The sequence below is a fragment of the Oncorhynchus mykiss genome, chromosome 25, assembly GCF_057628025.1.
Source record: "Oncorhynchus mykiss isolate SJ-2025 chromosome 25, ASM5762802v1, whole genome shotgun sequence".
Classification (NCBI taxonomy): Eukaryota; Metazoa; Chordata; class Actinopteri; order Salmoniformes; family Salmonidae; genus Oncorhynchus; species Oncorhynchus mykiss.
This window is the reverse complement of record NC_143046.1, coordinates 32,816,061-32,945,000: the sequence shown is the minus strand read 5'-3', so window position 1 is coordinate 32,945,000 and position 128,940 is coordinate 32,816,061. Positions and strand designations below refer to the sequence as shown.

General features: G+C 43.6%; 3 protein-coding genes and 1 non-coding gene across 4 annotated transcripts in view; all 4 read left to right on the top strand.

Annotated features, from left to right (window-relative positions):
- Positions 1-4,493, top strand: part of chrnb3a (cholinergic receptor nicotinic beta 3 subunit a) — a 12,055-nt gene extending 7,562 nt beyond the window's left edge. The window contains exons 3-6 of the mRNA XM_021583955.3: positions 1,443-1,487; positions 1,607-1,716; positions 2,153-3,071; positions 3,197-4,493. Of these exons, the coding sequence (XP_021439630.1) occupies positions 1,443-1,487; positions 1,607-1,716; positions 2,153-3,071; positions 3,197-3,355 (1,233 nt within the window). The 3' untranslated portion in view covers positions 3,356-4,493. The remainder of the gene's footprint in view (positions 1-1,442; positions 1,488-1,606; positions 1,717-2,152; positions 3,072-3,196) is intronic.
- A 3,445-nt stretch (positions 4,494-7,938) lies between these two features.
- LOC110505019 (neuronal acetylcholine receptor subunit alpha-7-like) lies at positions 7,939-83,930 on the top strand. The gene is made up of 10 exons (XM_036969606.2): positions 7,939-8,842; positions 9,041-9,193; positions 36,408-36,547; positions 55,383-55,427; positions 56,275-56,384; positions 74,549-74,796; positions 75,269-75,463; positions 79,870-79,956; positions 82,868-82,977; positions 83,087-83,930. The coding sequence occupies exons 2-10, from the start codon at positions 9,124-9,126 to the stop codon at positions 83,702-83,704; spliced, it is 1,623 nt and encodes a 540-aa protein (XP_036825501.1). The 5' UTR covers positions 7,939-8,842; positions 9,041-9,123; the 3' UTR covers positions 83,705-83,930.
- Positions 83,931-110,778: 26,848 nt separating this feature from the next.
- On the top strand, positions 110,779-113,007 carry LOC110505017 (small integral membrane protein 19). The gene is made up of 3 exons (XM_021583954.3): positions 110,779-111,045; positions 111,231-111,355; positions 112,216-113,007. The coding sequence occupies exons 1-3, from the start codon at positions 110,915-110,917 to the stop codon at positions 112,278-112,280; spliced, it is 321 nt and encodes a 106-aa protein (XP_021439629.1). The 5' UTR covers positions 110,779-110,914; the 3' UTR covers positions 112,281-113,007.
- Positions 113,008-123,972: 10,965 nt separating this feature from the next.
- On the top strand, positions 123,973-124,027 carry LOC149971793 (U7 small nuclear RNA). The gene has a single exon (XR_016492124.1). It is a non-coding gene; the product is annotated as a U7 small nuclear RNA (small nuclear RNA).
- The last annotated feature ends 4,913 nt before the right edge of the window (positions 124,028-128,940 follow it).

The window sequence follows — 128,940 nt, the reverse complement described above, 5'->3', positions numbered from 1 at the left end:
TTTTTTTACAGTTTTTTTTAACAAACTGATATGTGACGTGTTAATGCCAAAATAACAGGCAACGACAAAAACATTTGCAAAAAATGTGGGGCTCAAAACAGGTGGGGCTCTGCCTCTCCTGCCCTGAACAACAGGTCGCAACTGCCCGTAAGCTGCGCAACAACTTTTAAAAATAAAATTGTGTGAAGTGGGGGATTCGTTATTGGCCAATAGTTTTTTTATTTTTATATTTTCCGGTCGAGATTTGTATTTTTCAAGAGAAGCTTTAATACTGCCACTTTTTTAGTGAGTTTGGTACACATCCGGAGGATAGGGAGCCATTTATGTTCAACATAGGAGGGCCAAGCACAGGAAGTAGCTCTTTCAGTAGTTTAGTTGGATTAGGGTCCAGTATGTAGCTGACTATTTTTGTGACTGTATCAAGAGATATAGGATTAAAAAACTTGAGTGTTTCCATTGATTCTAGGCCCTGGCAGGTCTGTGCAGCTTCAGGACAACTGAGTTTTGGAGAAATTCTCAGATTCAAAGAGGAGTCTGTAATTTTGCTTTCTAATGATCATAATCTTTTCATCTAAGAATTTCATGAATTCATCACTGCTGAAGTAAAAGCCATCCTCTCTTGGAATGCTGCTTTTTAGTTAGCTTTGGGACAGTATCAAAAATATGTCGGCTTCTTATTCTCATTAGGTTGGAAAAATAGGCTGATCGAGCAGCTGTGAGGGCTCTTCAATATTGCACGGTACTGTCTTTCCAAGCTAGTCAGAAGAATTCCAGTTTGGTGGAGAGGTTATGGATATACAGTCAGTGTCTAGATTTCAGTTCCAATTTAGCCCATCTGAACAGTAGGCTACAGTTCCCTTGACGTGCCATAGGCCTACAGTATGTGAAGTCCCCGTCTTGAGACTGGAATTTTGTGTAGCGCCTCACAATCGTCACATAACAGGCACTGCTATCCTCCCTCTTTTACCACGTCACCAGATCTTTCTAAAACATTACTTTTCACACCCTTTATTTTCAACTCTCCATCACGCAGATTTTTCTCTTAATGATTTCAACTCTGACTTTTGTCCTTTTTGTATCCGTGGATTGATGTTAACGTTTTATGCCCATTCCCAAAAGCATTTGGCGATTGGCGTGTTGGCTATTTGACGACCGTACGGTTTGGCCCTAAAAGCTTAGGCTTATGCTCTAATACCAGACTAAAATAATAAAGGCAGAACCTTCATGTAGCCTATCAATATAAATTGCACAAGAGTGATACATTTTAGAAATTGTTTAAGGTGTAATCATGACATAGTGTAAAAAGGAAATGGAACACACAGCAAAATTTGATTCCATTTTAAATGACATCCGATACACATTTCTAACCTGGATGTCTCCTCTCCTCTGCTCCACTCTACATGACCTCTCTTTCTCTCTCGCTCTCTCACATACACACACAGGATGAGAAGAATCAGCTGATGACCACTAATGTGTGGCTGTGGCAGGTGAGGAGAAGGGGGGGGGGGGGTGTGTGTGTTACTGTGGCTTGTAAGAGGCATAGAAACTGTTGTCCACAGAAGAGAATAGATGGATAACAATCTGTTTTTTTTCTTCCCCTCAACAGGAGTGGATAGATTATAAACTGCGATGGAACCCTGAGGACTATGGTGGGATCACATCGATCAGAGTTCCATCTGAGACTATCTGGTTGCCCGACATTGTGCTCTATGAGAAGTAAGCTCAATGATGATGTCATATGTTATGAAGGGTTCATTTAGCATAAAGTCTTCAGACAAGACAGTGTAACCTTCACCTATTTTCACACTAATAGCCCACATTGATACTCTATATCCTTTTTTGTTTGTTTGATGTATTCCTAAGAAATATATGTTTTTTTACACACCCTAGAGAGCCAGTATGGAGGTTAGCTCTCAGGCTACAATGAAAGGTGGCCAGTGTGTAGGGGGAAAAAATATCAGAGTTCAAAAAGTACTTGACGAATAATCCAAGGAGGCCGAGATGCAAAAATCACATAATTATATTAATCCATGCTCAAAAGAATACAAAAAGTGGAAGTGCAAGGTGCTAGTAAAATAAGTTTCGGACTTATACACACCCTAACCATAATATTAACCCTAATCTTACCCCCTGCCCCTCTCTCCTCTCCCAGTGCTGACGGGCGGTTCGAGGGCTCCCTGATGACCAAAGCCATCGTTAAGTCCAACGGTAGAATCACGTGGACCCCTCCGGCCAGCTACAAGTCGGCCTGCACTATGGACGTCACCTTCTTCCCCTTCGACAGACAGAACTGCTCCATGAAGTTTGGCTCCTGGACCTACGATGGTAACATGGTGGACATGATCCTGTTAGACGACTATGTCGACAGGAAGGACTTCTTCGACAACGGCGAGTGGGAGATCCTGAACGCCACGGGGGCCAGAGGAAACCGGCGAGACGGGCTGTACGCCTTCCCCTTTATAACATACTCGTTCATTCTGAAACGTCTCCCGCTGTTCTATACACTGTTTCTAATTATTCCGTGCCTCGGTCTGTCGTTCCTGACCGTGCTGGTGTTCTATCTGCCGTCAGATGAAGGGGAGAAGCTCTCTCTCTCCACCTCCGTCCTTGTGTCTCTCACTGTGTTCCTCCTGGTCATAGAAGAGATCATCCCGTCTTCCTCCAAGGTCATCCCTCTCATCGGGGAGTACCTCCTCTTCATCATGATCTTCGTCACCCTCTCCATCATCGTCACGGTGTTTGTCATCAACGTGCACCACCGGTCCTCAGCCACCTACCACCCCATGTCCCCCTGGGTTCGCTCCCTCTTCCTTCAGAGGCTACCTCGGATGCTGTGCATGCGGGGCCACACTGACCGGTACCACTACCCCGAGCTGGCGCCGGAGAGTCCTGAGCTGAATCCCCGGTCTGGGGGCCGGAGAGGGGGTCAGAGGAGCAGCGGGGCCCATGGACAGAGTCCTCTGGAGGGGAAGGAAGATGAGAGTCAAGCCTGGGTCACCATGCTGGAGAGAGCTACGTACTCCGTGCGTTACATCAGCTGCCATATACGTAAGGAACACTTTATCAGAGAGGTGGGTCACCATGCTATATGTTTTAATCAACATGATATGTAGTGTCATGCCATTTATATAATGTAATACTAAGATACTGAATTTGTTCCTGTTTCCCTGATTTTTCCTGTTCTTCCTGTTTTCAGGTGGTCCAGGACTGGAAGTTTGTGGCTCAGGTTCTGGACAGGATCTTCCTGTGGGCCTTCCTCACTGTGTCGGTCCTAGGGACCATCCTGATCTTCACCCCTGCCCTGCAGATATTCCTTAGTACCCCTCCCCAGTCAGGACCCAGCAACCCCCATTAACTCATCACCCCCTCCCCAGTCCAGACCTAGCATCCCCCTCCAACTCGGCACCCAGTCCAGGCCCAGTCCAGGCCCTCTACCCCTCCTGAATTCCCCAAACTGAGGCCTGGACACCCGACCAACAACTCAACCCTGATCCCCAGTCTTGATCTATAGCCCCCTCTACCTCCAGTTTCTCCTGAGCTTTTCAGCCAACTGGCCATAGCAGCACAGCCAACCCCCTATGGTGGAGCTATGCCCTGACCTCCCGTGCCACACCTTGAGTCAGAATTAGCACATCACCATGCTAGAGCAGTTCTGCTATAGATCCTTTATCCGTGTTTACATATTACATGGTCTTTATGACAGAGTTCACTCAATGTACAGAAGATGAATAACAAAGCTAATTAGAAAGGTGTTCAAAATTTGTATCAAAGCCACGATAGTATGTACAGTAATGTAGCATTCTGAAGCACAAACATTGACTGAAATATTTTTAATTAGTGTAAAATGTGCAATATATTCTCTGTGGTTACTGTAGATACCAACAGCATACTTAGTTCTTCTCATTATACTCCTCAAAACCGTTATCGTCAGCCCCAAATATTGTGATCTTAGTTAGTGTAAGTTTGTCTGTGAGTGGAATGGTAGCGGCATCCAGGCCGCTCTGATTGGACGATCAGTGTTCTATTTGTGGTGATTCGGGGCGGCAGGTAGACGAGTGGTTAGAGTGAATCCCCGAGTTGACAAGGTAAAAATCGGTCGTTCTGCCCCTGAACAAGGCAGTTGACCCACTGTTCCTAGGCCATCATTGAAATAGGAATTTGTTCATAACTGACTTGCCTAATTAAATAAAAATAAATTGTGGAGGGTCCTCATTCGCTAGGAATTGTTTGAGTTCTGTTTTTTTGTTCTGGCTGTTGTGACCTTTGACTTTTATTTCACACTTGTTTGGGCACTCCATCAACTAGTTAATTTAAATGAATTATTATTCAGGTACAATGACTATAGTCCCCCCAAAAATTCCTCTGTCGATGTCCAGCCACTTTTGTGATTACTGTTAAGGAGTATGATGGGTAACACAGTGAAGCAGACTCTACAAACCATCGTTCTGATGTCCTGATGTACATCAAATCATAATAAAGAGATTTTGAATACGGCAAGTTTGTATTTTGGTCATGTAGTTTTGAATATCCCTTCATTTGAATTCGCTTGGAACTCTGTTTGGAACGCGGATTGATGCTGCTGTTACATAGTCAAATTGCGCAAGATAGTTGTGCGTGTAGTATTTAATTCCACTAGGTGGCAACCTTGGTAAGACGATTGTCAGCGGTCTCTCTCCTACACGTCAACAGTCTGTAGGCCTATTGGAGGTGATTATTTATAACAATCCTTTGGTCCTGATTCTTCACTATATGTAGATTTACATGTTATCTCTCACACACTGACACACACTCTTGCATGTGTTCTCATGCACACAAACACACGTCGCCACACATGCAGACACGCACATGCACAGCCACCATATCGAAAAGTAGACACCTTGCCAGAGTGCATGCAAGACAAACACAATGACATAAAGGGGGAAAAAATGAATTCTGTAGGATGCTTCTTTTTAGGGACTGTATATGTGTCTTTGAGAAGCTGTACTATACTCCCTTCAATTCAGCTAGTAAAGTGTGTGGAACCGTTTCCTCCCAGGTCTAATACTATACTGACATTGTATACAATATCACATTGAGCTCTTTGTTCTTCCCCTCCTTTCTTCCTCTCCTCCCTGTGTATCTCTTGACCTTTTTCACTCTGACTCCTAATTGTTTGCGAGAGGTCCAACCTTTCCCAGACACCTCATAACTCTGTTACCAATATGAAGATCTATGGTCTTCTTGGCCTGTTTATATCAGGGCAGTCATTGTGGCTCAACAGGGGCTTGTTTCAGAACGACTTGTGGGTGTATTTCATCAGTGTCTTCACTGGGGTAGCTCAAGCGTCTCAGTGTGAATGCTGATTTTTGGATCAGTTTAGCCTTTTAGATCACAAAGAATAAGACTACAGTACATGGACATGGGGGACTTGACCCTAGATCAGCACTCCTACTGTGAGATGCATGTTGCATACATGTGCTCTATCTATCTGGGAACTCTCCCTGTGGAACCCGTAGTCCCAAACATCAAAGTCACAGAGCCTCAGACACAAACACCAAAACTCACCTGACCCCATTCCATCACATCCTTAGGTTATGAGTGATGTGTCCAGGCCCTGCTAAAGTCAGGGAAGTCTTAACATGTGATGTGTCCAGGCCCTGCTAAGCCAGGGCAGTCTTAATGTGTGATGTGTCCAGAACCTGCTAAAGTCAGGGCAGTCTTAACGTGTGATGTGTCCAGGCCCTGCTAAAGTCAGGGCAGTCTTAACGTGTGATGTGCCCAGGCCCTGCTAAAGTCAGTGCAGTCTTAACGTGTGATGTGTCCAGGCCCTGCTAAAGTCAGGGCAGTCTTAACATGTGATGTGTCCAGGCCCTGCTAAAGCCAGGGCAGTCTTAACGTGTGATGTGCCCAGACCCTGCTAAAGTCAGGGCAGTCTTAACGTGTGATGTGTCCAGGCCCTGCTAAAGTCAGGGCAGTCTTAACATGTGATGTGTCCAGGCCCTGCTAAAGCCAGGGCAGTCTTAACGTGTGATGTGCCCAGGCCCTGCTAAAGTCAGGGCAGTCTTAACGTGTGATGTGCACAGGCCCTGCTAAAGCCAGGGCAGTCTTAATGTGTTATGAATGATGTGCCCAGGGCAGTCTTAACGTGTTATGAGTGATGTGACCAGGGCAGTCTTAACGTGTTATGAGTGATGTGACCAGGGCAGTCTTAACGTGTTATGAGTGATGTGCCCAGGGCAGTCTTAACGTGTTATGAGTGATCTGCCAGGCCCTGCTAAGGCCAGGGCAGTCTTAACGTGTTATGAGTGATATGCCCAGGGCAGTCTTAACGTGTTATGAGTGATGTGCCAGGCCCTGCTAAATCCAGGGCAGTCTTAACGTGTTATGAGTGATGTGCCCAGGGCAGTCTTAACGTGTTTTGAGTGATGTGCCAGGCCCTGCTAAAGCCAGGGCAGTCTTAACGTGTTATGAGTGATGTGCCAGGCCCTGCTAAAGCCAGGGCAGTCTTAACGTGTTATGAGTGATGTGCCAGGCCCTGCTAAAGCCAGGGCAGTCTTAACGTGTTTCTGTGTGGACATAGATTGGGTGCATCTTAGTTTGCGTGTGTGTGTGTGTGTACATATTGGTACACGTGTGTGTGTGTGTGTGTGTGTGTGTGTGTGTGTGTGTGTGTGTGTGTGAACATTATCTGTGCAGATGTCCTGGGCAGTCTGTTAAATTTAAGTAACCACTCATGCAGGCAGGGGAGAGTGGACTACACACTAGTCTACTGGAGAGTGGACTACACACTAGTCTACTGGAGAGTGGACTACACACTAGTCTACTGGAGAGTGGACTACACACTAGTCTACTGCATTAAATCCCATTAGTACAGCACATCTCACGTATAAAATGTTTTAAAAATTAACATGAGCCAAGCAGCTTTGTCCTCTTTATCTAACTCCATCTCTCAAGCATCCCTCCCTCCCTCCCTCCCTCCCTCCCTCCCTCCCTCCCTCCCTCCCTCCCTCCCTCCCTCCCTCCCTCATCATTCACTCCCAACCTCCCCTTTGTTTCCACCTCTGTAAAACACCATATCTCTCATTCTCTGTCTCTCTCTCTCTCTCTCTCTCACACACACACACACACACACACACACACACACACACACACACACACACACACACACACACACACGGTGCTTGCTGACTCCTGTGGTCTGTCCTGCTGCCATATCGGATCTCAAGCTCACAGTAGTGCTCCTGCTGGTAAAGACCTGGCCACTGAGTCTCTGTCACTCTGGATATCACCTCCAACAGTGTGAGAGAGCAGAGAGGAGGGGGGCGGGTAGAGAGAGAGAGAGAGGGGGGGGGGGGGGTAGAGCGTGACAGAAGAGAGAGAGAGAGGGGGTAGAGAGAGAAATAGGGAAAAGATTGAAAAGAGAGGGAGGACAGGCTAGGGCGTTTCAGTCAGACAGTCAAAGTCTATGTTCTGGAAGCTTGGCACTCAAAATCTCTCTCACCCTAGCAGCTCAGAGTTCAGAAAATTTCCCCTGTGACAGATCTGTCTACTCTGAGCAGAGTGTGTGTATTATTGCTTACCTCAAAGTGTGTGTTTGTGTGCATTATGTGTTTACTGCTCTCAGTGAAAGGAAAGTCCCCCAGGAGTATGGAAGGGATAAGGCGTGGGAGGCAGTAGCACATTGGGAACAAATTCTCCTGGTGTCTGGTGTGTTAGTGACGCTGAATGAGGAAACACACACACAAACTCGTACACTCAGACACTCTTTGCCTCATCCCAAGCGGTGAAATGACAGAGCAAATTTAGACCTGCAAAAGAGTTCTAGATTCAGAGGGTGACATGGACACCTCGGCTGTCCCAGACAGGACAGACACGGCGCAGACAGAGACAGCACCACCAAGCACTGGACAGTTCCTGTCTGGTTCTCCCTCTCCCAACCGCTAGCCTATTGTGTGCAACGCGCATGTCAGTGTGCACAAATCAAACCGTCCTGCTGGGATCAATACAACCGAACGGTAAAATAGCAAGAACAAACATGTCAATGTTGCTTTTCTTTAGATCGCTTTTTAAAGTAGTCTACACATTGAAATTCCAGTTTGAGAGAGAGAGAGAGAGAGAGAAGGCATGCTTTATTGCGTAGTGTTTCCCCCTCAACGTTTATCGGATTATATTCTCGTTTAAATTATTTATGGAAGGGAATAAATAGATCAATTGATTACTGTACAAGCCCGGCCAGAGGAAAAAAATAGGATAAACAGACCTAAATGAAGTTAATTAATACTAGAATGGCAAAAATGCCTTTTGACGGTTAGCACTAAACAATACTAACGTAGAGGAGTTCCACCTTTTAGCCCATTCATCTATTATACTTTACTGTCTATGACCTATTCACTCCCTTCCTCTGTTTTTGCTAGCCTATAGGTTACAACTCTCTCACAAGAACATTGATGGTCATATTTACTGTAAAACTATAAAACCAGACTCTGACCTCAACACTAAGCCCCTTCTGAATCTATTAACTCTTAGCGGGTCTTCACTAGTTGCCACAGCCACAAAGTATATTTATTCAATTTCTCTGCTTAAAATGTTATTTTTTTATAACCTAATCCTAACCTTAGCCCTAACCTTAACTACACTGTTAACCGTATGCCTAACCTTAAATGTTGACCAAAAAGCGAATGTTCGTTTTCATGAATTTTGACGAGCCAATGTGGAGTTTGTGGCTGTGGTAAATAGTGGAAAGCCCTCTTAGCGGAGACGACGCGAACCCTGTCGCGCGCGTCGAACAGACCAGAGGAGCAAAGAGTCACGGAAAAGGGAAGCGAGCGAAGAGAGACATCCTAACGTCAGCCACAAGTTTGATGTAAGATTCACATGGTCATCATATCATGTTAACCGACAATTCCGACACCGGGTAGTTGGATTTTTGTTATGCACTAAAGTTATTTCATTACAGCAGACTATGATTTGACAATGTATGAGAATGTGTTTTAAGCAGCGTGCACACGCAAATGTTGTTAACTATATCTACCGCACTCACTCTCACCCTTTCCCAACCAAGTGCTCATATCCGAGCTGAGCGAGCAATTTCAATCTAGCCGCCAGTGAAGACTCGCGGGACGCCGGATTCCTGTGAACACAAGGATGCGGTGCCGCACGTTTTTTGGACCGTGTTCGATTGGGATCTATCTATGGATGGCGGTCCTTTTCAAAGGTATGGCGGGATCCAGGTCCACTTCTCTCTGTTGAACGATGTTGCATGTCTGTTTGGAGTATGTGGCGTCAATGTATGCTATGACCATGGTAGGCTAGTTAGTCTGGTTTGAGTTTTGGGTGGGACACTAGCTAATTAAACTCCACTCGAAGTTCATCCGAAACCTCCTTCACGGTGGAGTGGAGTTTAGTCAGCCACGCGGGACACCAAAGCAGGCTAGGTCTAGTTTTTGGTTTTCCAGGTAGTTCTGGGCACAATTTTTTTTTACAATTTGAAAGGAAGGAACACAGAAGCTTCTTCTTCAATGAAACCTGTTAGCTTTGATTAAAGCATAAATACAGTTGTGATGCGGTTTGCTTTGGGAAGAGGCTACAGTGTTGTTGCGTTATTATACTTCATAGTGTCTTTTCCTTACTTGTCACAGTGCAGTCTGTTGTTAGGTACAGCAAGATTATGTCATCCATTCTAGATAGTAGGAGTTCTGTACGATATAATATCATGCATGTGCAGTCCATCATTTTGGAGTTCATGTAAAATAGTTAAATGTGTGTGCGCACGTTGTGCTTATTCATAGGGATAATGTAATTCGTTATTTTTCACTGCCCCGTTCTCCCTCCCCTCCCCAGTGGTGGATTTACCATTAGGCAGAAGAGGAAATTGCCTCAGGCCTCACATCATCAATGGGCCTCATGAGCTGGGGATAATTCATACAAATAACACTAGTAATATATATTTTTTTATAATCATTTCTCTGTTTGAGTCACTCCATGCTCTGCTCGAGTCCCCTCCCCATCAGCAGGTTGGTTCAGCAGCAGCAAAATCAGCAGGAAGCTTAAAAGTTGCAAAGGAAACGCGGAGAGAGTTTTTTTTTTTTTTTTTGCCTGGCCACTGTTTCTAGGTTAATTAAGACACATTGCCGACAAAAAAAGGGTCCCCCAAAAAGTAAATTAATCAAAACAGCTGAATAATAATTCATAATAGATCAATTGTTTCTTTCCATACATATATGTAGCCGGTGTGAAATGGCTAGCGAGTTAGCAGTGCACGCTAATAACTGTTCAGTCGGCGACGTCACTCGCTCTGAGACCTTGAAGTGGTTGTTTACCTTGCTCTGCAAGGGCCGAGGCTGTTGTGGAGCGATGGGTAACGATGTTTCGTGGGAGGCAGTTACAGATGTGTTCAGGGGTCCCTGGTTTGAGCCCAGGTTGGGGCGAGGAGAGGGATGGAATTATTAACACTGTTACATATATTTCATATCAATATTAATCCAAGTTTTTCTCATAATAGTAGAAACAAGTGTCATTAATCATCCACATAATGGTTCATAATAAAGGACAATTCCACACTAAAGAGTTCACCTGCATTGTTTCACGCGATGTGATTGCAAACGTGACTTTCATTGACATTAAGCTGCAGCAACGAGGTGCTTTCAGGGCGGGCAGAGAACAAGAAAGAAATACAATTTTTTTACATACAAATTATGTCAATTAAAGCATTTCTTTAGTAAAAAAGACAGGTGCTGCTGATAATACTGCCATGGTCATCGAGGCAGAGGACATGTACTGTATGTGTGGCCCATGGCATGTCATACTATTTTTGGCCAGACAGCATCAGATACATGGGCTACATATAGTAATACAGAGGGGCGCTGTTTTTCTCACTCGGATGCTTTCTCCGGTAAGACAGTTTCAGCCACTTGCGAATTGTAGGAACATTGACTGGTGCACAGTGCACTGTTCGGATGCTGGAATTATTTTGGATGAATGTGCCAAGTTAACCTACATTTTGAAGTGATTTGTTTGACAATCATATGAACACATCATGCATGACTGGTTGTGTTCATGACATATTTAAAGATTATAGATTTTTACAGTTAAATTACAAGTGTTTACTATAAATCCATGAAAAAAAGGTTTTGTTGGGGGGGGCTCTGCATGGGGCCTCCAAAACACAAAAGCTCAGACACACCATTAGGGTTGCTGTTCACGTAGCAAAAACTGAAGCCGTCAGCAGCTCAGCCTTGTTAAAATACTGCAAACCAGAGGGTGGCAGTAGCGTTGTTTGGCAATGCGCGTCCGTGTGTGTTGCTTATGGTCTAGATTCCAACGTTAGCTAGCTAGCTGCGCTAATGTTGCTATTTTGTAGAAAGCCAGATGGCCACAGCCAGATAACTACCTAGCAAGATGATGAAGAAACAATTGAATTCACTCTCCATAATCCCATACTGTCAGTGCCAGCCCATAGCCAAATGTTTGGCTATGGGCTGGCATAGCTAGCTAGTTAATGACACTGCACTAATTTGGCAGCTAACACAGGCAGCTGTTTCATGGAAACTAGCTCATATTTAATTATAATGTCAATACTAGCTACAGTGGTTAGCTAGCTTGGAGGAAGTATTTAGTGTTGTGTGCATTGCGTCTGTGCACTGAGCTAGCTACTATCTCATAGCCTACATTGTATATAAAGTGTGACTGGCTTATCCGTGGATGTACTGAGCAAATGTTCCTGTTTGTTGTCACTCCTGTTGGCTCCCCCTGTGGAGGTTTGGGCTCTCTGATTGGCTCAAAGTCATATGGTTGGCAACTGACGAGCATTGCGATTCTACAAGTAGAAAACGGTAGGTTCGTCGCTACCAGGTCAGCACGCAGCAAGTACCGCTTTTGTTTTAGCGAGACAAGGAACGGCCTCCGACTGGGATAAGTACCTATTAGCAGTCTATCGGCAGTGAGATTCTCTGTGTGTTTCATGCATAGGCCTTAGTCCTCCCCTGCCCTTCGTTCCCCCTTAACATCCCTGACATCTGAGTCCACCTTGTGCACTGTGACGCAGCACTTCACAGGGTTTACAGAGGTTTTTGGCACAGGGGCATCTCTCCAGTGTGTTGCGTGTTACCGTCTCCACACATTGTTTCACCGTCTCTTTGTGTGTATCAGAACACGGACACTCCCTGTCCTCACCTGTCCACTCCACTCACATCACTGGCCAGGGGACCGAGGGAGGGACCGAGGGAGGGAGAGAGAAAGTGACATTTTGAGTGTGTTTAGACAATGCTTTGGTCTCAAGCAGACTTGTCCTACCATTGCCATTGTCTGATAGACAGACTGGTCTTTTTAACGGTTTGATTTATAATTGACGCAGACTAGCGTTTTCTAGACTTTACACTCCTTACTCCCACTCGGATCGGGCACTCTTGTGCATGAGGCCATGCGATGCATACAGGCAAGTGTTAGTGATCAAATCATTTACACATTAACTTTCAGTAATGGCTGATCTATGTTAATTTACAATACTTTTTAAAAGTATTCCATGAGATGCATCTGAAGAGTAAGATGAACTGTGGAGCAATGAAGAGATATTACTTTTACCAATGAAATTCTGTTTTTATTGTTTCTCTCTAAACCTCCCTCTAACCTCACTGGATCGATACAATATGTAGAGTTGCATGGCATCTGTCAATAAATGAATCTGTCTCTGATTCCTATGCAACACCTCACTCTTTCCCCTCTTCTCCCTCTCTTTCCCTCTCTTTCCCTTTCCCTCTCTTTCCCTCACCAGTAACTCCTGAGAGACTGTCTAGCCTCTCACTTTTTTTAATCTCTAGTTTATGTCAATTAAACCACTCCTGCCTCATCCTGTGTATTATTGATTGGGTGTTTTCATGGCTTTAATGAAGTGTTTCTTATGAGCGTAATGATGTGATCTATGTGACTTTAAAGAGGTCCAGCCAGCCTTTTGGTAAGGAATGCAGTGATGATAGACTCGCGCCCTGTCCAGGGGATGTACTTGTACCTCAAGCTGCCCCGCGCTACATAAACAGGCGCTTGTGCAAGGCTACTTACGCTGTTATTTTTTTTTTATCTGTGTAAGAGGTCAATGTTAATGTATATGAATGCATATACATGTGTAGCAGCTGTGATGGGTCTGTTCCACTGTGGCGTGACATTGGATTAGATTAGGATTAAAGACTAGGGACCTGAGATGGAGGCTGGGTGGGTGGGTCTGACCACAGCAGTATAGATTGTCAACCACTCACGTCATCTCAGCCCAGCCCCTATACCGTCATTACCATGCTAGTTTACCCTAGCCATACCACATACCCCTAGTTTACTCCCACCATACCCCACCCACACTCTGAGCCCAGTGATGCAGGGTGGGAGAAGGGGTTTCAACAGTAGCAACATTCACACACATTAATTAAGATGAAGAGTCAGCCTTAGAAAGCCACTGATGCTTTTCAACTCCCTCGTGTGAAAATTTGTCATTTCTTGTGGCATTGTTTTTATGCCTGAACTCTCTCTACTGTCCCTCTCCACTCACCCCCACCCCCCTCTACCACTCACTTCTCTCTGCCCTCCATCCCTCTGTTTACCCCCCTCTCCCACTCACTTCTCTCTGCCCTCCATCCCTCTGTTTCCCCCCCCCCCTCTCTGTCGGTGGGTTTGGGTGGAAATAGGTCAGGGAATATGCACAACTATACTTTGATGTAAGAGTGAAGACAGAACATCTGTACTAGTTGTATTCCATCTGGAGCCTCCACTACCCAACAGGATACTGACTGGAAAGTAAAACACTGATTGTTTCAATAACACTGAACACAATATTGAAAAATGTGCTTGAAATATCGGAACACTCTTCCTGTGGTCAAGTCAATTCTATCTGTGTCACAAATGCCACCCTATTGCCTTTACAAGGCCCATAGGGCTCCGGACAGAAGTAGTGCACTATATAGGGAATAGTCGGAAACATGGCTCACTCGAGAGACGCTAACAGAGTCGGTGCAGCCAGCTGGTTTCTTCACGCATCGCGCAGACAGAAACAAGCATCTTTCTGGTAAGAAGAGGGGCGGGGGGGTATGCCTTATGATTAACGAGACGTGGTGTGATCATAACAACATACAGGAACTCAAGTCCTTCTGTTCACCTGACTTAGAATTCCTCACAATCAAATGTCGACCGCATTATCTACCAAGGGAATTCTCTTCTAGTATAATCACAGCCGTATATATTCCCCCCCAAGCAGACACATCGATGGCCCTGAACGAACTTTATTTGACTCTATGTACAATGGAAACCACATATCCTGAGGCTGCATTCATTGTAGCTGGGGATTTTAACGAGGCAAATCTGAAAACAAGACTCCCTAAATTCTATCAGCATATCGATTGTGCTACCAGGGCTGGTAAAACCCTGGATTATTGTTATTCTAACTTCAGCGACACATATAAGGCCCTCCCCCGCCCTCCTTTTGGAAAAGCTGACCACGACTCCATTTTGTTGCTTCCAGCCTACAGACGGAGACTAAAACAGGAAGCTCCCGCGCCCAGGTCTGTTCAAAGCTGGTCCGACCAATCTGATTCCACACTTCAAGACTGCTTCGATCACGTGGATTGGGATATGTTCCGCATTGCCTCCAACAATAACATTGACGAATATGCTGATTCGGTGAGTGAGTTCATTAGAAAGTGCATTGGAGATGTTATACCCACAGCAACGATTTAAACATTCCCAAACCAGAAATCGTGGATTGATGGCAGCATTCGTGCAAAACTGAAAGCGCGAACCACTGCTTTTAACCAGGGCAAGGTGACCGGAAACATGACCGAATACAAACAGTGTAGCTATTCCCTCCGCAAGGCAATCAAACAAGCTAAGTGTCAGTATAGAGACAAAGTAGAGTCGCAATTCAACGGCTCAGACACAAGAGGTATGTGGCAGGGTCTACAGTCAATCACAGATTACAAAAAGAAAACCAGCCCCGTCGTGGACCAGGATGTCTTGCTCCCAGACAGACTAAATAACTTTTTTGCTCGCTTTGAGAACAATACAGTGCCACTGACACGGCCCGCTACCAAAACCTGCGGGCTCTCCTTCACTGCAGCCGACGTGAGTAAACGTGTTAACCCTTGCAAGGCTGCAGGCCCAGACGACATCCCCAGTCACGTCCTCAGAGCATGCGCAGACCAGCTGGCTGGTGTGTTTACGGACATATTCAATCAATCCTTATCCCAGTCTGCTGTTCCAACATGCTTCAAGAGGGCCACCATTGTTCCTGTTCCCAAGAAAGCTAAGGTAACTGAGCTAAATGACTACCGCCCCGTAGCACTCACTTCCGTCATCATGAAGTGCTTTGAGAGACTAGTCAAGGACCATATCACCTCCCCCCTACCTGACACCCTAGACCCACTCCAATTTGCTTACCGCCCCAATAGGTCCACAGACTAGACACTGCACACTGCCCTAACCCATCTGGACAAGAGGAATACCTATGTGAGAATGCTGTTCATCAACTACAGCTCGGCATTTAACACCATAGTACCCTCCAAACTCGTCATCAAGCTCGAGACCCTGGGTCTTGACACCGCCCTGTGCAACTGGGTACTGGACTTCCTGACGGGCCCCCCCTGTTGGTGAGGGTAGGTAACAACATCTCCACCCCGCTGATCCGCAACACTGGGGCCCCACAAGGGTGCGTTCTGAGCCCTCTCCTGTACTCCCTGTTCACCCACGACCTCGTGGCCATGCACGCCTCCAATTCAATCATCAAGTTTGCGGACGACACTACAGTGGTAGACTTGATTATCAACAACAACGAGACGGCCTACAGGGGGTGAGGGCCCTCGGAGTGTGGTGTCAGGAAAATAACCTCACGCTCAACGTCAACAAAACAAAGGAGATGATTGTGGACTTCAGGAAACAGCAGAGGGAGCACCCCCCTATCCACATCGACGGGACAGTAGTGGAGAGGGTAGTAAGTTTCAAGTTCCTCGGCGTACACATCACGGACAAACTGAATTGGTCCACCCACACAGACAGCGTTGTGAAGAAGGCGCAGCAGCGCCTCTTCAACCTCAGGAGGCTGAAGAAATTTGGCTTGTCACCAAAAGCACTCACAAACTTCTACAGATGCACTATCGAGAGCATCCTGTCGGGCTGTATCACCGTCTGGTACGGCAACTGCTCCGCCCACAACCGTAAGGCTCTCCAGAGGGTAGTGAGTTCTGCACAACGCATCACCGGGGGCAAACTACCTGCCCTCCAGGACACCTACACCACCCGATGTCACAGGAAGGCCAAAAAGATCATCAAGGACAACAACCACCCGAGCCACTGCCTGTTCACCCCGCTATCATCCAGAAGGCGAGGTCAGTACAGGTGCATCAAAGCAGGGACCGAGAGACTTTAAAACAGCTTCTATCTCAAGGCCATCAGACTGTTAAACAGCCACCACTAACATTGAGTGGCTGCTGCCAACACACTCAACTCCAGCCACTTTAATCATGGAAATTGATGTAAAAAATGTATCACTAGCCACTTTAAACAATGCCACTTAATATAATGGTTACATACCCTACATTACTCATCTCATATGTATATGTATATACTGTACTCTATATAATCTACTGCATCTTGCCATCTTTATGTAATACATGTATCACTTGCCACTTTAAACTATGCCACTTATGTTTATATACCTTACATTACTCATCTCATATGTATATACTGTACTCTATACCATCTACTGCATATTGCCTATGCCGTTCTGTACCATCACTCATTCATATATCTGTATGTACATATTCTTTATCCCTTTACACTTGTGTGTATAAGGTAGTAGTTGTGGAATTGTTAGGTTAGATTACTCGTTGGTTATTACTGCATTGTCGGAACTAGAAGCACAAGCATTTCGCCACACTCGCACTAACATCTGCTAACCATGTGCATGTGACAAATACATTTGATTTGAATAGGGTGCCACTTTAGACGCATTCTGTCTTAACAATGGGTTTTGGGGGTATTTTAAAACACTTGTTTAGAGTTGTAGAACAGCGCACATGTATTACTCCTTGCCGTTTAAAAACCTCATCTATCACTGTGACATTATTGCGATATGGGTCCTTTGTTTCTTCACCTTGGGATGGCTTTCTGACAGGCAGTTAAAAGGACACCCGTGAAGGTCTGGGTCGCCATTAGTTACATCCTTTTGTCTGGGTTCTTGTGTGTGTGTGAGAGAGAAGTCCTTGTGATTTGCATACCTTACATAGCTGTGACTGTCTTCCCATCACTCTGCATTAATATTGCATGGTGTGTTTCGAGAGACAGAGCAGAGATTCTGGGGAGTGGTCGCGAAACACACTCTGTTCTGTCCCTTCCAGGGTCTAAACTCTGGCCCAATGTCCCTTACTGTTCTATTTTCTGTTGTTCTTTTTGAGATTTTGGGTGTTTCTCAATATGCGTACGACCGTGCTCCGAGCACGCAAATTAGAGTACGGCAGGGCCAGAGCATAAGTCCAAATCAAAGTATGCGAAACGGGGCACGGATGCGTACTCTGCTTGTACACATTTCGAAAAGCATGCATCGATTCAAGCCTCAACGAAAAGTATAGACAGAAATATGACGCAAACTCGTCAAAAACGACGCAAAATGTATTGAAATCAATGACGGCTAGGTCTAGTCTCAGGGAGTCTTGGTGCAGAAGGAGGAACTCTCATTCTAGGCTCCAGCCTGTGCCTTGTGTCTGGAGCTGAATGTGGGGTGCACATCTGAGCGTACCGACTCAGTAAAGAGTCTCAGATGGCATGATCATTGAGGAGGGAGGGATAGAGGGAGGCTGCCAATCTTATCAGAGAGAGAGAGAGAGTGTGTGTGTGTGTGTGTGTCAATCTTGCAACCGAAAGGTTGCAAGATCGAATCCCCGAGCTGACAAGGTATAAACCTGTCGTTCAAATCTGTCGTTCTGCCCCTGAACAAGGCAGTTAACCCACTAGGCCGTCATTGAAAATAAGAATTTGTTCTTAACCTGTTAGAGCTCTAGGGGCGCTATTTCATTTTTGGATAAAAAACGTTCCCGTTTTAAGCGCGATATTTTGTCACGAAAAGATGCTCGACTATGCATATTCTTGACAAAGAAAGAAAACACTCTGAAGTTTCAGAATCTGCAAAGATTTTGTCTGTAAGTGCCCCAGAACTCATTCTACAGGCGAAACCAAGATGATGCATCACCCAGGAATTAGCAGAATTTCTGAAGCTCTGTTTTCCATTCTCTCCTTATATGGCTGTGATTGCGCAACGAATGAGCCTACACTTTCTGTCGTTCGCCCAAGGTATTAGCAGCATTGTGACGTATTTGTAGGCATATCATTGGAAGATTGACCATAAGAGACTACATTTTCCAAGTGTCCGCCTGGTGTCCTGCGTCGAATTCGGTGCGCAATTGCCAGCTGCTTCTACTTTACCATTTGATTCAGGGGAGAAAGCATGTGTCCAAGAACGATGTATCAATGAAGAGATATGTGAAAAACACCTTGATGATTGATTCTAAACAACGTTTGCCATGTTTTCAGTCGATATTATGGAGTTAATTTGGAAAAAAGTTCGCGTTTTGAGGACTGAATTTTCGGATTTTTTTTGGTAGCCAAATGTGATGTATAAAACGGAGCTATTTCTAATACACAAGGAATCTTTTTGGAAAAACTGAGCATCTGCTATCTAACTGAGAGTATCCTCATTGAAAACATCAGAAGTTCTTCAAAGGTAAATGATTTTATTTGAAGGCTTTTATGTTTTTGTTAATGTTGCGTGCTGGATGCTAACGCTAATGCTAACGCTAAATGCTAACGCGAAATGCTAACGCTAGCTAGCTACTTTTACACAAATGATTGTTTTCCTATGGTTGAGAAGCATATTTTGAAAATCTGAGATGACAGTGTTGTTTACAAAAGGCTAAGCTTGAGAGATGGCATATTTATTTCATTTCATTTGCGATTTTCATAAATAGTTAACGTTGTGTTATGCTAATGAGCTTGCTGATAGATTTACACAATCCTGGATACAGGGGTTTTTTCATAGCTAAACGTGACGCAGAAAACGGAGCGATTTGTCCTAAACAAATAATCTTTCAGGAAAAACTGAACATTTGCTATCTGAGAGTCTCCTCATTGAAAACATCTGAAGTTCTTCAAAGGTAAATGATTTTATTTGAATGCTTTTCTGTTTTTTTGTGTAAATGTTGCCAGCTGAATGCTAATGCTAAATGCTACGTTAGCCATCAATACTGTTACACAAATGCTTGTTTTGCAATGGTTGAGAAGCATATTTTGAAAATCTGAGATGACAGTGTTGTTAACAAAAGGCTAAGCTTGAGAGCTAGCATATTTATTTCATTTCATTTGTGATTTTCATGAATAGTTAACGTTGCGTTATGGTAATGTGCTTGAGTCTGTATTCACGATCCCGGATCCGGGATGGGGAGATCAGAAAGGTTAAAATCTCTCTACGGTATGTTGGACGCTAGCGTCCCATCTGGCCAACATCCAGTGAGATTGCAGAGCGCCAAATTCAAATACAGAAATGCTCATTATAAAAATTCAGAAAACAAAACGTATTTTACATAGGTTTAAAGATTAACTTGTGTCAGATTTATATAATGCTTTTTGGCAAAAGCATACCTAGCCCAGAACATACCTAGCCCAGAACATTGCCCAGTTGACAAATTATTACAAACAGTAACCAGCCAAGCAGAAGCGTTACAAAACTCAGAAATAGAGAGAAAATGAATCCCTTACCTTTGATGATCTTCATATGGTGGCACTCAGAAGACATTAATTTACTCAATAAATGTTCCTTTTGTTCGATAAAGTAGCTTTATATCCAAAAAACGTTTTGTTTGTGTGTTTTCTTCAGTAATCCACAGGCTCAAACGCAGTCAAAACAGGCAGACAAAAAAAAAAAATCCAAATTGTATCCGTAAAGTTCATAGAAACATGTCAAATGATGTTTATATTCAATCCTCAGGTTGTTTTTAGCCTAAATGATCTATAATATTTCAACCGGACAATAACGTCGTCCAAAAAAAAAAGGTAAACAAGAAATGCACTCTCTCGGGATTGCACATGAAAAAGCTCTGTGACGCGTAAGGGTCCACTCATTCAGACTGGTCTTACTCCCTCATTTATAAGAATACAAGCCTGAAACAATTTCTAAAGACTGTTGACATCTATTGGAAGGTATAGGAACTGCAAATTGAGTCCTAAGTCAATGGATACTGTAATGGCATTGAATAGAAATCTACAAAACCCAACAAAAAAACATTCCTGAATGGATTTGTCTCAGGTTTTCGCCTGCCAAATCAGTTGTGTTATACTCACAGACACTATTTTAACAGTTCTGGAAAGTTTAGAGTGTTTTCTATCCAAATCTACCAGCAGTTATATGCATATCATATCTTCTGGGCCCGAGTAGCAGGCGGTTTAATTTGGGCATGCTTTTCATCCAAAATTCCGAATGCTGCCCCCTACCCTAGAGAGGTAAACTGACTTGCCTAGTTAAATAAAGGTAAAATAAATAAAAATAAACAAAGACTCAGAGAATCAGTCAGGTGTCAGGACAGCAGAAACAAAAAAAGCTCATATTAATGGGGAATGAAAGATGGAGAGAGGAGCGAAAGAGAATGGCAGACAGAGAGAGATGGCTATCAATGTATGTCATTCTGTCAGAGTGTGCTGGGCTGGGCTGTGAAGCTACCAATCCCTCCCCCCCAGTGATGAATCACACTTCACCATCTGGCAGTCCGACAGACAAATCTGGGTTTGGCGGATGCAAGGAGAACACTACCTGCCCCAATGTATATTATCAACTGTAAAGTTTGGTGGAGGAGGAATAATGGTCTGGGCTGTTTTTCATGGTTCGGGCTAGGTCCCTTAGTTCCAGTGAAGGGAAATATTAACACTACAGCGTAAAATTACATTCTAGATGATTTTGTGCTTCCAACTTTGTGGCAACAGTTTGGGGAAGGCTTTTTCCTGTTTCAGCACGACAATGCCCCCATGCACAAAGCGAGGTCCATACAGAAATGGTTTGTTGAAATCGGTGTGGAAGAAATTGACTGGCCTGCACAGAGCCCTGACCTCAACCCCATCAAACACCTTTGGGATGAAATGGAAAGCTGACTGCGAGCCAGGCCTTATCACCCAAATTCAATATCCGACTTCACTAATGCTCTTGTGGCTGAATGGAAGCAAGTCCCCGCAGCAATGTTCCAACATCTAGTGGAAAGCTTTCCCAGAAGAGTGGAGGCTGTTATAGCAGCAAAGGGGGGGACCAACTCCATGTTAATGGCCAGGATTTTGGAATGAGATGTTCGACGAGCAGGTCGACAGGTCGTCCACATACACTGCATGACCAAAAGTAACAAAAAAAATCTGGCATTCATTTAGACGTTTTTGCAGAAGAGCTCTTACTCGCACAATTTAACATCTAAGATGTTTGGTGCAGTATTTTAATTATTATTTTTTGCATTAAAACGAGTCATCTATCGTTGATTGACAACAAACACTTAATTGAAGATTCCACTGAGGTATAATAAGAATCCCTACTGTTGACCAATGAGCGACAACGGGACGTAAACTTCAGCTACCAAAATTCGTCTTTCCTCTAGATAAATTGTCGTGTGCACAAACAACCGGAAAAAAACCATGCCGAAGACCAAAGCAAACATAAACGTCACAAAATGTCACCGTTGTCTATGTACAAACTGTTCTGAACTGTTTCGGGGTGAGAAGCAAGCGGACGCCTTAAAAGAGAGCGAGAGAGACATAGCTTTACCGGTGTAAATCACAAAAAAGGGTCAGGGTGATTTAGAGAGAGATTAGGACAGTGCGTTACTGGCCACTCACTTAATCTCCGTATATCTTCTTCTCTCACTTTCTCTGCCTCTGTTTTCATCCCCTTGAGAGGCACACATGTAAATATTGAGTTTCACCACTTTGAGGTATTTCTCTTTCTTTCACACTCACCTACAGTATCGCTAATGAATCTCTCCTCTTCCATCTTTCTCACACTGTCTGTATGGAACCACTCATTTCCCCTGCCTTTTTTTCTAACCAATCAGGGCCAAGGATGGAGAAAAAAAAAGTAATTTCTTTACTCAATATCCATCTATTTACAATATCCACCTGTCAGTCGACTTTCAATCAATTGATAAGTGTTTGTATAACACATTTCCAATAGTATTTGATATTATCTATTTGTAATATTTTGACTCTCGCTATATTTTATATTTTATTATTGACATTTCTAAAGTGTTGTTGGGATATTAGCTCTAGGATAATGTCATTCAATGGGCTATTGTCATCATCACCCTGGGAAATCTGGGTTTGTTTTCATTTGTAGAGAAGAGGATTCAAAACAAAGAGTTGGATTTAGCTAACGGTAGAAGCTCAGCTACAGCCGATGCCAGCACCAAGAGGGCAGATTGCTAAATTGTAATTACTTCGCCACTATGGCCTATTTATTGCCTTACCTCCCTACTTTTACCTCGTTTGCACACACTGTATATAGATTTTTATATTGTGTTATTGACTGTATGTTTGTTTATTACACGTGTGACTCTGTCGTTGTTTGTATCGCACTGCTTTGCTTTATCTTGGCCAGGTCGCAGTTGTAAATTAGAACTTCTTCTCAACTGGCCTACCTGGTTAAATATCGGTGAAATAATTTTATAAAATACAAAAATAAAAAGATGACAAATACAGTGGCTAGCTAGCTGAGGAAGTTATTTACTCTCATTGATTGAGACAGGTGTCTGTCATCATGCCCAGTGCATAATTTGTAAATCGGGAGATCCTGGAACACCATAGTGAGCGCTAGAGGGGTTATCCGGGGGGAGCTCTGAGGTACCGGAACACATTGAGAAAAAAAGTGTCAAACACAACGTAGCAGCCAAGTTGCCTGATATTTATGGTGGTGAAACGGACAGCACTCTCCAAGGTGCTAATTAATTCAAATAATTTTAGACATCACTGCAGTATGCCCACAAACTTGAGAATAGCTGCAGGGCTTTACACAAGTCTGAATTTCTTATAGCCTCATTTTCTAGACATCAACGTACAGCAACATTTTTAGACGACACTGCAGAACACCCTCCATATGCACACATACTCAGCTGTGGGGCTCACCAGACCCGGATTTCATATCATTTTCAAGACATCAATGTAGCAGTAGAACAATATCTGAATAGAACTTCAAATAATATGCATCAAATGTAGGCTACGGCAGAACACACATATGAGAATATATAGGCCTCCTGCCTATGTGATAATGTGAAGCATATATTCAGATTACAAACTTGTTCTGTGCTGTGAAGGTAAAGTAACAGAAAATGTCCTACCGTAGTTTTCAAAACCTCCCACAATGACTCTCCCCATGGCAAGTCCGTTTAACTCCTGAGAGTCAACTTCCAATTAAAATCACGTTTTATTTCTCACATACACATGGTTAGCAGATGTTAATGTTAGTGTAGTGAAATGCTTGTGCTTCTAGTTCTGACAGTGCAGTAATATCTAACAATAATATCTAACAATAATATCTAACAGTAATATCTAACAAGTAATCTAACAACTACAGTTGAAGTCGGAAGTTTACATACACTTAGGTTGGAGTCATTAAAACTCATTTTTCAACCACTCCACACATTTCTTGTTAACAAACTATAGTTTTGGCAAGTCGGTTAGGACATATTCTGTGTGCATGACACAAGTAATTTTTCCAACAATTGTTTACAAACATTATTTCACTTATAATTCACTGTATCACAATTCCAGTGGGTCAGAAGTTTACATACACTAAGTTGACAGTGCCTTTAACCTTTTTGGGATAGGGGGCAGCATTTTCACTTTTGGATGAATAGCGTGCCCAGAATGAACTGCCTCCTACTCTGTCCCAGATGCTAATATATGCATACTATTAGTAGTATTGGATAGAAAACACTCAGCAGTTTCTAAAACTGTTTGAATGACGTCTGTGTGTATAACAGAACTCATATGGCAGGCGAAAACCTGAGAAAAATCCAACCAGGATGTGGGACATCTGAGGTTTGTAGTTTTTCAAAGCTTGGCCTACCGAATACACATTGAGATATGGATAAAGTTGCACTTCCTACGGCTTCCTACGGTCAACCGCATTTAGAAACTTGAATGAGGATTCTACTATAAAGGAGGGGCTCATGAGACCTCTTTGAGTCAGTGGTCTGGCAGAGTGCCTTGGTCTCATGACGCGCGCTCCCGACAGAGTTACCTCTCGTTCCAGTGCTTTTCTGAAGACAAAGGAATTCTCCAGTTGGAACATTATTGATGTTTTATGTTAAACACATCCTAAAGATTGATTCCATACATCATTTGACTTGTTTTTAAAGCACCCTAATGGAACTTTTTGAGTTTTTGTCTGGATGAAGTGCCTGCGCCTCATGAAGATGGATTACTGGGCTGAACAAGCTAACAACAAGTGGCTATTTGGACATAAATGATTGGAACTTCATCGAACAAATCAGTCATTTATTGTCAAACTGGGATTCCTGGGTGTGCCTTCTGATAAAGATCATCAAAGGTAAGTGAATATTTATGGTGTTGTTTCTAACTTTGTTGATTCCAAAATGGCGGATATTCCTCTGGCTGTTTTGAGTTCAGAGCGTCGTTCTCAGATTATGTTTTTTCCGTAAAGTTCTTTTGAAATCTGACACAGCGGTTGCATTAAGAAGAAGTCTATCTTTAATTCTGTGAATAACACATGTATCTGTTGTCAATGTTTATTATGAGTATTATCGAACAAAACATACATGTATTGTGTAACATGATGTCCAATAAGTGTCATCTGATGAAGATCATCAAAGGTTAGTGATTAATTTGATCTATATTTCTGCTTTTTGTGACTCCTATCTTTGGCTGGAAACATGGCTGTGTGTTTTTTTGACTTGGCTATGACCTAACATAATCATATGTTGTGCTTTAGCTGTAAAGCATTTTTGAAATCGGATACAATGGGTAGATTAACAAGATGTTTTGGACTTGCTGTATTGGTCTTATTAATGTGTGAAAGTTACATATTTCAAAAAAATATTTTTGAATTTCGCTCGCTGCCTTTTCAGCGGAATGTTGTCGAGGGGTTCTGCTGCGCTAGAAAGGTTAAACAGCTTGTAAAATTCCAGAAAATGATGTCATGGCTTTAGAAGCTTCTGAGTCAATTGGAGGTGTACCTGTGGATGTATTTCAAGGCCTATCTTCAAACTCAGTGCCTCTTTGCTTGACATCATGGGAAAATCAAAAGAAATCAGCGAAGACCTCAGAAAAAAATTGTAGACTTCCACAAGTCTGGTTCATCCTTGGGAGCAATTTCCAAACGCCTGAAGGTATCACGTTCATCTGTACAAACAATAGTACGCAAGTATAAACACCATGTGACCACGCAGCCATCAAACTGCTCAGGAAGGAGATGCGTTCTGTCTCCTAGAGATGAACGTACTTTGGTGCGAAAAGTGCAAATCAATCAAATGTATTTAAAGCCCTTCTTACATCAGCTGATGTCACAAAGTTGATGTCACAAAGTGCCAACCCCAAACAGTAAGCAATGCAGGTGTAGAAGCAAATCAATCCCAGAACAACAGCAAAGGACCTTGTGAAGATGCTGTAGGAAACCGGTACAAAAGTATCTATATCCACAGTAAAACGAGAGTACAGGAGGGGGCTGAGCACGCACCCTTTTGGCCCTAGTGTTGAGGGTCAGCGAAGTGGAGATGTTGTTTCCTACCTTCACCACCTGGGGGCGGCCCATCAGAACGTCTAGGACCCAATTGCACAGGGCGGGGTTGAGACCCATGGCCTCCCGCTTGCTGATGAGTTTGGAGGGTACTATGGTGTTGAATGGTGAGCTGTAGTCAACGAACAGCATTCTTACATAGATATTAATTTTGTCCAGATGGGATAGGGCAGTGTGCAGTGTGATGGCGATTGCTTGTGGCTGTGATGCTTAGCCACCTTGTTTTTGTTTTTACATCTGATGCATAGGATGTTAATTTACTGTACATTCCATCCACTCTTTTGCTCGTTTATTCCCTAATTTCTAGACCCAAGCTCCCTACCTTTTTGCATTTTGTACAGCCCAACTTTGAATTATGCATGACCAGCCAGGGGTTATACGTTTGCTTGTTCTTGAACTGCAAATTGCACCTGCTCCAAACACTTCGTCGGTGGATGCACTGCCCCCCTCCCCCAGGTCCCCGTTTCCCTCTCCCACTGAGTCTGACTCACTAGGAGGCCTGCTAGCTAGTGGAGCTGCCGGTGGTGATGCTGAACTGGTGGGATTAGTATTGCCATCAGGAACAGTTTGCCGCTCACCCCTCTCCTCCAGCACTGACATTTCCTTGGCTCGTTCTGGGTTCGATTCACCATCTTTCTCTAGATTTTTGAACTTGAAAAATGTCAAACTTGATTGCCTTTTCTTATCCATTTTTTATTTGGCTTTCCCATGATTCAAATTCAGTAGGGAGACGACTCTATGTGACGTGATTATGTAGGGACCTCTTCACTAGCTGACCACCACTACCAAGATCTGTGTCAGGATCAGGTACTTACCCCACTGGCCCTCTATGTACAAATAAAAGAGCAGGTCTGGAATCAGTGTGGCAGGATAGGATTATTACATAGAAAGATCACCACGTTTTTACATGATGGTCTTTCTGGGGGGCGGGAAAAATAACGAGGGGGCAACTTGATTTAATACTGATCGCTATGATTAGAATGTCTACAGTGCAAACAGTTAAATAATTAATAACTCATGCCTCGAGAGGTACCAGATGCCGGAACAAACAAAGTCAAATCTGAGAGGTGCCGGATCCTGTTCCGGCAGGATCTGGCTGAAATTAAGCACTGGTCATGCCATGCGGCACTTTGGGGTGGACACTCACCTGTCTCGATCAATGACAGAAGACTTGAAATAGAAAAGATGGCGGCGCACACTGTTGAATTACTTCATAGAGCAGAATTTTTTATTTTTTTTTATAACGGAGCATTTTCTCAATTCAAACGGACACGGCAACTGGACACGGACATTTTGAGACTCCTGTTTCCGCGAGTCAAGGATGAAGACCCCATCACCAAGCTAAGGTCGGCTGAAAATTCTCTGTGCTACTCCAAACAGTGCCTATTGTCATGACTGTCCTGATCAGGTCAGGTAACAGGAGACCACAATCCTACAGATTATCTCTCAACCCCAATAGAGGAGGAGAGATCTAGGGGTCTGAAGATGTGGGTTTTTTATGACCCCTCACACCCCTGGTAAATCTCAGGCCACAGACAAATTCCTTTGTTCTGTCACTATGGCGAACCAGCCTCAGAACATTAAACATGAAATAAAGGGACTTTGGAACAATGGTTTCTGTCAGCCACAATGGTGGTCATGACGATAGATGGAATATGAAAATGTATGTCATTTTTGTTTTGTTATTAAAGGTTAATAGATTACATTATTACGAAAACATTGTAACATTAAGAGTTTTCCCAGTATATGTTTGATGTTTATACATTGTACGCTGTATGGAAAATGTCCAAATCAAAGAGAATGTTATGGTAAAGATGAAATGTGAAGTTAGTTGTTTAAAATTGGATTTGAGTAAAATCTAGACCTTGCCTCTTAACTTGGTACGCCCAGAGAATTGCCCTAAAGGCGGTTACGCCCACTTCTGACCCGAGGGTATAAAACCTGTGAGTGAAGAATTAACATGTCAGACTAAGTTACCCAAGCCGCAGCCAAGGTCTAGAAAAGTCAACGAACCCAAAACGCAGCACAAGTTTGAAGACAAAGAAATCTTTTTCTACCCATGCTACTGATGAGTAGCTGTGTCTAAGCGGGTGAAATCAAGCCGGACCACCTAGCCTCCACTCCCATCGAATGGAGGCTGTCCTCAGAAGACCCCTTCCAGAGCAAGGGCGAGGGAACAGACCCCTAAGCCAAAAGGACACTGACATTGTGAGGACAACCAGAGTTGCGCCGGAGAAGTGCGTCATTGAGCAGCCTGAACGGTTCATGCGGGGATTCCACGGAGACCTTCCACACGTAATTACATCATTATATTCTGACCCATGAGAGTGGCAGTTTGGGGCAAGGCTAGGGTTAGAATAAGCAAAGCTGGCAAATTCACCCAAATGTATATTTCTCTCGTGTACTTTCTCTTTTTCGCTCTCTTTTAAATCTCCATTTTGGGTAACACGCGCCATAGTGCGTTGGCCTGTTATACTAAGTTCTAATCAATAGCCTAGAATGTGTTTTTGTGTATGTGTATCTTTTATCATTTTAGCTTTCTAGTAAATATATACTCAACTAAGATTGGTGTGGTACGAACTCATTGGTGAGACCCGGGTCCGTGCAGATACCCGGATTATGCGACGTTCTGTAGAGGTAACTGATTAATTAGCGGCTGTTGTTAAATCGATATTCTGATATTCTTTGAGTTAATTTGGGAAATAGAAACTCAAAACTAATTTTCCCATGGTGCCCCAGGTTAAGGAGTTAATAATTGCTTGATTCAGTTAATCATGCAATTAGAAACCTTTAATCATTCGATAAGCAACAGTCGTCACATTAACTAATACAACGTCACGACACTATCCTATAACTCCCAGTAATAGATAACAACAATCTTTGGTTAAATCACATTATCTTTTGTAATAATCTGTACTTACAGTTTTCTGCACTTGACTACACTTCCGACATAACTGAACTGCACTACACTGTTCATACACTGTATATTTTTACTTTTTCCCATAACATTCTTGTTGAATACTCAGTTCTCTTTTTGTTTGCATTAAATCTGGTCAATTCTTTGGCTATTGTCTGAACATATAAAACAATAGAAATCTTCTGTGAATCCATGAAGGCAGGAACATTTTGAGGATTGATCTGAAAATGTCCATATTTATTTTATGGTCCTTTGTCTGGCTCCGGGACACTGGCAGTAGTGTTTGGCATGATGGGCTGCAGAAGCAGAGTGCTTGTGGCGAATGGCCTCGCGTCTGCGGTGTGTGGCCAGCTGGATAAGACTTCCAGAAGTGGTGTTGGGCTCGTAGACCAACCACCAACTGTTTGGACCTCTTGCCGAAGATTTGCTGGCACTGTACGTCTCCTGGAAAGACATGTTTGTGTTGGGACCTACGTGTTTAGAGACAGACTTTTGTATAGTTTAGGGACATTGGGAGCTGCTTTTGACAGGAAAAATGAGTCAACAAAGTGAAGGGCTGGGGGGCTACAGACGGTGTGAAAATTCTTAAGGTGGCAGTTCTTACACAGTATGTGTTGTGTATGGGAGATTGAGTAGAAATGGCACCTTTCAATCGTTCCCTTACAAAACAATACATTTACTGTCTCTAAGCACAACCAAAACCCCCTTCCGCATCTCAAAGACCTGCCCGTAAACCTCCCTCAGCCCTTTGACTTTGACAGATCATTCTTGTCAATAGTAGCGGGGGGTTTTTGTAGACGTGTCTTTGTATTATGTTTTGAGAATCTGCAGAGAAAAATAACGAGGTGGTTGTCGTCTTGATTTTATACATTTCAGTGTCCCTTGCTGGTTTTTGTCCCACAATCTTGTTGTGCTCCATAAATCACAAGGTTTGTCCCCTTCCTCATGCTCGTGTACCCAAAAATGCCGCCGCTTTGGGGTATTTTTCAGCAGTGACTGTGGAAGCACTCCAGATAACCTGAGATTTACAAAGAGAAAGGGTCAAAAGATAAAAGGGGTAGACTAAATCGATTTCATGTTCTGGAAGGTTCTCTGTGGTCCTCAGGCTACATCTAACCACCTGTAACCCGATGACACAAACCCATACAAACAGTACCCAATTCACGTTTTATGCCATGCTTACTGTAAATTGAGCTATCTTAGCCGTCAGCTTGTAAATATTTTTCCCAATTTACCTTGGGGTTGGAAACACATGCTGGTGGAATCAGATTATGTACCACCTACAACAAAACACTCAACAATACACAATTTAACCACCCCACTAATTGTATTGATCTCTATTAGACTGGCTAGTTTAGCACACCTTACATAGACATTTTAATATTGTTAGCTTGCTGTTGGCCAGTTAGCGTCACTAAATTGGCAGCAAGATTGCTAGCCAGCTTAGAACCTACTAATCAACCTTATACAATTTATTATACACATTCATAATTACTACCAACACACAGTGTCACGGTATTCGTCATTTGAAGAAGAGGAATCATCGGACCAAAGCGCAGCGTCGTAAGTGTTCATGCTTGTTTTATTAAAACCGAACCCTATAACAAAAATAAACAAGAGAATAACCCAAACAGTCCTGTAAGGTGCAAAATACTAAACAGAAATTAACTACCCACAAAAACCATGTGGGGAAAAAGCTACCTAAGTATGGTTCCCAATCGGAGACAACGATAGACAGCTGTCCCTGATTGAGAACCACACCCGGCCAAACCAAAGAAATACAAAAACATAGAAAAGAGAACATAGAATGCCCACCAAAGTCACACCCTGACCAAACCAAAATGGAGACATAAAAAGCTCTAAGGTCAGGGCGGGACACACAGAGAGTGAGTTAATTATATTGACAATTCTGTTTTTTTCCCAGACAAGGGTGGAGTAGATGTTTTGTTTTGAAGGGAGAAAACGATAGTATCGCATCACTTCTCAGCTGTCGTCATCTAAATGGATTCCCCATCCGTTCAGCCTGAAAATCCCTCTGCTAATCGTTGGTCACCGTAAGCATCATTCTTGATAGCCGCAAACCACTGGCAGCACCTGGGTAAATTTCTGGTGGGTAGAACGGTGACAGATTGACTCATTTACGCTCTTGTTTGTAATTAGCACAGCCAGACAGAACACCGTATGGGCATAATGACAAACTTTAGTGAAAAACAAATGTAAAAAAAAATGCTTAGAGAAGTTCTGAGATTAGTGTGTTGGTCGTTTGAAGTAAACCGCCATGAACCAAGTTTCTGGGCACTCCCACGTGGTTTATGAACTGGTACAAAAAACGACACTTGATTCAAAGAGTTTTTCAATTTAAATTATTATATGAACTTCTTGCACCCAACAGAATGCTATATATATGGGGCATGCAACAATCTCAGCTCTGTAGATTTTGCTGTGAAGAGACAGAATCATTAGATGATTTATTCTGGTATTGCCACTATGTAGCTTGTTTCTGGTCACAGGTTCAGCAATGGTTAAAAAATCACAACATTCACATGAATCTCTTTAGAGATACTGGTTCCCATTTGGGAATCTACCCTCCCACGTTCAGCTGGAACGGTGGCGCATGGAACGCAAAAATATTCTTAGAAATATTTAACCTCCACACATTAACAAGTCCAATAGCTCAAATGAAAGATAAACACCTTGTTCATCTAGCCAGCAAGTCAGATTTCTAAAATGTTTTACGGCGAAAACATAGCACATATATATGTCAAACCACCACCAGACACAGCTCATTTGAATAGCCAAAACATGCAATCAACAAACGCAGGATTAAAAAATAAATCATTCACTAACCTTTTGAAAATCTTCATCAGATGACAGTAATAGGACATGTTACACAGTACTTTTTTTTTTTTTCAATAATATGCCATTTATATCCATAAATGTCCATTTACATTGAGTTCATGTTCAGAAATTACTCAAAAATGTCCGCAGGAAATCTAGGTAGCGCGGCAAGATAACGTAAATAGACATCATAAACTTTGACTAAATATACATGTTCTACATATAGTTAGAAAGATACACTGCTTCTTTATGCAATCGCTTTGTTACATTTATTTTTAACGTTACAGAAATCGCACACTATTCAATATTCTGAGACGGCGCTCAGATACAAGCTACATTTCTCCGTAATGTTGGAGTCAACAGAAACACAGATTTCAGCATAAATATTCCCTTACCTTCGATGGTCTTCGTTCAGAATGTTCTGGAAGGCTTCATACTTACCCAATACATCGTTTGGTTTCAAGTCTTGCGTCTTTGTATTAGCTACTGCTAATAACATCAGCTGAAATGCACCCAAAATGTCCTCTGGTCCGGAAAAGTTGCGCATCAAAACTTTAAAATGACATATTATATGTCGACTAAACAGGTCAAACTAAGTGCAGAAGCAAGCTTTATGATGTTTTAAACACACAAAACAAATTTCAATTCAACCGGTCATCGTCTGTCCTTCTTTTGAGTGCTGGAACAAAGGAATGGCTGGGACCAATTCGCGCCACAACGCACAACATATTTTCTCATGGCACACACTAATTTCACTCCCATAGGGCCAATTTTTTTAACGATTAAAAGCTCTACTGAATGAGGACATCTAGTGGAAGACATAGAAAGAATCCCCAGAATCATAACTGGTTGGGAAGGGTGGGGGCGATGACGTCAAAGTTGCTCCAACTTTCATGACCACAAAAACTAGTTTGGAAGAATGCCTGCCCTGTGAGTTCTGCTATACTTACAGACATAATTCCAACGGTTTTAGAAGCTTTAGAGTGTTTTCTATCCAATAATAATTATTATATGCATATATTGCAATTTTTGACAGATTTTTTTTCCAGTTTACTAGGGGTACCCAATTCCTCCAAAGGGGGCATAAGTCTGCCATATCCTTAACAGGTTTGAACCTTACAAATAGCACTGTTGGGCAATTTGGAAAGCCATAGTCAGTCAATAAATTATATAATAATACTCATAGGGAAGGTTTTCACCTTTAGTTCACAATCTGTGGATACGATTAGAAAGATAAAATAATTATGTAAAACATCACAGCACAATTGAAAAATATTTGACACATGGAAACCAAACGAGGGAGGTCTATGGTGATAGGTGGGAGGGGCTGAGAGTGGCAGAGGGGTGGGATTAAAGAGCTGAGGTCTATGGTGATAGGTGGGATGGGCTGAGAGTGGCTGAGGGGTGGTATTAAAGAGTTTATGTTTGGTAATATATTATTGTTATGTGACTGCTTTAAATAAAAGTACCATGTATGCAAAATGTATATGTAAAATGTGTAGCAGAAAAGCTGTACAAAAACAAAAAGATATTTGTCCTCCGAAGAGGGGGGGGTCGTGGAGGGGTTTAAAAAATAAAATAAATAATAATATATAAATAACAACAACAAAAAATTATAAATAAATACAAATATTAAAAATAAAAATGTTTGTGGGCACACCCAATCTACCTAGCAGGGTGGTATCAGGATTTGCTATGAATGCCAGACTTAGTGGTTCACTATGAGCAGACGAATACACAGGGACACTGCCTGATTCTACCAGGGAAATGAAAATGTGCTAGTTGTAGCTTGTGGTTTGGATAATGTTGATGTTTATGATTAAACATAATGTTAATATAGTAATGACCATATGCCGTGGCAGAGCCAGGGTGAAACTCCCCTTTAACTTAAGCATTTTAATTCTTAAACATGGTCCCTTTTATAGTGATTTATAGTCACTTTTAATCGACAAATGCTTGAATGGAAGAATAATCTAGTGGAGACGTAAACAGAAGTTTGGCACCAAAACCAGATGAATGGTCGTTTGACCACAAACGGATACAATTAGTATATTTTCATGATCAACGCTAAAATTACTGGCTAACATTGCTTCAATTACAAAATGTATTTTCAATAAACAGTTTTACTCAATCATTTTATTTGTTGTTGCTAGAATTATTAGGGCATTAAGAATAGATTCGTGACACCCTCAGTCGAATGTAGCACACAGCTGTAGGCAGGACAGATGTAGCCTAACAATGAAAAGAAAAAAGAAAGAAAATAATAACCAATCACTGTTAGACGCTGGTCCTCACAAAGAGATAGAAACAGAGAAATATAACGAGAGACCGAGACACTATCTCTTAGCACACTCCTCCCCACCACACCTTCCGGAGGCGGAAGAGAGGAGTTAGCGGAGGCCTATCGACTCCTTGGTTAGTAAGAGGAAAAAAGGATGTGGCATTTGACTCTCCTCTTGTGTGTGAGTGTATGAGTGTGTGTGACAGACACTGAGACCAAAGAGATCATTTCTTCATTAGAGAAGCTATGAATATCATGAGATTGGGGACATGGAGGAATATGAGTGTGTGTGTGTTCTGTGAATCTGTGTTTGTGACTGCGACCTGAACCAAGCAGACGTGGATTTCTCTTTGTCTGCCAAGGAACCTGCTGCAATCCTCCCTGCAGCTGTGTAACAAAATCATTTTAAAAGTAAATGGAATTTCTAGAATACACTTAAGTATCAAAAGTAGAAGTACAAATCATTTCAAATTCCTTATGAATTTGACAATGTTTCTGTCAAAATGTAACGAGCACTTTTGGGTGTCAGGGAAAATGTATGGAGTAAAAAGTACATTATTTTCTTTAGGAATGTAGTGAAGTAAAAGTTGGCAAAAATATAAATAGTAAAGTACAGATACAAAAAAAACTACTTAAGTAGCACCACTAGTTAGACCTGCCTGGAGTTACCTCCCACTGGCATTAAGGTACAAAAGCCCCCTCACCATGACAAGGTGACTGTCCCAGAGGAATGTCATCTTGATATATCAGAGAGGAATAAAACATTAGAGAGGGTGAGAGGAAGGGGGGGGGGGGGTTCTACCCAGCTGCGTATTATGCAGGAGATCTACAGATGCGATGATGTGCATTATGTGGATTGCATAATCTCAACACCTTTTCAGAACCCACAGGGCTGTGCCTTATACAGCAGGTGCTGAATTGCTAATAGTTATGTCAATGCACAAGTTATATGTATTGACGTGTACTATGGATAGCTCTTTAAAACCACTGTTATCAAAGGCTGTGTGCAACATGGGTGTTGTACAGAAGGTGTGCCTATACAGGTGTATAGATATGAAGTATGAGTGTATGGATATAGTATATAGATGTTTAAGTACGCGGCTGTATGAAGAAGTGGGTAAGTGTCAGTGTGCTGCGGTGCTCAGGTTTCTCTCCCCCTCTCTGGCCGTGTCTAGACCTGACAGGTTCATGTAGCTTTATTGTTCTGATCATGGAGTTCTGATCTCGTCATGCATCGACACCTACATTTAAATGTGTCCACAGTGTGTCCGGATTCCCTTTTCCCACGCTATATTCAAATGCCGGTATCCATTCTACAAACGGTGGAATAGGCTAAATATGATACCGCAACAGCAACCGATGGCAGTAGCTAACTACTGTAGCTAACTACTGTAGCTAACTAGCCGGCTAACCTCTGTTAGCTAGCAAGCAACGCTAAAGGAATTGAAAATGGGTTAGCATATTAGCTAGCTGGTTAGCATTTAGGAGTCCGGCAAACACGTTCCTCACACGCTAGGAACGTATTTACTTGTTATAATGAAAAGGTGCCTCTCGGTCCCAAAACACAATTTTTGTGGAGACTTGTGGGAGGAGCGCTGATGACGTCGCCCACTCTATATGCTTTTGGTAGCTTGATTGTGTCCAGACTGAGGAGAAATCTACACACAATGCATCTCTGACCAGCTCCTGAAGTGGTCAGACAGATCCGATCACAATCAGACCACAAAGCCACTTTTGTGCGTCTAAACCCGTCTTTTCAATGCGATCTTCCTATTCTGATAGCAGAAGTCACATGTAAGTATCAAGTGTAGACACGACCTCTCTCTCTCGCTCTGAACTCCCAGTAGAGTCCTGTCCTGCTGTAACCTCACTATGGCCCTAATGGACCTCATCAGCAACACGCTGGGACAGAGACACTCTCCCTACATTTCTCTCACTGTCTCTCTCTCCTTTCGCTCCATGATTTCTCTCTCTTTTATGCATATGTGACTGTCTGTGTGTGTCTTCCACAGTCTGCCCTTCCTGGTGTTGGCTGTGCAATGGGGCGAGAGGTGTGAACCCAAAGCCAACGTGTACTGTAGACTACAACTGCTTGCCTCTTATCTATACAGTTGTCTATGAACCAACCCAGAACAGTGTGTCTAGGACTGGAGTGTTCGCTTGTGAACTCTGTCTGCACATTTCGGTTATGTATTCATTTCTCTCTCATGTATGAGGAGAACACATTTAGGCCATGCATCTGTTTAGCCATCGTTCTGAACAAACTCCCTTTTAGGATCAGTTAATGAACAGCCTGTGTGTTTTAATGACCATTGTCCATAACTGACTAGTGCTGCAGGTAGTTTAGCCCTCTCTCCTCTCCTCTCCTCTCCTCTCCTCTCCTCTCCTCTCCTCTCCTCTCCAGAGATGGCTCTTAATGGGATCAGTGGGACAGAGGGAAGAGAGAGGAGAAGAGTCAAGGGGATGAAAGCTGGTCCAGCAAACACATCATCCTAATCGCCACTGACCCCTCCCACCCAGCCAACTGAGAAACTGTAGAATATACATTTTATTAACTAACATGAACTCTCACTGGTTCCCTTGTTGTTCCCCAGGGTCCCTACAGGGGGAGCACCAGCGCAGACTGTACAAGGAGCTGATGGCCAACTACAACCGCCTGGAGAGACCAGTGATCAACGACTCCTCTCCTCTTCTGGTGGAGCTGGGAATGACTCTGCTGCAGATCATAGACGTGGTGAGGGAGGGACTGTGTATTTGTGTGTGTCGGGGTGTGGGTGCGTGTGAGAGGTGTATGTTGATTTAACAAGGACTGACACGGACTGACACTACTGGTGTATAAGACAGATGTTTTAACTTCAAACATTCTGTTGAGAGTGTGTGTGTGTGTGTGTGTGTGTGTAGAGGTGACGTACAGTGGCAGGTATGTACTTCTGAGATTAGGTCCCGTATCTGCAGACATGTAGAGATAATGCACTTCTGCTGTTTGCCTCCTGTTATATAAGATCTCCCAGACAGACTCTCTGTCATTGCTCATCCATATATTTATATGTACATGTATATATCCTTATTCCATTCCTTTACTTAGATTTGTGTTTACTAGGTAGTTGTTGTGGAATTGTTAGATTACATGTTAGATATTGCTGCACTGTCGGAACTAGAAGCACAAGCATTTCAATACACTTGCAATAACATCTGCTAACCATGTGTACGTGACCAATAACATTTTACTTGATTTGATTTAGAATCCATACCACGACGAATTGAGGCTCTTCTGAGGGCCAAAGGGGGTGCAACTCAATATTAGGAAGGTGTTCCTAATGTTTTGTTTACTCAATGTAAATCGCCAAATGAAGAAAAATGTGCCTACTTGAATGTCAGTTCCTCAGAAATGTAGACTGATGTGTGTGTGTGTGTGTGTGTGTGTGTATGTGTGTATGTGTGCGAGAGAGAGTCTCACCAGAGGGATGCTAATGCAGCGCATTTCATGCTTTAGCAAAGATCTAGAAACTCCGTCACACTTCCCCACATGCTGTGTGTGTGTGTGCACTGTGTGTGTCCACTGATAGAGTTCTGCACCACCATTCCAACGCCTCACAGTCAGAACAGACCCATGTTGAGACTTTGACACATGGGACACATCACCACCCCATAGTAGGCTGTCTAATCCCTATGTTCTAGTCATTAGATCCTCAATAGCTCTATCATTCATTCATACACACACACACACACACACACACACACACACACACACACACACACACACACACACACACACACACACACACTTCAGTGACCTGTGAAGGGTATGATCATACTTTTATAATTACCATCTAATCACCAGAGATATGTCTACAGTACCTCAGTAGCCTTAACATCTGGGCTGCTATGCTGCTTAATGATGCAGAGAGGGTTTGAAAGGCTGGCCATGGCTCACATCAACACCATCATCCCAGACATGCATGTAGGTCAACAGAGTGGAGCTTGTATGAACCTTTAGGGGTGTGTAGGGTGTTTTAGCAATGTTAGGAGTGTGTGTCCTCTCCTCCAGATTCTCTTCTCTGTCAAGGGCCCATGGGGCAGTTGTGTTTCCCCCCTGGATGTCAGTCAGTCATTCAGAGCTGCAGAAAACAACACAAGTGTGTCTGTTAAACTCTCAGAGCGAACCAAACTGTTTCTGTGTTAAATATGGCTTTTACAATTCCCATTCGTCAGCCAGACTCTGAGGAATGAGGAAACGGAAAGGAAATATAGCCGGACAGAATATGCAGAGTTCCCCTCAGGACTTTATAGTGTCTCTGAAATGGGTTTTGGCTTTGGCTCGCTCAACTTTCTCTCTATTCAGAGTTGAGTGAGTGAGAGAGAAGTGTATGTGTTTTACTGAAGTCTTGAGCTCCTACAGACGGTAGGCAATTAAGGTCACAGTTATGAAAACTTAGGACACTAAAGAGGCCTTTCTACTAACTTGAAAAACACCAAAAGAAAGATGCCCAGAGTCCCTGCTCATCTGCAAGGAGGCATGAGGACTGCAGATGTGGCTATAAATTGCAATGTCCGTACTGTGAGACGCCTAAGAAAGCCCTTCTGGGAAATTGGACGGACAGCTGATCGTCCTCGCAGTGACAGACCACGTGTAACAACACCTTCACAGGATCAGCTGAGGGACAGGTACAGGATGGCAACAACAACTGCCCGAGTTACACCAGGAACAGGCACAATCCCTCCTTCTGTGCTCAGACTGTCCGCAATAGGCTGAGAGAGGCTGGACTGAGGGCTTGTAGGCCTGTTGTAAGGCAGGTCCTCACCGGACATCACTGGCAACATCGTCGCCTATGGGTACAAACCCACCGTCGCTGAAGCAGACAGGACTGGCAAAAGTGCTCTTCTCTGACGAGTCGCGGTTTTGCCTCACCATGGCTGATGGTCGGATTCGCATTTATCGTTGAAGGAATGAGCGTTACACCGAGGCCTGTACTCTGGAGCGGGATCGATTTGGAGGTGGTCAGGGGCGGTGTGTCACAGCATCATCGGACTGAGCTTGTTGTCATTGCAGCAATCTCAACGCTGTGCGTTCCAGGGAAGACATCCTCCTCCCTCATGTGGTACCCTTCCTGCAGGCTCATCCTGACATGACCCTCCAGCATGACAATGCCACCAGACATACTGCTCGTTCTGTGCGTGATTTCCTGCACGACCGGAATGTCAGTATTCTGCCATGGCCAGCGAAGAGCCCGGATCTTGCCCCGAACTGGGTCAGAATATAATGATGTAATTACTTGTCGAAGGTGTCCGATGGGGTATCTCCTCGTGGACCGAGTTCCTCCTCCTCCTCTGATGGCGACACCTCTGTTGTTACCGGGTGTAAGTCTATGATTGTCCACTCTATGTCAGTGTCCTTTCTCGTAGTGCTCTGTTTCCTCGCCCTCGTTCTGTGAGAGGGGTCTTCTAGGGACGGCTAATCATCAGTGGGAAAGGTTCCAGCGTGGAATGAAAGCAATGTATACCCATGATTCCTTGGATAACCTGGTGGTCCTGCTTGAATTCCTTCTTAGATACAGCTACTCAACCATAGCATCAACCATAGCATTGATTGTTAAGAGTTTATTTTGTCTTCTTCAACCTCGTGTTGGATTTTGGGGATGCGACTAATCCTCGACCTTGGCTGCAGCGCACAGCCATCTAGTCTGATATGTAAATTCTTAACTCACATGTTTTAAACCCTCAGGCCTGTCTTTATGGCAAGTTCTCTGGGCATAACTAGTTACGAGGCAAGGTCTGGATTTTACTCAGATCCAATTTAGACAACTAACTTCGCATTTCATCTTTACAAAAACATTCTCTTTGATCTGGACATTTTCCACACAACGTACAGTATGCAAACATGAGGTACATATCATGCAAACTCTTCAAGTTACAATGTCTTCAATATAACGTCGTCATTGAACATTTAATAACATTTAAAAAAGCATTCATTTTCATATTCCATCTATCGTCATTACCACCATTTTGATTTACGAAATATATTGTCCCAAAGTCCATTTATTGCATGTTACTGTTCTGAGGTTGATGCCCCATAGGGCCATCATACATTCCATTCTTCTACACTGAGGGGACAAAGGATTTTGTCTGCTGCCTTAAGATTTACAATGGGAGTGAGGTGTCATAATATCCCCTACCTCTCTACTCCCCCCTTTGGTGGGGTGTGAGAGATATCTATGCAGAATTGTGGTCAACGTTAACCTGACCCGAACAGGCCAGTCATGACACCACCATAGTCCCTGTGCCCAAGAACGCCAAGGTAACCTGTCTAAATGACTATCGCCCCGTAGCACTCACATCTGTAGCCATGAAATGCTTTGAAAGGCTGGTCATGGCTCATCATCATCCCAGACACTCTGGACCCGGTCCATTTCGCTTACTGACCCAACAGAGCCACAGATACCGACATCTCTATTGTACTCCACACTGCCCTTTCCCACCTGGACACGAGGAACATCTACAGAGGCTTCGGAAAATATTCGGACCCCTTGACTTTTTCCACATTTTGTTACGTTACAGCCTTATTCTAAAATGGACTACATAAAAAAAATCTGAAGCAATCTATACACTATACCCCATAATGACAAAGCAAAAATAGGTTTTTAGACATTTTTGCAAATGTATTAAAAAATTAAAAACAGATACCTTATTTACATAAGTATTCAGACCCTTTGCCATGACACTTGAAACTGAGTTCAGATGCATCCTGTTTCCATTGATCATCCTTGAGATGTTTCTACAATTTGATTGGAGTCCACCTGGGGTAAATTAAATTGATTGGACATAATTTGGAAAGGTCCACAGTTGACAGTGCATGTCAGAGAAAAAAACCAAGCAATAAGGTTAAAGGAATTGTCCGTAGAGCTCCGGGACAGGATTGTGCCGGGGCACAATCCGAGGTACCAAAAAATGTCTGCAGCATTGGAGGTCCCCAAGAACACAGTGTCCTCCATCTTTCTGAAATAGAGATGGCCGCCCGACCAAACTGAGCAATCGGGGGAGAAGGGCCTTGGTCAGGGAGGTGACCAAGAACCCGATGGTCACTCTGACAAAGCTCTAGAGTTCCTCTGTGGAGATGGGAGAAGCTTCCAGAAGGACAACCATCTCTGCAGCACTCCACCAACGAGGCCTTTATGGTAGAGTCGCCAGACGGAAGCCATTCCTCAGTAAAAGGCACATGACAAACTGCTTGGAGTTTGCCAAAAGTCACCTAAAGACTCTCAGACCATGAGAAACAAGATTCTCTGGTCTGATGAAACCAAGATTGAACTCTTTGGCCTGAATGCCAAGCGTCACGTCTGGAGGAAACCTGGCACCATCCTACGGTGAAGCATGGTGGTGGCAGCATCATGCTGTGGGGATGTTTTTTAGCGACAGGGACTGGGAGACTAGTCAGGATTGAGTAAAAGATGAATGGAGCAAAGTACAGAGAGATACTTGATGAAAACCTGCTCCAGAACATTTAGGACCTCAGACTGGGGCGAAGGTTCACCTTCCAACAGGACAGCGACCCTAAGAACACATCCAAGACAATGCAGGAGTGGCTTCGGGACATGTCTCTGAATGTCCTTGAGTGGCCCAGCCAGAGCCCAGACTTAAATCCGATCCAAAATCTCTGGAGAGACCTGAAAATAGCTGTGCAATGACGCTCCCCATCCAACCTGACAGAGTTTGAGAGGACCTGCAGAGAAGAATGGGAGAAACTCCCTAAATACAGGGGTGCCAAGCTTGTAGTGTCATACCCAAGAAGACTCAAGGCTGTAATCACTGCCAAAGGTGCTTCAACAAAGTACTAAATAAAGGGTCTGAATACTTTTGTAAATGTGATATTTCAGTTTTTTTTGTGAATTAGCAAAAATGTCTATAAACCAGTTTTTGCTTTGTCATTATGGGTTATTGTGTGTAGATTGATGAGGGCTTAAAACAATTCAATCAATTTTAGAATAAGGCTGTAACATAACGAAATGGGAAAAAGTCAAGGGGTCTGAATACTTCCCGAATGCACTGTATGTGAGAATGCTGTTCATTGACTACATCTCAGCATTCAAAGTCATAGTGCCCTCCAAGCTCGTCACTTAGTTAAGGACCCTGGGACTGAACATTTCCCTCTGCAACTGGATCCTGGACTTCCTGACGGGCCGCTTCCAGGTGGTGACGGTAGGCAACAACACATCCAACACGCTGACCCTCAACACGGTGGCTTCTCAGGGGTGCGTGTGTAGCGTGGTTCATTCTGCGTTGTGTACTTTTAATTAGGACGCTGCAACAACTGGAGGTCTGCTAGTTGAATTCTTTTTATAGGCCCTGCACACGAAGAGACAACACACAATATGTTAGCCCTTGGCGCAGTCATAGCTCTCAGGCACCTGCGCAAGCACATGGACACTCACTCAAACACTGTCCCAAGTACTCACAAGTTATTTCAATAGATACTCTAGTTAGCGAGCTTGGTGAAACGTGTTAACATAAATCTTTATCTTGTCCACATTGTAACAAACTTATGGTTGAATAACAGCACATTGTGTGACATTTTGACAGTTTTATATTGAACAATTTCGGAGCCAAGGACAACATACCTTGCTATGCCGAAGGTCAGGCAAAAGAGAACAATAAGGGGGTATGGAAATACAGATAACCCGCGATGGGCCAAACCAAAATATACAAAACTTTTACAATCACATGTATGTACAATATTGATATGAAAAAGTGTTTGTACACCAAAGAATAACATTAGCTATGCAGCTGTAATTAAATAAACACACTGAATTATTATTATTAATATTATTATCAAATTATTAACATTCCCCTCTTGACCTGGCCTATTTGAATTGGTCCTTGTGTGCAACTTGGTGCATAATCTAGGGGAACAACATCACACTGCTACATTCACCCCCACTGTTTTACACTAGATTATAGGCACAAAACAAAACACATTACCTCAAAGGTAACAAAGCAAGGAAAGAAAAAAAACATTTCACACACGCAGGGCGACAGAGTAACCCAGCGTAGTCCCTTAATTCTAGACCCACAAATGGTCGATCAGCTGAAAAGCTATACCGCGAAGGATTACGAAAAATAAGGGGTAGCTAATCCATTATTCAACCGTATACGAAAAATGCCATAAATTATTTACGCCGATGGACTACACACAAAGTTACATGAATTGCCAAATATATTAGACAAACCCACAAATCATTCTAAGACACGCTTAGATTACTACATATACATGTATATAAAAAAGAAAAGGTAGGCAATATCCTGCCATCACTGAGAAACCAGGAACTGTTTCATTTCCTGTGTAGACATAGTTTGTATTAGCCTATTCACTTGCTTAATACGTCTGTCTAGTCCGAACACCCTCACTCAAAAACCTAGCAGGAATGTCACAGACAGCACTAACCCTGCTCAGAGGTCTGACCTCAGGATGGGGAGTATTACAGATTGGCATATTCGGAGCTAGCACACTTTCAGTTACAGACTCAACGCTAGTACTGTCAGACGACTGATCAGAATCCTGGTAGATTGACACAGACCACACTGACGAAGCATCTTCAACCAAGGTATCTGTCACAGCATCATCCACACGGAATGGAGTTTCGCAATCAGAACTCTTGTAGGCTTCGTGGATATCTCTCTGGTCCACTTCCGCTGAGCACACATCATTTAAGGGGGCCTTCATACGGTTGTTCCACCTCACTTCCATCAGCTGGGACTTCACCATCCTCTTGGAGTAACCTCCCAGAAGACTCAGGAAGGCCTGCTACCCAGTGGACAGTCTGCTACCCAGTGGACAGGCCTGCTACCCAGTGGACAGGCCTGCTACCCAGTGGACAGGCCTGCTACCCAGTGGACAGTCTTCTACCCAGTGGACAGGCCTGCTACCCAGTGGACAGGCCTGCTACCCAGTGGACAGTCTTCTACCCAGTGGACAGGCCTGCTACCCAGTGGACAGTCTGATACCCAGTGGACAATCTGCTACCCAGTGGACAGGCCTGCTACCCAGTGGACAATCTGATACCCAGTGGACAGTCTGCTACCCAGTGGACAATCTGATACCCAGTGGACAGTCTGCTACCCAGTGGACAGGCCTGCTACCCAGTGGACAATCTGATACCCAGTGGACAGTCTGCTACCCAGTGGACAGGCCTGCTACCCAGTGGACAATCTGATACCCAGTGGACAGTCTGCTACCCAGTGGACAGTCTGCTACCCAGTGGACAGTCTGCTACCCAGTGGACAATCTGATACCCAGTGGACAGTCTGCTACCCAGTGGACAGTCTGCTACCCAATGGACAGGCCTGCTACCCAGTGGACAGGCCTGCTACCCAGTGGACAGTCTGCTACCCAGTGGACAGTCTGCTACCCAGTGGACAGTCTGCTACCCAATGGACAGGCCTGCTACCCAGTGGACAGGCCTGCTACCCAGTGGACAGGCCTGCTACCCAGTGGACAGGCCTGCTACCCAGTGGACAGTCTGCTACCCAGTGGACAGTCTGCTACCCAGGGGACAGTCCTGGTGTCACTCCCATCCATTTGGCTGGACTCTGCAGACATCTCAGAGATCACGTCACCACTGGATAGAGATCCATGTAGTAAGGTGTTGGATACGATATGTGTTCAGTGAGCTGTTCTTCGCAACCACTATGTACACCACACTCTCCCAGCGATCAGCCAGTTTCTTCTTGCCCCTGTTCCTCTTGTTAGCAAGTAGAACTCTGTCTCTCTTCTGCACCGAGTGACCCTTAGACCGTCTGTTGTAGACCTCGGCTTGTCTCTTTTGTTGCTTACTGGCATGGTGCTGGGCCAATGTCATGGCCTCTCTCAGATCCTCACCCAGAGACTGGACATACTTATCCACATCTACTGTGTCCCCATCCAACAGCACACTTTCAAACATAGCATCTACCGGCAACCTAGGGGTGCGTCCAAACATCAGGAAGAAGGGTGGAAACCCAGTAGTCTCATGAACAGTGCAGTTATAAAAAGTTATATTTTGGTTTCATCTGACCATATGACATTATCCCAATCTTCTTCTGGATCATCCAAATGCTCTTTAGCAAACTTCAGACGGGCCTGGACATGTACTGGCTTAAGCAGGGGGACACGTCTGGCACTGCAGGATTTGAGTCCCTGGCGGCGTAGTGTGTTACTGATGGTAGGCTTTGTTACTTTGGTCCCAGCTCTCTGCAGGTCATTCACTAGGTCCCCCCATGTGGTTCTGGGATTTTTGCTCACCGTTCTTGTGATCATTTTGTCCCCACGGGGGGAGATCTTGCGTGGAGCCCCAGATCGAGGGAGATTATCAGTGGTCTTGTATGTCTTCCATTTCCTAATAATTGCTCCCACAGTTGATTTCTTCAAACCAAGCTGCTTACCTATTGCAGATTCAGTCTTCCCAGCCTGGTGCAGGTCTACAATTTTGTTTCTGGTGTCCTTTGACAGCTCTTTGGTCTTGGCCATAGTGGAGTTTGGAGTGTGACTGTTTGAGGTTGTGGACAGGTGTCTTTTATACTGATAACAAGTTCAAACAGGTGCCATTAATATATGTAACAAGTGGAGGACAGAGGAGCCTCTTAAAGAAGAAGTTACAGGTCTGTGAGAGCCAGAAATCTTGCTTGTTTGTTATTGACCAAATACTTATTTTCCACCATAATTTACAAATAAATTCATAAAAAATCCTACAATGTGATTTTCTGGATTTATTTCCCTTATTTTGTCTGTCATAGTTGAAGTGTACCTTTGATGAAAATTACAGGCCTCTCTCATCTTTTTAAGTGGGAGAACTTGCACAATTGGTGGCTGACTAAATACTTTTTTGCCCCACTGTATGTACCTCTGCACATCGACTCGGTACGGGTACCCTGTGTATATAGCCAAGTTATTGTTACTCATTGTGTGTTTATTATTACTTTTATTATTACGTGTTTAACTTTTCTATTATTTCTCTATTTTCTGTCTCTGCCTTGTTGGGAAGGGCCCGTAAGTAAGCATTTCACTGTTAGTCTACACCTGTTGTTTACGAAGCATGTGACAAATGACATTTGATTTGATTCACACACAGTCTTTTTCAGCCTTGTCTTAAAACTACTACGTTGTGATCTAGGTCAGGCTAGTTCTGCTAGACACAGATGGAGAGGAACCCATTGTTTAGTGGTTTATAGTGGTCCAGATGTTTTGGTTATTGTCGGTGAACGGTCTGGTTTAGTCCCCTGGTGTGTTTTTTTGTTGGTGTGGTCCAGTCCTGTGGTCAGGTCTAATCTAGGTCTGGTCCAGTCTGTTGGTCTAGTCTAGATGAGGTCAAGTCTAGTGGTCCTGACTCAGGGCAGGGCAGTGGGACTCAGGTGGTGAGGGGGGCCCTTGGGTCCTGTCTGTGAAACGCTCAATGCATGATTTAACCCTGATTGGCTAACGGTACGAGCACAGCTGCCACTGCTCCACTGGGCGTGTGTGTGTGTGTGTGTGTGTGTGTGTGTGTGTGTGTGTGTGTGTGTGTGTGTGTGTGTGTGTGTGTGTGTGTGTGTGTGTGTGAGAGTTAATTTATTCTTGCTCACAGTTAAAACTGAAGAAATGCAGAATTTACATTACTAATAACTGCAAAACACTTATTATAAAATACATACATAATACGTGAAAAAAAGAACACAGAACACTTGAAACATTATAATTTTCATGATGGAAATTGAAATATTAAATTGTGACTGTTAAAAATATAATATTTGGGGGAACCATTTAAGTTATTAGACAGTCTGATAGCGGTGGGTAGAGTGGAGTTTCACAGGCGGTTCGTACAGGCAGTTATACAGGACAGTTTGTGGCTGTTTCTCAGGAGCCTGGTGGTGCAGTTACCTCTTTTTGTAGGGAGCAGGTCATTCAGTGTTCAAGAGTGTGCATGTCCTTCACCAGGTGCACTGCAGCCTGCTCTCGCCTGCTCTGCAGTGACGGAAGCTCCACCTCAAGGCCCTCAACCATATTCCAGACAGGGCCTGACCAGTGTAGTGTATACTTTGACCAGATCATCAGTGGGTAGGCCATTTCTGGCAAGAACAGTCAAAGTGCAGGTGTTTTGAGGCCTTCCTCACTGACTGCTCCACACGTGTCACCACTGTGGTTTGAGTCTAGATGATACTTAGTTGTTGTTACCACTGGTACTTCCTGTCCTCCTAGGATTAGTGGTGCAGGTTGTGGATGGTCTCTAGAAAAATATATGTTGTTGGATGTGGCCCACTCTTCCAGCTGTTTTGCCTCCAAGCCCATGGAAGTGTCCTCTTGTGGCACTAGAGGTGACCTCTGACCAAGGGCTAAATGTGCCATTTGCCATCACCCTCTTCCTTCTTCCGGTGGGCTATCTGTGGAGCCAGGCTAGTAATTTGGACACAGTTCAATGTCAGACAGACATTGCAGGAGCTTTGCGTGATCTTTGGACATGCAGTTGAAGTCGGAAGTTTACATACACTTAGGTTGGAGTCATTAAAACTTGTTTTTCAACCACTCCGCAAATTTCTTGTTAACAAACTATAGTTTTGGCAAGTCGGTTAGGACATTTACTTTGTGCATGACACAAGTCATTTAAAAAAAAATAATTTCACAGATTATTTCACTTATAATTCGATGTATCACAATTCCAATGGGTCAGAAGTTTACATACACTAAGTTGACTGTGCCTTTAAACAGCTTGGAAAATTCCAGAAAATGATGTCATGGCTTTAGAATTTCAGTTTTGTGGTAGTTTGTCTTTGCTTCCTTGATAAGCATTTGCGCTTTGTTTCTGTATTTTCTCCATTTCATTGTTTTTCACCATTTCCCATCTGTTGAAAATCTTCTGTCTTTTCCTGATGGCAGCCTTTATTTGGTCAGTCATCTAGGACTTGTCCAGTGTTGTTGTTGTTGGCATGCATACATCAAGTGCAGTTTGAATGCAGAAGTTGAATGTCTCCACTAGAGGTTGACCGATTCTGATTTTTCTACTCCAATACCGATACCGCCCGATTTATTTTAACGTAATATAATACATAAATAAAAATCTATTTGGTCTCAAATAAATAATGAAACATGCTCCATTTGGTTTAAATAATGCAAAAACAGTGTTGGAGAAGAAAGTAAAAGTGCAGTATGTGTCATGTAAAAAAGCTAACGTTGAAGTTCCTTGCTCAGAACATATGAAAGCTGGTGGTTCAATATTCCCACTTCTTCAATATTCCCAGTTAAGAAGTTTTAGGTTGTAGTTAGTTATTATAGGAATTATGACGCGTTGACTTTTTCTCTCTATACCATTTGTATTTCATATACCTTTGACTATTGGATGTTCTAATAGGCACTTTGGTATTGCCAGCCTAATCTCAGGAGTTGATAGGCTTGAAGTCATAAATAGCGCTGTGAAGCAAGCATTGCTTAGAGCTGCTGGCAAACGCAGTAAAGTTTGACTGAGTGCTTACGAGCTTACGAGCCTGCTGCCCCTACCACCGCTCAGTCAGACTGCTCTATCAAATCATAAACACAGAAATACGAGCCATTGGTCATTAATATGGTAAAATCCGGAAACTATCATTTCGAAAACAAAACGTTTATTATTTTTGTGAAATACGGAACCGTTCTGTATTTTATCGAACGGGTGGCAACCCTAAGTCTAAATATTGCTGTTTACATTGCACAACCTTCAATGTTATGTCATAATGATGTCAAATTCTGGCAAATTAGTTCGCAACGAGCCAGGTTTAAAAATATATACTTCTATGTATTGATTTTAAGAAAGGCATTGATGTTTATGGTTAGGTACATTACTGCAGCGATTGTGCTTTTTTTTGCGAATGAGCTTTTGTTAAATCATCACCCGTTTGGCAAAGTAGGCTGTGATTCGATGATAAATTAACAGGCACCGCATTGACTATATGCAACGCAGGACAAGCTAGTTAACCTAGTAATATCATCAACCATGTGTAGTTAACTAGTGATTATGTGAAGATTGACTCTTTTTTTATAAGATACTTTTAATGCTAGCTAGCAACTTACCTTGGCTCCTTGCTACACTCGCGTAACAGGTGGTCAGCCTGCCACCCAGTTTCCTCGTGGCTTCCTCATGTAATCGTCCATAATCGGCATCCAAAAATGCAGATTACTGATTGTTATGAAAACTAGAAATCGGCCCTCTATTCTCCACCTTTGCATCGATGTTCTCCACCTCATATATGGCAGACCAATCAGTGCTTGCCATACATCGTGCCAAGGCCTCCTTTCTGTTCTGGGTTACCAGACGTCCTTTTTCCCCACTGCACCTCACATCTCCCTCCCGATGTTGTGTTTGGGGAGAACAGCAGACATTTGTGATCACTGGATCCGAGAGATGAGCAAGTACAGTGGGGGTGTTGTAGTGATTCTTCAGATTTATAATGATCCAATCTAAGATGGAGTCCCTTCTGATCATGTCCACTTGTTTCATGTCTGGATGGGAGTTTGTCAGCATCTTGATGGGCAGGTGATTAAAGTCTACACAGCATGGACATCCTGAGGACATGGATAGTATTTATGAGATAATCCACAGTGTTCTTCTGAAGTGTTTTCTCATTTGCCCATAGTGGATGGTAGAGTACTCCCACTACCAGAGTTGAAACTGAGCTGCCGAGTGGTTTAGGACAAAGCTGAAGCCACATATACGGCAGGGGCGCCAGGTAGCCTAGTGGTTAGAGGGTTGGCCAGCAACCGAAAGTTTGCTGGATCGAATCCCCGAGCTGACAAGGTAAAAAATCTGTTGTTCTGCCCCTGAGCAAGGCAGTCAGCCCACTGCTCCCCGGTAGGCCATCATTGTAAATAAGAATTTGTTCTTAACTGACTTGCCTGGTTAAATTGAAAATAAACTCCTCTTTCTCTAGGTCAGTTCTTCTCTTTTCCTGAATACTGTGATTTACGTCCATAGCTCCTCTCATCCCCTCTCTGGACCAGTCGTTTCTGAACAGCTGATAGTCTCGTACGAAAAGAGATTCATCTGGGATATTTTCACGGGCCCAAGTTTCAGTGACCCATCCAGTAACTGCATTTACTGATTGAAGGAGCAGTTTAAATTCATCCACTTTGTTTACCAATGACATTGAATTACAAACTAGCACATTCGGAGTCTCTGGAGCATGCTGGGACGTATTTTGCGACATCCCATAATTCAGTTAGAGCTCTGCATTGACGTGAGAGATTGTGTTTTCCATGTATATTAGGTCTGTTAGTAACTTCTATTGTTAGTATTTTCCTCCTTCTGCCCTTACCAGCTGTTCCCGAAGCACTGAAGTTTGTCTCGGATATGCAGTGCCAGAGGAGGTGCATGTCTTTTGTAAATCCGTAGAAAATGTGATGAGTTTTCCAGAACGTTTGTACAATCGATCGCTATCAAAGCCACTCTTAATCCGCTAAAAGAGCAGGATAAGTATGCAGTGCCATTTTTTTAAACATTTGAAACAAACATTTGAAACATTGTAACAGGTGTTACTGTTGACCGGCTGCCAGGAAGCTTCACCATACACTGTAATAATGTGTGTGGGTGTGTGGTTTATCCCAGCTCTCACAGTCTCAAGTCAGAATTAGACGTTTATCAATGTTTCTCAAACGTAACATTTTGAAGTGTTTAAGGTTAACCTTTTGGCATTAACTCCACATTTTTAAGGTTAGGCATGAACTCACAATGGTTAAGGTAAATGTTAAGGTTTGGGATAGGCTTAAAACAAAAAGATCAAAAACAATCTTCTATCGCTGGATTCAAACAGGCAACATTTGGCCCATTGGAATCAGAGGCAGATGCTTACAACCATCCACCATCATCGTCCACAACGCCCGGCAAAACCCAAACCTACTTGAAGGTACCCGTGCTCACTGCTGCCCCTAGTGGCTGGTTTCCACGTCATCTCCCGACGTCCTCAGACATGGATGGACGTCAAATACTGACTTGTATCACAGGTGACCTGGCTGGGTTTATCATGCAGAGCCGTCTTTTAGTTTATTTTCCAGTTACATTAAACACTTAATGTGGCCCAATGTTGACCTGAGTTATGCATAAAAAAACAACCTACCTTTGTCTCTCCTCAGATTTCTAAATTGAGTAGGTGAGAATGTGACACTTGATTATTTCTGAGGAAGAGCTGCTTTAAGCATGAAATCTCTCCCTGTGTTCCATATGTCATATGTAACCTTTCAAAGTAGCCTTCCTGTCGCCATAGCTACAGCACAGCTCTACACATGGTTCAATGCATCACAGTTACAGGCAATAACATTACTGCTTGATTACGTGTGGTAATGGTAATCACTGGCAGTAATGTCTCTAGATCAACAGTAATAAACTCATTTGGTATTCCAGTAGCTGATTAGCATAGTCAATTTAGCCTTTCTGACACACTGGTCATTGGTCAGGCCATCCGAATGCAAACACGCCAGGCTTCAGTAGCTATTGTAAGCCAGCACAGCTCGTATTAACATAGCAGATTCATTATTAGCCTAGCATAGTCCAAATGGTCTCAGAGCCTGTTTGCTGTTAGCATAGCACGGTGGATATTAGCCAGGATACTGTATGTTAGTGTTTCCTAACACATTGATCCTCAGGGAAGCACTGACAGCTTTAGAGTTGTTAATGTATTTATCACCTTTATGTAAACAACATTGACTGACTGGCGCTCCACACACACACACACTGAAGGAAGCGCACATACAGGTAACAGCCAAAATAAAGGAAACACCAACATTACATGTCTCATTAGGGTGCTGGGCCACCATGACCCGCCAGAACAGCTTCAATGCGCATAGATTCTGTAAGTGCCTGGAACTACAGTGCTTTCAACGTTCCTAACCCTTGACTTATTTCACATTTTGTTGTGTTACAGCCTAAATTGAAAATTGATTAAATCAATGTTTATTTCTCAACCATCTACACACAATACCCCATAATGACAAAGTGAAAAACATGTTTTTAGAAATTTTTGCTAATTAATTGAAAATGAAATACAGAAATATCTAATTTACATACAGTACCAGTCAAAAGTTTGGACACACCTACTCATTCCAGGGTTTTTCTTTATTTGTACTTTTTTCTACATTATAGAATAATAGTGAAGACCACAAAACTATGAAATAACACATATGGAATCATGTAGTAACCAAAAAAGTGTTCTTCAAAGTAGCCAACCTTTCCCTTGATGACAGCTCTGGACACTCTTGGCATTCTCTCAACCAGCTTCATGAGGTAGTCACCTGGAAGGCATTTCAATTAACAGGTGTGCCATGTTTAAAGTTAATTTGTGGAATTTATTTCCTTCTTAATGTGTTTGAGCCAATCAGTTGTGTTGTGACAAGTTAGGTTTGGTATGCACACGATTTGGTAAAAGATAAAGCCCATATTACGACAAGAACAGTTCAAATAAGCAAATAGAAATGACAGCCAAATTGTTACTTTAAGACATGAAGGTCAGTCAATATGGAACATGTCAAGAACTTTGAAAGTTTCTTCAAGTGCAGTTGCAAAAATCATCAAGCGCTATGATGAAACTGGCCTTTGGTCTGATGAGTCCAAATTTGAGATTTTTGGTTCCAACCGCCGTGTTTTTGTGAGACGCAGAGTAGGTGAACGGATGATCTACACGTGTGGTTGCCACTGTGAATCATGGAGGAGGAGGTGTGAGGGTGCTTTGCTGGTTACACTGTCTGTGATTTATTTAGAATTCAAGGCACACTTAACCAGCATGGCTATAACAGCATCCTGCAGCGATACGCCATCCCATCTAGTTTGCGCTTAGTGGGACTATCATTTGTTTTTCAACAGGACAATGACCCCAAACACACCTCCAGGCTGTGTAAGGGCTATTTGACCAAGGAGAGTGATGGAGTGCTGCATCAGATGATCTGACCTCCACAATCACCAGACCTCAATCTAATTGAAATGGTTTGGGATGATTTGGACTGCGGAGTGAAGGAAAAACAGCCAAGAAGTGCTCAGCATATGTGGGAACTCCTTCAAGACTGTTGGAAAAGCATTCTTCATGAAGCTGGTTGAGAGAATGCCAAGAATGTGCAAAGCTGTCATCAAGGCAAAGGATGGCTACTTTGAAGAATTTAAAATATAAAATATATTTAGATTTGTTTAACACTTTTTGGGTTACTACATGATTCCATATGTGTTATTTCACAGTTTTGATGGCTACACTATTACTCTACAAGGTAGAAAATTGTAAAAGTAAATAAAAATCCTTGAATGAGTAGGTGTGTCCAATTATAGATGGATTTATTGATTGATACTGTAATTATTCACACCCCTGAGTCAAATCTTCGTAGAAGCACCTTTGGCAGCAATTACAGCTTTGAGTCTTTCTGGGTAAGTCTCTAAGAGCTTTCCATGCCTGGATTGTGTAACGTTTGCCCATTATTATTTTCAAAATTCTTCAAGCTCTGTCACATTTGTTGTTGATCATCGCTTGACAACGTGTTCTCTGGAGTGATGAATCACACTTCACCATCTGGCTGTCCGAATCTGGGTTTGGCGGATGCCTCCTACCTGAATGCATAGTGGCAACTGTACATTTTGGTGGAGGAGGAATAATGGTCTGGTGCTGTTTTTCATGGTTCTGGCCCCTGAGTTCTAGTGTAGGGAATTCTTAACACTACAGCATACAATGACATTCTAGATGATTCTGTGCTTCCAACTTTTTGGCAACAGTTTGAGGAAGGCCCTTTTCTGGTTCAGCATGACAATGCTCCCGTGCACAAAGTGAGGTCCATACAGAAATGGTTTGTTGAGATGGTTGTGAAAGAACTTGACTGGCCTACACAGAGCCCTGATGTCAACACCATCGAACACCTTTGGGATGAATTGAAATGCCGAATGCGGGCCTAATTGCCCAACATCAGTGCCCGACCTCACTAATGCAATTAAAATGTTAGCTAATGATCTTCAGCCCCTCATCATTTGAGTGACAGCTAGCAAGATGCACATTGACGGTTTCACAGTGAAAGAAGGCTGGCCCAGGCCTGCCCAGCATTATCCATTGAGGTTTCAGGGTGTACCTAATGGCTAGGTGACACAGCAGGGAGAGAGAGAGAGCAATGACATACTGCAGATATCTGCCCATATATGATGTAGTACACAATTTTCGGGGGACCCGTTTTGGCTCTTGAGCACTACTTTCAAAACGACTGGCTATAAAGTATGCAAATCTTCCTGGAAAGTCTCTTTAAGATAATGCTGGATTTGATGGCATGGGGTGTTTGTGTTTGTTTGTGTGAGAGAGAGAGAATTCCTTTTTTTCACATCCCACCACATCCTGTAAATTGTTTTCTTCATCATGCTAGCTAATTACTTTCCAATCTGTTGATGTCTCTCTGCTGCTCGTGTAGGGGAGCCAGTTAGTTTTGATTGGCTCCTGGCTCCTCATGGACAGCAATTAGACAGGTATCAGACACCAGCTGAGACACATTGTTAGGCAACGGATGGGAATGATAACAATCTTAAAAAATTAAGATAGGAAATATTGTTTTAAATGCCAAGGTCTTTTGACATTTTGAAGACAGTACATTTTTTTTGTAACTTTCTATGGGAGAGACACACTCTGTGTGTGTATCTCTCTGTGTGTGTGTGTGTGTGTGTGTGTGGTGTGTGTATTGAGCAAGGTACTTAACCCTAATTGCTTCTGTAAATTGCTCTAGATAAGAGTGTCTGCTAAATTACTAAAGTGTGTGTGTGTGTGTGTGTGTGCTGCTGTGATCACCCTTGAGTTGGATGGTTAATGTTTTCCCTTCATAGATTTGACCCTAACATCCCCCAACTCCCATCTCCCCCTTACTGCGGGATCAGAACACGCACATTGAGAGGGCGATCTGCAAACCGTCTCCGTCTTCATCATCTGGGTCATTTGATGGAATCCTGGATATGTAGAAATATTTGGCACATAACTCAGCCCTAATTGATGGAAGTGGGTGTTAATGACTGATAGAGTTGAAGAGAGGCAGAAACAGACCAAAAACAGATCTGCAAAGAGAGAGAGATAATGTAGAGAGAGCAGAGAACAAGACAAAAGGACACCTTACATCTTGCTAAGTGCCCTATTTACTCAGATCATGAAATGTGAGTTCTCTCTCTCTCTCTCTCTCTCTCTCTCTCTCTCTCTCTCTCTCTCTCTCTCTCTCTCTCTCTCTCTCTCTCTCTCTCTCTCTCTCTCTCTCTCTCTCTCTCTCTCTCTCTCTCTCATTCTCTCTCTCTCTCTCTCTCATTCTCTCTCTCTCATTCTCTCTCTCTCTCTCTCTCTCTCTCTCTCTCTCTCTCTCTCTCTCTCTCTCTGCTGTGTGTTGGGTTGTTTAGGTCCACGGGGCTTGTTGTTTGAGATTTTGAAATGAGGCATCTAATCATGATGTGGTTACATAAATGAGGCTTTTAGAGAGGTTTCACACCCCAGTTGTTTTGCACCCATGCTGAACCGACAGTAGACACTCAGCGAAACCTTACCTCTTTCTATTCACTGTGATGATTTCCTGCTGTGGCGGTTCAATTGAATTGTTATTTTCTTCTCTGTTTGCTCAGGACGAGAAGAACCAGGTTCTGATGACCAACGCATGGTTACAGCTGGTGAGTGGAAATGGTTGAGGACTGAATGACACTGTGACTCATGATGTTCTCATATCCCACCCATCCCACCAAAAAGGCAGTAACACCATCTCAAGTTGATATGCCGCAGGTTTTGTCTGGTACCTGGACAATCTGGAGGATACATGCTTATGGAGAGTTGATGAGGTTGGATTTGTGAGAGGGGCATGCGGTCCACCCTGTCTGGTCTCTACCATCGACACGACCCAGGATAAGGAGAACAACGAACGCCTCCACTCTCCACAGTCACTACAAACAGACCTCCGTCCAATTTCCCATCAATTCATTTGATTTTTTATCGAGTCATTTACTCCTTTATAGAAGTCTTCCTGACAGGACGTCAGCCTCAATTTTCTAGCCGATCAGTGTCATTGCTGTGTGGTTTATGCGACGCTTCCCAGGCGGGCCATGGGAAATACATTTCAATGTCTGTCAACTAGCGTGAACTCATAAGAGACAAGTGCTGTCACAACCCTTCAGTTGACAGACTGCCAAGACCCAAGCTCAGACTGGATCTTTTATCACAGACAGACTGCCCCCCCCCCCCCCCCCCCCCCTCAGCACTGGACTGATGTACCTCTTTGCTGTGTGATTATCTCTGATGTGTATCTCTGTGTTCTGTCCTCAGTACTGGACTGATGTACCTCTTTGCTGTGTGATTATCTCTGATGTGTATCTCTGTGTTCTGTCCTCAGTACTGGACTGATGTACCTCTTTGCTGTGTGATTATCTCTGATGTGTATCTCTGTGTTCTGTCTTAAGTACTGGACTGATGTACCTCTTTGCTGTGTGATTATCTCTGATGTGTATCTCTGTGTTCTGTCCTCAGTACTGGACTGATGTGTACCTGAGTTGGAATCCAGAGAACTACCCCGGGGTTCAGAACCTACGTTTCCCCTCCAGCCAGATCTGGACCCCTGACATCCTCCTCTACAACAGGTGTGCTCCCACAACCCCCATCTTCTCCCATGATCCTCCTCTCCTCCCATCATCCTCATCTCCTCCCACAACTTACTGATGCAGTCATTTATGATTGATCCTTTCTTTGGATGAGTTTAGAGCTGAGATTTGGTTGATAAACCAACAGCAACGGAGCATCTGTGACCTGCATCAGCCTGCCTGGAGGGACTGGAGGGACAGGACCTGAATGTGGAATATGTGTTTAGTCTGGAAGTCTCCCGAAGTGTGTGTGTGTGTGTGTGTGTTTGTGCGTGTGTACCTCTGTGTGTGTGTGTGTGTACCTCTGTGTGTGTGTACCTCTGTGTGTGTGTACCTCTGTGTGTGTGTGTGTGTGTGTGTGTTTCTCTCTGTGTGTGTGTGTGTGTGTTTCTCTCTGTGTGAGTGCGTGTGTGTGTGTATCTCTCTGTGTGTGTGTATCTCTCTCTGTGTGCGTGTGTGTGAGTTAGCATTGAGATACAGTTGGGTATATGTGTTTTTAGACGTGCACAGTGTTTGGAATCAGGTCGGGTTTATTCTGTCTCATCTCTCTGTTCTTAACCCCTTTCTCCTGTTAGTGGGGAAAGCTTACAGAGATGGTATCTATTCCGCTTCACTTTGCCATGTAGGGCAAAACCACAAGTAAATGCACTAGCTAGACCATGTGAGAAATATATGGAGAGAGGTAGGCACACAGAGAAGTGAAGGAAGTTCAGTCCTTTTTTTAAGAGGGTTCATTCATAATGATTCACTGGGGGGTTCAAGCCCTGACTGCTGATTGGCTGACAGCTGTGGTATATCAGACTGTATACCACGGGTATGACAAAGCATTTATTTGAACTGTTCTAATTACATTGGTAACCAGCAACTACTACTACTACTGCTTCTGCTACTGCTAGTAATATTACTGCTTCTTCTACTGCTAGTACTACTACTGCTTCTGCTACTGCTAGTACTACTACTGCTTCTGCTACTGCTAGTACTACTACTGCTTCTGCTACTGCTAGTACTACTACTGCTTCTGCTACTGCTAGTAATATTACTGCTTCTGCTACTGCTAGTACTACTACTGCTTCTGCTACTGCTAGTACTACTACTGCTTCTGCTACTGCTAGTACTACTACTTTTACAGATCTGCCCAGCCACGCAATTAATTAACTTGATCTCCACTGTAAAAAGCACCTAGACATTATCTCCGACATTTGCAACATTTCGATCTCCACAGTCTCCCGTATTAATGAATGTGTCGGCAGAGGAGAGAGGAATGCAGTTTTTCTCAGCCAGTCCAAATCACCAATCAGCATCCGAACTGGTAAAACAACATGAAATGTAGCTAGTTTGCTGTGTAGTTGGCCAGCAACCTGCAAAGTTCCCGGAATGATCCACCAGCGCTGGTTTAGTTTAGCTTTACATGGCAGTCAATGGACATAGAACTAAAGACCAGAGAACATCTAAAATTGCACTTGACAACCAGTGTTAGTGAATGTAGCATCAGGTAAAAAATACAAATAATAATAATAATCTTGCTTTTTAATGCTGGTAACTTGTCGGCTTCGCCTCGTGGCTATGACCACGTCACAGCCATGATACAAATGCCATAACATATGGACTTGAATGTATTATTGCTTAATTCCAATCTCCATGCGCGTACACAACCAACACACACCACACACACACGCACACAACACCACATGATCACAGGATTAAGGAGAGAAACAATGGGTATTTAATCCTGATTTTAAAAGCACTCCCCATCTCACCCCTCTTCTCTTCATCTAACCTGCTTCACTCCTCACCACGTCCAAAAAGGTCAAAGGTAACAGGAAACATACTTGTCATTCATGTAAAATGCGTCTGTTCTCTTCTATTCTTCATGCTCTCACATTTCTTTGGCGTGCACTCGTTTACGATGCTGTGAAGAAGATATGTGACGGTTAGGGTCATTGGTTTGGGTCATGTGACGTAAACATCCCAGATGTTGAGGAATTTCACCATAAGAGCAGAGTTAACCTTGTAGATCATGTCATGGCCCTGTGTTAGAGGGGAGCTGCCGAGGAGAACCCGTTTCCGAGTGTTGCTGAGGTTTAGCTTCCCCAAAAGGGAAGTTCAAATGTGCAGTCTGCTTCCATGATGTCGACACACAAACACATAGAGACACGCATTGACACAGCAGACGTTCGTGACATAACATGCGCCATTAAACCGTCCGTCGTGAAAGCGTAAGCGATAACACGCTAGTCTGACAGCGGTGTATAGCAGAGGAACCCAGTCTCATTAGCATGCTTTTTGAGGTGCGAAACCGCAATAACGAATGTATTCACTTCTATTGCGCTTAATTAACGAGAGCCTTAATGAGTCAGTTCAATACATCCCATGTATCTCATCAAAAGACCGTTTCAGTGTGGAGGGCTGTATAGGCACAATGGAAGGATCAACAGCATGTGACTTTTCATTCATTTCCCCTCTGAACGATCCCTTCGCATCTGTCTGTCTGGTATTAAGCCGCCGAGGGCTGGGGGATGAAAAGGAAGTTGAACACGTCTCTGATTGCTGTTTGTTTGTGACTCAGCACATAGCAGGATTTGACTTGAATGTGGTTGATTCCATTGATAAATTGCCATGAAGGAATCGTTGAATGAATCCTTATTAGTGACGCGCTTCGTTGACACTATGTGCTGAATGTAATGGCATGGGGGTGTGAAAGGCTGTATGTTGTTGTATTGCACAGAAACAATTCAAACAGGACACGCATAGCTAATCTCAGGAAAAGGTACATTCACACGGAGCATTGTACACACCCACATTTTATTATGGTATTGTACTATGGTACAAATACTATAGTACTATAGTGTTCTTGTGTACTAAAGTAGTATTTACAGTTAATATCGTAAAAATACTGTGTATGTACTATAGTAATTACTGTAGTGTTTTTGTGGACTAAAGGAGTATTTACAGTTTACTATAGTATAAATATTGAAGTGTATACTATAGTAACTACTGTAGTGTTTTTGCAGACTGTAGTATACTGAACTATTTACTATAGAGTTTTTTGCGGACATTACTGTAGTATTCACTGAAGTGTTTTTGCGCCCTGTCGTATACTGCAGTATTTACTATAGTATTCTACAACATTCTATAGTAAGTACTACACATGATCGAGGGATATTAGTGTGTAGTATAGTATTTTACAGTACACTACAGTTTACTACATAATTGTATAGTAAGTACTGTCGTAATCTATAGTAAACTGTAGTGTGTTTTTCATGTGGGCACTGACAATTCTACAGTGACAAGTACACACATCTCACGCCATAACCTCGTGTAGATGTGGATCAGCATCAGGCAGACTTTAATCACCATTAGATCAGTTACTACATGACCATCTCCCTCGTCAGAGAAGGACAGGGCTAAAGTCAATGTTTCCATAGGATCCATCAGACCAAGGACATCCAAGTCAAGGAGCCAGGCGGGACATGCACACGCCGCACAGTAGTGTCTCTAGCCCTTGGGCGAAGCATACTCTCAAATAAATTGCAGTCATTTAGCAGACGCTCTTATCCAGAGTGACTTACAGGAGCAATTAGGGTTAAGTGCTTTGCTGAAGGGCACATCGACAGATTTTTCGCCTCGAACTTTCGGTGGTCGGCCCAGCGCTCTTAACCTGCAAGGCTACCTGCCGCTGTGACTATGACAGCAATGTGAAGGGACACATTCCGTTTAAAACAAAAAAAAGAGCGAGATAATCACTCTCTCTCTCTCTTCAAATCAAATCACATTTTATTTGTCACATGCGCCGAATACAATATTTCCTGTGAAATGCTTACTTACAAGCCCGTAACCGACAGTACTGTTTTCAGAAAAAAGAGTTAAGAAAATATTTACCCCCTCTTCCTTCTCTGTACTGAATATTATGTGTATGTGTATTTATACTGGGAACATATGGAGATGAGGCTCACCTTGTCATCACACTGTTTCTCAGTGCGATAGGCATGCAGAGATAGACATGGACATATCCCCACTCCAACTCATCAGGCCCCTGGGGCTGTCACCCTATATGCCTGATCCTAATGATCTGGGAAGGCATATCCAGAATTATGTGCTTGGATAACTTCTACTCTGTTTCACAGAGGCATTAGCCGTACTATTTCCTCAGCTTCTGGAGAGAGCAAGAACATAGAACCCTGGCTGGACCTCCGAAGAGACTGTTCTCTTATTCTTCTCTCTTCCTCTCGGGGCAGACTGGACGGGCTGTCTCTTCTGCCCTCTGGTTGGATGTTCCTTTCCATGTCTCTTACTTCTCTCTTGCTTTCTCTGTGTGTCTTTCATTGGGTTTAATCTCTCTGTCTCTCTCTCTCTTGAGCTGCTCCATCTCATTACCACGCGTGCGTGGAGGTGCAAGAATGAGGTGTTGAGTAAGTGGAGAAGACAGCAAGGTGACTCACGTCCCCTGGTTGCAGAAACCTGTCACTACCTCCGTTGTTTGTCTGACCTCTGTGTGTCGCCAGAATGCTTTGTCCCCTTTCACTGTGCTCACATGTCTAGGACACATGTCTAGGGCTTCTCTCTCTCTCTCTCTCTCTCTCTCTCTCTCTCTGTGTGTGTGTGTGTGTGTGTGTGTGTGTGTGTGTGTGTGTGTGTGTGTGTGTGTGTGTGTGTGTGTGTGTGTGATTTAAACTATGTGCCCCCGCTCTCTGTTCCTTCTCTCAGGGGTATCACCTGTCCCATTGTGTGTTAACGCGCTTCTATCTTTGGGGTGTGTTTTGTCAGTTTCTGGATTATGTTTATGTGTTGTTTGATGTTCCCTGTTTTGTGTGTGTGTGTGCATGCGCACTCTGGCACACACACTAGCTGATATGTGTGCTGATTGCAGTGGAACGCGGGCAGAAGCTTTCTGACACAATGAAGCAGAGGTCTGAATAATTCAATGAGCCAGGGATGGCAGCGACACACACAGCCCCAACAGCCCTGCACATGCAGCCCTATCTCCCCTGCCCCACAACACAGACACACACACACACACACACATCTCCTGCCCGACCAGCACAGATAACACACTGAAATGAACGAGAAATTGATGACGCTACTAAACTCTGAAAAGGTAGATCATTCAACTTACTGAGTGGAGCAGGAAGGAGAGATAGGGAGACGAGGGTAATCAGTAAATCCTCTCTCAGGCTCGGCCTGTCACCGCGCTGAATGAGTGTGTAAACCTGAGGACTGTGTTCCCAGGCGCGTCTACGTTAGCGCTTGGGGTGTCTCGTGGTTGTCTGGGGGATAAGTGGTCGTTGATAGGGGTCTGAATAGAACTGTCAGGTGCCTTAATGGGTTTCCACTGCTGGGTTCCACTGCTGGGGATGGACCCCTGACAGAAGGGGAAGGGAGGGTGGGCCCCATAGGACCCGCAGTTTGTGTGTTCGTTTCTGATACTGTGCTACCTGTGCTACCTGTTCTAGTGATGTTGTGGATGTGTTTTCGTGTGTCTGATCGTATCTGATAATGGTTCATTCACACAGGTAAGATTCTACACCCAGTCGCTCCAACTACAACGTCAGTCCCACCTAATCACTGGATCCATCCCCCAGCTCTAACCCTAGCATCATGTCCACATCCCGGTTTAACCCTAACCCCTAGCCTCAACCCTAACCCTAGCTTCATGTCCACATCCCGGTTCAACCCGAACCCCTAGCCTCAACCCTAATCCTAGCTTCATGTCCACATCCCGGTTCAACCCTAGCCTCAACCCTAATCCTAGCTTCATGTCCACATCCCAGTTCAACCCTGGCCTCATTCCTAATCCTAGCTTCATGTCCACATCCCGGTTCAACCCTAGCCTCAACCCTAACCCTAGCTTCATGTCCACATCCTGGTTCAACCCTAACCCCTAGCCTCAACCCTAATCCTAGCTTCATGTCCACATCCCGGTTCAACCATAGCCTCAACCCTAGCCCTAGCTTCATGTCCACATCCCAGTTCAACCCTAACCCTAGCTTCATGTCCACATCCCAGTTCAACCCTAACCCCTAGCCTCAACCCTAACCCTAGCTTCATGTCCACATCCCGGTTCAACCCTAACCCCTAGCCTCAAGCCTAACCCTAGCATCATGTCCACATACCGGTTCAACCCTGACCCCTAGCCTCAACCCTAACCCTAGCTTCATGTCCACATGCCGGTTCAACCCTAACCCTAGCTTCATGTCCACATACCGGTTCAACCCTGACCCCTAGCCTCAACCCTAACCCTAGCTTCATGTCCACATGCCGGTTCCATCCTAACCTTAGCTTCATGTCCACAGCCTGGTTAAAACCTAACCCCTAGCCTCAAACCTAACCCTACATTCATGTCCACATCCTGGTTCAACCGTAACCCTAGCCTCAACTCTAACCCTAGCTTCATGTCCACATCCCGGTTCAACCCTTAACCGTAGCCTCAACTCTAACCCTAGCTTCATGTCCACATCCCGGTTCAACCCTAACCCTAGCCTCATGTCCACATACCGGTTCAACCCTGACCCCTAGCCTCAACCCTAACCCTAGCTTCATGTCCACATGCCGGTTCAACCCTAACCCTAGCTTCATGTCCACATACCGGTTCAACCCTGACCCCTAGCCTCAACCCTAACCCTAGCTTCATGTCCACATGCCGGTTCCATCCTAACCTTAGCTTCATGTCCACAGCCTGGTTAAAACCTAACCCCTAGCCTCAAACCTAACCCTACATTCATGTCCACATCCTGGTTCAACCGTAACCCTAGCCTCAACTCTAACCCTAGCTTCATGTCCACATCCCGGTTCAACCCTTAACCGTAGCCTCAACTCTAACCCTAGCTTCATGTCCACATCCCGGTTCAACCCTAACCCTAGCCTCAACCCTAACCCTAGCTTCATGTCCACATCCCGGTTCAACCCTAACCCTAGAGCCAGATTGCGCTGTTCTGTGAAGGGAGTAGTACACAGCGTTGTACGATATCTTCAGTTTCTTGGTAATTTATTGCATGGAATAGCATTCATTTCTCAGAACAAGAATAGACTGACAAGTTTCAGAAGAAAGTTCTTTGTTTCTGGCCATTTTGAGCCTGTAATCGAACACAGAAATGCTTATGCTCCAGATACTCAACTAGTCTAAAGAAGGCCAGTTTTAGTGCCTCTTTAATCAGCACAACAGTTTTCAGCTGTGCTAACATAATTGCAAAAGGGTTTTCTAATGATCAATTAGCCTTTTAAAATAATAAACTTGGATTCGCTAACACAACGTGCCATTGGAACACAGGAGTGATGGTTGCTGATAAAGGGCCTTGACTTATCAGCCTTTTCCAGCAACAAAGGTCATTTACAACATTAACAATGTCTATACTGTATTTCTGATCAATTTGATGTTATTTTAATGGACAAAAAATGCGCTTTCTTTCAAAAACAAGGACATTTCTAAGTGACCCCAAACGTTTGAACGGTAGTGAATATAATTGAGTTTATAAAGCCGCATACAAACATGGTCTCTTTTTTTGTTTATTTGAGTAAAGCAGCTCCAAAATGCAGGTGTTTCAGCCCAGCTCAGTGCTTTCTGTGGTGGTGGGGCAAGCCAGCAGAAAATACGGAGCTTTGCGCCGTGTTTGGCTCAGTGTTCCGTCACTCATGGGGACGCTAGAAAATTCAAGCCCCTTGGATGCTGCCATAGAGTTACATTAGAAGTGCCCATCCAAGAAGGCTCAAGGTCTCCCGAGCTTTCAAGCGCCTCCAGCACACAGGCACTGTTGAGGCGAGTGACTCTGAACTTACAATGGCTAGCCCCAAGTCGTTTTTTTTTCTTGTACATTTTGTTATTTGCCTCATGACTCCTGCATGCTTTGTTGACAATGAGCTTTCTTGTTTACCCAACTGTGGGACAGACTATGTTTGTTCCCACACACGGGACTCTGACTCTCTGTTGGTTACACAGACTTTTGGCCTCCCATTCTATTCTAACCACCTCTCGACGGCTTTGTATTCATGTTACCTGATACAATTGCTGTACAATATGATCTTGTTGCCATCTAATGCACATTCAAATGTCATAAATCAACCCTGAAGAGATCTCCTAGTCCTCTGCCGTGCCTTGATTGTATTTCTGCTGATGATATCTGGAAATGTGCATGTACACCCATCTACTGTTGCTAGCCCCAATTCTGACTTCTGACTGTGCTCTGATATCTGCTTCACTGATTTCTGCTCTCATAAAAGCCTGGGTTTACTGCACGTTAACACTAGAAGCTTATTTCCTAAAATGGATCAATTGAAAGTGTGGGTTCACAGCTCCAATCCAGATGTGTTGGTCATTACTAAGACGTAGTTAAGGAAGAGTGTTTTGAATACTGATCTAACCTTCCTGGTTATAACCTTTTTCGGCAAGACAGATCTTCCAAAGGTGGGTGAGTGGCAATCTTTACCATATAGCTCTTTGTTGACTGTTGCTGGGTGTTATCGTCCTCCATCAGCACAGGCCTGTACCCTACCTGCCCTAGCTCTCTCCTGGCCCCTTACACTAAGTCTGAATTTATCCTGCTAGGTGACCAAAATGGGGATATGCTTAAACCCCCTGACCAAGTCCTAAAGCAATGGGACTCCCTAAATCTTTCTCAGATTATTACCAATCCCACAAGGACTCCTAACACCCAGAAAAGGCTTCTCTCCTTGATGTTATCCTCACAAACAATCCTGATAGGTACAGTTGAAGTCAGAAGTTTACATACACCTTAGCCAAATACATTTAAACTCAGTTTTTCACAATTCCTGAAATTTAATCCTAGTAAAAATTCCCTGTTTTAGGTCAGTTAGGATCACCACTTTATTTTAAGAATGTGAAATGTCAGAATAATAGTTGAGAGAATTATTTATTTCAGCTTGTATTTCTTTCATCGCATTCCCAGTGGGTCAGAAGTTTACATACACTCAATTAGTATTTGGTAGCATTGCCTTTAAATTGTTTAACTTGTGTCAAACGTTTCGGGTAGCCTTCCACAAGCTTCCCACAATAAGTTGGGTGAATTTTGGCCCATACCTCCTGACAGAGCTGGGTTGTAGGCCTCCTTGCTTGCACACGCTTTATCAGTTCTGCCCACAGATTTTCTATAGGATGGAGGTCAGGGCTTTGTGATTGCCACTCCAATACCTTGACTTGAGGGGGACATGTGGCCATGTGGCATGTGGCCATTTTGTGTCCATTTTGGTTGGGTTCAGGAAGTATGGTTGGGGTCATTGTCCATTTGGTCGCAAATGGGTCTTCCAATCTTTAACTTCCTGACTGATGTCTTGATATGTTGCTTCAATATATCCACATAATTGTTCTTCCTCATGATCCCATCTATATTGTGAAGTACACTAGACCCTCCTGCAGCAAAACACCACAACATGATGCTGCCACTCCCGTGCTTCACGGTTGGGATGGTGTTCTTCGCCTTACAAACCTCCCCCCTTTTTCATAATGATCATATATGACAATGATCATTATAGCCAAAGAGTTCTATTCTTGTTTCATCAGACCAGAGGAGATTTCTCCAAAAAAGTATGATCTTTGTCTCTAGGAGACAGAGCGTGTCTCCTTCGTGAGCGGCTGCGGCTGCGTGGTCCCATGGTGTTTATACTTGCATACTATTGTTTGTACAGATGAACGTGGTGCCTTCAGGTGTATGGAAATTGCTCCCAAGGATGAACCAGACTTGTGGAGGTCTACAGTTTTTTTCCTGAAGTCTTGGCTGATTTCTTTTGATTTTCCAATGATGTCAAGCAAAGAGGCACTGAGTCTGAAGGTAAGCATTGAAATACATCCACAGGTACACCTCCAATTGACTCGTATTATGTCAATTAGCCTACCAGATGCTTCTAAAGCCTTCTAAAGCCAGAGTCCAGGGTCTGTCGCAGACGACCGCGACCGGGAGACCCATGGGGAGGCGCACATTTGGCCCAGCGTATTCTGGGTTAGTGGAGGGTTTGGCCGGCAGGGATGATCTTGTCCCATCGCGCACTAGCAACTCCTGTGGCGGGCCGGGTGCAATGCACGCTGACACAGTCACCATGTTATGGTGAGTGAATGAGGACCCAAAAGCGAACTAACTTAAACAGAGCTTCTTTAATAACCAAACATAGGTAGGCTCAGATAGACCGGCAGATTCCGACAGGACAGGACAAGGTTACAGCAAACATGACGATAGTCTGGCTCAGGCATGAAACACAACAAACAAGAATCCGACAAGGACAGGAACAGAAACAGAGAGAGATATAGGGACCTAATCAGAGGGAAAAAGGGAACAGGTGGGAAACGGGGTGAATGGGTAGTTAGAGGAGACAAGGAACAGCTGGGAGAAAGCGGGGGAGAAAAGGTAACCTAACAACGACCAGCAGAGGGAGACAGGGTGAAGGGAAAGGACAGAGACAAGACACAACATGACATTACATGACAGTACCCCCCCACTCACCGAGCGCCTCCTGGCGCACTCGAGGAGGAAACCTGGCGGCAACGGAGGAAATCCTCGATCAGCGCACGGTCCAGCACGTCCCGAGAGGGAACCCAACTCCTCTCCTCAGGACCGTACCCCTCCCAATCTACGAGGTACTGGTGACCACGGCCCCGAGGACGCATGTCCAAAATTCTACGGACCCTGTAGATGGGTGCGCCCTCGACAAGGATGGGGGGGGGGGGGGGGGGGGAAGACGAGCGGGGGCGCGAAGGACGGGCTTGATGCAGGAGACATGGAAGACCGGGTGGACGCGACGAAGGTATCGCGGAAGAAGAAGTCGAACTGCGACAGGATTAATGACCCGAGAAATACGGAACGGACCAATGAACCGCGGGGTCAACTTGCGAGAAGCCGTCTTAAGGGGAAGGTTCTGAGTGGAGAGCCAAACTCTCTGACCGCGACAATATCTAGGACTCTTAGTTCTACGCTTATTAGCAGCCCTCACAGTCTGCGTCCTATAACGGCAAAGTGCAGACCTGACCCTCTTCCAGGTGCGCTCGCAACGTTGGACAAAAGCCTGAGCGGAGGGGACGCTGGACTCGGCGAACTGAGATGAGAACAGCGGAGGCTGGTACCCGAGGCTACTCTGAAAAGGAGATAGCCCGGTCGCAGACGAAGGAAGCGAGTTGTGGGCGTATTCTGCCCAGGGGAGCTGTTCTGACCAAGACGCAGGGTTACGAAAAGAAAGACTGCGTAAGATGCGACCAATAGTCTGATTGGCCCGTTCTGCTTGACCGTTAGACTGGGGGTGAAAGCCGGAAGAGAGACTGACGGAAGCCCCAATCAAACGGCAAAACTCCCTCCAAAATTGAGACGTGAATTGCGGACCTCTGTCCGAAACGACGTCTGACGGAAGGCCATGAATTCTGAAAACATTCTCGATGATGATTTGTGCCGTCTCTTTAGCAGAAGGAAGCTTAGCAAGGGGAATGAAATGAGCCGCCTTAGAGAACCTATCGACAACCGTAAGAATAACAGTCTTCCCCGCTGACGAAGGCAGTCCGGTGACAAAATCTAAGGCGATGTGAGACCACGGTCGAGAGGGAATAGGAAGCGGCCTGAGACGGCCGGCAGGAGGAGAGTTACCGGACTTAGTCTGCGCGCAGACCGAACAAGCAGCCACGAAACGACGCGTGTCATGCTCCCGGGTGGGCCACCAAAAACGCTGGCGAATGGAAGCAAGCGTACCCCGAACGCCAGGGTGGCCGGCTAACTTGGCAGAGTGAGCCCACTGAAGAACGGCCAGACGAGTAGGAACGGGAACGAAAAGAAGGTTCCTAGGACAAGCGCGCGGCGACGGAGTGTGAGTGAGCGCTTGTTTTACCTGCCTCTCAATTCCCCAGACAGTCAACCCGACAACACGCCCCTCAGGGAGAATCCCCTCGGGGTCAGTGGAGGCTACTGAAGAACTGAAGAGACGAGACAAAGCATCAGGCTTGGTGTTCTTAGAGCCCGGACGATAAGAAATCACGAACTCGAAACGAGCGAAAAACAGCGCCCAACGCCCTGACGCGCATTAAGTCGTTTGGCAGAACGGATGTACTCAAGGTTCCTATGGTCAGTCCAAACGACAAAAGGAACGGTCGCCCCCTCCAACCACTGTCGCCATTCGCCTAGGGCTAACCGGATGGCGAGCAGTTCGCGGTTACCCACATCATAGTTACGTTCCGACGGCGACAGGCGATGAGAAAAATACGCGCATGGGTGGACCTTGTCGTCAGAGAGGGAGCGCTGAGAAAGGATGGCTCCCACGCCCACCTCTGACGCGTCAACCTCGACAACGAACTGTCTAGAGACGTCAGGTGTAACAAGGATAGGAGCGGATGTAAAACGATTCTTGAGGAGATCAAAAGCTCCCTGGGCGGAAACGGACCACTTAAAGCACGTCTTGACAGAAGTAAGGGCTGTGAGAGGAGCTGCCACCTGACCGAAATTACGGATGAAACGACGATAGAAGTTCGCGAAGCCGAGAAAGCGCTGCAGCTCGACGCGTGACTTAGGGACGGGCCAATCAATGACAGCTTGGACCTTAGCGGGATCCATCTTAATGCCTTCAGCGGAAATAACAGAACCGAGAAATGTGACGGAGGAGGCATGAAAAGTGCACTTCTCAGCCTTCACAAAAAGACAATTCTCTAAAAGGCGCTGGAGGACACGTCGAACGTGCTGAACATGAATCTGGAGTGACGGTGAAAAAATCAGGATATCGTCAAGGTAAACGAAAACAAAGATGTTCAGCATGTCTCTCAGGACATCATTGACTAATGCCTGAAAGACAGCTGGAGCGTTAGCGAGGCCGAAAGGAAGAACCCGGTATTCAAAGTGCCCTAACGGAGTGTTAAACGCCGTCTTCCACTCGTCCCCCTCCCTGATGCGCACAAGATGGTAAGCGTTACGAAGGTCCAACTTAGTGAAAAACCTGGCTCCCTGCAGGATCTCGAAGGCTGAAGACATAAGAGGAAGCGGATAACGATTCTTCACTGTTATGTCATTCAGCCCTCGATAATCTATGCAGGGGCGCAGAGACCCGTCCTTCTTCTTGACAAAAAAAACCCCCGCTCCGGCGGGAGAGGAGGAGGGGACTATGGTACCGGCGTCAAGAGCTACAGACAAATAATCTTCGAGAGCCTTACGTTCGGGAGCCGACAGAGAGTATAGTCTACCCCGGGGGGGGGGTGGTTCCCGGAAGGAGATCAATACTACAATCATACGACCGGTGTGGAGGAAGAGAGGTGGCCCTGGACCGACTGAACACCGTGCGCAGATCGTGATATTCCTCCGGCACCCCTGTCAAATCACCAGGCTCCTCCTGTGAAGAAGAGACAGAGGAAACCGGAGGGATAGCAGACATTAAACATTTCACATGACAAGAGACGTTCCAGGAGAGGATAGAATTACTAGACCAATTAATGGAAGGATTATGACAAACTAGCCAGGGATGGCCCAAAACAACAGGTGTAAAAGGTGAACGAAAAATTAAAAAAGAAATGGTTTCACTATGATTACCAGAAACAGTGAGGGTTAAAGGTAGCGTCTCACGCTGAATCCTGGGGAGAGGACTACCATCCAGGGCGAACAAGGCCGTGGGCTCCTTTAACTGTCTGAGAGGAATGTTCCCGAGCCCAGGTCTCGTCCATAAAACAGCCCTCCGCCCCAGAGTCTATTAAGGCACTGCAGGAAGCTGACGAACCGGTCCAGCGTAGATGGACCGACAAGGTAGTGCAGGATCTTGAAGGAGAGACAGGAGTAGTAGCGCTCACCAGTAGCCCTCCGCTTACTGACGAGCTCTGGCCTTTTACTGGACATGAAGTGACAAAATGACCAGCGGAACCGCAATAGAGACAGAGGCGGTTGGTGATTCTCCGTTCCCTCTCCTTAGTCGAGATGCGGATACCTCCCAGCTGCATGGGCTCAGCACCCGAGCCGGCAGAGGAAGATGGTAGTGATGCGGAGAGGGAGGCGACGGAGAGCGCGAGCTCCTTTCCACGAGCTCGGTGACGAAGATCAACCCGTCGCTCAATGCGAATAGCGAGTTCAATCAAGGAATCCACGCTGGAAGGAACCTCCCGGGAGAGAATCTCATCCTTTACCTCTGCGCGGAAACCCTCCAGAAGACGAGCGAGCAAGGCCGGCTCGTTCCAGCCACTGGAGACAGCAAGAGTGCGAAACTCAATAGAGTAGTCTGTTATGGATCGATTGCCTTGACATAGGGAAGACAGGGCCCTGGAAGCCTCCTCCCCAAAAACAGATCGATCAAAAACCCGTATCATCTCCTCCTTAAAGTCTTGATACTGGTTAGTACACTCAGCCCTTGCCTCCCAGATTGCCGTGCCCCACTCACGAGCCCGTCCAATAAGGAGAGATATGACGTAGGCGACACGAGCAGTGCTCCTGGAGTAAGTGTTGGGCTGGAGAGAAAACACAATATCACACTGGGTGAGGAACGAGCGGCATTCAGTGGGCTCCCCAGAGTAACACGGCGGGTTATTGATTCTGGGCTCCGGAGATTCGAAAGCCCTGGAAGTGGCCGGTGGATCGAGGCGGAGATGGTGAACCTGTTCTGTGAGGTTGGAGACTTGGGTGGCCAGGGTCTCAACGGCATGTCGAGCAGCAGACACTTCCTGCTCGTGTCTGCCTAGCATCGCTCCCTGGATCCCGACGACTGAGTGGAGAGGATCCGAAGTCGCTGGGTCCATTCTTGGTCGGATTCTTCTGTTATGGTGAGTGAATGAGGACCCAAAAGCGAACTAACTTAAACAGAGCTTCTTTAATAACCAAACATAGGTAGGCTCAGATAGACCGGCAGATTCCGACAGGACAGGACAAGGTTACAGCAAACATGACGATAGTCTGGCTCAGGCATGAAACACAACAAACAAGAATCCGACAAGGACAGGAACAGAAACAGAGAGAGATATAGGGACCTAATCAGAGGGAAAAAGGGAACAGGTGGGAAACGGGGTGAATGGGTAGTTAGAGGAGACAAGGAACAGCTGGGAGAAAGCGGGGGAGAAAAGGTAACCTAACAACGACCAGCAGAGGGAGACAGGGTGAAGGGAAAGGACAGAGACAAGACACAACATGACATTACATGACACACCAGGTGTACGGTGTTTCCTCTGACACATTTGTGCGACTGGCTTCCGGTTTAAGTGGACATTGTGTCAAGAAGCAGTCTGGCTTGGCTGGGTTGTGTTTCGGAGGACACGCGGCTCTCAACCTTCGCGTCTCCCAAGTCTGTATGGGAGTTGCAGGGTTACAAGATTGTAACTACCAATTGGATACCATGAAATTGGGGAGAAATAGGGGTAAAAAAAAATACACAAAAAATAAAAATAGATTTGCCACCAATGCTCCTTATAGGACACATCACTGCACTCTATACTCCTCTGTAAACTGGTCATCTCTGTATACTCGTTGCAAGACCCACTGGTTGATGCTTATTTATAAAACCGTCATAGCCTCACTCTCCTCTATCTGAGATATCTACTGCAGCCCTCATCCTCCACATACAACACCCGTTCTGTCAGTCACGTTCTGTTAAAGCTCCCCAAAGCACACACATCCCAGGGCGCTCGTCTTTTCAGTTCGCTGCAGCTAGCAACTGGAATGAGCTGCAACAAACACTCGAACTGGACAGTTTTATCTCAATCTCTTCATTCAAAGACTCAATCATGGACACTCTTACTGACAGTTGTGACTGCTTTGCGTGATGTATTGTTGTCTCTACCTTTATGCTGTTGTCTGTGCCCATTAATGCTTGTACCATGTTTTGTACTGCGACCATGTTTTGTACTGCGACCATGTTGTGTTGCTGCCATGTTGTGTTGCTACCATGCTGTGTTGTCATGTGTTGCTGCCATGATATGTTGTTGTCTTAGCTCTCTCTTTATGTAGTGTTGTGTTGTCTCTTGTTGTGATGTGTGTTTTGTCCTATATTTTTCTTAATTTTAAATTACATTTTTATCCCAGCCCCCGTCCCCGCAGTATGCCTTTTGCCTTTTGGTAGGCCGTCATTGTAAATAATAATTTGTTCTTAAGTGACTTGCCAATTTAAATAGATTTTGGCCACATATAAATTACGCCAAATCACATATCTACTGTAGCATTGATTGAACTGGTCCTGTCAACATCATACTTTCAAAATCTTAGCTAGCAGTCATCATCATGAATCAAGTCGACATTCTGCTGGCAAATACTTCTTAATCCCTGTCAGAGAAATAATGAAGAGAAATTATAGATTAAACATATTGGTGCTCATCGGCCATTGGACATAAACATTACACAACAAGTTGGAAATCGCAAATGTTTTGGAAGGAATCAGTGGCTAACTGCAAGCATTGCAAAGCAATCATTAGCCTGCTATTCAGTGGAGTTGCTGTGTGGTCCCTAGTCTAAGACTAAGGGTCTCTTTTTCTAGTTTAAAATTATAAACATTCAACATTTGCCATGATGTCAATGAAGCATGATTTGTGCCACGCTCAAAACAAATGCCAGACTTTGACGACAAAGTTTGATGACAAAATTTGCCCACGAGGGACCGCCGCGCCACCTTCCTGTCTAAGTGAGCACAGCAAAACAAGAGGAGTCCAAAAATGTATTGTATGCTGCTGCATAAATTCTGTAATATGCCAGGGAGATGTATACTGTAGCTTAGAAAGTAATACTAAGTGTATGTTGTGTAGTAAGCTGTTAGTAGCCCATGTGCCTCACCCTAATAATTTGGTTTATTTTCACCTCTTAATTTTGCCTACGTTTCTGACTTGGTGGTGCAACATATAGCCTATAACCTGTTTTTGAGAAATGTAATCATCAAATATTGTAAGAGCTTTCATTGTCTGCTTTATATGCCCCCTTTATGTATCCTCCAGTTCTGACTTTGTATGCAGGGAGAACACTGTAAGAACGGCCCATGTTCGGAATTCTTTTGCTGTACATTTCAAAAGTGCTGACCAAATAGTTATACTGACTATGTCCGTCCTAGCTCGCTCATTAATGTCTTAAGAGGCAATCCGTGATTTTTATTATCTGCTTGTCTTCCCCTTATGCCATAGTTTGTACATCTCAATTGTCCGAAAAAAAACACATTTGTTAAAGCAAGTCAGCCATATCAGCTATGTTTTTTTTTTAAAGGCAGTAAATGAGACTGAATGAACGGTTTTGCTGCCAGACAAGGCTCTGCTGATAGCCAGGTGTAGCAGTGGTAAGGTGTTGGGACTGCTGTTGGGACTCTGCTGTTGGGACAGCTTTATGTAGGCCCTAACAGTTTGTGGGCACCGTTTGTCACTGTTATAGTGCAATTAGTGTATGTGTGTGTCAATGTAGATCTGTGTACGTTACTCACAGGGTGTGTATGTTGACACAGGACAGGTTGTCTGACTGTTTTAACTTCTCTAACTCAGGCTTTAGCTAACCTCTAAACACATACAGTATGTAATATGCTCTACCATAGAAATGTGTGTTAACAACAACCCAGTAGTCAGTAGCAGTGCAACAGCAATAAACAGGCACAGCAGGCGAGCTGATTACTTATGAAGGACGGCAGTGGTTTGTTTATTCCCTGACTGTCGCTGCATGTTTAACCACTTATGACATCATCAGCTCACCTGGGCATCACCTCTGGTCCTGTGTTGGCTGGTCCACAGCTAGCCATGCATAACACTTCACTGAACATTACTGTGACAGGTTGGGCTGAGGCAGCAAAGACTCACACGCACCCAGGCACGCACGCACGCACACACCACCCCTTTCCCTCTAGACCTGCTTGTCTTTTATCATGCTATACTTAACAGGTAGAATTACTTATTCTCTGTCTCTCTGTCTCTCTGTCTCTCTGTCTCTCTGTCTCTCTGTCTCTCTGTGTCTGTGTCTGTGTCTCTGTCTCTGTCTCTGTCTCTGTCTCTGTCTCTGTCTCTGTCTCTGTCTCTTTCTCTTTCTCTCTCTCTTTCTCTCTCTCTCTCTCTCTCTCTCTCTCTCTCTCTCTCTCTCTCTCTCTCTCTCTCTCTCTCTCTCTCTCTCTCTCTCTCTCTCTCTCTCTAATACACACATACACTCTGTCTCCTTGTATTCTGTCTTGTATCACAAATACATCACAAATATACAAGTAAGACTTTTTGTCTTGGATCTGTTGAGATGTCACAGGTTAAAGGGATGCATCGCTCTCTCTCCTTCTCCCTGCAGCGCTGATGAGAGATTTGATGCCACCTTCCACACCAACGTGCTGGTCAATGCGTCGGGTTACTGCCAGTACATCCCCCCGGGCATCCTGAAGAGTACCTGCTATATAGACGTGCGCTGGTTCCCCTTCGACGTCCAGAAGTGTGACCTGAAGTTTGGCTCGTGGACCCACAACGGCTGGCTGCTGGACCTGCAGATGCTGGACGTGGACACGTCTACCTACATACCCAATGGAGAGTGGGACCTCGTGGGTACGATGTGGTTATTAATCTCTCTCTCAGCATGTATGTCCATGCCTCTGTCGTTATCTCTATAGAGGTGGGTGGGAATGGGGTTGTGGGAGAGGGGGTGGGTTGCGACCCATCTGGGCCAGTGGAGGGTCCCTGAGGGGGGTGTCTGCGTATGGGGGGGGGGGGGGGGGGGTTGTCAGACCTGATCCCGATGGCACATTTCATGTTTACTCCACACTGCCAGAGAGGGCATGTTACTGGGATTAACTCTGCTTAGCAAAATGAACACGTGTTTGAGAATGTGTGGAGATCCCCATCTTGTGTTATTTGTTGCCTGTATGTCCTTTGAAATGTGTGGTTCATGTGGTTCGTACTTGTGTGGCTCGTACTTGTGTGTGTCAAAGAAAATGTGAACAGTCCATCGTTGAATCAATGTAAATGCAGTGATTTTGAATCCCCCCTCTGTGTTTCTTAATGTGTGTGTGTCTCCTAGGAGTCCCTGCCAAGCGTAATGAGCTGTACTATGACTGCTGTAAGGAGCCCTATCCTGACGTCACCTTCACCGTCACCATGCGAAGACGAACCCTCTATTACGGTCTCAACCTGCTCATCCCCTGTGTCCTCATCTCTGGCCTGGCCCTGCTGGTCTTTCTGCTGCCCGCCGACTCCGGAGAGAAGATTTCCCTGGGTAAGGAAGGAACGCCGGGAAGCCATCTTGGATTTTTGTATGTTACGGAGTACTATCTATACTGGACTTCTGTCAGGTTTATTAATAGATATCGCAGGGTCAGCAGTTACCTGTAATCTCTCCCAATTGGTAACTTGCCTAAACTGTCAGTCTAACAAGTCAGTTTAGCCAAGAGGTTATAAGTCTGACAATCTTATCTCGCTCGCTCTACCAGAATTTTGCCGGAGGTACAGCCGACTAGTGCTGTCTAACGCTACTGTACCAAGTCTTTTTTTTAATATATTTTTTACAAATTAATATTTGGGGTCAAAGTATCGATATAATATTGTCCAAAATATTATTGCGAGCTGTATACATATTTCAAATCAAATCAAAGTGTATTTGTCACGTGTGCCGAATACAACTGGTGTAGAGTGAAATGCTTACTTACAGGCTCTAACCAATATTGCAAAAAAGGTATTAGGTGAACAATAGGTAAGTAAAGAAATAAAAACAACAGTAAAAGACAGGCTATATACAGTAGCGAGGCTATGTACAGTAGCGAGGCTATATACAGTAGCGAGGCTATGTACAGTAGCGAGGCTATATACAGTAGTGAGGCTATGTACAGTAGCGAGGCTATATACACTAGCGAGGCTACATACAGTAGCGAGGCTACATACAGTAGCGAGGCTACAAACAGTAGCGAGGCTATAAACAGTAGCGAGGCTATAAACAGTAGCGAAGCTATATACACTAGCGAGGCTACATACAGTAGCGAGGCTATGTACAGTAGCGAGGCTATATACAGTAGCGAGGCTATGTACAGTAGCGAGGCTATATACAGTAGAGAGGCTATATACAGTAGAGAGGCTATATACAGTAGAGAGGCTATATACAGTAGAGAGGCTATATACAGTAGCGAGGCTACGTACAGTAGGGAGGCTACATACAGTAGCCAGGCTACATACAGTAGGGAGGCTACATACAGTAGGGAGGCTACATACAGTAGCGAGGCTATATACAGTAGCGAGGCTATAAACAGTAGAGAGGCTATATACAGTAGCGAGGCTACGTACAGTAGAGAGGCTACGTACAGTAGCGAGGCTACGTACAGTAGGGAGGCTACGTACAGTAGGGAGGCTACATACAGTAGGGAGGCTACGTACAGTAGCGAGGCTACATACAGTAGCGAGGCTATATACAGTAGAGAGGCTACGTACAGTAGCGAGGCTACGTACAGTAGCGAGGCTATGTACAGTAGCGAGGCTATATACAGTAGCGAGGCTATATACAGTAGAGAGGCTACATACAATAGCGAGGCTACATACAGTAGAGAGGTTATAAACAGTAGCGAGGCTATATACAGTAGCGAGGCTACTAACAGTAGTGAGGCTATATACAGTAGCGGGACTATAAAAGTAGCGAGGCTACATACAGACACCGGTTAGTCAGGCTGATTGAGGTAGTATGTACATCTAGATATGGTTAAAGTGACTATGCATATATGATGAACAAAGAGTAGCAGTAGCGTAAAAGAGGAGTTGGTGGGTGGTGGGACACAATGCAGATAGCCCGGTTAGCCAATGTGTAGGAGCACTGTTTGGTTGGCCCAATTGAGGTAGCGTGTACATGAATGTATAGTTAAAGTGACTATGAATATATGCTAAAAAGAGAGTAGCAGCAGTGTAAAATATGGGTTGGAGGAGGCACACAATGCAAATAGTCCGGGTAGCCATTTGATTACCTGTTCAGGAGTCTTATGGCTTGGCGGTAAAAACTGTTGAGAAGCCTTTTTGTCTTAGACTTGGCACTCCAGTACCGCTTGCCATGCGGTAGTAGAGAGAACAGTCTATGACTGGGGTGGCTGCCAATTTTTAGGGCCTTCCTCTGACACCGCCTGGTGTAGAGGTCCTGGATGGCAGGCAGCTTAGCCTCAGTGATGTATTAAGCCGTACGCACTACACTCTGTAGTGCCTTGCGGTCAGAGGCTGAGTAATTGCCATACCAGGCAGTGATGCAACCAGGATGCTCTCGATGTTGCAGCTGTAGAACCTTTTAAGGATCTCAGGACACATGCCAAATATTTTTAGTTCCCTGAGGGGGAATAGGCTTTGTCGTGCCCTCTTCACGACTGTCTTGGTGTGTTTGGACCATTCTAGTTTGTTGGTGATGTGGACACCAAGGAACTTGAAGCTCTCAACCTGCTCCACTACAGCCCCATCGATGAGAATGGGGGCGTGCTCGGTCCTCCTTTTTCTTGTAGTTCACAATCATCTCCTTAATATTGGTTACGTTGAGGGATAGGCTGTTATTCTGGCACCACCCGGCCAGGTCTCGGATCTCCTCCCTAGTGTGGCTGTCTCGTCATTGTCGGTGATCACTGTTGTCGTCTGCAAGCTTAATGATGGTGTCGGAGTCGTGCCTGGCTATGCAGTCGTGGGTGAACAGGGAGTACAGGAGAGTACTGAGCATGCTCCTCTGGGGAGCTCCAGTGTTGAGGATCAGCGTGGCAGATGTGTTGCTACCTACCCTCACCACCTGGGGGTGGCCCGTTAGGAAGTCCAGGATCCAGTTGCAGAGGGAGATGTTTAGTCCCAGAATCCTTAGCTTAGTGATGAGCTTTGCGGGTACTATGGTGTTGAACGCTGAGCTGTAGACAATGAATAGCATTCTCACATAAGTGTTCATTTTGTCCAGGTGGGAAAGGGCAGTGTGGAGTGCAATAGAGATTGCATCATCTGTGGATCTGTTTGGGCGGTATGCAAATTGGAGTGGGTCTAGGGTTTCTGGGATAATGGTGTTGATGTGAGCCATTGCCAACCTTTCAAAGCACTTCATGGCTACGGACATGAGTGCTACGGGTCTGTGGTCATTTAGGCAGGTTGCCTTTGTGTTCTTGGGCACAGGGACTATGGTTGTCTGCTTGAAACATGTTGGTATTACAGACTCAATCAGGAACATGTTGAAAATGTCAGTGAAGACAACTGCCAGTTGGTCAGCACATGCCCGGAGCACACGTCCTGGGAATCCGTCTGGCCCCGAAGCCTTGTGTATGTTGACCTGTTGAAAGGTCTTACTCACGTCGGCTATCGGAGAGCGTGAACACACAGTTGTCCGGAACAGCTGATGCTCTCATGCATGCCTCAGTGTTGCTTGCCTCGAAGCGAGCATAGAAGTGATTTAGCTCGTCTGGTAGGCTCGTGTCACTGGGCAGCTCACGGCTGTGCTTCCCTTTGTAGTCTGTAATAGTTTGCAAGCCCTGCCACATAAGACGAGCATCGGAGCCGGTGTAGTATGATTCAATCTTAGCCCTGTATTGACGCTTTGGCTGTTTGATGGTTCGTCGCAGGGCATAGCAGGATTTCTTGTAAGCTTCCGGGTTAGAGTCCCGCACCTTGAAAGCGGCAGCTCTACCCTTTAGCTCAGTGCGAATGTTGCCTGTAATCCATGGCTTCTGGTTGGGGTACGTACGTTCAGTCACTGTGGGGACGACACCTCGATGCACTTTTTGAAAAAGCCAGTGACTGATGTGATGCCATCGGAAGAATCCCGGAACATGTTCCAGTCTGTGATAGCAAAGCAGTCCTGTAGTTTAGCATCTGCTTCATCTGACCACTTTTTTATTGACCGAGTCACTGGTGCCTCCTGCTTTAATTTTTCTTGTAAGAAGGAATCAGAAGGATAGAGTTGTGCTCGGATTTACCAAATGGAGGGCGAGGGAGAGCTTTGTATGCATTTCTGTGTGTGGAGTACAGGTGATCTAGAATTGTTTTCCCTCTGGTTGCACATTTAACATGTTGATAGAAATTTGGTAGAACTGATTTTAAGTTATTTTCCCCGATCACTAATAGAAATGTGTGTTTACAACAACCCAGTAGTCAGTAGCAGTGCAACAGCCATAAACAGGCACAGCAGGCGAGCTGATTACTTATGAAGGACGACAGTGGTTTGTTTATTCCCTGACTGTCGCTGCATGTTTAACATCTTATGACATCATCAGCTCACCTGGGCATCACCTCTGGTCCTGTGTTGGCTGGTCCACAGCTAGCCACGCATAACACTTCACTGAACATTACTGGGACAGGTTGGGCTGAGGCAGCAAAGACTCACACTCACCCAGGCACGCACGCACACACCACCCCTTTCCCTCTAGACCCGCTTGTCTTTTATCATGCTATACTTAACAGATAGAAGGACTTATTCTTGCTCTCTCTCTCACTTTCTCTTTCTCACTTTCTCCCTCTCGCTTTCTCTGTCTCGCTCTCTGTCTCTCTGTCTGTCTCTGTCTCGCTCTCTCTCTGCCTGTCTCTCTGTCTCTCTGTCTGTCTCTGTCTCGCTCTCTCTCTGCCTCTGTCTCTCTGTCTCTCTCTCTGTCTGTCTCTGTCTCGCTCTCTCTCTGCCTCTGTCTGTCTGTCTCTCTCCAGGTATCACGGTCTTGCTCTCTCTAACAGTCTTCATGCTACTGGTTGCTGAGATCATGCCCGCCACCTCAGACTCTGTGCCTCTCATCGGTGGGTTCTGTGTGTGTGTGTGTGTGTTATATACATTACCCTCTGTCCTCTTATGGTTTCGTTTGATTGGCTGTGCATTAGTGAGTGTAAAGCCAGAGAGTGTGTGTTTGTATTAATGTGTGTGTGCAAATCTTATGTTAATGTGTATGTTTATACAGTCTGTGATCCTCTGAGGGCCTCGCTAGGTTTGACTAAGCGGTACATTAATAAGTTATTAATGTCATTGAGGGCTGAGAGCCTATGTACTAGGGTGTCCAATCAAAATCATTCAGTACCAATCAAAAGTTTGGACACACCTACTCATTCAAGGGTTTTTCTTTATTTTTACTATTTTCTACATTGTAGAATAATAGTGAAGACATCAAAACTATGAAATAACACATATGTAATCATGTAGTAACCAAACAATTAGCCACCCTTTGCCTTGATGACAGTTTTTCACACTCTTGGCATTCTCTCAACCAGCTTCACCTGGAATGCTTTCCCAACAGTCTTGAAGGAGTTCCCACATATGCTGAGCACTTGTTGGCTGCTTTTACTTCACTCTGCGCTCCAACTCATCCCAAATACATCTAAATTGGGTTGAGGTCAGGTGATTGTGGAGGCCAGGTCGTCTGATGCAGCACTATATCACTCCTTCTTGGTCAAACAGTCATTACACAGCCTGGAGGTGTGTTTTGGGTCATGGTCCAGTTGAAAATCAAATGTTAGTCCCACTAATCTCAAACCAAATTGGATGTGAAATGTCAATGGAGCACTGAGCATATACTCTACCAAGCCTTTTTGTTTTCAAAGCCCTTTACATTGATTATCAAAAAGAAGGGAGGACCAAGGCACTCTGCATATCATTAATTAAAATGCCTTTATTTGTATGGCTTTGTTCAATGGAAACAAAATGTCAAAAATCTGACGCGTTTCGGCTGCGTCAGATTTTTTTTTCTTCATTCCACCTATTCCGCTCCAGCCATTACCACGAGCCCGTCCTCCCCAAAAGAATGTGCCACCAGCCTCCTGTGATATACGTCCAGTATGTCAGTGTCAATCCCTTAATGTTATGATGGAGCAGGACGGTGTTGGAACTGACGGACAATGGCGATGATACTGTCACCGTTATTAGTAGGCTGTGACAAGCCAGGCTCCCCGTGAGGAGAGGAAGAAGAGCAAGCCAGGCTCCCCGTGAGGAGAGGAAGAAGAGCAGAACGGAAGGCTGGATGGTGGGAGGGAGGGAGATGAGTAACCTTTAGGGGCTAAAGTTCTGAGAGAGAACTTCAAAGGCTTCAGCTGCTGCGATGAGACACTCGTGATATGAGGGTAAAACGCTCACTAATTCAGCCATCACCTCTCTAGTGTGGAGCCTCATGAGGAGTGTATGTGTGTGTGTGTCTGTCGACCTATGCAGGTTCTATACATCTTCCTGCAAAATAGTCCTACATTTGTTTACCATGTAAATATCTGTGCATTTGCGCCAGAAACTGTTAGTTGTGTTTATGATGTAATCAATCAGATTTGATGTCCCATTGACCAGCAGGGAGGCTCAGCGCTCAAAAACTTTGAGGAGTCAAATAAAAATGAATGATGCCCGTTTTTTCTATGAACTACACAGCGCGTTTGTCTGCCAGTGAGTTATACTCCAGAAGCTGCCTGTACATTTCAGTCTGTTTATACATTATACAGCAGTGTTTCTCACTCCTGCTGCTAGAAGGCCATAGTGTTTGCAGGCTTTTGTTCCAGACCAGCACTAACACACCTGATCCGTCAAATCCACGTTGATGATTAGTCGATTGGTTGAATGTGTTTTTTGGGCCTCGAGACACTGAACCACAGTCAGGGTACTGATGAGGTCCCACTATACCCAAAAAGTGGTAACGTCAGCACCCTCTCTCATCTCCACCCCCATCCTACCCTTCCCTGGCCTGATCCATCTCTGTGTGTCTCACTCAAACACACTCATGTAGATTTGTGTGTGTGTGTGAATGTGAAGCTGCTGACAGGCTCCGATGGGGATGGGCTGGGTAGAGTTCTAAGTGAGGGGCAGTGTTAGTCAGCACTCTGTAGGTCTGTAGGGGCATCTCTGCACTTCCCACCTCCACTCTGCTGGATTAGACTCTGGCAGGACTCCTATCTGGTGTCTTCATCCAACTCTTCCTTATTAGAATCCAACTCTTCTCCTGGATCCACCTCCTCCTCTTTCTCATACTTATCTTAGTTTGTGTTCTGCTTCCGTGTTTTCCTCCTCCACTTTTCTCCTGCTCCCTCCCTTACCCTTCACCATACTCTTCCTCTGTCTTCTCTATTTCACTCCTCCTCCACTTCCTCTCTTCCTCCCTCCTCCTTCTCCTCCTCCCTCCTCATCTTCCTCTTCCTTCCCATCTTCCTCTTCCTAAGCTGACTAGGATAGCCCTAACCCCTGATCCCACAGTGGGTCATGTGCACTTTGCCCTGCTAGCATTTCTTCTTGTCTGAACTGTTTAGCGGTTGTTTGCTAACAGAGAGAGGGAGGGGTGTGTGACTGGCCTGGGAGGCAGCTACAGAGCTGAGATATTTGGGGCGGAACAGTGTTGAGTTAACGCTTGAATGAGGTGAAGCTCCCCTCACATCCCTCCCTGCCTCCCCCCAGTCCCTCCCCTGAGAGAACCCATTCATGATGTGCCCTCAATGACTCGGCACTAAAGCTCGGTGTTGTTGGCCCTCTCTTCTGTTTTACTGCTGTTATTTTATTGGGTTGCTTGATTTTTCCACTGCTATACAACGACACACTCAACCGGCGACCTATTCCCTATTGAGTGCACAGCTTTTGCCATGACCAGTGCCATTTGGGACACACATTCTCCTTTTTCCTTTGGTCAGTGTCTGTATCACGTGTGATGTTACTTTGTTAATGTTTGATGTGGTTGTGGCTTTTGTTTTGTAGCTCAGTACTTTGCCAGTACAATGATGATAGTGGGTCTGTCTGTGGTGGTGACTGTTCTGGTTCTGCAGTTCCATCACCACGACCCACAGGGCGGCAAGATGCCCAGATGGGTGAGTCCCGCTCCCAGTCTTCATCAAATCCCTCATCATCATTATCGTTATCATCATCGTCTCCATTGTGTGTGTGTCTCAGTCTCAACCCCCTCTTCTCTCTGTCCAGGTCAGAGTGGTGCTGTTGAACTGGTGTGCCTGGTTTCTGCGAATGAAACAGCCAGGTGAGGAGCGCAAACCCGCTGGCTACCAGTACGGCCACCCTCCCCAGCAACATTCCAGCGCCAGCTCCATCGAGATGGGACCTATGGGCACCGTGATGGGCCTCACCCCGCCCCTCTCCCAGGCCCCCTGCCCCACTGGCACTTCCAACGGCAGCATGAGCCTCTACTTCAGCTACAACGCTGTGGAGAGCCCCCGCTGTCCCACCTCCAGCGACTCCGGCGTGGCGTCGGGGGGACTGGCCCAAGGGACCCCCTGCGAGGAGGCTGAGCCCCCAGGGGGAGGTGCTGGAAGAGGGAGAGGAGGTGGTGGAGGAGGAGGGGGGTTGATCTTTACTCCTCCGGAAGTCTTTCAGATCCTGGAGGAGGTGTCGTATATCGCCCAGCGCTTCAGGGACCAAGATGAGGAAGTGGCGATCTGCAGCGAGTGGAAGTTTGCTGCTGCCGTGGTGGACAGGCTGTGCCTGGTGGCCTTCACTCTGTTCTCCATCATCGGCACCTTCACCATCCTCATGTCTGCTCCCAACTTCTTGGAGGCCGTCACCAAGGACTATCTAAAGAATTAGTGTCAATATATTAAACCATATAGGCCAGTTTCCCCAAACACAGTGTTGTGTCTTTGGCTATGCCGGATTAAGTGATATGACATGCTATTCTATAAAATAATTTATCCGTAATTAATATTACCTGATTGAGCTAATCATGTAAATGTAATTAACTAGAGAGTCGGGGCACCACAAAATAATATTTATAGAGGTGTTATCTTCCGAATAAAGACCTAGTAATATTTTACATCAATAGCAGTCAATATTAATTGTCACGTTAATTCAGTCTCATCTGAAAGTTGTAAATTCTTGGTTATCTTCACAAACCCTGGCTAACAAGTTGAATCAGTTGAAAATTGAGTTTAATTATTTATTTACTAAATACCTAACTAATCACACAGAATTACACATACACATAATTAATCATAACTTGATTACAAATTACGTCGGGCGGAACAGTTACGACAGCTTGTTACACAAAAGAAAAGGGGCTGGGTTTGAGTGAAAGAGCGGGAAGACTGAGGAACAAAGGGCGAAGCTGTGCTATCGTAAATACAATATCTTATGTATTCTAAATTACCGCCCATTTGGAAATGGAAAATGCAATAAATATTTACTCTGAGCTGCTCTTCAGTAGGTTGGTGGTAGATGGAAGGCCGTGTTGCCAAACTTTGCCCTTTGAAGAATGTCTCTGGTGGTCAATTGGATACGTTGTAGCAACGTTGTTGTGTGATAGACGGGATACTCTGTCTGTTCCTTCTTGACCCTCGTTTGCAGCGGCTGTTGCTAACTCAACGGCTAGGCGGTATCACTTCTGTAGTGAATAAGAGTTAAAAGTTCATACCATTCGCAATTATTATCTGTTATTATCTGAACCATTCTGACATCGGACCGTCGTCCTCACATCCTCGGAACAGAAGGTTATATTGTCGTCAAGGCTTTATATAGGAAGGGAGAAAAGGGGTGTGTTTCATAGTTTACAACCTATGTCTCTTCACGTGGGCGGGCCACTGAGTCGGGCCTAATTCACTCATGAAAACCCAAATCTCACATTTTAGAAGCTAAAATCACATTTCATCCCATCACGAATAATTTCATATTCAAACATTTAAATTGAACAACAATTCCATGTGAATCGAATAACTCTGATGTGTAGACTTTCTACTGTAGAGTTTGTCATCTTATCATTGATGAGAATGTCTCAGATGACAACCGAACTGACATCATATTCATTAAGTACCACCGCATATGTTCAATTCGTCGGATTACTAGAATATAGTTAATTTCCCCCCCACCTTCTGATGTTCCCAGAATCTCTGTTAACCAAGGTGTTTGCAAATGTAACATCAGTAGGGTAGAGAGAGGAAAGAGGGGGGGAAGAGGTATTTATGACTGTCATAAAGCTACCCCCAGGCCAACGTCATGACAACAGATTAGGCCTAGGTCTGGACTAAGAACCACTTTCAATGGAGAATCTCCATTCAGCATGCTTTGTAGTACAGGACTAGGCCAATGCTGTGTACGGGAAACAAGCCTTACATGTTCTATCCAGATTACTCTGGAGTATATTTGAGAAAATTGATTTTAATGTAAATAGATGTACACTGAACATCAATGCCAGGGTTCTCCATAGTCCCTCTCCTCTGCTTGGATCCAGCTTAACTTAGGTTGTTCCTGTTTGTTGCCATGCCATCCAGATATCTCATTATAATATCAACTTGACCTTTGATCTTTGGATTCCTGGGCATGCATTCTACAACCTTTAGAACTTACTGGACTCTCTGGACTTTGTGACATTATGTAGCATTGTTAAAGTAACTGTGTAAATACAGAGATGTTTCACTGTGACCAGGACCTTCTTATCGTATTCTAACCATTTTACTTTCACGATATTTTAAGTTTGCGTACTGTACATACCCACGGTTTACTTTTTGCTTGTCGATTCTAAATAGCAGCTAACTTTGTCACGGGTGTAGAAGTAGTTGGGTGTCCTCTAGGTCCACAAATGACGTCATTAACTCTGACATTGACTGTGCCACTCTATGATAACATTGAATGATTTGTGACGTCATGGTGTAAGACTCACATGTACATTAGAAGAGGACTCAACCTTCAACAACCTGCAACAACAGGAGCTATGGAAACAAACCGCTGGACAAAGACATGACCATGCGACTATCAGTGGATACTGAACTACTGCACCGGCTGCTAGACGGAAGAAACTCCTGCTGAGACGGAGGCTGTCCTAATATGAAAAGGTGGTGGGTAGCCTAGCGGTTAAGAGTGTTGGGCCAGTAACCGAAAGGTTGCTGGTTCAAATCCCCCGAGCCGACTAGGTGAAACATCTGTCGATGTTCCCTCTGGATAAGAGTGTCTGTTAAATGACTAAAATGTAGTGTGGACACCGTAATGCCCCCATACATCAGATAACTACAGTAGATCCACGTAGTATTAGTAATTGTTGATATGACGTGTTGTATATACAGTGCCTTGCGAAAGTATTCGGCCCCCTTGAACTTTGCGACCTTTTGCCACATTTCAGGCTTCAAACATAAAGATATAAAACTGTATTTTTTTGTGAAGAATCAACAACAAGTGGGACACAATCATGAAGTGGAACGACATTTATTGGATATTTCAAACTTTTTTAACAAATGAAAAACTGAAAAATTGGGCGTGCAAAATTATACAGCCCCTTCAGTGAGGATCTCTGAATGATCCAATGTTGACCTAAATGACTAATGATGATAAGTACAATCCACCTGTGTGTAATCAAGTCTCCGTATAAATGCACCTGCACTGTGATAGTCTCAGAGGTCCGTTAAAAGCGCAGAGAGCATCATGAAGAACAAGGAACACACCAGGCAGGTCCGAGATACTGTTGTGAAGAAGTTTAAAGCCGGATTTGGATACAAAAAGATTTCCTAAGCTTTAAACATCCCAAGGAGCACTGTGCAAGCGATAATATTGAAATGGAAGGAGTATCAGACCACTGCAAATCTACCAAGACCTGGCCATCCCTCTAAACTTTCAGCTCATACAAGGAGAAGACTGATCAGAGATGCAGCCAAGAGGCCCATGATCACTCTGGATGAACTGCAGAGATCTACAGCTGAGGTGGGAGACTCTGTCCATAGGACAACAATCAGTCGTATATTGCACAAATCTGGCCTTTATGGAAGAGTGGCAAGAAGAAAGCCATTTCTTAAAGATATCCATAAAAAGTGTTGTTTAAAGTTTGCCACAAGCCACCTGGGAGACACACCAAACATGTGGAAGAAGGTGCTCTGGTCAGATGAAACCAAAATTGAACTTTTTGGCAACAATGCAAAACATTATGTTTGGCGTAAAAGCAACACAGCTCATCACCCTGAACACACCATCCCCACTGTCAAACATGGTGGTAGCAGCATCATGGTTTGGGCCTGCTTTTCTTCAGCAGGGACAGGGAAGATGGTTAAAATTGATGGGAAAATGGATGGAGCCAAATACAGGACCATTCTGGAAGAAAACCTGATGGAGTCTGCAAAAGACCTGAGACTGGGACGGAGATTTGTCTTCCAACAAGACAATGATCCAAAACATAAAGCAAAATCTACAATGGAATGGTTCAAAAATAAACATATCCAGGTGTTAGAATGGCCAAGTCAAAGTCCAGACCTGAATCCAATCGAGAATCTGTGGAAAGAACTGAAAACTGCTGTTCACAAATGCTCTCCATCCAACCTCACTGAGCTCGAGGTGTTTTGCAAGGAGGAATGGGAAAAAATGTCAGTCTCTCGATGTGCAAAACTGATAGAGACATACCCCAAGCGACTTACAGCTGTAATCGCAGCAAAAGGTGGCGCTACAAAGTATTAATTTAAAGGGACTGAATAATTTTGCACGCCCAATTTTTCAGTTTTTGATTTGTTAAAAAAGTTTGAAATATCCAATAAATGTCGTTCCACTTCATGATTGTGTCCCACTTGTTGTTGATTCTTCACAAAAAAATACAGTTTTATATCTTTATGTTTGAAGGCTGAAATGTGGCAAAAGGTCGCAAAGTTCAAGGGGGCCGAATACTTTCGCAAGGCACTGTAGGGGAATGAATATAGTGGTGTTACATTAACATGGAGGATGTCTGTCTCTCGTGATAACCTCTGACCTCGTAGACGTCACTGTGACTAAAGATCACAGGGGCTGACTCTTCCAGTTTTTATTGATTGAAACAAACTCAGATGTCATGTTTTGTTTTAATGTGGTATTATTATCCATAAAGACCATGGTATATGAAAGCTCTCAGGGCAGATAGTTAAGTTCAATGACTTATCGACCTGCCTGTCATGTCAGAGAGTAAGTCCGTGTCTGTCTTTTTCTATTAATAACCATTGTTACTGTGTACTGAACATATTCCCCCCACCCCACAGTCAGTCTTCCTCTGTTGTATCGGTTGTCACACTGCTGTCCTTCTCTTCCTGTGATTTCGTTGCACTTCCCTAATAAATCTCCCATGTAGCCCAAGAAAAGATCAACCTGGACTATCCATATGGACATGAATGGGACAGGAGAGGGTCTGACTGGGTGTATATGTGGCCGACCGCCTTGATTCGGTCTTATGTAGCACAATTTGAAACTCTTTTTTTAAATGTTTTTTTTTTACATTTGATAAAAGCAGAGAATCAGAGCTAGAAAATTATATATCATACACTGCATTTGAGGAACAATGGGAAAGTAATTCTGCTTTGAAAGTTGACAAGCTTGTTCTGTCCCAATAACAACAGTCACGCAATCAAGCTAACTGGCTAACGTTGGCTAGCTTGCTAGGTACTTCCAGACACAAACGAGAGAACTGCTCGCCTTAGCAGAGCTGGATAGGCTGTTTTTTTGTTATCCAGAGCGTTGATGAATGCAACTCTGCTGCTGGCAACAATTGACTCTTTTTTGCGAATGTTTACGGGTGTTGAGCGTTTGTAAATTCGTCAGTTACTCTGCGATCTGGCACACAGACGAGAGTGCGCTGAAATCGGAGTAGATAGCCAGAGCGAATTTACCAGCTACGTCTATCAACAGTTGTCGCAGTGACATCATTGACATTCTATTGAAATGGTTACTTGCATAGTGGAGTCTTTTGTTAAGACATGTAGCTAGCTGGCTAAACAATGAAACATAATCCCAACTCGTGATGTTACTACCCTGCATGAATCTGCAGGTAACTAACCAACCAGGTTCAATGTTAGCTAGCTAACATTAGGCTATAAGTAGCAAAGCAAATGGCTCTATGATACGAGTAATACAATCACACACGTATTAGCTAGCTAGCTAACAGAACACTTTAACCTGAAATAGAAATTACTTTCTGACAAAAATTTGAAACGTGTAATATCTGAAAATGTAGCTAGCTAGACTATCTTGCCCGTATACCTCATAGATGGACGCTTCTCTCTGTCAAGGATGCCATGATTGCCCTTAGTTTGAAGATGTAATACGGAGACTGGTGTTTACTCCATCTCCTTAGCTATCATAGTCTAATTCCACTGATTTCAAAACTCGGTCCTCCAAAAAGTGAAGAGAAACACTTATGCAGTTCTACGACGCAATACATTTTTTTAAAGCGGCGTTAGACAGGATTACCTACACAAACTGACCAGCTCAAATAGATAGAAGCATGCTATATGGCAGACCAATCCCAACTCATCTATCGACATGTCCAGCCCACTAATTTTTTTCAGCCAATCATAGCGGGAAGGTTGCTGACTTTTCCTGTGGCTAAACCAACTAGGGTCGTAATTTTGAATTTAAAAAAAGGTTTATGTTCAAACAGCTCTCCTGTGAAGTAGTGACCCGCGACATATGCCTAGTTTCCTGAAACAAGTCATATATGGGCCTACTGGGTGTATATGGGCTGACTGGGACTTAGACCATGGAAATATTTAAATATCCAAGGGATCTCTCCATATTGCAGGCCAATCATTATTAGCAGGTTTAGGTAGGTTACTTTCCAAATGTAATCTGTTACTAGTTACCGGTCTAGAATTGTAATCAGTAACCTGATTTTTGGATTACCCAAACTCAGTAATGTAATCGGATTACTTTTACTTTAAAGAGATACTTTTGTATATGTTTTTAGCCATTAGTTCTGAAAGTAGCGCTCATGAGCTAAAAGTGGTCCCCGAAAATTGTGTACTACGTCACATGCAGATTTGTGCATCACGTCATTGCTCTCGCTCTCACTCTGCTGTATGTGCATGATGTGCCTCTTGCTAGCTGTCACTCAAATGGCGAAGGGCTGAAGTTCATTGGCTGATCTCGAATGGGAAAATGGAGCAGCACAGCTTCCAGAAAAACTGTCGCTTTCAACTAGGAATTTTGTGGCTAATTGAGGTAAAAGTCATTCTGCTCATGGATTATGCATGTATGAACTACACATTAACACAACCAGCCCAAAGCAGGAGGTTTAAAAAATACTTAATAGTCTTCAGAGTTCCGGAGCATGTCTTTAAGAGGCATTAGAAGACAAAAAGGATCCATTAAACACATTTAATGTGTCTTCATAGTATTCTCTGACTTGCTCTGACTCGCTCAGGTGGAACAAACTTAAAATTGCACCTTTTTTCAATTCTGAATTGAATGTAATTGAGAAAACAGAAAGGTGTCAATGTATTTTTTAAAGTAAAAAAAAAAAAAAGCAATCCAAAAAGTTATCTAGTTCTTTAATCTGATTATAATATTTTTGCTGGTAATGTAACTGATCAGTTAGTTTTGTTTGTAATCAGATTACATGTAATCAACCCACACCAGATTATTAGCCTCAATGCCCTAGCATTCTACTCTCACTGCTAAAGTAGCTGACCATCCACGAGTCTTGCAACACGTTCGCCAATCGAGACCTTGGGACTGTAAGGTTCTGACAATTCAAAAATGAGTTAGTCACATATAATTGATCTTTAGATGGGTCTTCAGATGACTGTGGAGTTATATTTTTGGAAAAATCCAATTTTAAATGCAACAAATGAAAGTTCTATCTGCCTAAAACCATTTGAACTTGGCCCTATAAAGTTCTATCTGCAATCCAATCACAAGCCTGAACAAATACAAATAGACCAATCAGAACACATCTTTGCCATCTCCCTCTTATGGTCAAGGCTAGTGTAGCCAGCAACAAAGGGACCAAGCAAAAAAACAAGTAAATGATGTCACGTTGTTGTTCAGTGATGACAGTAATTAATCTGATGATCAGAATACATAACTTAATGTATTTGATGATTTATTCTGACTATCTTGGTAAAATAGTGTTATTCTATCATTTATGTATTCAAATAGCTACGGTTTTCTTAAACTGATTCAGAAGTGTCATATGTGGTTGAACCCAGATTGACATTTCAGAGCAATCCCACTGGGCCAGATGTCAGCTCAATGGTCTAATTTTGATTTACATTTACTAATGTAAATTCAAAGTTAAGTCAAACCAAAATGGCATCGTGTCATTGGATGTAGGGTAGAAGTTGGGTGAAATAAATACAAAATGCCCTTACGTTGACGACTTTTTGCAAATCATATTCGTTATTCCACATTTATTCTACATCATCGCATTGATTGTTTGGGTTGAAATGACGTAGAAACGTTGTTGATTCAACCAGTTTGCAATTGAACATTCTGTGATTGCACTCCCCTAAAAACATATTTACAAATGTCTCAGGGAAACTGAGGGAAGTCTATGGAGATGAAAACATCTGTTTCAGATGTGTGAACCCTATATGATTGCCTATACTATGGCTGAACAGTTATTTGCAGAGGAACCCAATGATTGTGGATCAGCGCAACATTTATCAGTAGTATGTACTGTGAACGGATCAGCTTGTCTGAAACACCCTAACACAGGCGGGAGGCATAAAATGAACAGACCAGAGGCAGTGGTTGTGATTCCTTTTCTTGTGATTGTTTACTAAACGGGTCTTCTTTCGCCCGACAAAATAACTCCAGTACAGGGTAACGTCCAACGCTGAAACACCAGCGTAACAAAACAAATAAACATGAACTAAGCTGTTGACCAAAAGGCCGTGGCCAAAAAAGGAAAGCAAAACAGCAAACGGCTTCTCCTGTCTTTAAACTATCATCTACACATAACAGTTCCAGGAGGAATGCTTCTCTCTACCTACAGTTGCTTGCGAAAGTATTCCCCTCCCTTGGCATTTTTCCTATTTTGTTGCCTTAAAACCTGGAATTCAAATAGATTTTTGTGGAGTTTGTATCATTTGATTTAAAACAACATGCCTACCACTTTGAAGATGCAAAAAATATTTTTTCCTGTGAAACAAACAAGAAATAAGACAACAAAACAGAAAACTTGAGTGTGCATAACTATTCACCCCCCCCCCCCCCCCCCCCAAAAAAAAAAGTCAAAACTTTGTAGAACCACCTTTTGCAGAAATCAAAGCTGCAAGTCTCTTGGGGTATGTCTATAAGCTTAGCACATCTAGTCACTGGGATTTTTGCCCATTCTTCAAGGCAAAACTGCTCCAGCTCCTTCAAGTTGGATGGGTTCTGCTGGTGTACAGCAATCTTTAAATCATACCACAGATTCTCAATTGGACTGAGGTCTGGGCTTTGACTAGGCCATTCCAATACATTAAAATGTTTCCCCTTAAACCACTCGAGTGTTGCTTTAGCAGTATGCTTAGGGTCATTGTGCTGCTGGAAGGTTTCCCTCAAGAATTTCCCTGTATTTTGCGCCATCCATCATTCCTTCAATTCTGACCAGTTTCCCAGTCCCTGCCGATGAAAAACATCCCCACAGCATGATACTGCCACCACCATGCTTCACTGTGGGGATGGTATTCTCAGGGTGATGAGAGGTGTTGGGTTTGCGCCAGACATAGCGTTTTACCTTGATGGCCAAAAAGCTCAATTTTAGTCTTATCTGACCAGAGTACCTTCTTCCATATGTTTGGGGAGTCTCCCACATGCCTTTTGGTGAACACGAAATGTTTGCTCATTCTTTTACTTTAAACAATGTCTTTTTTCTGGCCACTCTTTCATAAAGCCCAGCTCTGTGGAGTGTTTGGCTTAAAGTGGTCCTATGGACAGATTTTCCCATCTCCGCTGTGAGGCTTTGCAGCTCCTTCATGGTTATATTTGTTCTCTTTGTTGCCTCTCTGGTTAATGCCCTCCTTGGCCGCCCATCAAAACTCAAGGACCAGGCCTCTCTTGGCAGGTTTGTTGTGGTGCTATATTCTGTCAATATTTTAATAATGGTTTTAATGGTGCTCCGTGGGATGTTCAAAGTTTCGGATATTTTTGTATAATCCAACCCTGATCTGTACTTCTCCACAACTTTGTCCCTGACCTGTTTGGAGAGAGCTCCTTGGTCTTCATGGTGCCGCTTTCTTGGTGGTGCCCCTTGCTTAGTGGTGTTGCAGACTTCGGGGGCTTTTAGAACAGGTGTATATATACTGAGATCATGTGACAGATCATGTGACACTTAGATTGCACACAGGTGGACTTTATTTAACTTATTATGTGACTTCTGAAGGTAATTGGTTGCACCAGATCTTATTTAGGGGCTTCATAGCAAAGGAGGTGAATACATATGCACACACCACTTATCTGTTTAAAAAAAAATGTATTCATTAAAATAAGTAAAAAATCATTTCACTTCACCAATTTGGACTATTTTGTGTATGTCCATTACATGAAATCCAAATAAAATTAAATATAAATTACAGGTTGTAATGAAACAAAATAGGGGAAAAAAGGGGGTGAATGCTTTGGCAAGGCACTATATAGCCTGCCTGGGTTAATAGAGAGACAAGGTTCCCCAGTAAAATAAGCTTTCTCTAAGGTATGAAAATCCGACAACCTAACAGGTCCCCCGCCTCTACTCCCAATTCTCTCCCAGCTCCTCTCCTGGCACCTCTATAGAATATAGAAGAAGACACAATTAGTGGGCCAAGCTGTGTACTAATTGGCTTTCCACTGAGTACCTACCCCCTGAGGAGGGTGCTGTCGCGTCATCTTCCTCTGGCTGGTCACTGAACCTTCGCAGTATGCAACAATTGCACAGCCATATTGTACAGGCGACACTAAAGTGACATAGAATGGAAAACTGCCGCTGTGCTGCCTCTATCCATTCTATTTCTATGACCTCAACCTCTGACATCACTTGGGTTCTGTTCTTCCTCTGCAACTCCAATCTGTTCTAGTGGGCCCAGTACTGTTGAAAGCTATGTTCAATGACCTTTCAGGTTGTTGTATATTCAGCCCACTTGACATTTCAGAGAACTTAGTACCCCACTGATGGTACTCCCAAAGTATAATGATGTATAAAGCTTAGCGAGCTGAGAGGGATTATCGATAGTTGAGGATTAGACAGTTAAAACACTCCGTCACAAACTGCCATGGCCACATACGCTCAGGGGAAGTTGGTATGACTGTCCAGCAATTCTAGGCCCAGTCGTTAGAGTGTAATATAGGCCAGGCATTCCCATGCCTTGATAGGAACCCCTCTGTGCGCACCATTGAGTTCGTTGTGTGCCAAGATCACCATCACGGTCGTCGTGTTGTAGAGGATTGTGCGTGTGTGTGTCTGCCCATGTGAGTAAGAGATAGGGATGATGTTTTAAAAGGGTTTTAAAGGCTCTGTGTTTATGGTTAGTGGAGGATTTAACAGCCAGATGACAGTGTGTGTTTTATTGGAAGATTTACCTCCACCCTCCCCAACACCATAGATGACACATGAGAGAGATGGAAAGAGGGGAGAGAAAGAAAGGGAAGAGAGGGTGGGGGAGAAAGAGATGGAGAGAGTGAGAGAGATGAAGAGAGATTTGAAAGTAGGGAAAGGGAGTACCTCAGAAAGACATTGAATAGGGTAGTAAAGAACATTTCTACTGACGCAGGGATCATCTTAAAATCACTGATCATCTCTAGGATAAAGATAAGACTGGGCTCTGGCTGTGTGTGTGTGTGTGTGTGTGTGTGTGTGTGTGTGTGTGTGTGTGTGTGTGTGTGTGTGTGTGTGTGTGTGTGTGTGTGTGTGTGTGTTTGTCAGTGTGTGTGTTTGTCAGTGTGTGTGCCTGTGTGTTTGACAAGGCTGTGGGTTAGCTGAGTTGAAGCTGATGCTAGCGAGCTAACCTTTAACCCTCCTTGCCCGCTTCTCTGCAGCATTGCCTAAGGGAATGGAGGGATGTAGAGAGGGAGAACGGGTGTGTCAAACTGACACTTATATAACTCACATCCCACACACACAAACACACACATGTTCCTCAATAAAGTAGCTATCAGCAAAGTCAGAGCTAGTAAGGGGGACATTTTTCAAAAGGAAGTGTTAGTTCACAAAAGACACACACACACACACACACACAAAATACTTTATTTGAATCCACCAATCAAATGTACATAAAAGAAAAAGCCTGTGAACGTTGCCAAGAGTGCCAAATATCAGCTTGCACCTACACCCGAGGCTCTCCAAGCGTGCCACGGGGGGCTGGTATATAAGAAGCTGATCGGCAAAGGCCTGCTCCATGTAGCCGTCCATCCCTTTCCTCGACCCAACCTGGGATTGAACCAGGGAACCTCTGAAGACAGATGATATATTATGCCAGCATTATGTGACTTGTGTGTTCGCTTTGGTGTTCGTCAGTTTTTCATTTTTGTTTTTTTACGTCTGTTCGATCACAAAACGTTTTCTTGAGCCAAGTCGAAGTTTGGTAGCCGAAGTCTACGCCCCCTTCATCTGTGAGTTGTAATCAGTACTTCTCCCACAGGAGTGGGATAATATGGACAGGATTCTTAAAAAAAAATGTTTTGAAGCAAAGGTCTTTTTAAGGGAGTTCTGCTATGAGCAAACCCAACCTAGTATGCTGGGCGGCTTAATGCACACACTAGCAACAGTCATCAAAATAGTTCAAAAGTAAAAACAGTTATAATAAATGAAACAGTTGGACAATGGATGAAGATACTCCAAACGTTTAGAATTGGTTTTTTTCCCTTCAGATATTGACTGAATTATAGCACACACATTTTTACTTGCTGGGACAAATAATGGAGTTCAGTGATTTTGGCGGGAATTCAGGTATTCAATTTATTGTCAAATTTCACTTTTGTTTCTTAGAATGCAGTCATATATATAAAAATACGCATATTCTAATAGTATGAGTTTTTTTATTAGCTTTTTAAAGAACGTTATTTGTGCCTAATTTGCATAAATACAATGGGTGGAACAGGGCTGCAAACGCCCAAAACTTGCCTACCTGCAATCACCTGCCCTGCCTCATTAATTCAACAAGTGTGTCAATAGCAGGATACCCTTGGTTTATAGATCAACACGCTTGGCTCTAGATTACACCTATCTATACATACTTTACATTGTTTGTGAGATCAGACATATCACTATAATCCGATTGTTAATTTTCAGAGGTTTTTCATTCCAGCGCAACTCATTTGTAAACCTTTTGGACTTTTTTCAATACTACAAAAAATGTCATCAAAATAAAGTTCTTTCTCCTCTTCCTTGTGTGTCAAGACGGTGCGGACTAAGTTTTAGTGTTCTTATAGATGCAACAGAAGGACAATGTACCTTCAGAAAGTATTCATACCAGTTGACATATTCCACGTTGTGCTACAGCCTGAATTCAAAATGGATTAAATCTATTTTTTTGTTCTCACCCATCTATACACAATAGCCCATTATGACAAAGTGAAAACATCTTTGGAAAGGTATTGAAAATGAAATACAGAATTCTCTCATTTACACAAGTATTCACACCCGAGTCAAAACATGTTAGAATCGCCTTTTGCAGTGATTACAGCTGTGAGTCTAAGAGCATTGTGCATCTGGATTGTACAATATTTGCACGTTATTCTTCTTAAAATTCTTCCTGCTCTATCAAGTTGGTTGTTGATCATTGCTAGACAGCTATTTCAAGTATTGGCATAGATTTTCAAGCAGATTTAAGTCAAAACTGTAACTTGGCCACTCAGGGACATTCAATGTCGTCTTGGTAAGCAACTTCAGCTCTATTCCATTTCTTCTTATCCTAAAAAAAACTCCATAGTCCTTGCCGTACTGTATACACATAACATGATGCAGCCACCACCATGCTTCAAAATATGAAGAGTGGTACTCAGTGATGTGTTGGATTTGCCCCAAACATAACCCTTTTATATTCAGGACATAAAGTTAATTTCTTTGCCACATTTCATGCAGTTTTACTTGAGTGCCTTGTTGCAAACAGGATGCATGTTTTGGAATGTTTTTATTTTGCACAGGCTTCCTTCTTTTCACTCTCATTTAGGTGTTCTGGAGTAACTACAATGTTGTTGATTCAGCCTCAGTCCTCTCTTATCACAGCCATTAAACTGTCGTTGCTTGAAAGTCACCATTGGCCTCATGGTGAAATCCCTGAACGGTTTCCTTCCTCTCCGGCACCTGAGTTAGGAAGGACACCTGTATTTTTTGTAGTGACTGGGTGTATTGATACACCATCCAACGTTTAATTAACCCACTAGAGTCGATTGACGCACCGGTGCATCATTCTAAATTACATTTAAAAAAAATCCCCATCTAAATCATTCAGTTTAAGCTAGAGATACTTATTATATTGGATGCGTTTCAATCCACCGCATCCGCCAGTGTTGCACTTCACAGAGCTAGGAGCGGTGTTTGACAGACCATGAAAATGATTTCTTTATATCGCCTAGATTTAGGACAGACACTTCAAAACCTTGTTTCTTATGATTTTTTTATTTTTTACTCCCTTTTTTACATTTATGAATGTGTTATTCAATGCGTTTCTAAGGCCTTTAGTAGTAAAGGTCAACTTCAATATTTTATTTTTAAAAATAAAAAATTATACATATAAAATTAGTATTTTTTTTAGACCTAAAGGGGTCCTAAAATTCCAAATCAAATGGCTAAATGATCCATAGTTAGAGCATCTTAAAACAATTCCATATGTCAGCTTAGCACCCCCCCCCTAACGTCTTTAGACTCTAAATAATTAATAACTTCACCATGTTCAAAGGGATATTCAATGTATGCTTTTATTTTTACCCATCTACCAAACGTTGCCCTTCTTTGCGAGGCATTGGAAAGCCTCACTGGTCTTTGTGGTTGAATCCGTGTTTGAAATTCACTGTTCGACTGAGGGACCTTACAGATAATTGTATGTGTGGGGTACAGAGATGAGGTAGTCATTATAAAATCATGTTAAACACTATTAGTCCATATAACTCATTAAGTGACTTGTTAAGCAGATTTTTGCTCCTGAACTTATTTAGGCTTGCCATAACAAAGGGGTTGAATACTTATTGACTCAAGCTTTTCATTTTGTATTAATTTGTGAGAAATTCTAAAAATATAATTCCACTTTGACATTTTGGGGTATTGTGTGTAGGCCAGTGGTACCAAATCTCAATTTAATCCATTTTAATTCCGGGTGTAACACAACAAAATATTGAAAAAGTAAAGGTGTGTGAATACTTTCTGAAGGCACTGCATTCCATTGAGTACATTTCAGCCCTTAACGGGGTGTGTTTGACAGGTCATTACAATTATTTCCGCGGTTGTAACGTTAACGGGAAAAAACGACAGGCACAAGCAAGAGTATGAAAGAGTCACAGGAGTCAAATGAAAGCAATCAATCCAGTGAGATTTAAGTGCCAGGTGGATTTTTCACCCCTCAAACACAGGAAATAGACAGCTGAAAGACAGATCCTCAGATGGGCGGGGCATGCATGTTGCTCGTGACACACACACGCACACGCACCTGATCAAATCAAATTTTAGTAGTCACAGTGAAATTCTTATTTACGAGCCCCTAACCAACAATGGAGTTTTTTTTTTTTTTTTAAACAAGTAATTAAAGAGCAAAATACTAATTCAAGCTAATGGCCAATGCTTTTTGGCTCAGAGACAGACATTCGCCTCCTTATGGGTTAATCCCTGTGTGTCCGCCAGACAGACTACCCCAGCTCTAAGTACCTCAGACAGGGGGAGGGAGGGAGAGACAAAGAGAGTGTGAAAGCAGATGAGAGGGTGGAGCAGTCCAGGGACATTTGTGTGTTGTGTAGTGTGTGTGTGTACCTCAGCCTATCAGCAGAGGCCTGCTTCCTACAGTTATAGTAATGAGAGAGAGAGAGAGAGAGAAAGAGAGAAGGAGAGAGAGAGAGAGAGAGAGAGAGGAAGGAAGATACAGAGTCAGATGATAAATGAGACAGATAATATAACAGTTTATTGGCGTGCAGATTTGTCAGTCCTATTTAAACATCACACACACGCCTTGCTTGCAGCTGAAGTTAATGAGGTACATATTGATTACCACATAAATTAGCCGCTTCTAAAAATGGGCATGACACGACATCCCTGCAAGGTGCAAGGTAAGTGTAACTATGCGTACATAACGTCGCATTAAGTTTCACTGTGAAAAAACGTTATCGTGGGCACACAAATCCACAATAATGTAGGCCTATGCCATTGCAAAATGGAATGCCTCTAACCAAACATGAATAAATCCTCTTCAAACTGAAAGAGTCTCTTTTATAAGCCTACGGTTAATGTATAACCTACTTGTTGGATGGATTGGATGGGCATTGCTGTCTAGCTGTAGGCTAGTTGTCTAGTGACATTGTTGACCATCGCCAACTGATCCAGCAAAGAAAACAAATACTGAGGAAAATAATGAAGATAAAGAAATGGTCTAGTACTTCTGGTTATGGAATGGCAGGGAGAACACCAGTGCCTGTGTCCACCTGAAAAACAAAGCAATGTGCGCTCTAAACAGCTGACTGACAAAAGAAAACAATGACAAATCAAAGGATAAATCTAATGCATTGGAATAAAAGCCTTTTTTAAAATCAAAGATGCATTGCAAACAAATGGCGAAAATGAGGAAGTACAAAGAAATATCTGTGTAAACTAGGTCAGCTGAGGCCGCATCTCATTCAGGGGAGCTGATCGAGCTAATCTATTCCGCTATAAGACTCGAGCTTTGGAGTGTATTGCAATAGACAAACATCTAATCTATAAAACCCTAGTGCATATCCAAACACGGGAAATATACCCAAAATGGGATAAAAATATATATTTATTATCTTACAGTAAGATCCCCTACTCCTGTCAGCCTCTTTCCATCCAGACTACATCCTGGATCCCGCAGAGAGAGATCCCCAACTCCTGTCAGCCTCCTTCCATCCAGACTACATCCTGGATCCCGCAGAGAGAGATCCCCAACTCCTGTCAACCTCCTTCCATCCAGACTACATCTTGGATCCCGCAGAGAGAGATCCCCAACTCCTGTCAGCCTCCTTCCATCCAGACTACATCCTGGATCCCGCAGAGAAAGATCCCCAACTCCTGTCAGCCTCCTTCCATCCAGACTACATCCTGGATCCCGCAGAGAGAGATCCCCAACTCCTGTCAGCCTCCTTCCATCCAGACTACACCCTGGATCCCGCAGAGAGAGATCCCCAACTCCTGTCAGCCTCCTTCCATCCAGACTACATCCTGGATCCCGCAGAGAGAGATCCCCAAACAGATGAATTCAGCTCTGTGTACAGAGACAGGAGGGAGATTTGGACGCCTGCCGTATATTGATTGTGTACGCAGGATATCTTGACGGATAAACAAACATAAGCTCAAGGCCACTTCCATAAGCCAACCCAACATGATGCAACCCTGTAGTTCTGCATTACAGCACCGGCTGACTGCCTCTCTCTCTCTCTCTCTCTCTCTCTCTCTCGCTCTCTCTCTCGGAAATGAACTTGAGGTTTGTCAGACCGCCTTAGAATAGCATCTGGCTTGTCCAGTGTTTGCTGCACAGAGAGAGTAAAGTGTTGTATCTGCCAAAATTCACCTCACATCAGTCACAGACTGGTCTTCCCTGTCTGCCCGACCCTGCTGAGGCATGGCAAATGATTACCTTGGTGTACATTTATACATTATATCATCCAAGAATAGAATGAAATGGTTCAATAATTGAAATGACCATTATTCACAGACTGTAGCTTTAAGCTGCTGTCCTGTAGCTATGCCCATCAATTCAAGATGGAACTTTATATCATTCACTGATATTGTTAATATACTGCAAAATTCACCTGAGCTCCGTAGACTGGTCTTCCCTGGCTGTGTGACCCTGCCGGGACCCCTGTCACATCTGATCCTGCTAGGACATGATGAGCATAGTGTTGTGTACTGACTGCACTACAGGGGCTGCATTTCCGCGAGATGCCTGCTGGACCTGACAGAGATAATTGCGTCAAGGTCTGCATTTTTTACGCTGCTGGCGGTCAGGAAGACATTTGGATGAAAATATTTTTTGTCGTCCCTCAGATTGTTTGGAAACGGTCCTCTTTCTGCTTTGTGCGCGTTAGCCTACCTATTGTATTAAAAGCACATATTTCCCCCCATTATTCACACACTCAGAATTCGCTGCTTCAACTTCCGTAGCCTACCTCTCCTAGCTGGGCGTGAGAGTTCAAGTGGGCCTAGTACGTGTGGCCTCATTGAAATGGAGTCGGCTGCCTACAGGGGCGGCGAATCACCTGGCAGTTAAGTTCAATATGAAACAAACTTAAATACGATTAGACTGTAGTTTACTAGAGCGCCTGTAAATAAAAAAAATATTGATAATGGAATGAAGGAGAGCGCTGAAAACGCCGCGAGTCGAAGTGCAATCAAAACATGTCAGATGATAAGTATTGATTACCCATTTATTTGTCTCTCCCTTAAAATCGTCCCCCTAAAAAGGAAGGATATATCCTACAGGGCTATGCAAAACTTAGGAAGTGCCGCTGTCCTCATTCTTCCTGCTTCCAGTTCAATAGACATACCTGGGAGATCAGGTGTGCATGTGGTCTTAATTAAATAGAGTAGGCTATAGCCTATGCATGGGCAGAGAAGCGCGGGGCAGTTCTTTTCAAGGTAATGTACTTCCTAAATAGGCCTACGACTAGGCTATAGCTTACTACATTGCCTAGAAATAGGCCTAAATTATTGATCACCCATATTTTACCGTCTGAAAATCTTCCCACTTCTCAAAAGGTAACTATACAAAAATAGCTCGAGAGAAAGTGCAAGTCTCTCCAAATCTGCTCTCTTCAAACAACATCTAGCATAGTGGCTGATCTTGCCCAGTAATACAATAGAAGCCTGTAACATTAGAGCTGTTTATTACTGTGTCAGTGTGAAAAGCCCCGTCCCCACCCCCCCCCGTCCCCAGTGAAAGTTGCGCCCCTGGCTGAAGCACTAGGGGTAAAGCAATACAACTGTATACATGAGTAATGCTTTTGAAATCCAATGAAATTTCATTTCGGGGTATAATATGGCAGAGACCTCTATACCTGGTAAAGTGTTGGGTCGGCAGATATAAGTTATGAGGAAAATAGTAGAAATGGGGGTGTCTGTGTGTGAAAGAGAGATGGGAAAGTGAGAGAGAGAGAGGGAAGAGAGAGACCTACCACAAACTCCCTCCATCCCACCTCAGCGTACAAATTGCCCTGACCACTGTACCAAAACTAAGGTTATCTGCAATGCGGGGAAAATTCAGCCAAATGACATCCAAATTATTTGAACAGAAGGGGAAAACATATTTATTTTTCATGCTTTGACTAACTCTGGAACTAACGATGGAATATTAATTCCTGCGTTGAAAAACAGCTCCTTCACATCAGGCTTGTGATTGGCTTGGCATAGTAAACAAATTCTCTCATCTCTGTTGCTCTTCTTTATCCCCTGCTGCTCCCACCCCGACCTATCCTTCCCTTACAAAAAAAGGTGCCATCTATACCCTAAAAGGGTTATTTGGCTGTACCCATAGGATAATCCTTTGAAGAACCATTTTGGGTTCCATGTAGAACCATTTCCACAGATGGTCCTACCTGGAACCAAAAAGGCTTACCCTATGGTGGACAGCCGAAGAACCCGTTTGGAACCTTTTTTCTAAGAGTGCATCGAGCTCCCTCCCTCCCTCCTTCCCTACCTCCCTCCCTCCCTCCCTCCCTCCCTCCCTCAAGAAGACACAGTAAAAACCACCCAGGGTGCTGCAGGCTCAGCCAGGTGTGAGATGAGTGCAGCCTCCCATTGCCCCAGCATCTGTCCAGTCCTCTTACCCTGACCGCCTCGGCACACCCCACTCTCTCATCCCATCTCATACACATTATTAACCTTCCTAACAGCCCTCTCCTGCTCTTCTAGACCAGGCTGATGTGTGTCTATAGCAGTGTGTCAATCAGTGTGGAACCCTGCCGTCTAACCCCCAACAGAGCAGTCCTAAACATACTGCGGGCAGAGCGAGAGAGAGAACGCGAAAAGTAAGAAGCTGTCAACTGTTGTGGATGCTTGTTTTGCAAATGTCAATGTTTACCCATAAATCATTTACATTTGTCTGAGACATGGATTTATGTGCGGTCTAAGATCAACCGCTGAATTTGAATGTGTCTAGATCATAACACACCTGCAATTTCATGTCACCAGTAATGGCTGCCACAGGAGGCTCACATTCCCGAACATAATTACTAACCTACCATTATACCATCCCTGACAACCATGTAGACGGCAGAAGTAATAGGAATGTAAATGAAGACTTGATATGGGAGAAGATAGAGAACCTGGGGTGGGTAGGGACTCCTGTCATCCATCATGCCCCCCCACAGTGTCTTATCTCTTGGTACTCATGCAGGCCAGGGTCTCTGACACCTCCCAGTGGGCCGGAGGAGACTGTAATAGAGATGACATTACATACAACACATTCTGGATGCCGAGATCAACTAAACAGGATACGAGGTCATCGCAGGAGAGCGGGAAAATCCCTGTGCACAGACATGACACCAATTATATTGGTCGATATATGTTCATATGCACTTTACATCGATATGGTTTTATCTAACACATCTCTAATGCTGTGACTAGATCTAAAGTGAGATGTTTGGCAGCCGAGCCCAAATCGTTTCTGTTCAGATGACAATGACACCTGGCCATAGTAGTAACACAGATAGAACAATGAGACCGATATTTCACTGGATGTATAAATCGTGAGGCATCCGCTTGGCGTTTCCACCTACTGCCAAATATGGTAGTGAGAGGAAGCCCAGTGTCCGGGCAGTGGGAGACGATGGAACGAGATGGATTTTGGCCGACATTCTACAAAATGTTCTTATCGATGAAACATTTGATCTCATCACAGTTTTCTGTTCCCAAAACTAGAATATGTTAAGAACAAAGTACACAAAGTTTTGTAGACTTTGCAAAAATGATTTATATATATTTTTTATCACATTGTTTAGAAGATGCGCAAAGGCGAATTTGAGTTATTGCACACGCGCACTTCACGGAAGAGGTGTTCCTTAACTGAAATATGCAGATGATGCTAGAACACGCCAATAGGATCTCACTAGCTCATGCTTGGCTCTGTTCACCTCCTTGCTTGTTCTGCCCACTAGGACTCATATGTTCCCAACGGAAGTGACGAGCTGTGGTCTATCTTGGTTTAGTTCTAAAACTCTTTAGTAGTAATCTGTGGTCTGCATAACATCATATGCCCATACCTACTGTGTCATTCACTGTGCCAGTCCGCTTCAACAGCAGGAGCAGCACTCTAATGGAATGACATGCTGGGCTTTACAGAGCCCTCCCTCTAAGAGCAGCAGCCATGAGACAGACAGACGCACACTGACTGTACACAGATCATCTCTGGGAATTAGGGCAACTGTGGATGTGCATTTGGATTATTACTCTGGGCCATTTTAGAAAACACTCCTGGGTTGATTCCTCTCCTGACAGTGTTAACCCTTGACTGAAGCAGCTGACCTGGTACATGTAGCTACATCTATGTTGTGTACCCTTTGGGAATGCTATCTCAGACAGAAAACAGGTAGGCGTCTGTCAAGTTCTCTGTTCCACATGAAATGACCTACCGGTGCAAATGACCTAAATTGTTATTGCTCACAGACCAATCTGAGCAATGTCTCTGCAGAATGTTTGTGTGTGTGTGTTTACTGTACACTGTTTACAGGACGATATGCTTGTCAGAACCCCTCTGGTTGTCGGCCCGGATATCCCTTAGAGGCTTGACTGCCTGCTTGTCTGCCTCGATCAGGGGTGGGCGGGACACAATAACACACAGTACAACCAACTGCCACACACAGGAAATAAACGAACACAAGCAAAAACACCTAGCTAACAGAGTTTAAAACCTTGGGACAGAATGGAGAGGGTTTGTTCTCAATTTTAGTAGCAGACCCCCCCAAACCCTGTCCACTCTACCAAAGGAGGGAAGTGTGAGAGTTGTCCAAAGAGACAAAAAGTTATATCCGTTAATGAGAACAGACAAGGCCCAGAACCCCCAGAAGAGGCATTATAAAAGCACTCCCAAAAACCCTTCTGTTCTAACTCAGAGGCTAGCTCCAGTCTACTGGGTCTCTGGGCAGTTCAAACACTTACAGAGAGGAATAGGGAACTGTATTAAATCTGGGGAAAAAAATATATCTGTTAAAAAGATCAGTTGGCTCCAGATTTCTCAAACGTTCTGTATTAAATACATTTATCCAGGTAAGACTCGTTGAGATGGATGTTACAAGGAGCCCAGGCCAGAAGGCAGCATCACAATCAACCATACAAATCTACCATGACATGACCCACAAGCTCACCCGTTCTCAAGGGAACATTTTCAGTCGCTCCTGCAGCGGCGGCAGTACCGATCTGCCACTGTCGCTTACCGTAGCGTGGCCCTGTCTGTCAGACAGACTCACTGAGGAGAGGTGATCTATGTCTACACTGGACTGCTGATAGTTTGATCTCCTCTTTCCTTCTCTCTGCCTCGTACGCAGTGGCCCCATCGACATATGCGGTTTTATCTTCCTCAGGAGAATGACCAGAATGAAGACAGTCAACTCCTTGGCTCCCCTGTCTGTCGCCCCTCTCACCCTGACTCCGGGGCAGTGGATAAAGGCTATTGATTGAATCGACCGCGTGTCGCCATGATGGCTGCATTATTTTATACTGGCTGTCAGTGGATGGAGAAACACATTAAATTGAGGGTTTCACTGTAGGCTGGGGCCAAACCCCTGCCCTGAGGGACAATAGTGTCTGCTTACAGTATGACATCAATCAGCATCCACACATGTCACTAGTCATGAGTCAGATACTGCTTGTAATCAACTAAATTGAATAGGGAATGGGTGAGTTGGGAAAATACTGGAGATGCATATAGTCATTAATCCCTGTTAGTGACATGTGGGTACAGTAGCCTTGTGCTGGAAAGGAAAGATGGGGGTGAAGAGGTGGGGTTTAAAGACTATCAGTAATGTGTAGTAGTGAGGGGCCTGGCTTCCCTAAGGGCTTCTATCATTTCCCATGGGACATTTCTGACTTCATTTGCCTTCACGAAAAACGTAGCAACCCCTACAAAAATGGCCATGAACCATCATCCACATTTACTGTTGCTGCAGGATTATTTTCCTGCTGTAACAAACTGCCTCAAATGATGATCCTACATCTGGGCCTGGCGAGCTCCTGTGTGGTGACATAACTGGAAGGTGTCCGAGAGTGAACTCTGAACTGTCCCCTTTCAAGAAGTTTTTGAAGTCTAGCTGTGAACCAGAGGGATTTTTATTTTGGTATTATTTAACTGGTATAACACATCTCCCTTCTCTACAGTCGTTTGATCTTGGTGATAGGGCACGTAGGATAGTGTTGCTAATAATAGTATGATGCATTGAACACTTGTGGTAGTGAGTTGCATTTACTGAGAACATTTCAGTACTAACACTGAGGTGATTGGAGCTGGAAGACACACACACACACACACCTCTTTGGTCTTGCCTCACCTTAGGTAACTGGATGGGGCAGCAGGTGCAAATGAGACATTTAAAATAGTGTCTCTGAAAATAAACAAGGCATCAAGCACACGCAACAAAACCACAGACATGCATAGGGACTTGACTCACATCGTCCCCGGAAGGAATTTATCTGTCAAGGTATGGCTAAAAATCACAATTACCCATTCAAGACATAGGCCTAACTCGAGGCTTCTTTAAAAAAATAATCACTCCCTCCCTACGTACTATTTTCCCCTCCCGGTCATTTTCCTGCTAGCCGGCGTCTAAACACCCTTGGCTGGGCTGTTCTGGGTCCTCATGGGTGTACTGTGTGCTCACACACACACACCTGTGTCCTGTCTGATGTCAGTGGGCTGGAGGAACATTACCCAACGGGCGTGTGATGAGATTAAAGAGATACAGCGATTGGTACGGTGCTCTGCTCCCACGCCATACCTCACTGTCTGACGGGCCTGATGGGAGGGGACTGGCTTCTCCTGTAGACCTACGGTTCTGACCAGAGCTAGACCTCATCTTACAACAGTACCACTCGTGTACCTCTGGTTCTCATGTCCCTGGGAGAATGCAGCAATGGTTACACTTCCTCACAGTTCTGCTCTTTCAGTCGTGAAATAGTTCTAACACCTGGAATAGTCTCCTTTCAAAGCCTTAATGTATTGATGTGTCCTGTTGATCAAATATAGAGGTACACCTCCCCCTAGTGGTTTAATTACATACTACAGTACGCATGCACAACAATTTATTTTTTATTATTATTATGAATGAACAAATACAAACAGAAATATACAAACAAGAGTACATAAACCTAACAGACAGGGGTATTACATATCAAGCTTTATTTTCAATTTGTTAAATACTTTTATGGTGTGTATTGCTTTTTTGTTTTTACATTTACTGATCATTTCAAAATACTATTTAAATTCTATCTTAAATAATGTGAAGAGGGGTTTGTTCTCTGCCCACTTCATTTTATGGATAAAGAATCTTCCATGAAAGATAAACAAATTAACAATGAAAGTTAAGTCAGGGTCCATATCATTTGGATATGGATATCACAATAAAACATAATGTCAGTCTCTCAGATTAACATTAACAGTCGTATCTTTTCAAATAAAATATTCTAACTCACTCCAAAATCTTCTGACATAATAAATGGTCAAGAGTTTCTGGGTCACAGCCACAAAATACACATTTGAATCCTACAGACGAAGAACCATATATGTGACAGTTTTTCCATTTTAAGATAATCAGTTATTTTTATTTATTATATTATTATATATTTTTAAGATCGATCACAAGCAGGAAAAGAATGACCAGAGACCATGAACATCTGCTTAACGTGGGTAAAGTAATCCATAGAGACGAGCATCGACATCAGATTGAGCATCCGCCAGTTGTTATTCTGCCCACAGCATCTGTCACTGAAGATGATCAATTTGCGCACCTCTGGTTTGGTGAGTGGCGTGAGTTTTGTCTTCACCCACTTCAATATGCCGCTTGCCACCTCAATGGACCCTCGGTGTGCAATCCCTGCAGGATACAGTGTAATGTAGGATACAGTGCCATGTCGAATCATCCGGTGGATGGAGAAAAAGTAGCTAGCTATGTTTCTTCTATAATCTAGCAATAACATTTGTAACGATAATGTATAAATTAGTAGCCAACGAACTTGAGCTAATATGTTTTGTCTATAGTTACAAATGAGACAACCCAGAACATACATGTTAGTTACTGTACTCTATAGCTAGCTGGCTTGATTGTTTGATATACGGTTCTTTCACATACCTCTTTTGGACAGCTTTTCCCAGTTTTTTCTTGACCCTTACGATTTGTATAAGGTTTTCCCGCATCCTGTAAGATCTTCCTTTGCCTGTCTTTCCATTCTTTTAGTTTAGTTTTACGTTTTTTTCACACATTTCGGCGATTTTCATCAGCAACCGAAAAGTTGTGCGCTTGTCCGTCCATTCTGAGTGGTGCACATAAACGGTTATTCCGCGAGAGCCTATCTTTAAATTTCAAATGATTGTTAATTAGCGCGTGGAAAGCTTGTGAAACCGGTTCACTATAGAAAAAGGGTGTCCAATAATGATTTTTCATGTCTATCTCTTTATTTATTTATTTTTTTCTTCGTCTGTAGGATTAATTTGTTATCAATAGATATTTTAAATCTGTGTATAATAAAGGTCTATACAGGGTAGATTCTATGAATGAGTTTGTATGATACTTCTTTCACCTTATTAGATATACAATATTTACCAGACAACAACGAAACTTTCAGTTCCAGTTCAATTGTCCTGGGGCTGCATTCCAGTACAGTTTAGCAGATGGAATAGTAACATATTGACATAGTTTTCCTATATACATGTTATTACATTTATAGTTTAAAATGTCAATTCCTTCTAGTTGTATTGAGGCGACAAAATCCTCAACAGTTGCACTTGGAGTACTGTTATATTCTCCTAAAAGAAGAATAGCACCTTTAGGGACAGCTCTAACAACAATTTGATACTCCTCAGGAGTGAATGTAACATTGTGTGTTCTCATAAATGCTGGATAATCATATAGTTGTCCATCATTATTCAATATAAATGTTTAACAGAAATAATGTTGAATATATAAATACATATTTGAAGTCGGAAGTTCACATACACTTTAGCCTAATACATTTCAACTAAATTTTTTCACAATTCCTGACATTTAATCCTAGTAATAATTCCCTGTCAGGTCAGTTAGGATCACCACTTTATTTTAAGAATGTGAAATGTCAGAATAATAGTAGAGAGAATGATTTACTTCAGCTTTTATTTATTCTATCACAATCCTCAGTTTGTCAGAAGTTTACATACACGCAATTAGTATTGGTAGCATTGCCTTTAAATTGTTTAACTTGCGTCAAACATTTGGGTAGGCTTCCACAAGCTTCCCACAGTAAGTTGGGTGAATTTTGGCCCATTCCTCCTGACAGAGCTGGTGTAACTGAGTCAGGTTGGTAGGCCTCCTTGCTCGCACTCCTTTTCAGTTCTGCCCACACATTTTCTATAATATTGAGGTCAGGGCTTTGTGATGGCCACTCCAATACCTTGACTTTGTTGTCCTTAAGCCATTTTGCCACAACTTTGGAAGTATGCTTGGGGTCATTGTCAATTTGGAAGACCAAGCTTTAACTTCCTGACTGATGTCTTGAGATGTTGCTTCAACCACATAATTTTCCTCCCTCATGATGCCATCTATCTTGTGAAGTGCACCAGTCCCTCCTGCAGCAAAGCACCCCCACAACATGATGTTGCCACCCCCATGCTTCACAGTTGGGATGGTGGACTTTGGCTTGCAAGCCTCCCCCTTTTTCCTCCAAACATAACGATGGTCATTATGGCCAAACAGTTATATTTTTGTTTCATCAGACCAGAGGACTTTTCTCCAAAAAAGTACGATCTTTGTCCCCATGTGCAGCTGCAAACCGTAGTCTGGCTTTTCAATGGCGGTTTTGGAGCAGTGGCTTCTTCCTAGCTGTGCAGCCTTTCAGGTTATGTCGATATAGGACTTGTTTTACTGTGGATATAGATACTTTTGTACCTGTTTCCACCAGCATCTTCACAAGGTCATTTGCTGTTGTTCTGGGATTGATTTGCACTTTTTGCACCAAAGTACGTTCATCTCTAGGAGACAGAACGCGTCTCCTTCGTGAGCGGTATGACGACTGCGTGGTCCCATGGTGTTTTTACTTGCATACTATTGTTTGTACAGATGAACGTGGTACCTTCAGGCGTTTGGAAATTGCTCCCAAGGATGAACCAGACTTTTCTGAGGTCTTGGCTGATTTCTTTGGATTTTTCCATGATGTCAAGCAAAGAGGCACTGAGTTTGAAGGTAGTCCTTGAAATACATCCACAGGTACACCTCTTTCATGAAAGATTCTTTATCCATAAAATGAAGTGGGCAGAGAACAAACCCCTCTTCACATTATTTATGATAGAATTTAAATTCTATAATTATATTTTGAAATGATCAGTAAATGCAAAAGAAATGCGCACCATAAAATAATTTAACAAATTGAAAATAATGCTTGATATGTAATACTGTCTGTTAGGTTTATGTACTCTTGTTTGTATATTTCTGTTTTTTTGTATTTGTTGTGTTCATAATTTATTTTTATTTTTATAATAATAAAAAAATTAAGAGAAGTGAAAATAATAATAATAATAATAAATAAGCAATGCACTTACTTCCTGTTCTGAAAAAAGTAATCGGGGCTGGTCTTTATGAGGATGAAAACCCAATCACCGTCTAGTATTCGATTCCGGAAACAACGTCAGCCTTCTGTTTACATCGTAGGACGTATTCAGATAAATGTCGATGTATTGAATCTTATTTTTAGACACGTTTATACAAATAGAAACATACCTCACAATTTGTTTGATCGCAATGGGCGGTCATGGTGTGATGGCAAACGAGGAATCGTTGGATTACTCGGTGCACGAGGCGTGGAATGAGGCCACCAATGTCTATTTGCTCGTCATTCTGGTTAGCTTCGGACTGCTAATGTATGCTAGAAAGTAAGAGGCTCCTTTGTTTTTTTGCGTCCGACTGTTAATACATATATAAGTCTTTTGAACTAAATGTGTGTTTAATAACATGTTTTTGATACACTTTGATGTTACAATGCTTCCAACCAGCTAGTGCACATGAATGACAGTTTACTGTTGGGTCTCACTCGCTTTCCTCCTCTTCTCCCCATCAGAAATAAGAGGAAGATCATGAGGATATTCGCTCTGCCCCCCACAGCTGGAGCCACGACCGAACCGAACTTCTATGACAGCCTGCAGAAAGTGAGACTCCGCCAGCAGCTGGAGATGTACTCTCTTGGTGAGTTTGTCAGTCACAGTGATTGCCGGTTCTATCTAACCTTTTGGGGGCCCTAAGCTAGACGCAAAACATTTTAGTTGCCCCCCTTGACGGTGGAGGGAATTCTACACATTGTGCCATGGGGTGAAGAGAAAGATTTGCAATTTTATTACAAATTTCATGCAATTCTACTCATTTTGCTATCGGGCAGAGATACTTTATTTTGTGGTTTTACAGCAAATTTCCTGCAATTCTTCCTATTTTGCCATGAGGTGGAGTGCCATTTTTGCCATTTTATAACACATTTTCTGCAATTCCACACATTTTGTAATGACTTAAGCCATGTTAATATGATATTTAAGTGAGAATGACTAACAAAATCAATCGGGACCCACTGGAGGTCAGGGCCTCCGGGCATGGTATTTGACCATGATTACTACACATTTAGATACCTGCCTAGACTAACTACCAATCCAAACATTGTTAGCTGACATGGCTAATTAAGTGACTGTCAGTTCCTGACGTATCAAGAGAAAGATGGCTGATGTACAACCAAGCGACCCCTTATGCCTGGAACGGCACTGGTCTCAGTGCTGTTGCAGAATAATGCGTCAGTCAATGTTAGACTTGTGCTCACTCATGATAGAGCTTGAGGTCAAATGCATATTTAACATAGAACAATTCTTCTAGATACATTTTTATATTTCTGTCCATGATTAGGAACTGACCTCAAATCTGTTAATCACTCAAGTCAAATATATTTCTGGTTTATCAAATAGCTCTGTTTCATTCACTAATAAACTCTCACAGCACTTCTAAAATATCTAAATCAATCCCACTGTTTAAATTGGTATAATTCGGACTTCTTTATGCCTTAACAGCGAGGAAGTTTGACCAGCATCAACACCAAGGCCAGAGTGAGAGTGTTCAGCTCTCTATGGAATGAGACTACAACAACAAGGTAGCATGGCCCATCATCGTGCCTGTCTCTCCATCCCTAAGCCTCTTTGTCTTTGCTAAGTCTCATCATTACTACACTCCTGAAGAGGGCATGGGTACCAAGGAGGAAGAAGTCGAGGGTCAAGGAAGGTTTCTGTAATTATGACGTGTCAAATCGTTTGTGTTTGCACAAGTTGTTGCTGTACGATTTGAAACAAGGACTATAATGGATTTGGGTATGAAGAATTACTGGATGTTCCCCCTGCAACATCTGTTTTTTGTTGTTTTTTTTTCATTTCTTTTGTCTTTTGTATGTATTTTATTAGTAATTTTTGTATTTTATTCAATTCCTTATTGGATTATGTGTGGATTTGTCGCCCCATAGTGGTTTTAGGAGAGCCTCCATCCAGTGTTCAATATACATCCTGTACAGTGACAATTCAAATAAGTCTTAAACTTGTAAAAAAAAAATATATATATATATATATTACAACAATAACCATTTCATTTAGCATATCTATTTAAATGTTTGGTTGTCAAGAACTGTTTCATTTCCCAGTTTCTGATCCTCCTATAGATTCCTTATTATGGCATTACTGCTGGGAAAGCTTAAAAGTGTTGAGAGTTGACTTTTACCCAATCCACTTGCTTTTTCTAAAAAGGAAATGAATTGCTATTATTACTCTGGTTCAAAATAAATTTAAAAAACAAGGGACCAATGAAGGACCAAGGAATTGTATTACTTTTTGCTTGATTTCACCCTCTCCCTCCCTCTACTTCTTTTGTAATAATTCATTTAATAGCACAATTCTCAGAGCAGAAAGTTTGGTCTGGTGCGCGTGTTTTTTTGTAGAGCAAGATGGGGTAGGTGTTTGGGAGGCAGTGATTGAGGAAGGTGACATTTTGCATCAGGGGCATAGCAGAAAAGTTGGGCCTCTAATCCATCAAATAAATAAATAAAACATGAGTCAGAGGAAAGCCGTGGCCCAGAAACACAACACAAAAGAGGCCAAACAAATGTGTGTGGACGTCCTTCGGAGGTAGTGTAATGGAAAAATGATTACTCCTCGCAGCGGTGAAATGGCACACTGATTAAACGCATCAATACATCAACGACCGGAGCGCAGGGCCAGATCCTTACCTATTCTAAATAGGGCTGTGTGTGTGTGTGTGTGCATTGAATCTTTGCTTATTCAGTTTTGTCGTGTGCATACCCCTTTGTTGTTGCTGTAACTCTGAGAAGAGACTACTTCAGGATACTCTACTATTGTCCCACTGTAATTAAAAACCTGTGGACTTATTAGTGAAATACAAGCAGCACAGATAAAGTAAATGGTTAGAAATTGGTAATATCCCCAACTTCATTTAAATTCAGATGTAGTATATGTAAATATAGATTACATGACCAAAAGAATGTGGACACCTGCTCATTCCAAAATCATTGCCATTAACATGGAGTTGGTCCCCCCCTTTGCTGCTACAACTGCCTCCACTCTTCTGGGGAGGCTTTCCACTAGATGTTGGAATATTGCTGTGTGGACTTGCTTTCATTCAGCCACAAGGGCATTAGTGAGGTCGGGCACTGATGTTGGGAAATTAGGCCCGCACTCCCATTCATCCAAAAAGTGTTCTCGACAAGCCTTTTCTGTATGGACCTAGCTTTGTGCACGCGGGCATTCTCATGCTGAAACAGGAAAGGGCCTTTCCCAAACTGTTGCCACAAAGTTGGAAGCACTGAATCATCTAGAATCATCTAGTATGCCGTCGCAATACGATTTCCCACCAAAACTAAGGGGCCTAGCCCAAATCAAGAAAAACAGCCCAGACCATTACTCGTCCTCCACCAAACTTTACAGTTGGCACTATGCATTTGGACAGGTAGCATTCTCCTGGCATCCGCCAAACCCAGATTAATCTGTCGGCCTGCCAGATGGTGAAGCGTAATTCATCACTCCAGAGAAGGTGTTTCCACTGCTCCAAAGTCCAATGGCAGCGAGCTTTACACCACTCCAGCAGGTGCTTGGCATTGCGTATGGTGATCTTAGGCTTGTGTGAGGCTGCTCAGCCATAGAAACCCATTTCATGAATCCCAACGAACAGTTATTGTGCTGATGTTGCTTCCAGAGGCAGTTTGGAACTTGGTAGTGAGTGTTGCAACCGAGGACAGGCAATTTTTATGCGCTACCTGCTTCAGCACTCAGCAGTCCCATTCTGTCAGCTTGTGTGGCCTACCACTTCATGGCTAAGCCGTTCTTGCTCCTAGATGTTTCCACTTCACAATAACAGCACTTACACTTGACTGGGGCAGCTCTAGCAGGCCACGAATGTACTTGTTGGAAAGGTGGCATCCTATGTCGGTGCCACGTTGAAAGTCACTGAGCCAGTAAGGCCATTCTACTGCCAATATTTGTCTATGGGGATTGAATAGCTGTGCATATTTTATACACCGGTCGGCAGCAGGTGTGGCTGAAATATCCAAATCCACTCATTTGAAGGGGTGTCCACGTACTTTTGTGTATATATAGTGTATTTATATCAACATCGGTGTCCATTTTAAATGAGAATAAGTGAGTTGACAGTCATTGGGCAAATATGGGAGTATGGTCTTGCAGTTATTAAATCCATGTCCCCGCCTCACCGTTATCAACCGAGAGATAATCCATGCCCATGAGTCATCTGCTGTATTATCATGAGCCGTAAGGTACAAACCCCAAATGCCACCTAGCCTATAGTATTAGGCTAGTACCAAAAAAAGATTATATCATGTGAACAAGTGTGTTAACGAGATAATGAGCCATTGTACATGTGCTTTTCTAATTAATCTGCTGATGTAATCAATCAGTTTCTCATTACCAGAGGTTTAATATTTAACCAGTACTATCCCGTTGAGAAACATTATTCACGGCAAACATTAATCAATAGCTAATCTGGAGTTAATTGCTTAATTACCAAATGGACTAATGAGGTCGTTAGTGGGAGAGGTCTAAATGAACCGCTCAGAATCTTCACTTCATTCTGAGAATGAAAGGGTTCAAGAGGAGGAGAGTAGAGGAGAGGACTAACGATACCAGGACCACGGTGTTCCGTCCACACCGCTCTTTAAAACGTCACCTTATTCAATTCACTTCTTGCTTTTCCTCTGTGAAGGAAAGTGGGTAGGGTTGTATCCTTGACATTCAGCAAAGTATGATAGAGTGATAGAAAAGAGAGTGGTTTACCTGCACGTCAGTACACTTGGAGGGTAGCATGTCACCTAGAATGACGGTGTGTGCGTGCGCACATACTGGGCGTTTGTGGCTAGCTAGGTGGTGGAAAAATTAGGCACAGCTCGGTAGTTCTCAATATTGTTTCATAAGGTTTAATTAAAAATAGTTTATCACTGGGTTTGGGATAACACAGCGACTCAATCTCCCAGCAATGAACTGTCTCCAACCATGCAGAAAGCTATTAATAAACACCAGTCTGAAACAGAGCGAGAGAGAGGAGAGGGTTGAGAGAGGAGGGGGAGGAGAAAAGGAGAAGAATTAAGGGATAGAGAGGGTTGGGGATGAGAAGAAGGGACCGAGAGGGAGATGAAACCCAGCTGATAAATGAATGTAATCTCACAGTGAAAAAGTGAAGAGCCACCGTGGTTATACATCACCTGGAGAGGCTAATGAAATATGCTATCTGTTTCTGTTAGCCAAAAAGCCCTTCGAGGGATTCTAGTTCATCTCAATGAATTCTCTGTTTCTCCCCCTCTCTCTGCATCATACAGCAAGTGGGAGAATAGTTAGACTTCAATATTTTGCTCTCTCTCTTTCTCTCTCACCTTGCTCCTGCTTCATCCTCCCCTCTCATCCACTTCCTTTTATTAACATTTCATATATGTGGAGATGTTATGATTAAAGAGAAATAGACAGCACGGTTTGGCCTATTTTAATCTCACCTGACACAGTCTTTATGGTGATGGTAATCATGGTATTGCAGGACATCAGCATATTATACACGAGCTCACATTCTTATTCCACCTCCACAGCAGCCGCCTTGAAAAATACGAGAAAAGTAAACAGCTTCATAATTTAGTTTTTATATAAGAAAAAGTCAGGAACAAATGCAGCTGACCAAAAACTCTGGGTGTTTTGGCTGTATTAGTTTGAAACATTCTCTCTCACAATACAATAAAGATTGGTGGTTCTGGTTTGTTTTGAAAGCAGGAAGTGGGCCAGAGCCTAGGGCGATCACTCTCTCTACCCTCTACATCCGAGAGCCAGTTCAGAGAAAATTACTTTCTTTATTTTCCCTCTTCAAACTGAAAGGGACTTTCAAGACAATCTCTCTCCCAGGGACATGCATTAAATACATTATGTTCCTAGTTTCCCAGGACTTTTGCAGTGTACTAGTTCTGAGAAATGTTTGTCATGAATTGAGATTATCAACTTCTAGCCTTTTCTATGCAACACTAGGAGTAATATGCAAACACGTATGCCTTGTGCATGCATACACACAAGCCTACATGCACACGCCCATTTACACACCACAGGCACCCACACGTGTGACCTGGAGTGGACATAGACAAGAGGATATCTCTTAGAACAGGGCTGCACTCTTCAACACAGCGGGGACAATCTCTCTGTTCTCGTCTTTATTACTGTAAGGTGATTTATCGTGTAATATAACAAGCCTTAACTTGAGCCCCTTAAAATGTCTCCCATATTAACTGGACATTAACCGTTCGGTCTTCTCCACTCCTCTCTTCATTAGCCAGAGAAAGCAGACAAGCCAATCACGCAGCCTTGTCAGCCGCGGGCTGCGACAGGAAGGAGCTTGGTGTTTTATGGGTGGTGTGCATCATATGACGGACGGGTGGTACATGTTATGGTTATTATGCTCTATGGATGGTCTATCAATTAGCTTTATTGAATAAAGGTGATTTTATACTGATGTGTGTTATTTTCTTCCGTAGCTGAATAGGGTATTATCCTATGACGTGCTGTAAGAGCGTGTTCAATGTTATGGTTATGCCCACAACATGTTTCAGCAACCCCAGTGCCATTATTTGCATGTCTGATCTTTTCCCTGATGTGTAAACAGCCTGAAAACCACATGGAATCTGATCTTTTGACTTCCGATTCATACCACTTCCATATGTGGATTCCTGATACAAACCCCATCCTCCATATGCGCCATCTGTCTGGTTGCTCAGATCAGATTTTTATGCTCTGAAGCAATTTTTTTTTTGGGGGGGGGGGGGTTGCAAATGACCTGGCGTGTTAAGAACAAATGATTATTTACAATCACGGCCTACCTCGGTCAAATCTTCCCCTAACCCGGATGACGCTGGGCCAATTGTGCTCCGCCCTAATGAAATCCCGTTCACGGCCGGTTTTGATACAGCCCGGGATCAAACCAGGGTCTTTAGTGACACCTCTAGCGATGCAGTGCCTTAGACCGGGAGATCGATTGCATCTGTGTGCTACTCATAAACTGTGTTTGAATACCCATACTAATATACTGTATACTACATACTTAATGAGTATGTACTACATACTATATACTATTATTTCATTTTAGTTTACTGTAAACGAACGGTAACCTTTCAGGTTAGCATACTAGCGCTTCGTCTGTCTACCGGAAGTTGATGCTGTCGCTATGCAACCTCTTGCTAGCTTGTTAGCATAAGAACTTACTAGCTAGACATTTTATGACTTAGGGTGTGTTCTTAAATTCAATCTGGAGTGCCAGAAGCGCTCAGAGTGTACTCTGGGTGTTTGTAAATTCAGAGCATTGTCAGATTGTTCGTTTGTAAACTCAGAGCATTCTGGGAACTTTTGGCATACTAACTATATCAATACCATGACCAATAAGCATGCTATATTCTCAATTTACATCACAAACAGTATGGTTAGTATGAGTATTCGAACACCGCTATAGAGAATGATAGAGAGTGTATCCTTACATGCTACCTATTATGGTGTCTATGTGCGCACGGGCGGTGCCCATGAGGCAATCTCCATTTTGAAGTAGTCACAATTGGCTGATCCCTCCTGATGACCTCTTTGGACATGACTCCAACAGTGTCATTAGGAGGGATCAACCAATGAAGTTGCAAGTCCCACCCAGTTGACTACATTAAAATGATATTACTCATGTGCAAGTATGGCTTTTTCAAGTTTTATGTGTGCTTGTTTAAAAAAAGAAAATGGTTTAATTCAATTAATAAACTAAAAAAAGAAGCCCTCAATAGCACTGCCCATGCTAAAATGGCCTTTTGCCCACTAGAGGCCTATATCATTCTCTATGGTGCTACTCCAGAGGATACATCAGTATGAATGCGCAAATCTGATATGGGTCACACAACTGAGTGTGGACAGTCAGAAAGGATAGGGTGGCTGTGTAAAGACAGCCGTTGTGATCTACTTCATTCATCCATTCACTGCTGCTCACTCTTTTGTGTCAGTAACAGTTCCACCTCTCCCTCCATTTTCCTCATCAGTGGACGACCAAAAACAGCCTTAGTCACTAGATAGAGGAGCCATAGTGCATTGAACGTGACAGACCAGACAAGATAAATGCACCCGGAGCCATAGATCGCGTCGTCCCATTAGCCAGTTGAGCCTGTTTCCTCATGACCTTTTCTGCGATGACATGATACACCACCTCCCCATCGTCACGGTAACACATCCCCCGACTGTGTAATCCTTTAGGTCCTATTTAATCTCTGTAATCGTCCTGGTGGCGGAGGGATAGGGCTTTAACTGTCTCATTATAACCTGAGAGGTGAGGATCATCAATCCATGCTGTGTCTGAAATGGCACCTAAGCCTTATTTCATTTCTAAGATGTATTTATTTTCTTGGGCTTCTGAGTGGCGCAGCGGTCTAAGGCACTGCATCTCAGTGCTGGAGGCATCACCACAGACACCCTGGTTTGAATTCAGGCTGTATCCCAACTGAAAAAAATATTAGTGTCAGGCATCTTCATGATGCCCAGCCCACGTGGGCTTATAAAACAATGCATTTGGTGTACTCATTACCTGTATTAACTGCACCTGTTTGAACTCGTTACCTGTATAAAAGACACCTGTCCACACACCCTTAATATTCCTTAAATACACTACATGGCCAAAAGTATGTGGACACTCCTTCAAATGAGTGGATTTGGCTATTTCAGTTGCGGACAGGTGTGTAAAATCGAGCACACAGCCATGCAATTTCCTTAGGGAAACATTGGCAGTAGAATGGCCGGTGCTGAAGAGCTCAGTGGCTTTCAACTTTGCACCGTCATAGGATGCCACCTTTCCAACAAGTCAGTTAGTCAAATGTCTGCCCTGCTAGAGCTGCCCCGATCAACTGTAACTGTTGTTATTGTGGAAACGTCATGGAGCAATAACGGTTCAGCTGCGAAGTGATAGGCCACACAAGTTCACGGAACGGGACAGCCGAGTGCTGAAGCGGGTAGCGCGTAAAAATCGTCTGCCCTCGTTTGCAACACTCACTACTTGAATTTCCATGGCCGAGCAGCCGCACACACGCCTAAGATCACCATACACAATGCCAAGCGTCGGCTGGAGTGGTGTAAAGCTCGCCGCCATTGGACTCTGGAGCAGTGGAAACACCTTCTCTGGAGTGATGAATCACGCTTTACCGTCTGGCAGTTTGACGGATGAATCTGGGTTTGGCGGATGCCAGGAGAACACTATCTACCCGAATGCATAGTGCTAACTGTAAAGTTTGGTGGATGAGGAATAATGGTTTGGGGCTGTTTTTCATGGTTTGGGCTAGGCCCCTTAGTTACATTCCATATTAATGCCCATGATTTCGGAATGAGATGTTCGACGAGCAGGTGTCCACATACTTGTCATTGAGTTCCTTTGTCCAAGGGTAGTTATGTTTTATCCCATTTTTTTTTGGGGGGGGGGGGGGGGGGGGTTGTTATCCTGCCCTCTGGCATATTGATAAGATGGTTCCATAATCAAATAATTTCCCCCCTCTGTCTTATTTCACAGTGATCCCATCCCATGTCTCCTTGAATATCAAGGCTTGGAGCAAGCTTATTCACTCCAAGGGAACATCTTATGTCTCTTTTCGGGAATAGAGTTATCTGTTTTGTCTTCTTCACAACCCCAGATTCCAGCAGCATAGTTCAATATAGGACACACACATGAATTATAGTGAACTATATAGTACACAACTAACCTATGGGCCCTGGTTAAAAGTATTGCACTCTAAAGGTTAACGTGTGCCATTTCCGACACAACCTGAATCTAATGGAATGTACCTGGAAAGATCTCATATCACTATGCTTCGGTTTTTCTATCCCAGGGATTAAAACGTGGCCCTTTTTTTAATATTTACTAGTGGTAATGATTGTTATAGATAAAGACAATTCCTCTGTTCTATTTCTTCCTACTGTGACTCTGTTTTTTGGAGAATCCCTCTGGCTCCGCCGTGATTCAATTACACGTGATAAAGGGGGACGATGCCCAGAGTGGAGGGAGGTAATTTGAGACAAAAGGGGACCATTATGATTCTGTAACTACCTCTCCTCTCCCCAAGGATGGTTCACTGCCACCATGATGATCACTTTATCAGGGGAAACGTGGAGCCCTGATTTTAGGCTCTGCAGAGCCAACATGGACCCACTCCACATAGGCTTTACAAAGCCAAAATTGCCCCTGTTCTCATAGGCTTATCAAAGCCAAACTGAACAGAGGCATCACAGGCTTAATCGTTTCAAAGTGGAGTCCACGGTAACAGGTTGGCTAGATGGAGCCAAGACGGCGCCGGCGGCAATTGGCTTCCCAAGCGCAAATGGAGACACCACTTTTAGGCTTTTATGGACTTTTATGGCATTGATGCTCTGCCTCACCTCCATTAAACTGCAGTGTTTTCAAGGGGAAATACAGAAACAGTGCTATGCCCGTTCTGTTTGATTGCCCATCAATAGAATAATAAAGTTGTATTGAATTGAATTGAATTGCACTGAACTGAATTGGGGTTGGAGCGAGGCATTTCAATGAAATTACGCTGAACCAACGTGGAACAGGTGTTGAATTGATGCCCGTGCCCATTGGGCAGTCTGTCCATACGCAGCGGGTTAAATCACCAATCCACATAACAAAAACTGAGTGGGGAAAAAGAAAGACTAACTTCTCAATGAACAATTTTTTTCCTTTCTGATTGGAGATGTAATTCAAAAGCTAAAAACATTGCCCGGGAGAGAGGTTATCTAATTTCAATGAAACAAAGCTGGACAGAGTGTTAGCTGTAGCTGTTATGTAGGGGGCTAAAACAGGATGTCACGTTTAACCTAGGTGTGCGTCTCTCTTGATAAGACATTGAGGTTTAATATCCCCACAGCTCCATATCACTTCCTATATCATTGGATCAGTGGAGATAACGCTGCTAACCTCCTGTCACACAACACTCCACAAGCCGCTATTGCACCTCACACTCAATTAAAAAAGCAACCCCCCTGCCCCCTAACCACCAAACCCAATTCCCTGGGCTGATAGCATCACTCTTGTCTTCTCTCAGATCTTAATGATGGCTGGGGAGGAGGAAGACACACTGTGTACAGGTTTGGACATCAAACCAAACTGAGAACACAGTGTTGTCTGTGTCATTGTTGTCGCTAGTCGTCTGTCATTAATACCATTCCAGCCAGTCCACAGGAAAAAATACTACAGTTTACTATAGAATATTACAGTACTTTACTTTAGAATTATGTAGTATGCTATAGAATACTATACTACACACTGTAGTATTCCTTGATCATGTGTAGTACTTACTATAGAATGTTATAGAATACTATAGTAAATTCTATAGTATTATAAAAAAAAACTGTAGTAAATACAACAGTAATGTCTGCAAAAAAACACTACAGTTTTGTAAACTATAGTAATACTACAGTAATTCACTTGCATATACCCAAACAATGCCTCTCCCACATACAGTGACTTGCGAAAGTATTCGCCCCCCTTGAACTTTGCGACCTTTTGCCACATTTCAGGCTTCAAACATAAAGATATAAAACTGTATTTTTTTGTGAAGAATCAACAACAAGTGGGACACAATCATGAAGTGGAACGACATTTATTGGATATTTCAAACTTTTTTAACAAATCAAAAACTGAAAAATTAGACGTGCAAAATTATTCAGCCCCTTTACTTTCAGTGCAGCAAACTCTCTCCAGAAGTTCAGTGAGGATCTCTGAATGATCCAATGTTGACCTAAATGACTAATGATGATAAATACAATCCACCTGTGTGTAATCAAGTCTCCGTATAAATGCACCTGCACTGTGATAGTCTCAGAGGTCCGTTAAAAGCGCAGAGAGCATCATGAAGAACAAGGAACACACCAGGCAGGTCCGAGATACTGTTGTGAAGAAGTTTAAAGCCGGATTTGGATACAAAAATATTTCCCAAGCTTTAAACATCCCAAGGAGCACTGTGCAAGCGATAATATTGAAATGGAAGGAGTATCAGACCACTGCAAATCTACCAAGACCTGGCCGTCCCTCTAAACTTTCAGCTCATACAAGGAGAAGACTGATCAGAGATGCAGCCAAGAGGCCCATGATCACTCTGGATGAACTGCAGAGATCTACAGCTGAGGTGGGAGACTCTGTCCATAGGACAACAATCAGTCGTATATTGCACAAATCTGGCCTTTATGGAAGAGTGGAAAGAAGAAAGCCATTTCTTAAAGATATCCATAAAAAGTGTAGTTTAAAGTTTGCCACAAGCCACCTGGGAGACACACCAAACATGTGGAAGAAGGTGCTCTGGTCAGATGAAACCAAAATTGAACTTTTTGGCAACAATGCAAAACGTTATGTTTGGCATAAAAGCAACACCCTGAACACACCATCCCCACTGTCAAACATAGTGGTGGCAGCATCATGGTTTGGGCCTGCTTTTCTTCAGCAGGGACAGGGAAGATGGTTAAAATTGATGGGAAGATGGATGGAGACAAATACAGGACCATTCTGGAAGAAAACCTGATGGAGTCTGCAAAAGACCTGAGACTGGGACGGAGATTTGTCTTCCAACAAGACAATGATCCAAAACATAAAGCAAAATCTACAATGGAATGGTTCAAAAATAAACATATCCAGGTGTTAGAATGGCCAAGTCAAAGTCCAGACCTGAATCCAATCGAGAATCTGTGGAAAGAACTGAAAACTGCTGTTCACAAATGCTCTCCATCCAACCTCACTGAGCTCGAGCTGTTTTGCAAGGAAGAATGGGAAAACATTTCTGTCTCTCGATGTGCAAAACTGATAGAGACATACCCCAAGCGACTTACAGCTGTAATCGCAGCAAAAGGTGGCGCTACAAAGTATTAACTTAAGGGGGCTGAATAATTTTGCACGCCCAATTTTTCAGTTTTTGATTTGTTAAAAAAGTTTGAAATATCCAATAAATGTCGTTCCACTTCATGATTGTGTCCCACTTGTTGTTGATTCTTCACAAAAAATACAGTTTTATATCTTTATGTTTGAAGCCTGAAATGTGGCAAAAGGTCGCAAAGTTCAAGGGGGCCGAATACTTTCGCAAGGCACTGTATCTCCCACATAGTGTGTGCCACCCATGAGTGAGAAACTTACATACCAAGGATAGACCATATAGTGTGTTCCCTACAGGTTATAGGTCAGAGCTTCTGCTCTTCTCTATCTGTTCAGACCACAGTTCTACCTACCTACAGGTTATGGAACATTTGCTCTTTTAGTATTTGTCCAATAGGTTTCCTGACGAAGAAAGCCTCCGTTTCTATGTCAAATATAACAAAACATAAACAATACTACAGTAACGTCAGTAAAAACACTACAGTAATTACTATAGTATATACTACATATAAATAGTGATGGGAAGTTTGGCTCTTTTTACTGACTCAGATCTGTTCAACTCGTTCAGTTAAAGGAACTCATCTTTCGACTCATTTCGTTCATTTGATACAGTCATTTCCAGCGCAATCGAATGGTGGCGAACGATGTACTGAAAACTCGAAAGAGTCATGATTCTACAAGCCTTTTGTTCGTCATAGGAGGCTTATTGGAACTGTCGTTTCTGACTGATACTTATGAAAGTGTGATTCAAACAATGTACATTTTGTGATTGCTAGGCATACAAATAACATTATTTATTGAAGTTGCGGGCGCTACCGGACTAGATTGTGAACGAATCTTGGTGGAATCCAATTGCTTGACTGCTGCGAGAGAGATGAGCACTGCGAGAGAGATGAGCACAATATCGTTCTTGAACTGCAGCAGTCACGCAAAGGCAAGCTGTGTACGTTTTGGTTCTACAAAGCTGTGTCCATCAACAACATTAAATAATCAATGCATTGCATTAATTATTGCACCATGCGATCAATTATCAGTTTTTTAAAACATGGGCAGTCTGTCCATACGCAGCGGGTTAAATCACCAATCCACATAACAAAAACTGAGTGGGGAAAAAGAAAGACTAACTTCTCAATGAACTATTTTTTTCCGATTTCATTTTTCTTCTCTTCAGCATGATCCTTTTTCCAGTTGGTGTGCGGAGGATGTCTCGGGAGCCGCTGCACCGGGGAACGCACAAACCTGCTATAGGATTCATTGCGACACGCAGGTCAAACGAACGACAACAAATAACGAGTCATTCAGGAAAAACTAATCATGACTCTCGAGTCAGTAAAATGACTCTTTCAAAAATAACGAATAGTTCGCGAACTGCCCATCACTAATAGTAAACTTTACTATACTTTACTTTACTATAGAATACTACAGTAATCTGCTAAAATAAAACACTGTAGTAGGTTAAATACTATAGTAATGTCTGTAAAAAACCCTACAGTAAATACTATATAGTATTCATTGCAATGTTTTTTGCAGACTTTATATAGTAGGCCAATACACCGTAGTGTTTTTACGAAAAAACACTACAGAGAATATTACAGTACAGGGTTCCCCAAATGGCGGCCTGCAGGTGTTGGTATAAAGTACACCTTAAGTAGTTTCGTTTTCGGGGGTATCTGTACTTTACCATTTTAGGTTTTTGAAAACTTTTACTTCACTACATTCCTAAAGAAATTAATGTACTTTTTAGTCCATACATTTTCCATGACACACAAAAGTACTCAATACATTTTGAATGCTTAGGAGGACAGGAAAATGGTCAAATTCATGCACTCATCAAGAGAACACGTGGTCATCCCTACTGCCTCTGATCTGGCAGACTCAGTAAACACAAATACATAATTTGTAAATTATGACTGAGTGTTGGAGTGTGCCCCTGGCTATCTGAAAATTTTAAAAGCAAGAAAATGATGGAATCTGCTTTGCTTAATAATATAAGGAATTTTAAATGATTTTTACTTTTCATACTTAAGTATATTTTAACCTACATTTACATTTGATACTTTAGTATATTTAGAACCAAATACTTATAGACTTTTACTTAAGTAGTATTTTACTGGGTGACTCACTGTTACTTGAGAAACTTTCTATTAAGGTATCTATACTCTTACTCAAATATCACGATTGGGTACTCTTTCCACCACTGCCTGCGGGTGATTTTCCCCAAAGTTTTCTGGGCATATTGTTGTACATAAAAGACTGTAGAAACAACAGCCAATCAGCTCCAAGTGATTTAGGAAATTATTATGTTTTAGTCAAATATACCTGCTTGGCCTTCTTGCAGTACATATTTTGTCTACAAATGATTTGAAATTAAGATCCGGCCCCTGACCGTCCACTCAAGTAAAAGAATCGGCCTGCAGTTTGAATGTAGTTGCTGATCCCTCCTATAGTACATAAATAATACTAATAATTAATGTAGGAGGTTCCATTACATTGCAGTGATTGGTGCTCTGTCCATGCTATTCCACTAGGTCCCTGTAGGGGTCACTGTGACTCTTCAGAGGGTGCCCACACTGCTCAGTTAATTACATTACAACACAACAGCAGAGAGCAGCAGGCCTTTCACAAACACTGTAGCGGCAGCACTCCCGATTCAACACACACTGAGACACGGGTCTCACATTTCAGACGTTGTATCAATGCAAGAAAGCGCACATCTATTGGATAACATGCTGCGACTGTACGGTAAAGCCACACATTTGTAGGTTTTGAAAATCTTTACTGTATTATCTGTCTGATTGACAGCAAGAGAATACCTATCAGTTGTTTAAAAGTAGATGTGTTTACTATTGTGATGCGTAGTGTTGATTGTGTCCTCAGGGGGTCTCCGTCTCTAAGCATTCTTATTGATGATTGGCATCCAAACCATGCTGTGTTGCATTGTAAACACAGCAAAAAAAAAACAACGTCCTCCTACTGTCAACTGCGTTTTATTTTCAGCAAACTTAACATGTGTAAATATCTGAATGACCATAACAACATTCAACAACTGAGACACAACCTGAACAAGTTCCACAGACATGTGACTAACAGAAATGGAATAATGTGTCCCTGAACAAAGAAACAAATAATAATATTGACTGTTTTCTGCCAAAACATGAACACCCAGTGAGCAAAAATGGGTTGAAAGGACGTCTTTTTTAACTTGTTTTCCTCACTGCATTTACTATGTATTATGTACAGTTGAAGTTTGAAGGGGTCAAAATCAAAAGTAACAGTCAGTATCTGGTGTGGCCACCAGCTGCATTAAGTACTGCAGTGCATCTCCTCCTCATGGACTGCACCATATTTGCCAGTTCTTGCTGTGAGATGTTACCCCCTCTTCCAACAAGGCATCTGCAAGTTCCCAGACATTTCTGGTGGGAATGGCCCTAGCCCACACCCTCCGATCACACAGGTCCCAGACGTGCTCAATGAGATTGAGATCCGGTCTCTTTGCTGGCCATGGCAGAACACTGACATTCCTGTCTTCGGGAAATCACGCACAGAATGAGCATTATGGCTGGTGGCATTGTCATGCTGGGTCATGTCAGGGTGAGCCTGCAGGAAGGGTACCACATGAGGGAGGAGGATGTCTTCCCTGTAACGCACAGCGTTGAGATTGTTGCCATTGCAGGCAATCTCAGTCCAATGATACTGTGACACACCGCCACAGGCCCATGACGGACCCTCCACCTCCAAATCAATCCCGCTCTAGAGTACAGGCCTCGGTGTAACGCTCATTCCTTTGACGATAAATGTGAATCCGACCATCACCCCTGGTGAGACAAAACTGCGACTCGTCAGTGGAGAGCACTTTTTGCCAGTCCTGTCGGGTCCAGCGACGGTGGGTTTGTGCCCATAGGTGACGTTGTTGCCGGTGATGTCTGGTGAGGACCTGCCTACAACAGGCCTACAAGTCCAGCCTCTCTCAGCCTATTGCGGACAGTCTGAGCACTGATGGAGGGATTGTGCGTTCCTGGCGTAACTCGGGCAGTTGTTGTTGCCATCCTGTACCTGTTCCACAGGTGTGATGTTCAGATGTACCGATCCTGTGCAGGTGTTGTTACACATGGTCTGTCACTGCCCTGTAGCGCTGTCTTAGGCATCTCACAGTATGGACATTGCAATTTTTTGCCCTGGCTACATCTGCAATCCTCATGCCTCCTTGCAGCATGCCTAAGATACGTTCATGCAGATTAGCACGGACCCTGGGCATTTTTCATTTGGTGTTTTTCAGAGTCAGTAGAAAGGCCTCTTTTTAGTGTCCTAAGTTTTCCTAACTGTGACCTTAATTGCCTACGGTCTGTAAGCTGTTAGTGTCTTAACGACCATTCCACAGGTGCATGTTCATTAATTGTTTATGGTTCATTGAACAAGCATGGAAAACAGTGTTGAAACCCTTTACAAGGAAGATCTGTGAAGTTATTTGGATTTTTACGAATTATCTTTGAAAGACAGGGTCCTGAAAAAGGGACGTTGCTTTTTTTTGCCAAGTTTATTTCTCCATTTATTTCCATCAGAGCGCTGCTTAACCAGTAGATTTGGAGCTTAATGAGTCAAACTTCTCTGACGGGGGTGTGTGTGTGTGTGTGCGTGTGTGTCGGATTCCTCATTAACCGAAGGGCAGAAATGATTAAGGCTTCAGGTTGCCATGCCAACCGGAGGTCAAGGGTTAGAAGGGTGGTGAATGCAGTGGGCTCGGAGGAGTGCAGGGGCAATGGAGAGATGTCACTGAATTCAATTTGCGTGGCAGAAAAACCCTGGAGCAATTAACTGTTACGCATGCATGCGCACACAAACAAACACACACACACATACACATGACAGAGATAGAGAGAGAAAATGCATGGTGCCTGGAACACTTACCCACCAAGACGACAGACAGAATGTAAAGCGAAAGGGTGACTGAAGAGTTTAATGGAGCTGATGAGAGATGGAGAAAGAGAGAGAGACTGTGTCTCAGTGTGTAAAATGTTTGTGTGTGTGGTCTTTTTTTAGTGTTGGTATGTTCCTGTGTTCATAATGTGTGTGTTTCTGTCTCTCTGTGTGTGTGTGTATGTTTGTGTTTGGTGTCGGAGGTCGGTCAAGTTGGCTCTAAGGTTGTCGGGGGAAACAAGCGCTGTTGTGGTTGATCTTTGAGCTCCATTGCCCACTAGAACATTCTGGAAGCATGACCCCGTGAAGGCCTGATCCGCCAGCCGCCGCCATGCAAAACTGTCACTGGCCGCCGTGTGTGTGTATGCGCGCACTGGAGCACAACACCACAGCCTGGTTGTGTGTGAGTGGGTGTTTGA

Bases quoted from the DNA above. Each gene is read 5' to 3' on its own strand.
- LOC110505019 (XM_036969606.2), top strand. From the start codon at position 9,124: ATGCGGTGCCGCACGTTTTTTGGACCGTGTTCGATTGGGATCTATCTA. The intron at 74,797-75,268 runs GTACGATGTGGT...TGTGTCTCCTAG, and splicing joins TGGAGAGTGGGACCTCGTGG to GAGTCCCTGCCAAGCGTAAT. The intron at 75,464-79,869 runs GTAAGGAAGGAA...GTCTCTCTCCAG, and splicing joins CGGAGAGAAGATTTCCCTGG to GTATCACGGTCTTGCTCTCT.
- LOC110505017 (XM_021583954.3), top strand. From the start codon at position 110,915: ATGGGCGGTCATGGTGTGATGGCAAACGAGGAATCGTTGGATTACTCG. The intron at 111,046-111,230 runs GTAAGAGGCTCC...TCTCCCCATCAG, and splicing joins CTGCTAATGTATGCTAGAAA to AAATAAGAGGAAGATCATGA. The intron at 111,356-112,215 runs GTGAGTTTGTCA...ATGCCTTAACAG, and splicing joins GCTGGAGATGTACTCTCTTG to CGAGGAAGTTTGACCAGCAT.